This window comes from Argiope bruennichi, chromosome 1 (genome assembly GCF_947563725.1).
Source record: "Argiope bruennichi chromosome 1, qqArgBrue1.1, whole genome shotgun sequence".
Classification (NCBI taxonomy): Eukaryota; Metazoa; Arthropoda; class Arachnida; order Araneae; family Araneidae; genus Argiope; species Argiope bruennichi.
The window spans coordinates 61,082,137-61,199,806 of record NC_079151.1 but is presented as its reverse complement, the minus strand read 5'-3'; the positions used below and the strand labels follow the sequence as shown (position 1 = coordinate 61,199,806).

Here is a 117,670-nt window from a genome sequence, read left to right as displayed (position 1 = left end):
CCAATGACCTCTGCGCTTTGGGAAGCACGTGTGCACTTCTCACCTGCTGTCATTTTACAAGGTGAGAATAAAGTCATGACCTGATTATAAAAATTTAATTGTACAAAAAGTATCATACTTGTACAGTAATAAGAAATAAATATAATAGGAATATAATAATTTGCAACATATCTAATACAAACCACAGGATTGCAAATACTCCAATTCTCTCTTCTGGGAAGAGTGGGGTTGAGTTATTAGATTGCATATACAAAATGGAAAACAAGAATTTTGATTTTCATATTTCAAGCTGTCAAATTAAAATTGTAAAGAAGTTAAATCTTTTTTTAATGTACGCCCTAAGAGAGTGAAGGAAAAACTCTAATACGTGTACCAGATACAACCACATTATTGGCTCTATCTCTCTCTGGCAGATTTTAAAATAGCAATATAAAAATTCCATAGTTTTAAAAACTATGCTATAAAAAAATGCAGCCTTTAGAAATGCTATCACAATATGACTTATTGCATAATATTAAATAAATTTTAGTCTATATTTAATTTTATATCACATTCTCCTAGTGATTTTTTTTTGGAAGAGAGGGAGAAACAGGTCTGAAAAAGTTTATGAATCCCATGCTTCAGTTATAATTACCAGAATAATAATTCCCAGAAAGGCTGTAATAATTCTAATGAAATTTAATAAGTATGCTACTTATTGTTCAATTAAAAATGTTGAAAGGGCAAATGAGTCACAATCAATAGCTCTTATTAGGGGATGTTCGAAATATAGATGTTTAGCAAAGAGACAAATCATCATTCTTAAATATTTAAATATAAACTGTTTACTGCTAAGAATAAAAAGGAAAGATCTGTATAATTAAACCCAAATTCAGGACACTTTTTTCAATTTTCTACAGAGTCTAATAAATTGAGAATTTCTTGGCTCATCAGGGGTATTTGTCTCCCACAAAATTAGATGAATGCATTCAACTAAAAGCTTAAACTGCGAAAGAGAAATTACTTTTATTTTACTTTTTGTCAATTAAATCTTAAAATTTAGATCTCTTTTTGAAAAATTTCTTTTTTAATGAAATTCGAGTAAAATCAATAATCCTTCCTCAATCTATATTCAACTGTCATAATTCAGCATTGTCCACTTATGGATAATTTAGCATTGGCAGATCAGGTCACTTACACAGTGGAGATATGTTTTAATCTGAGAAAGTTGGCTGGAGACAAAAAAATATTATCTTCCGCCTCGTCCGTATTAAGGCACATCCATACGTGATATTTTCATAAATGTCATTTACTATGCCTTATCAGTTATATGATTCTCATAGATATGAGAGTTCTACCATAAAAATATTATTACAAAAAATTTAAAAAAATTTGTAATTAAAATAATTATCAGAATTGTTATTTTTGGCAGGGACATTTGACGACTGGATCAACAAAAAAAAATTGAAATATGCTTATTTGGGCATATAGATCACTGGCCACTTTACTGGCGGCTCCACCAGCATTTATTCTATACATATTATCTAAGAAAAAAAACATATATATTTCTGAATCTCACAGTTTTCATATTCAACATGTAAAAGATGTTAATTTCAACCTTGGTTAAGGGTTACTTTAAAATAATCCCATTAAAATACTTTTAGTGTTAGCTTTTGGCGTATATATATATATATATATATATATAAAGATTTATTTTTCCCATTGTAGAATTTGATTACATATAATTGGCCATCGAAAAAACATGGAATTTCTAGGTTCATAGAAGTGTTTTAAAGAATTATTATTACTGGAGTTACATTAATTCTCATTAAATTCGGGAAATTAAACATATTATTATGTCCTATCTTTCCTTTTTAAACCATGGAGCAGAGGATAAAATGGAAGGGTAGAGTTTCTTGGTGCTTGCTAATTTTGGTACATACTTCGGAGCTAATTGTTTTGGAAATATTTGATAATATTCTCAAAGGCATTCCATTCAAAATATGGGTACGATTCCGTAACTTTTCTGTGAGAGAATCCGCATTCTTATTCCTAACAATATTTATATGTCCTGGAGTCCAAATCCATTCAATTATTTTTTTGTTTAATTTTTCTCCAAATAGGATTTTATTAACTATTTATTCTTGGTGATATTGAAAGATACATTTTTAATGTTTTGAAAGACAGAAACTTTCTATAAGCAGCGGTAAATTTTTTTTTCTGAAATTGTGAAGTCTTCAATGGCTTAACAGATAGCTAAAATTTGGAACTTAAAGATGGAACTAATTGTATGAATTCGATAAACGATTTATTGTCATAATAAGATATTTAATTGTAATAGTAAGGCGCTTTAATATCAGCATCTACCATAGCAGAATTATAATTACATAATTTAGATAATGCATAATAAATCATTTTCACGGAGGAATTGCAATGTCAGCTTTGAGAATGCTATAACGCATGTAAAAAAATACATATTTTGAATAAAAGAAATAATAATAATAAATCTGAAAAACGCACTCAGAGGAAGTGGGGAATATAAGGATACATTTTTCAAATTTTGCTTAAAGTCATGGAAAGTTCATAAATTTGATCGTAAACACATCCGCCAATTTTAAAGAATGAAACTTTTTCCTATGGTTTTATTATGGTATAGCATGCATTTTTTTAACTGGACTATTTGTTCTATCTCCTTTATTTTTTTAGTTATATTTTGTAACTTCTTTATTTCACCGCTATGAGCGCTGCAATCTATGTCGATAAATTCAGCATAGTGACTTTACTGTGAGCACAAGCTCCTTCCCTGATATTTTACAAATACAAATGTTTTATTGGCTATAATATAGGGGAAGACAGAAGGGGGACCAGAGGCGCAATTGCTTCTTTACAGGAAACCACTTGCACACACCCATCGGCAAGAAATTAAGAGTTTCATCGGGAAACATCTTCAACTATTATAAAGGAATTTTGATTAACTGAATACCAAAAATACTAATAATTTAAATTCCAGTCCAAAATAATTGCATGGTAGAAATAAGTGCATTTTTTCCGAATTTAATGACAGGTGAGCATCAGTTAATGCAATTAATAAATGCCGGATTCATAATTCAGGCTGTAGTTTACAATACATTTGACCGAATACCAGCACAGCGACAATGTGGATCAAATGTCACGTTTTGTCGATTGTTTTTAGTCAATCGACTAGAAATCAATACAACGGATGAAAGTTTGAATGAATTGCTATATTTATCGATTTTTTTAATCACTTGTCGGCGAAATTGTTAAGAAAAATCAGAGTGCTATTTTATAAAAGATCGAAATGTTCCGATATTGCAACAAATACATGAGCGGTTTTCGATTAGTTTTTTGAAATTCAAATTTTGCTGATCACTTTAAAAAAAAATAGTTTATTTGTCCAATCGTTCCCTTTTGTAACGATAAATTTTCAAAAATTTATATTCTATAATATTTTATTTCTTTATAATATTTCCTTGTCTGGTGAACGATTAAAGTCAGTCTATTGAAAATAAAAGAAGTTGCTAAGAATTACTTTGTTGTTGTCAGTTGATATGAATTCAACATAACCAAATGGTTAAGTGATGTGTAAATGGAAATTAGATTCAAATATCTGGGTGTTTTTTTTACAATTTAATTCATTATACTATTAAAATATTGCCGATTAATTTATTATACTGTGAAATATTGTTTCACTAATGAAATATTACCGATTGCAATTCGAGGATAAAAGATATGTATATATGATATCATAGACTATTATTACAGACTTAATGCACTAGCGTATTAAATTTTTTAAATGAGTTCATTCCAAAATTATTCAGATATCATATTCATTATAATATAAGTAAGAAATTATAAGTTATATTATAAGTAAGAAATAAGATTTGAATTTATATTATAAGTAAGAAATCGGAAGTGAGTTTTTTCCCCATCTGCCAATTGCTTTACAACAAACACTATATTATTTTGAATGCTTCTTTTAACGAATATAGATAACCGTATATACTTAAAATGATAATTAATAAAAAATTTGATATAACATCCATAACCACTATAAGAAAAAGTTTTTAAAATTGAGGGGAAAACACTTATCTTTTAGAGCATTAGTACTCTAAGAAAAGGTTCTTAAAAATACTCCCCCTCTCCTCCCCCGAGACATTTCTAAGATTTAAATAGGCGAGTATGCCTTCCGAATTTCTTGTTTTCGAATAAATTCATTCCAGAATAACATTTTCATGCATTCACATTTTCCAAATAAAAATTTTTATTTAAAAATCCATCTTTACAACTTTTATAAACAACACCAATACAAAATCTAAGTCATAAAATTTTAATTATTTTTCAAAAACGAATTAGATAGAATTTATTTTCTGCCGATAAAAATTTTCATCGAAAATCCACTTTAAAAATAATTAGTGTATCAAGTGAACGAGAACTCAGTAATTCCTGTTGTTGCTTAAAAATTTTAACAAATTTATTTTTAATTTTTTAAATAAAAAGTATTAATAAATAAAATTTAAATACATGAAGTAATAAAATTCAGTAATACTTCATTTAATTGACCACTTTATTATATAAAATACAATTATTTAACGTTCTCTAAAACTAATGGAACTAACATCAAGCTTCAATTTTACAGTACAAGCGTAAATTCGATACGATGACTTGTCTTGATGATTAACACTTGTAGAGCAGCCTAATCCTCTGAGCATCAGAGGCAGACATGGCTTTCTTATCATAGACCTCGGGCAACTTCTTACCACCCTTCGTGGTCATGCTGAATTTGCCCCACTGTTTCACAAAAGAGTTGCTGCCGTACAGCATGATGGAATTGTAATCGAAGCTAGTCAATAGTCTGTTCTGATTGGGTGCGAGTTTTTTGAAGGCATAAAACCATTCTGAAAAGAAAAAGTACGTCATAAATAGGTTGGCTAATGAGGGTGAGCTATTTTGCTCAAACTGTGCCAAAATAAAGATCAGTCAGCAAGAAATAGCATGAAAAATAAGTAATTTAGTGATAGAAACGGAATAAACAACATGAACGAAAAGGCTTACAGTTGAAACCAGCGGAAGTGGTCACCCCAACACTTTTTCGCATACTGTCTAAAAACTTGCCATGCCAGAGAACGCCCTACATTGACGCACAATAGTTACGAATTTTTTTTTTTTTTTTTTTTTTTTTTTTGGCACGGATTTAGCATTTTTATTGAATATAACATGTCATCCTTGGCAAGTTATTTAGTTATTTAATTCCTGACATGCGTTAATAATATCCAAAAAGAAAATTTGTATTTCAGACACATTTTCCTCAATCGATTGAATCAAAAATTTGACTCAAAACTGGACTTGTTGTCACAAAACCTTATACCAAATTTGATGCATTTAAGTCATCACGTTTTTTTTTTTTTTTTTTTTTTTTGAATTATCGCGTTTATATGTTTCTGAAAGTACAGATCGACAGATAGTCAACCCGTAGTTGAATTTGATCCAAAATTTGAGAGGTTCCTACACCATAGATGTTAGATCTGTATACCGAATTTTAGCTATTCTGGTTCTCTCCGTTTTGTAATTATCGTGTTAACTTATATTTGAAAAGCAAGACAGACGGACTTCCTCTGAACAGATTTTCCTCAAAATTTGATAGAAAAACTCCAAATTTAGTGTAAAGACCGTATACCGAATTTCAACCATCTAGCTCCCAGCGGTTTCAGTTATATTTATCATAGGCAGAACAAACGGAAGGACACTTTCTAAAAATGTGTTTTTCGAACTCAGAGAGGTCTGAAACGTGAGTTTCATCAAAATCTTGAGTTCGAATTTTTTGACGATTACTATACTTTCTCTATTCTATGTATGCGAGAAAGTATACATGTTAAACAAATCAAATACATGGTACAATGTAAGGGAAACAGAGATGAAAATGAAAGGAATGTATATCACTCTAAATAAATTTTAAAAAAAAGAAAAGAAAGATTATTAAGATGTGACACCCATATCAATATAGATAAGTTTAGTTTAGTTGTATTAACGGCCCGTTTTAAAGCACTCTGGGGCTATTTTTGGATGGGCCTCGTCATTTTGACCCACGGTCAGATGACGAGGACGACACCTGACCTGTTACCCCCTTTCCAAACTTCCACACCACCCCAGCGCTAGGATGTTTAGCCCCGACGGATTTAACGTGCACCAGATGCGGTTCTTCGTTGGAATTGGATCTCGAACCTGATAGCCTCCGATGCCGAGATCAGGCCACCGTGGCATATCAATATAGACAAAAAGATAAATATAGTTCTTTGTATCTATGCATTATTCCTTATTTATTACAAAAGGTATAGTAATTAAGAAAGTAAAATTTCGCACTAAGCATCTCCAAAAGTTATTTCATCTGCTTTACGAAATTCATTGAGATAAATACGTTGTCATAAATAGAATTTGGGGGAATTTTTCTGATTAAAAGGTCAACTCGAAATAGCCAATTTCAACGGCAATCTTATAAATATTATTTATGACGAATGTTAAGAAAAAGAGAAATTTATTGTTATTATTATGTAAAAAATGGTTTTCTGGCCTTTTTTTCCAGTTAATTATTCAGTGTATAAATGGATTCAATGAACTTTGGATTCCCCATGCCTTATCTATTTTAGTGTTTATTGAAATGTATATTTTTCATGTGAAATTTTATATTCATTATTCAAGATTGTATTGTAGCATTCAAAACTCGTTTAATTGAATATAGTAAAAAATTATTATTTATGCGTCAGCAAGGCTTATATAGCTTATATCAATGCCTTGATATAAGCTATATAAGTTAATCAAAAAATGTCAAGTCATTATGAAGAAACAAATGAAAATAAGCTTAAAGTAAATGAAAATATCTAATAAAATGAAAAGTAAGTAATAAACGAAATCTTAGAAAAAGTAAAGAATGCGCAGTTTTCATTTCGATAATTTTTTTGTAAAATAATTGAAATTTCAAGTGTCTTACGATAATAGTTCGTTAAAGGAAGGAAGGAATGAGGTTTGTTTTCCGGCGTATGCTCCTGAACGGATTCTTAGCTTGTGCCGGGTTCACAAAAATCAAAACTCGAATATCACAAAAAGTTCGTTAAAATAAATGCTATGGTTGTCACAACAAAACAAACAAGATGGTGCCATTTTGCCAAAGAAAAATGTTTAATAGATTTCCATTTAACTGTTTTAAAGAAATATTTTTTTGTTTGATTTTAAGTTTTACAACTATTAATTTAAGTATACTATTCAAAACAATAGCTTAATGTTGTATCAAGCTAAGAAAATTTTATAAATTTTAAAAAATGTTACACGGTCAAAATCTGGAATCTTGTACATAAACTTCATCGTGGATGCCAAACAGCCTTATTGTTCACGTGATGATTTAAGGAATTATTTTTTAAAAAAATGTTTATTTGATGGGATTTTCTTTTAGGAAGAGGGATGCGGAGAGACGACTTGACTTGGTATGAAGGAATTAGAATGCAAGATTCTGGATTTCAGCCCTCTTGGAATAAATAAAAATTCTGAAGCAAATGTTAGTAATGATTTAAATCAATCCACGTCTACCTCCTTTATAAGTTTATGAATGAATATATTTTAGTAATATTTGTTTTCAAAATAAAAAATAGGAGTAAACTTAAATAATTTAAGAAATTTAAGTTTAATTACCACTAAACTCAAGAATATGTCAAGGTACTTTTCGATTAGCCAGGCGCAAGCGAAAAGTCGTCAAATAATTTAGACCTGCACCATAAAAAACGTCGCCAAGAAAAAGTTGTAGCGTTAGATTTGTTCACAAATTGGCGCAGGTCTAGGTGATTTCCTTTGTTCAAAAGCCAAAATATTTGGTGGCTTGTCGCGTGGGTTCTGTTAACCGAAAAGTACCGGTGTATATTTATTAGTAGAAAAGTAGTTCACTGATAGAAAATTCAAAATTTTTCTTCTTTTTTTAACTTTTCCATTAGCCAGAATACTAAAATATACTAAAATTCTCATTATCGATAGTTTCCAAAATGTGTTAAAATGTGCAGTATTATGTTACAAAATATGCCTTGTTTCCTGAAGATTCGAAAGACGTTGTAAATAAAAAAAATCTCATGAATGAAAAAAATTAATCGATTAATTATTTCGCAGCATAAGGTTTTCGCTCTTAAAGTATTTCTGTATATTTAAGTAACTTGCGGTCCAACAGAAAACACACACATACGCACACATTTTGTGGTAATTTTATGCTTAACAAAAACTGCCAAACATAAATTTACCCCGAAAAGTCTTAATTCAAAACCATTTAAAAAGTTCTTGGAACAGTTCTAGGAACGAGTACCATTTGGCGATTTTCCGCCAAATTTTCCTCGCCAAGCCCCGCGGACGCTGTAATCTTCAGAATTTTATTTCTCAATATTATGACTATATCTTTAAAGTTTGGCGCCAAATTTGGCGGTACCCGTCCCTAGGATTTAGCCAAGTTTTTGATTTCTTCATATTTTTATGCATCATTTTGGTTAGTTGTAAGAAATAAGAACACTATATTGCTGCCGAATTTGAATATTCTCAAGAGATAACCAGTAATTGGCAATCTATAAACAATTGATTGATTGCCGAAACTATGGAGAACAAGTCGACGGGATCATAATTTTTTCTCAAGTCTAACCTTACAATTAGAATTGTGCCTGATAACTAGTTTTTTCCAATTCAGAGCATTTTTACTACTAAATCGGGTAAAAGTTTACAATTGGGTGCCCCCTGATTTTTTGGCGATTATTTTGACGCCAAGATCGGTCATTTTCGGTCGGTAACCCAATAGTAACGTCAATGAAAACAAAACATTACGGAAACCAGAAATAGTGCTTCATCGCTGTCGCCAATCGAAGGGGTACCCAAAGCTACACTAGAACCGTAAATCGAATCTGTACTTATCTGCTTGCTGCTTTTTTTAGTAAATTTCTCAAGAAAACAGAAGTTAAAAATATAATTAAATAGGAAAGTACGAAAAAAAAAGTCAGAATATATACATCTGCTATGCACATTAATATTTCTGTTTTATCTCTAAATATGTTTTAACATCCAATTTCTGAAAGCTGTCACTTCTGCAAGAGGGCAATGTTTATTATATATATGATACCCACAATTTTCATAGGCTTGTTGGTTTTTCAAAACATCAAACTTTGGACAGCCGTAGTCTTCAAGATTTAAATATGGTATGTGTAACTGTTCTAAAAGATCCTTCTCAATGTTTCCACCTTTATAAGCAACGACATTTTTGTCATCATTTCTATACAAATCATGTGCAGCAATCACCTTACATTTCAAAAGTCTCAGTGGAACCGTTTCTTCTTTTTCCATGGGATAGAAAGGTAAACCAGTAATATTCTTAGTTACATAGTCTATGCTTTTCCATTCTAAAGGTGTGATGTCTTTTTCATATGGTCTCAAATCAAATCTGATGCTATTTCCAGTCGAATTGTTGACACCGATATATCCAAATTCGCGAACTAAAAATTGTTCTGAAATTTGAAACCCATCAAAATCTATGATGCAGCAAACTTTGTTCATTTCACAAATGTGTTAGGGAAACTACTGTTTTCTTGAAAATGCATCGAATTACTAATGCAAGCTAAACTGCTAAAAAAAATTTATTCCTAATACTGATATAAAATATAATAAACTTAAATTCTTTTAAAATCCATAGCAAAAAAAGTAGTCATAAACACGTGTTTTGTGATGATTGAAATGCATGTTTGCTTTTTAGCCACGTTGATTCAAATTGCGTATTCTGCAGTTAAATTCAAGTTCACGTTACAGAGGCGAAAAAGATAATCATAATATCACTGTCACGCGTTTCACCTATAATTATGTCTTTATTATACAAGAAGAATGGTACTTATTATTGGATGAAATCTTTAATGTGCCCTTTCACCATGCCAAGAATGCCAAAAATGCCAAGCCGCCAAGGATCAAGATGGCTGACAAAGTAAACAATAGTATGCATAAGATTGAATTATTTCGCTTGCTTGCTTAGTTTACCATATAAGCAACAAACTCATGTGAAACGTTCAAGTAGATTTCAAATCTATTATTTGTTAATTTTGTGTTAAAATTGAAATTTAGATCTCAGTTTGAAATAATAAAAATATGGTCAAGATTTTTAACATGGTGTTTGACTGGATTATATTAAATATTTTATCAATATAAAGCAAACTGAAGTAGAAAAAGAATGAGAATGTTTTTCTTTAATTACTCGGAACAGTTTTTACACGTGCTGTAATAGATCATGTACACCCTACAAGAACTCAATTGATTTCTTTTGATATGGCAATACAGTGTTTAGTATTAGCTATTACGCAAGCGAGTTCGCAAATTGTACAGACTAAGTCTATGGCAAAGGATACCGACGTGCTCTGATTGGTTTAAGCCTTGGCATCTTTTTGGCAATGTTTTGCACTCATAATAATGTAGTTTTCGCTTATTTGGCTCAAACCTTGTACCTTGCATTAGTTTTATGGAACATACGAGTGAATATCCACACGATCTAATTTTTATTAATATAAGTGTTTCTCTAAATATTACTAATAATACTACTAATACTAATTAATAATAATAAGTATTACTAATAATACTAGTAATACAAGTAACTAATGTTGTTTATGCACAGAAGTATAAAAACTAAATGAAAGCAATTACTCAACATATGATGCAGCAATGAAATAATTCTTATTTCTCTATTATTTTCGTGCCTTTATTAGATAATTTATGCAGTCATTGAAACTTGTTACTGAACGTTTGTTACTTTCCCATCAACTACATATGGGGAGATGAATACTTAATGCCCAAAACGTATAAATATGTAAGCTTTAACGGAATATGTGATTTCGTAGCTAATTATTTTAGTTATATCAAAATAATATTAAGAAGAAACACACACACACAAAATATTTTTAATAAATTGTAATTTTTATATTTCCTGAATTTAGGTTTCAGGATTTGATCTTTTCTGCTGTATATGTGTTCCAGATTAATAATACATGTAAACCGTAAAAAATAGGGGGAGGGGATAAATTCACAAATTTTATTTATTTTTATAAAAATATATTTCGGTATGGCATTTTTTTGGCAAAACATTGCCAAGGCTTTAACCAATCGGAGCACGTCGGTATCCTTTGCCATATACTTAGTCTGTACAATTTGCAAACTCGCATTACGCAAATCTATATAATATCTCCTTTTAATGACTTTATTTTTGAAGCCATTTATTCAAAGGAACAAAAATTTTCATATAGTAGGATAGAAAATAACTGATAGGACTGATAATTTCCTACTGAATTCAGAACTTCTCACATAGAATTATAATTACTGTCTTCTTCCAAGATCGCGTAAACAATATTAGCCGAAGTGTGACTTATGGCATATGACAGTAACATATATTTTTATATAACATTCTTAATGGCGAATTATTCTCTCTAAAATATTAACAAAAAAAGCAACAAAATATTAATCCATTAATCTAATAAGTATAAATCAAATGCAACTAATTTTGATAATGATTTTAATTCAATAAACATAGGCCAAAAAAATCGAATTTTTATTCAGTTTCAAACTTTTTGTAGCAGAATTTCCGATCTGTTATACACTTGTTAGCTTGAAATCGATGAACATCATAAATGAAGAATAGTATCTTAATCATACAAGTACACTAATATATTATTTAGGTGTCGTTTCTCGAGACCGAATTCGAAAGAATGCTGCTTGTTACCTAAAACTAATTTAATGATTCGAATACATTTTAAATGCGATTCTTTTTTTTATTATTATTAGCCCTTCAGATAAATATGGGAAATTACCACTCATCGTAGGATGATGTTTGCACATTGCTTACTCTATTAAAGAAGGGCTCATTGGCTCCTAAATTTAGTTTGATTTTAATTATACTTACATCCCCTTTTTGACTAGGCTCGCTTATACGGAAGTATTTCGGTGGTATCGGATTTTGAAACAGGAACCTTTTATTTCTAAAATCGAGATTTACCATCAGGTCACTGTGGTCCTTTAAATTGCCTATAAACATCAGAATGCCAACACAAACGAGCGACTAGAGATGGAATTTTGGTTGCACATCGCCACCTTGTTTGCTTTTCTTGCCGGTAATGGATACTGACAATCGAATGGTACAAAATGAATGGAACAAAGAACTAGCACTGAAATTGTGATGAAACTTGAGAAATAAGTGAATTTTGTTCGTGGAGATAACATTTAGAAGAACGACTTTTTTTTTAAGTGGATCAAACATTTCTGTGAAAATAAAGAAAACTACAAAAAAGTATAAATAGAAAATAGTCATCTATCTCATATGATAATTAAAAGTCGGACATATAGTTTCTTTTGTGCTCTTCGATTTCCGATTCACATTCCGTTTAATTACAAATGAACTGAATTCTAGAAAATCGTTTGTACACATGATTCTGACAAAAAAAAAAAAAAAAAAAAAAAAATTGGGAGTTGACAATATTGTAAGCTAAATTTATTCCGAAGTCTTAAAAATTCTACATATATTGTTCATAAATTTCAAACCTTAATTCCATCATTACTCTAAATCACTCGTCCCACTCTTTAAATTAACCATCTGTGATATCATCTGGTTTTGAAACGAAAAATATGGTCTTATGAAAAGAACATTGGGGGCAGTGTGGAAAATACCAGAGAGAGAAACTATCGCTAAAGACTTAATATTGTAACAGCAAAATCAAATCCGATGTATATGTGGTAGAGAATCCAGTAGGCTTAGTAATAGAGAACGGTGCAATTTTCTACACTAACGCAGGTATCAGAAAGCAGATGAGGCATTTTGATATCTGTGTTTGATTTGTTACCGTGCTGTGTTTGATATAAGCAACAACACTTTCAAAAATCAATAATACACAAATAGCAAATTGTTACTAAACTTTCGCAATAGCATGAAACTGGCAGAAAGAACTCGCCTGAAATCGACACTTCATAGAGAGAATTAACTCGATTACTAACTTCTCTCGATTCAAATAACTATGCATTTTATAGTCAAATGACAAGGCATCGAATTTTCTAGAATAAGTTCTGAAATTCGAATACCAAGTGGCTATCGCCAAGTTTCTTGAATATTCTGGGCTTTTTATTGTTATCGTTTAGTCGCCACCGTTGGGATTCATTGACCTAACATCCATTTAACATTCATCTTCCTTTCCTAGAAAATAACAGACAAGGAAGTGTGGCGAGTTGAAATGCGCGAGGATAAAACCTGGGACCTTGTGGTTCGCAGTCCAGTAACATGACCATGATACAAAAGCAATTGCTCGTGCAGCGTATCTGTTAACTGGCTTATAAGCTTTCACCACAGACTCTCCCACCAGTGAGTCGGAGGTGAGACGAACGATATGGCTGTTGAGTATTAGCTGTTGATTCTAATGCGCCTGTACCCAGTTGAGTAGCGCCAAGCGTTATGGTGAGCGTGTGTGGTTTCTGCGTCAAGTGAGTCTGACGACTTTGGTTTGCTGTGGATAGATGGCGCCACAATACGAAGGTTGAAGGTTTATCGTCCGAGGTCACCAATGTAGCGGATTGGGATAAGTGAGGATAGAACCTGGGACCTTGTAATTTGCAGTCCAGTAACATGACCATGATACAAAAGCAATTGCCCGTGTAGCGTATCTGTTAACTGGCTTAAAAGCATTCACCACAGAAGCAATATTAAATATTCAAAGCAATTGATTTTGAACTACAAGCATTGAGATGGGACAAATATTCCCGTCTAATTTGAAGGAGGGAATACTTTGAAGAGTAAAGATTTCTGTTTCCTGAAGTCTGTAAAATATTTTAAGACAATTCGCATTTCTTAGGCATATTTAAAATGAGTTTAATATCTTCAAATTAGTATAAGATATATAAAAAGATTTTATGCTATCCATATTAATACCATAATATTTTACCTACAGAATATTGTCTAAAATTATATTTTTGGATCTTTCGAATGGCTTGTGTTAAAAGGAATTATGATTAATAAATTGAATTACAAATAAATTATAACTGGATTTAGAAAGTGATATAAGTTAACTATTAGGAGAATGATATTCTTAGTGGTATAGTATATTAATCAGAGAAAATAGATTGTATGAAAAAGAAATAAATATAAAATACTTTATTTACATATTCCAAATATGATTTTCAAAAAGAAATTTGTTTCTTAGATACATTTCAGACTAATTTCTACCGTTTTAATCTTTCTTTGAAAAGTTGATTTTCAATTGTAACTGAACAAAATAGTTATAAAATATTACTGCACTCAGCAGACTCAACCGCTATTTCCAAAGTGTTATTTCTGGGCAGCTTTAAGAATTGATTAAAAAAAACTCTGTCGCAATGAAGTTAGGAGCTAAATATGAAATTAAAGGAATCTTCTTTCTCTGTTTAATAGAAAACTGAATAAAATAAATCTGTTTTCACTTACTATCTACAATATTATCCCAATAGATGGTAAGATAATTGTCTCTGTCAGATCTGTTGTGTTCATGCTCAAATCCGATTGCATGCAGAAGCTCATGCACGATAGTCCCGAATGGCTCACATCCACTTCCGAGGGAAAGCAGATTCTGATTGCCAATTCTTCCCCAGTGAGAATAACATCTAGTGACAAGGAAAAAAAATGATATTTTCATTTAACATCTCTAGAAAAATTATAATTCAATGCAAATATAATTTTAATATTGTATTATAATACATACATAATATACATTATATAAAATGAAATCTCCTGAAAGCGTCTGTATGTTTGAAAGAGAAAAACTCGAGAAATACTTAACAGATATTGGAGATATTTGTACCATTTTGTAGGGCATTTATTGGGGAAGGTTTTAGTATATTGAAGTCATATCAAAATAAAAAAGGAGTTTTATAATTGATATTTTAATTATTTTCCTACTACGATTCGTGCATGCGTAAAACAGCAGTATCTGTGCTTTACATTTATCCATGTGCGAAAACCTCAAACTGCCATATCATATCGGGCGGAGGCTAGACTTAAGCTTAAAGTTAATTTTTCCTCTTAGATGTTATGCCACGGGCAACGCAGTGAGGGTGCTGCTAGTTTCAATAATAAATAGCTTTGTTCAATTTATCAACTATTGATTGGTATACCTGCTGTTGTGTAAAATCTAAGAAGGAAGCCTCGATGTCGACATGTGCTTAATTTAGTCTCGGTATATTCACTGAGAATATATTGCCCCTATTACTCAGATTGAAAAATATTTTGTAAAACTATAAAATATTTTGAAAAAATTTTGTACTCAGACTATAAAATATTTTGCTTTATATGCTTTTTAATGATGAAAATTTGATTGAAATCTCAGATGTTTCTTCACTTTACCAAATATGTCAACAGTATCAAATCGTCAAAATCCAAATTCAGCACCGAGGGCAGAAGTCTGACTTCTAGCTCGTATGAAGATAACACTCACACACACGCTTACAAGGGGGCTCATTCAGATCACAGATAGAGCACAGGGTGAGGAACAGCCATGCTCGAACCAGGACTCGAATCTGGGGCGCCCAGATCACAGCGAAGACGCGCTACCCTTAGGCCAGGAGCCGGTGCATTTAATAAATTTTAGCATTTACCAAATATAATGGTCGAAAATGCAAATCCGTACACAACCAAATGCTCGAAAAGAGTTTAATTTCAATTTTGTTTTTAGATCGTTCCATGCTTTATATATAATATGTGGAGTCATATATATATATATATATATATATATATATATATATATATATATATATATATATATATATATATATATATATATATATATATATATTGACACTAAAACGTTCTTAAATAATATCTGAAAAAAATTGCGATCGAAAATAATTGAAAATTTTATAACTCAGAAGGTTAAAAGCTAATCACTATAGATCTTCAAGGTTAGTTTGTTGTTTATAATGTTACTTGTCTTCAACAAGCTCGCTGACGAAGTCAGCGATTTTAAACCAAGTCTTTTGTTTCAGTAGCGCCTACTAGAACCAAGAGTATGTCTTAGCTACTCAAGCATCACATTCGCTTGCACAACCCCTTTTTACAGGTGGGGGGGGGGGGGCTTCACTCATCTCACAGATAGAACAGATGCAGAACAACCATGCCCGAACCGGGACTCGAACCCAGGGCGCCCAGATCACGGGGAAGACGCGCTACCCCTATGCCAGGACGCCGGCTCAAGGTTTGTTTGTCTTTAAAAAGCGATGCTCAGGCTTACAATTAGACCTCAAATTCTTTTAAAATCTTCTCTCTTTCTTAAAATTCCTTCCTTCCTCTTCCTTAAAATCTTCTCTCTTCAGATAAATTACTACTAAAATTAAACTTAAATTATAACTAACTAAATTTACTAAAACTTACAACTCATTTTTGAATTATAAAATCAATCGAATTACGAGTGCGAAAAATCTATTCACTATTTAATGTTTCCCACCGAAACTACTCTAAGAACTATCAGATAATTGCAATTAATAAAGAAAAAACATCACAAACCCATTGTGCTTGAATATCTTTATGTGATCATTCTCATTCGTTCTTTGCTTAAAGCGGATGCATGAATTGTCTTCGATATGCTTCATGGCCGACCTGATCCTCTCAGTCAAATGAGCTAAAATAAGAATAATATTAGGAATGTATTTATCAATTCTCTGCTTCTAAATAAAGGCAAATAATTCTCCTAGGAATATGAAACTTACATAATTCAGGTGAGATAAAGTAAGGCACTACGCCTCCTGGCCATCGCTGTGAGTCACGAGGAATGGCATTTCTGTCCTTTACGGGAAAAAAAATACAAATATATATTGATATGTGCATTGCAGTGACTCTCATTGCAGCGATTTCTCTTTTATTTCACTCTAATTTTCATTTTATTTGAAGTTAATTATATAAATGATTCACAATTCACAAATGGTTTACAGAGAAAATAGAGACGAAGTTGAATTTATTTATTTGCTCCAGTCACGAAATCAGAATTTATTTTTAACATTACAACTTCAACTGCTAGTTGGTTCTGAAGTATGATAGAACATGAGCTACAACAATATTGCCATGATAAGAGTGTAATTCGCCATCTAACATATATGGCCATGAGTGACATTAAAAGATTGCAAACTGCTACTTTTCTCAATCTTAGGTAATGCAGCACTCCAACAATTACACAACTGATTTGTGGTATAAATTGCATGAAATTAATGAATTCAAATTCCATGATAAAATAGATTGCAGTTTCATTTCCATCCTTTCCAGTGTTATTAGGCAAATAAATATATTTTTTGAACCATTACCATTTCTGACGGTACGGCAAAACATGAACAATAGACACGTATTTTATAGCTGTGATAAGAATGCAGTTTCTCATCTCACAGATATGGTCCTGAGTGAAAGATGAGACACTGAAAGATTGAAAGCTGCTATTTCAGTCTAACTTATTCGAAGATTTACTTCTCCGATAGTAAAACCATCTTTTGTTTAAAATAGTAAATTATGCTACTGATAAAGTAAATTGAAATTCACTATTAAGCAAATTGAAATCCACTGCTTTGAGACAAAGGCATGATTTAAAAGACGCTAGCTATTTTTGACGACCAACTGATTCGCCATAATTTGTAAAATAGGAGTCAAAACAGAAGCTGGACATTGCTTCGCATTTCTGTAGAGTTTATTTATAGCATCATCTCTAAGGGAGCGACACTGGCGTGTTTGTAGAGTTCCATGTTTATATAAATTTGCGCGCCTTTTTAATACTGACAGAAGGATTGTAAAAGATCCTTGCTCATGTTAGTTTCTCTTCATACTTCGGTAGCATGCAAATTAAGATAATTTTTACTCCTCAGCGAGTGTTGTAACTGCACGTGATTTCAAATTGTATAGTTTGTGTAAATATTTAAAATATAATCATTGATTCAAGAACCGTTTTTCAGCAATTAGATTTTACACACATAAAATTACTTTCATTAAATTTCGAGTAATAATGGATTTCTGATTAGAATGAGCAGATACCTTCAATCACCGCATCATCATTCATGCATTTAAAAATAAAATCTTTTAAAAAACGGGTTTTTTTCACAAAGCATGTGTGGCAAATATATGAGAAATTTTATTTATTTAACTTCATGAACAATTGCTTATATGAATAATTAAATTATTTTTAATTATTTCTAAGCATAAATTTTCTTTTGATAAAAATTTCAAATAAACCTTTTTTAAAACCTCGATGATAAGTATTTAGTTCATAAGAGTAAGCAACTGATTGGACACAAGATTCTTTTCTATCAATTCAATACCAATCAGTTATCATGCCAATCCTGATATATGTTTCAATAATTTATAGCTCAACATGATTTTAAGAAATTACCTTACACAAAATAATCTTTTAATGTGAAAAACAGTTTGTTCTATGTAATATAACATGAAAAATCGTGTTCTTTAAGCAAAGAATTTCCATCCATATGGTGTGCAATGTTAAAAACCTAACGAATGGTCCGAGAATGCTCAAGAATGCATAAGAAAAATAATAACAAGGAATAATTTACAAGCCATATTAATCCATTTTAGCTAAGATATAAATACACAACCTGGAGCCACCTCTCCAAGCTTCCACATTTCAACTGAAGAGGGAAGAAGGGAACATTTGTGCAACGGCATTAGATTTAACGTACACCAAATCCAAGGACATAACAGATTTTTGGTAGAATCAGGTTTCAAAAGTGAAGAATACTGGATTCAGTCTTACCACTTATTACTACGACGCCTTTTCTTTTAAATACTACTGGTATGCAGAAAAGGAATTTTTAAAATTTACTTCAATAAAAATTACTACATTTACCCTTTTTTTTTAAAAACATAAACGACAAATTTTTTATTTAATACACAGATTTCTTCATTTATTATTTACGATTTGCTTTGATAGAAACTAATATTCTCAAGAGAAAAATTGGAAAAAAATTGAAAATAGAAATAAAAAAAGTTAAAGAATATTGTCTGCTATAACTTACTGAGTTAGGATCCAGCAGGATATCTCCTTCGAAGAGGCCTTCGTTGATCATAGGATCATGGTGAGAAGCTGAGAAAAAACGAGAGACAAAAAAATATTCCACCATGTATTATAATTATATTTTGCTAATTGGCTTTGGAAAAAAACGAATTATCTGGAATTATTGAAGATGCAATATTTCTATTGAATCTTTGTGAGAAACTTATGTCCTCCTTAGCAAAATATTTTGAATTTCAAATTTTTATAGTCATGTAAGTTTTATTATTTTAGAAGCCTTATACAATTGCATTCATTGTGGCATATACACTTCTAATTTTCTTACTCTTCATCTGAAGTTTTAAGATTAATTTTAAGCGGGGGAAACGATTAAAAGTGCTGCATCGAAGCACTTAAATTAATAATTAAAATTTCAAAAAAAAAATCGCACCTAAGTGCATATTTTCACCTTCCAGACTATATCCATGCCAATTTTTTTTTAAGTTTTAGAAAGTTTAACAATTTTTTCCATGCACAAATTCTCTCCTCTCTCTCATACACACACTTCCTGGAGGTGTACTGTCATGTGTAAAATAACACATTTGTTGTTTTTTATGGCACTTGCCACAGACAAGCCCACTGTTCGAAAACAGCTGATTTAAGCCTGAGGGGGAGCGCCTCTTTTTTTCGTAGAGCCAACTAGGGCCAAGAGTACGACTTGACTACACACACGTCACAACCCTTTTTAAGGGGCAGACTTCATTCAAGCATTTCATTCATTCTTCCACAGATAGTAATTTAGACCTGAATCAGAGAACGATCACCCCTGATCCAGTACCTCCAGTGGTATTACTCTCGACATGGAGGACTTTGTGACCACGACAGATTTTTACGTACATCAACCACTAAGCACGCGGGGAATCTTCGAACTCTCAACCTAAAGGACGCGAATCGCTCTACCAACCAGGCTATCCCGGCTAAACATCAGGTTAGTAAGCAGGGAAACTGGCCAGTTCATCATTTGTGTATTCTATATCTTCTGTTTACAATATATGTGGAAAAGGGATTCAAAGTAGAGGGATCTAATCATTTATAGCTGAGAAATGCAGTTCAGAAATCTTTAAAATCATATTAAACAATATTTAGAACTGCTATTAGAATGTTAGGACAACGGATTAAAAAAAAAGGTGTTTTTTTTTTTTTTTTTTTTTTTTTTTTAAAGCTGAAAAAGGGTTTTGCGACAAAAGCATACGACGACTTCTACACTAAACTTATGTTTAAATAAATATTATTATTATCATTATTATTACTATGTAACTTGGCTATGAAAGCTTTTAATTAGGATGCATCGCAATTCACATTTTTTTCTGACCCCCTAAAATGTCTAATTAATATAATGCTAAAATATCGTTTACATGGGACAATTTTATTTTGTTTAATTTAAATTCAAGATTATAAATTGTAATTTTTAAAAATTTCTGAGCTGCATTTATTAATTATATACATCCGTAAGTACAGATATACAGCGATCATGAATAAATAACTTTTTAAGTTCATTAATTCCTTTCCATCCTTGAATGTTATTCAGCATTTTCCATGAAAAATATTGAATGCCTTAATGTAAGTAAGTTTATAATAATTATTATTATAAAATTATTAAAATTTGTATTAATATGACAATGTTTTAAAAATTTCATAGGTCATTTATTCATTAGACAAAAGTTATTAAAATTGTTAACTATTATGAATGAATCATTCTTTGCTAACTTTAGTCGCTTTCTCTTGCTGCATTTTTAAGGCGTTTTTTCCCCTTTTTTCATTTTTTGAATAAATTGAATTTTTGAGCCAGCTTTGAATTAGACAAATTCCTCTTTTTTTCATTATTTTGCTTTTCTATATCTTTTTTGCTACAAAAACATGATTTGTTTTAATATGTTTAAGATAGTTCTATAAGTATACACAGATATAAACCACCATTAAATGCTTATGATAAAATCAATGAACTAAAAAAAAAAAGGAAGTGACATTTTTCAAAATATTCAGATGAGAAATAAGATTTTTTTTTTTTTTTTTCCGTTTACTCGAATTTCAAAGACATTAGAATGATAAATGAAAATTCAATTTGAATTGAATCTTGAAACAGTTTTTTTAAACATCATATTAATTATTCTTTATCCTTTAAGCAGTTACGATAGCCTGTAATAATATGATTTAACTCTTTCATACAGAGTCATTTAAATAATATTGAATTTAAATCTGAAAATTAACTTTTAAATCATTTATTTTGATATAACATTACTTATTTCTCATTCTAATTTTTTTTTCTTTTTGTTACGGAATATCTTCCTTTCTAATAGAATTCTCGCTAATTTCTTCATGGGATAGTTTTGAAATCGTACACACGATACTATACAGAATATCTATGACTATACAAAATTTACTTTTAAATAGATATATCAATTAATTTGAATATTGATTCCTTGTAAGCAGAGATATAATAGTTTTTTTTTTTTTACTTAATTGTATAAGATACTTTTTTATGCCTCCACGATTTTGTTAGATATTCAGAATGCCATACAATATTGTGAAAATACTATAATAATAGAGAATTGAAAATATTGTTTCGAAGATCATATAAAAATACAGTAGGTGTAAAATTTTGAATATTAACAGCTGGATAATTAATATCTTTCATTAATATTAACTTATTTCTTCACTTATCTTAAACCTTTCTCTAAATTTACAAAATAATGTATCCCTAACAAGTAAAAAATTGAAATGCGTTTTTATCTTTTTAGAACACACTATATAATATGAAAAAAATCAGTGAAATAAAAAAAACACTTTTGAAAGAAAGAAAAATATTCTGCTTAATATATATTCAACAATAACTGAGGGAAAATTCTAGGAATTTTCTGTATTTTATTCTTTGTATTTTAAATAAAAATTGAAACGTATGGAAATTGATATAAAGGGAAGAAAAGATTAAAAACAGAAAGATCACGCTGTGACCAGATGATGGTGCTAAGTTATAAAAATCTGAACAGATACATACATACCAGAATTTTAAAAATCATTTTTCTACTATTGTTAATTTATTTATAATTTTATAATGAATAATAAATTGATTTAGACAGAAAAATTCCTTATAATCCCAATATTTTTACCTGAGCCTGCCGAAGCGGCTGCAATGATTCCTAACAACACAAATAGCACCATGCTTACGGAACGAAAAACAATGATTCAACTTCTTTCGGCCACAAAGCTAATGCCTTGGTTTAAAATACACTTTGTTCCTCAACATATCAACAAAATATTTCCAGCGTATAAATATCGTGGGAAAAAGGAAAGGTGCAATGATAAATGATATATTCTGGATAGATTATTTATGATTAGAAACTCAAACAAGATTTGATAAAGCAGATTTATATTATAAGAAAATGATGTTCATTTCACTAGAGAATCAGCATATTAATTTTTTCCTGAATTGAAACGAGGTGATTCTGCGCTCCTAGCAAAACTGCCAAAGTAATACAATCCCCCGTCCCTACATGCAATATGTTTACTAATTTTTCATTCTTCTATAATCCATCCCCTGTAGGAAAAATATCTTCGAGCAATTTTTACATTGTCGTATGGTAAGCATGAAATTAAGAAATACTGACCTCGGCTGAACCATTTGGAGAGCAGAAAGCATGCCACCTCAACATAATATCAATTCATAAATAATCAGGAAATGAAAAAAAAGAAAAGAAAAGAAAAGAAAGAAAGAAAGAAATGAAATACGATGCAAGTAAAGTAAAAACAAATTATAAATAATTAATAAATAAAGTAAACACACAAACAAAGCATTAAAATAATCAATAGCAATGCATATACAGCAGACGATAATAAATAATTTTGAAAAATAATAAAGCTAACAGAAGAAAATAATTTTGTTAAGTTATAAAATAAATTTAGATTGTAAATAATACAAATAATTTATCCAGAAGAGGTACACTTAGCTGAGTTTAGTTGTCATGGCTAGGTGAATAATTTCTTTAGCATATTTACGGACGAGTGGGATGAGCATAATATTTTTTTGATATCTAAATTTTTCTAGGTGTCTGACTATAAGTGTTTCTTATTTTCTCAGATGAGACTTTTCAAATTTTAATACAAAAAAAAAAAAAAGTAATGCTGAAAAAATATTATCAATAATTTTCAACTGAAGTGAGAATGTTATGAATCAGCAGAATTCAGCTCATCCACCTTTGCTTCAATCCAACTTTAAAATAATGTGAAGTTTGCAATCCCATAACTGCTTTTTTTTTCCCTTGGTTTTGTCTCGCTTTCCATCATGCAATTTTTCTTATTGCTAATCTTTGTTTTCTTGCAATAGGCTCCTCTCTATACATTTTAAACATTAAAATCGAACTGAAACAAATGATAATCTTTGAATAGGTGAGAAAAAAATTGCTAGATACAAATTTTTAAAAAATGTTGGATAGAAGAAATGACTTATAACCGTGTCAAGAAGTCAGAAAATAATGGAAACTGCAGACCACAGCTCATTATTCTTTGCTACAATTCAGCATAATATATATATATATATATATATATATATATATATATATATATATATATATATATATATATATAAGGCGTGAACCTTATGATCCCATAAATGATTACTATTCATGCTTAGATTTAGTCGCACACATAAAAATTCTCCAAAACGCTGGATACCAAAACAATGTTCAGATTTCGATGGCTAATTTTTAATACTGATTGGCATTGGCGTTACCATATACATGTTAACTGTTTCAATAACATGTTCCATATGCAAAAACAGGAAATAGATCTTCTTTTACTCTCATATTTTAGAAGCCAAAATTGGGTACATTACTTAAAACTCATCATTTAAGAATTAAGTCATCTATTTCTAAATAAAACTGCAGGATGAAAGCTATAACAATGGGGTTGAGTTGATTATAATAAATGCAGCCTTTGGTATAAAATTTGATACATGTTTTAACCAATCAAATAAAAAAAATAGGTAGAATTAAATTTTTTCGAACAAATGCATTAAGATGATAATACAAATACTCTAAAGTTTGAAAGAACGATTGTTCAGAAAGGCTACAGCAATTATGATAAAATTTATTTAACATGTTCGCTTTTTGTTAGAACCGGTTAGCCTTTGTGATCTCTTGTTCTACAATAAAAATTACTTACTTCTGTATGCCTGATATATCTTTAATACTTGCCCCATAATTTTAGAATCACTTCAGTACAGACTGAGAAGGAGAATTTGTCAGAAACTAATTCCTATAAAAATCAATTAACTTATCTTGCTTTAATAACAACTATTTTTATTTTTAGTAAAAAATGGAAGATTTGATACATTGAATCCAGTTGACACTATCCATAAGAAGTAAACGATGTCACGATGCAAATGGTCATCATGTTTAATGCTATTTAACTTATCAATCATCACTTCTACCCCCCCGCCCCCAATTTTTTTTTTTAAATACATTTGAATTATTTACCATATTAAATTAGTTTTAAGAAACTAATATCTTGATGTAGCCCTCAGTTTAATTTTGAAGATTTACATCAGGGTTAATTTTGAAGTTATTTGCCTTGGGATTAAATTATAAATTTCACAGGTCACATTTTTTTTTTTTTTTTTTTTTTTTTTGGAAATTGACTTTTATGGTAAATGATTATTGTAAACAGTAATTCATATTTATTTAGATTTAATACAGAATTAGATAGTCTTAAGCAAAACAGCCAGAAATACAAAGAAAAAAATTCAATTGAAGAATTAGAACAAGGGACCTTTCATTTATTGTCATCAGCTCAGAAGTAATTTCACACTGAATTAAGAAAGATTGACAAGTGATTAAATTCAAAAGTTTCCATTAAAATTCTGAATTGGTGTTTTACCAAGCAATCACAAAATTCAAAACTTTCTTTTCTTCTTTTGCTTAAAATGTTAGTATGTTAATAAAATAATATTTTACAAAATGAATCAGAAAGGAAGATTTAATAAACATTTATATTTCTCATTTTCTTTCTGCAATTCAGTTATGATTAAAACAAAATATTATTCTTCAATTTAAAATCATTTTTCAGTTGAATTTTTATGCCTACCTAGTGTTAGTGAAAACCCTTTCTACTAAAAAAAACCGATCCTTCCTATACTCTAAATTGAAATTATAAAAAAAATACTTTTGCATTTTAGAAACTTATACATTCCTCATTACAAGTAAGTTCCAACTTCCACTTTTTTCTTCATTTATGGTTGATGCTTCCAATTCTTCCATAACAAAATAATATTTATTTAAATACAATAGTTCTGTACAAACTCCATCTAATATATGAACCACAATGATAGAAAATGTATAATAATAATCCATAACTGTAACATATAGACCTCTGCATTAAGATAAGAATTGAAAAAATAAAATATATAACTTGCAATCAAAAATACATGTATATTCATCATTTATTTTTGAAAATTAAGATATAAGTTACACCATCTATGTTAGTCAATACCATTAATAGTAATAAATATGCTTATGCAAAACTATGTAATATAGTTTTTATGAAAAATTGTCTAATGTGTGAAAGTTACTATGTACAGAATTTCTTAAGCAATGGTAAGAAAATAAATTGTAAAAAATACTCATCAAATACCAGCAAAAATATTAATTTATTTCTACCTAAAAAAATATTCAACATTCAAAAAAACAAATTACAAAAAAATGGAGTAAAACATAGTTTTCATGATTTCCTATATGAAAATTACAATGAATAATAAATAATAATCATATGTTTATCTTCCTTTTCGTTCAGAGTGATATTTTCCATAATCTCTTTTATTATCTTTGTCCTTATCATAACGCTCATATCTTTCACTACTATCCCTTCTATAACTCTGGCGATCTGTTTTATAAGGTGACTCCCTGCCACGGTGATCTCGATAGCTACTATGAGAATCCTGTTTTCTTCTATCTCTTTCCAAAGAATCTCTTCTCCGATACTTTTCTCTTTCCTTACTCATAGTTCTGCTATTTTCTTTGAAGTGTAAGTCTTTTTCACTTCCAGATGAACTATCATGGCGATGACGTCTAGAATTGCTTCTTTCCACAATGTGTTCTTTATTTTTTGGATTTCTATGATCCATTCTATGTCTTTCAGAATTTTCATCAGATGAAGAATTACTGCCTTCGTATTTTTGGTGCCCCTTCTTTTTTTCCTTCAGTCCCCTACTTTCTAACGATAAACCATTGGTACGATCAAAGATATGAGGAGAAATCCGTTTTTTGCTCGACTCATTGTCTGATTCACTACTTAAGTCATTCTCTTTTCTTGATTTATGTTTAGAATTTTCAATCTTATGCTTATCATATTTATCTGCCCCAGATTTTTCACGTCTATCAAGCTTTTCAGAAGTGCTTGGATGGGTTTTATATGAATCAGATTTAATTTTTCTAGATATGTGAGTAGAATCAGACTCAGAAGAGTCACTGGAGCTTTTACTTTCTGATGATTCATCTTTCTTAGATGAATTTTTAAACTTTCCAGGAAATTCATACTTAGAATAACCCTCATCAATTTTTTCCTTTTTGACATTTGCAAGAGAAAACTCTTCATCAGGCTCCACCCTTTTCCTTTTCTTGTGTTTCTTCTTTTTCTCTAAAAAAAAACAAATAAAACATGTATAGTGCAAGATAGTAAAAATACATTTATCAGTGTATATAGCAGAGTGAGAGAGTAAAACTGAGGGCTTTTTCAAAATATCTGTCCCTGATTCAAGAAAAGTTATGCTACATTATAAGAAAAGAAAAAAATTCACACTATCACATCCTTATAAATGAGAAGAGAAAACTGCTTATTTACATATACACAAATGGAAAAAAAAAAGGAAAAAAAATTATTATAAACAAAATTGCTTTATCAGCTGTGGGAAATTCAAATCACAGAAATCCTATATAATCTAAAAACATTCTTTTAAACACATTTACAAACAAAAAGAAGATTAATAAAAATATTTTCTTCAACTGAAATTAAAAAAATCAAGATTTTTAGATATTAATTCAAAAATTGATTCAAATTAATTCAAAATTTTTTTAAATATAACAAAAAATGAAATAAGCATTTAATATAAAATTTTACAATAATAAGGCATACAAAGTATTATGAAACAAAAGAATTCTACTTAGAATCATTTCTAACACAAACAGATCAATGCAGATTATACCAAAATTCAGAATTTTGCATTTTCAGTTATAAATTCCAGAATAGCAAAAAAAAAATTATAAATATACAAAGCATGGGTATTATTTATATTTTTATGAAAGTAGGCACATTTAAGTTTATTACCACAATGATGTTGTCAAGGTGCAAAAAATTAATCATAGTTTTTTTTTATTTTTTTTATTCCCATTTTAGAATTAGAACAAAAGGTCCCTAGTGTTTCCTTCCTCCTGTATTTCTTGATAAATTTTTGTTTATTTGTTTTACTTACATATTTATTTTATTTATATATTTTTTCATTTCTGAGCATTCATTATCATCATTCTTATCAAAAACTTCTTTATATGAAATAAAAGAATATCCTTATTATAATAATTATCATGTATCCTTATCAAATTTCTTTATATGAATAATATTAAGGGCTTAAACTACAGAGTTAAACAAGTTGAAAAATTTTATCTTACATTTTGTTTTTTATAACAGTAGCTCTACATTCTCACAATAAAAAAACAATGTTGAAATAATGTTGCACCAGATTATGAGGAAAGTTAAGAACTATTCACTACCAAAATTAACAATTCAAATGGAAGACAGCTTCAATAAAAACCTTAGATTTCTCACATGGAGATGAGTGTTATGAAATTAGGTTCAATTGAAGACATATATTATTTCATTTTACATTTCACTGCATTGAGCTTACTGCAATATTTATCATTAAAATACGTCTAAAACAAATAATCCCTTTCCACAACACCTATACTCATGGAAGATGGTAAATATTTTATTACTTTGTGTTCTTGGTACTGTTAATTCATTCTATTCAGTAAGTTTTCAGATTGAGATGCTTATATTAAAGAAACAAAATTCAATAACTTCTATTGGCATTAATCCCTTTGTATGTGTATGCCTTTTGCTTTAATGAAATTACTTCCATGTACAATAGAACATAAACTTCTATTACAGGAGCTAATAATGTTTACATGCACATTGATACATAAAATTCACATCTGAAAATAACTAGAAATCTTTTTCAAATTGCTAATTAAAATTATAAATGGGAAATAAATTTTCTACGATCGATTAAATCACAATAAATACCTTCCAACTGTTTTGGAAAATAGGCAAAAAGGTTCAGATAATTTCTCTCACTATTCTTGGTTAATGTAAATATCTTTTTAAAATATATTTTGTTGATAAAAATTAAAAGCTCATGACTTGAAAATAGCTTTTTCTTCACTCCCCTGATGATTATTATTAGTAACAATAGAGTTATAATTTTTTTTAATTATATTTCTTTTTTACTTGAATATTCAATTTAGTCTATGCAATACGATATAACCTATTATTATTCTATCTTATCTATATTTTTAATACTTGCAACTTATATTCAAATTTCATCCATGACAAACTGAATGTATTCCAGCTAAGATGCACTTTTAATATAAAATAATTATATTAAGTAAACAGAGCCCCATAGCGTGAAAATGTTGAATTTCATTTTTAATACAAAAAACAATTTGAATAATAATCAAAACAGATAAATATTTATACAAAATTACCTTTCTTATGCTTTTTATGTTTCTTCTTTTGTACTTCTTTATCTGAAGGTATTGAGCTTTCTGCTTGCACAGGTTTTGGTGCACAACCTTCAGATTTCAACATCTTTGTTATTTCATCATCATGTTCATTATCTTTTGGAGGTTTATAGTTAGCAACATGATCAACTCTAATTGTGCGACCACAGAGCTATAATTTTTTTAAAGAGGCAATTACTTACATGCAAAATAAAGGGAAAAAATACTGTAACAGAGAAAGTTAATTTTATGCAATAAAAAACAAAATTCTCAATACTGATAAAACTGTCTAAGACTGAAATACATTTTAAAGCTTAGTAAAAATAGTATTCTGAAATGTCCATCTTGTTTGTTAAATTTGTAATAACACACACAAATAGGATATGTTATTATGTAAAATATAAATTTAGATTGTAGTTACAGAGACACTTATAAAAGAACTGCATGGAGCACAAAGAATGTCCAAAATCTCCTCTATACTGCAAAAAGAGGGGGGGGGGCAAATTGCATAAAAATTAACAAAATTTGTTTATCAACCCACAAATACACAAAAACTAAACAAAAAAAAAATGCAAAATGTGAAAAATTTCTGCATAATATTCACATATATAAATTACTCTCAGATTATTTGCATATATTGTCACTATAAGAAAGGAAAAGCTGTGTGTCATAACAAATCTATGTTGAGCAAATTGGTTGAGACTGAAGTTCATGAAATAACTGAAGATCATGAAACATTATAATCAAAAAAGTTTTTAAATTTGTAACAAGAAATGAAAACTCTTGTTAAAATCTGGTAACATTTAAAAAGATTTTTTTAAAAAATCTTGCCTCCCTGCAACTATGTTTTTGAGAATCAGCATTTTATATCAAGTTATAATTAATTATGCCACAATTTTTGAATTAAAGTCAAACAAAGTATTCTACAGTAGGAAAATTTTAATTAATTCTAGCATTTCTTTAAATACATGTTTAAAAATTATCTATTCTTATTTGGTTAGAAATATAGTAAAAACATTGAAAATACAATGAAAATTGTGCATTCAACAATTTTATGACAGTCAAAGATCCAAAAGTCAAAAAGCGCCATTTCAAAACACTTCAAATATTATGCCTGATTTCAGGGGGGGGGGGAGCTGTACAGCAACATCCAATAAAAAAAGGAATTTTTTTATTACTCACTTTGATGCCATTTAAATTATCCACTGCCAGTATAGTACTCTTCTGATTTGCATAACATAAGAAACAAAATCCTTTGGTTTTGCCAGTTTTTTTATCTCGGACATGGTTTATGTTAACAATTTCACCGTACCTAAAAATAACAAACAATTTAGTTAAATATAGAATTTTGTATAAATACTTATTTGAAAAAATAAATTACAGATTATTTACAACCATGAATTAGAATAATTTATCTTTAACAGAAAGAATAGCAATATTAATTTATGAATAGATTAGGAATAAAAATTCAATTATCATATCCAGCTCATATAATTAAATAAATGTTTTAAAACTGACAAAACATTGTAATAATATATAATTTATAAAAGGAATATCTCTGAAGTAGTATAAATAATAACTAATAAAGGATTAGCTTCCAACAGAATTTTCACACAAAAATAATATTTCTACAGTAGTTAGTCACAGAATAAACAAAAGCAAAAAAAAAAAAAAAAATGTCTTTTTTAAGTTTCTTTAAATGTCTAGATTGACACATATAAGATGTAATAAAAAAATTAGATATCAGTGGAGAACTAATGAAGTGATAAAATAATTTACTATCAAATAACTAAGTTCAACATCTTTTGATGGATATGGATAAGAAAGAGAGTTTTTACAAAAATGAATAGAAGACAAATAAAATACAGACTCAGAAAAACAAGCAATTAAATTTTATCAGTTGAGATAAAAAAATTTTTAATTAATTCCTTAACCCTTTCTAGGGCTGTGGGAAATATGGTTCCCACCAAATTTATCAATCTTTGTATGAATTTATGTAGATTGGCATAAGTTCTGACAAATTTTTTTAGAAAGACAGAAACTTAGATGCTTTAGTTCTTTATTTTACACAAAATGATGTGTCTTGATTTGATACTTAATTATTAATTAACCAAATTAATTAATTAATCAAATTAAATTTATCTAATAAGCTAAATGAATCCCTTTTCTTATTCTAATTTCAAGCCTAAAAATATTTTAACATAATATGATTAGAAAAAAATGGCCCTTTAAAGAGTTAAATTAGCAAATCATCTTCATTATATATAGATGATGTTGATAACTGAGAGCATTCAAAATGTTTTGGAAATTTTTAATTAAATTTCAATAAAAGTGACTAAAGAAAAAGCAATATAATTTTTTAAATAAATGTAAGTTTAAAAAAAGCTCCTATTTTACAATGAGATTATAAAAACATACTTACTGGGAAAAAACACAGAGAATATCACCTTCAGTCAATCCATAAGCCAATCCACCAATAAAGATCCATGCACTACCTTTATATAAATCATGCCATGACTTCTTGTTGACAGTACCTTTTGTAAGTTCTATTTCATTTAATTTGTTGATATTCTTTACATTCCTATAAAAACAATTCGCAATAAATAAAAAAGAATATAACTTTAAATTACATAACATACAATTTTATAAAATGAACTATTAAGATAATTTTCAATCTTATAAACTATGATATTTTTATAATTTAATTACTTACACTTTTAAATTATGTTTAAAATTTCTAATAATCTATCAAAATAAAATACATACATAAAAATTAAAACAAGTGCATGATTTGTTATATAAGTAATTGCTAATACATAATATTTTTATGCTTAGCTCCCTTTCATAGGAAAATAAAGATGAATTCCCAAATATTTTGACTGAAAAATGTGCTAATTGGGATCTTTAGCAATAAAGGGCTACCATAGCTTAATTTCAGTGTTGTACAGACAGGACACAAGCCTGAGAAAAAAAAAGGTTATCTTCTTAAAATAATGAATTGAGCCAAACATCAAGAAGCAAAATAAGAGTGATTAATTGAGCAATAAAATGAATAAATTTATACAAAAAGTGCTTGAGATATTAAAAGTATTGCACAATCCTTAGATTTAAAAAAACCAGCCAATCTCAAGAATAATAAAATTCGATTTTGAAAAATTTGAAATAAAAGTTTACGTGGAAATGTGTTATCTCTGGTTGGAATAAATAAAAGCTTTTTTTAAAAAAGAAAAAGAAAATCGTCAGTGACTAAAGAAAAATGTGCAGGTAAGATTTACTAAAAAGAATTTTCTGGAGCAAGTGTCTGAAAACCGAAATTTATTCATAATGAAGCTTTCCGCAGATAATAGATTAAATGTTTAAGTACTTTATGGGTTGAGTACTTTTAACAATACATAAGAATATGTTCAATATCATTTTCTTTATTAGTGATGTCTCAACATATTATAAAGAATAATAAATTTATTCAGAAGGGCCAGAATAACAAACATTCGGGTAATAAGGCATGCTGTTATTGTATCTTTTATTCTATTATGAAGTCAAAGAGCTTGGAATAAAATGAAATAAATATCTTTTCGAATTTCTTATGCTTGTTATTTTAATAACTTTTATTGATGTTTTAACGCATTAAATGATATCTTCAGCGGTAATTCTATCTTAAGTTTTTCACAAAAATTAGAATAATAATAATAAATATCTGCCGAAGTAAATATAAATTTCAAAAAACCGCATCAATAAACCAGCAATTAAAAGATGACAGATTAATTGCTCATAATGCAAATGATTGAAGTGATGCATATAAATAGAAAAAGAATAAAATTATTTACGTTAATGGATTCATTCCCAAAACAAGATGATCAACGAAAATCTTCACAAATTTAGTATTTGTTTACGTTATTAAAGTAAGCAACAGTAGTTACAGTTACAGTTTAGAGAAAACTGCAAATATTTATAATTTTATTTTCCTTGCGAAAATTATTTAAGCCTATGCAATTATTCATCTGTTACTAAACATTCTAATTTATTACAATATTTTCTTAATTCTTCTATGTTTAAACAATTAAAAGTCATTTTTTTGCAATATACATTTTACTGCTATAAGCTGATTTCTGCTATATCTAACTGTCCATTTTGAAAGTGTATAGTGTAATAAACAAACAGACGATTAAATAACAGATTTGCGTATTTGTTCTTCGTTACTGTTTGTTTATATTTCTACAATTTGAAATGTGTACTCATTTCTTGTGATCATAATATTAAAAGTTACAAAAATGCCAGTATATACTGAAGAAGACGAGATTACAAAGTATTCTAAACCATGTTCCGGTGTCAAAGAGGACTTAATTATGTGTCTTAAAAATACTGATTGTGTAAAAGTTGTAAGTTATATTAATCTTTTACAGTGCTTTTTTTTTCTTATAATATATATGTACATGCTTATACAGATATCAAAGATTGACTGATTTAAGTATAAAATGCATTGTGTAGATTAAATTTATTTAATTTGAAAATTTCTTTTTTTTATATACACTAGAATAATCGTTGCTTGGATAAAGTATTTAGGTTATTGGAAAAAAGAATCAGCTGTGAAAAGAACATGAAATATAACATGACTAAGCCTAATCCTGTATGAAAATAATAAGAATTTTTTAGCATTTGGTGACTTTTCTTTTTTGGAGTTTACAGTTATGGAAACATTCACAAAGTTGGTTTTAATTGATTGTTAAAATAAAAGAAACATTGAATGATTCGAAAATCAGAAAATGCAGCTATTCAAGACTTATAGACAGCTAAAGGATGCCATTTTCAACAGTAACTGAGAAAAAAATTGTGCAAAGAAACATTTTTTTTTTTTCATAAAAATATTTCACTCAGATTGTTATAGTTTCTACCAAAAGGTAATATTTTAATCGTGCCTGTAATTTATAGGACAAGAATTATTATTATAGCAAGAATTACAAATGTGATATTCCTTAGACATTGATTGGCAGTGTTGTACACCATTAAATAAGCTTAAATTGCAATTCCTCTCAGATGTGGCTGCTAATATCAGACAAGAATTGTGATTTAACTATCTACCCCCTCCCCCCCACACACACACATTTACCTCATACATATTAAAAGTTAAAGGTTGTATTCTCCTTTGCTCAAAGCAATATCAAGATTAGTATTTATTCTGGAAACCAGTCATCTAGTTACCAATCTAAATCTGCCTTGGAAATAAAAATGAGTTTTTTCTCCCTTGGTTAGACACACCTAAATCAAAGCATATGTCGGTAACTAGTAAGGGTCATCACTTGAAGCTAGTAACTACTAAAAGTAAAAAAATAGAAATTCCCTTCCTCTTTTCTTTTGTAAAGTAAAAAAAAAAAATATTTCTACAGACCAAGGATAGATTCTTTTAGTGATTAGAAAATAATTATTTTTAGAATATAGGAAATATTGAAATTATTACACACACATATGTATACGTATGACTTTTTCTATTTTACTCTGTAGAAATTGTGATTATCCTTTTAGCTGTAAATCTTCTGAGACATTCATCAAGTAATATTTTTTTAAAAATTGTTTGCTACATTTTGCTCTGCAATGTAAAAGGGAAACAAAAGATTTTAAACTTTAAAATATTTGCTTATGTAAAAATGAATGAAAATATTTAGTTATCAGAATAAATAAACTTTTTAAGTGCCATACATTTGCTTTAATTTACTATAATATATAGCACTTGCATACTTGTATGTTTTTCAATTGATCTTGTCTTCTAAAAATCATTGACAATGCATTTCATTATGCAAGTATATAAGGTATTTTAATCACTTTTATATGAATAGCATTTTGATTTTAATCAAATTTATAGTAATTTTTCTTTTCCTCATAATTGGACAAACTAGAATGAATCACATTTAAAATGTTTACTAAGATATTCTTCATAAAGAAAATTGCATTTTGAATATCAACTATATTTGATAAATTTTGATATGATTGAAAAAAAAAATTATTTTCTGAATTTACATAATTGTTTTTTGAAATACACATTTCCCCCTCATTTCTCTCTTTTTTTAGGAGAAGAAAACACCCAAAGAGTGTCTGTTGTCCAGACATCCTTCTGTTCCAGATGACTGCTATTCATTTAGAACATTGTTTTTCGAATGCAAACGATCTCTGGTGATTTTACATTTTTTAACTATGATGCATTGCTTATCTTTGGCTTTTTTTTTTCTTATTATAATTAGTATTGCATGGAAGATCACCTGGTTTCTATAAATTTAAAAACATTACACATTAAGTCATAATTTTTTTAAATAATACTAATAATGCAGTAAGGTAAAACAAAAATAATTCAAAGCAGAAGTACAAGAATTTTTTTAATGATTTTATAGGTAAAAGATAAATGAAATTTCTATTTTAAACATTTGGATTCATTTTCGCCTTTCTAAACATTTGAATATATTTAGAAAAAGTACCTGTAAATATTAGCCATGTTAAACAACTACTACAGTATATACAATTTATGTATTAGTAAACTAGAAGTAAATTTTAAAAGCAAGTCAGTTGTGTGATCTTCTAACTTTTTCTCACTATTATTTTAGACATTTCTTAAAATTATATCCATTATTTTTTCTTTAATTAAAAGTTTATGAATGGGGATGGATAGCAATAATTAAATACCCTTTAAAAATTATTTCAAATGGGAATAAAAATGTTTTAAACTTTCTTTTGTTATTATTGTTACAAATATAATAATCAAAAAAATTATATAACTTATATTTTTCAGTTTGACTTTTTGGCAATTATTTGATCCCAAAGTTTAGATTTCCATTTATTTCAAATATTAAATGTAATGTTGACAGCTGTATTATGGAATTGAATGCAGACTTCACATTTATTTATTTTCACTGATATCTTCTATATTAAGATTTTGGTTATTGATCTGTTATATATGTCATAATATTTTCCTATTTATTTCACATATATTGGTTTCTTTTGTTATGAAAATTAATATTCTTAAACATTTGTAGACTTCTCAATTCAATTGTAATCTCTAATGATTTAATTATTACTATTCAACTGAAGTTTTGTGAAATTTGCTTACTGGAGCCAGTTAAATTTGTAACTTTATAGACTATTTTTTTTTTTTTTTTTCATCCTTTTATGAATTACTCTCATAAAAAAAATCTAGAGTATTCTTTCATTGTGTTTTATTTTCACTTACCAATGTCACAAAAATGATTTTCTTTGTGAATTCTGATACTAAAACTAATTTGGAAAGTTTTATTTGAAGGAAATAATTTTTGTGCTATTTTTTTAAAAAAATTGCTCAACAATGCTAATTTTACAGCTGAATTATTTTTCTTATTTCTAGTAAATTTTTTTTAAAACATTACACTCATAACAATATGTTTATAATAATCTTACTCATTTAAGTTCCAACATATTTACTAAAAATAATATTTTTGTCCATGACAACACACTAAAGTAATCTGTCTAAATTTCTTATTTCTCCATTATAATTTTTTATAATATAATGGAGAAAATAAAGAAGTGCTTACTAACAATGAATTTCATCTCTCTTTGTACTAATGAATCGTACTCGCAAGCACAAAGATCAGTCAAAAAAATTCTGCCATATAATGTTTATCAAATTTTTTTTTTCAGTAAGAAGTAACTATAGATTATTAAATGTATTTCAGATTTATATAAATAAAAAAAACATTTATTAAATCTAGTTTATATAGGGGGGGGGGGGAAAGAGTAATGAGATTTCCTCACTATTTTCATTGAGATATTAAAGCACATAAATGTTAGAAAAATAAATTTATTTGTCTACTTCATTTTTTGTATAAAAATGTCTTTATGAATTAGGAATAATATAATAGAATTTGATCATTTCCACTTGCTTATTTTTATATGTATGTATAATGTAAAATATTTACATAATTTTTTAGTTATCCTCCTTCCCTAAAAACCCAGCCTATTAGTTATATTTGTTCAATATAGGCAAAAAATACTGATTTTATTTTTATTTTTCAGTTAGATAATAGACAAAGATTTCGAGGTCGAAAAGGTTACTGAGAAGCAAGTGAATGTTTGTATGTCAATTCATGTGAAATATTGTAGAATTAGATGCATCTTTAAAGGATCATTTATATGTATTTTCTATATAAATAAATAAACCCATTTACTGTATTCATTTGCCTAATTGAATAAAATTTTTCTTTTTAAATATATAACAAAAATTAAGCAGTGATATAAAAAATCAACAAATAAGCAATTAAATATTATGTTATTCTAACTCATAATAATGGTTTTGGAAAGTTTTAAAGACAATGTTCATCTTGCTGCAGTTTATATAATGGCATAATTAAAGTTTAAACCTATGAGCTCTGACCGCCTAATATCGCCCCATTTGACAAGGGCCCGACTCAGATGCTTTGGGGCAGGTAAATGAGTTTAAAGGGTGAAAGGTATTTCTCAATCAGCACTCTTTTAAACTTATTTAACCACCCCAAAGCACCTGGTCAGGCCCCTGTCGAATGGGGCGATCAGATCTTATAGGGTTAAATAGAATAACAAATGCTACATTTTGTTAAAATGAAACTAATTCATACCTGCTTTAATTATTATCTAAATTTCCTCCAAGTCAGTATTTTACTTTTAAAATTTCTAATGAAAATACTAAGAAATTGTTATTTACTATCTTACTCTTTTAAGTACTTAATCAGACATCTTAGATTACAAAATCTGTCTGAAAATAATGATTCAAATTTGATACAAGTAAAGAAATGTTCTGCATGATCTTCAAAAATCATCAAAGATTTTCAATTGTATACAAAATACATTAATACTATACCAAAAGCGTTAAAAAGTAGCAAAGGAAAGAAGCTGGAAGTTGGTATACACTGTATTTGAAAGTTAAATAATAATTTGATTATGGAGAAAGTTACTGAAAGTGATGTGTTCTCTAGTAGTATTTACATGAAATGCATACAAATCATTTAACAAATTTTATTAAAATATGTTTTAACAAATTTTTACAATAATATTTCCTTAACACTTTATATGGTCTCTGCAAAGATATTTAACAGGTTCAAGTCAGCATTTTTTGACAGTAGATAAATATAGAAATTTGAAATCAATAAGTTATTTGTAAGCAGACAGTGTTGCATGACATACCTAGAGAACACATAACAGTGTTTCTTACAATATTTTTTTCTAATCTTGTCACTCCTTTATGGTTTTCTTGCTAAGTAAACTGTTTCAACTGGTTGATAAGACCACATGCTTTGTAAACTTAACCCAGACCATGATCTTCAAAAAATCCTTGGGGTGTCTCCTCCTGCATAATTGTAAATTAACCATTGAAATTAGCATGTTTAAATGATAAAAAGATGTATTCTGATCATTAAATTATAAATAATTTCAAATTTTACATTTTTTACAAAAAAAATTACTCCAGAAATATATGAAAAAATTTTATTCATAAACACATTGACTAGTTCATACATAGAGAAAAACATCTTTAAAATATATTTCAAAGAGATAAATATAAGTAGTAGGACAGATTGTAGCAATAATATTTGATTGTTATAATTTATTGCAATTTCTCCAAATTCATGAAGTAAATCTACACAGAAATTGGAACAAATGAAGCACAGAAATGATACATCTGAACATTGCAAAAGGAATGAATGATACAGTAAATTTTAATTCAGGTTCAAGAAAGGTAACTGCTTTTAATTAAAATTATATTTTATACAACTATATATATATATATATATATATATATATATATATATATACCTGAAACCAGGTGAAAGTGACGTATACACCAACAAACAATTTTAGTACACATATTTTAAAAAGTACAATTGCTAATCCCTTAAATATGCAGTTTCATTTTTGTCTGAGTGCAAGAAATTTGATTACAAATGGAAGACAATTTAAAGAAGGATAAGTTACTTTTATATAATGTGAAACATAAACAGTTTCAAATGTCAAGCATTTTTAACTTAAAAGCTATAATTATTTATTAGTACGAATGAAAAAAAAGTTTTTTTTTAAACTTTTCAATATTTTTTGTTACATCTTGATTTTTATAAAATAGCTTGGATATGAAAACATAACAAATTTTTTAGTAATTGTAATGGTAACAAGATTCATAACTAAAGAAATCTTTTCGAAAAATATAATCAATTATTTTAAAATTTGATACTTGTTATTTCCAAGCCTTAAGCATATAATTGCATAGGAAATTTATTAATTTTAAATTTATATTGGTGACATATTGTAAAGTATTGTATTGATGTTCTTGCATATTAGTTTTTACTATGAAACTATTAGCACTTGAATCAAATTTTACAATTAATACTAAATAGAAAGTGTGTTTATACAAGAAATTGATTATACAATTACAACTTTTACTACAAATGCTTAAAATTCACTACAAAATTAAAGATTATTTTAATGATTTGTTTTGTTAAATCTAGCACCTATATTTTATAAATGGAAGAACAATTTGAAATCATGTTGAATATTAATTCCAACTGTTTAGAAATCATGATCCAAAAAATTGACAATTTTAGTTAAAAAATACGTTTGCTGTTTTTTCTACTAGAGAAAAATATATGTTTTTCAATTATTAAATATGTTTATTAAGAATTCCATCAAATTAAATTTCTAAATATGAAACAATATTGCATTAATACATATTCAGTTTTATAATTAAACTTAGACCTATAGTTTATATCTTAAAATATTCTAAAAGATAATTTTTTATTTATTTATAATCTATAATAAAAGATTACTTTCATTTTTTGTAATTTATTACATAAAAAAATATGTAAAACATATTTGTGATAGCCAATAGAATGTTAGAAGTTAAAAAATAATTGTGCTTTGAGCATTTACACTTGTGAAATGACTGTAGTTGAAATTTGTTAGAACAACATATCTTAAATACAAGAATACATTCCAAAAAACACTTTATAAATCACATCCATAGATTATAATACTATAATAAGGAGTTAAATGACAAAATACATAGTAAAACAGACATTTTTATTATAGCAAAGCACCACAAGACACATACTTTCTCAAGTCAATAAAGCTCATATAATCTTAAGCCTGCAGATTATTAATTACATCAGATCATAAAACACGCTATTTCTAACATATAATAAATGTACATTCTGACATAAACTTTGTCACATTACAGCATTTAAGTTTACAGTTTAAAAATATATTTATCAAAAGTTAGTAATTGATTAATTTATTTAATTTAATTTTTTTCAATACACTAAAGTAAAAACTTAAATAGTCAAAGGTTATTCAAATTTGAAACCAGAGTTATAGAGAATATATATAAAACAAGAGAAAACACTGGTTTTATATTGATAATGCAATTAGAAATAATCTAAAAACTTAACTGAAGACCCATATTTACTGCTGATTATAATTTCAAAGGGGGAAAACAAAAACTGATAAAAATAAAATAAAAAAAACTTATAAAAATATCAACATACAACATAAAAAAACAATATATATAATTAAAAAAATAACATATATAAAATAAATACCACAGATAGAGCATATATATACATTTTAATTTTAACACATTGCATGCAGAAAATGTACTTTTATATTTTTTGCAATCTACCACTAGAGCAAAGGTCATGTAAAAATGCATATAATTCAGTCATTCCATTACATATTTAAATCTGCAGCAAAATATACCTACATGTAATGTGTTAAAAAAACACTTATCCATGCCCTCATTGTAGAACAAAATAATTTTCTAACAATAATAATTCTTTGGAAATAGCAAAATGATTACCAAATAAACTAAATTTAATATTTCATAATATGCTGAAGGCAGTAATAATAATAAATTGTAAATTAAATAAAGTACAGAATAGCTTTTCTTACAAAATCACATATCTGAAGGTAGGGCATTCTAAATGAAATATTATCTAAAGAATAAACATTTCATTTGATCCTATAATAAAACTATAAACAAATATAACTGGACATACACTTATTAATTAGAATTCAATAGAATATTTTAAAATTGCATTGAAATAAAAAAGGCTTTCTTTTTCTTTCAGAGAAGAAGGAAAGGTTACTAAATGCCTAGTTTTACACATGAGAAAAAATAACTTAAAATCAGGATTATAGACTATTTACAAATTACAGTTTCCCTTTTCACAAAGTGCCAGAAATTATTATTCTTGATACATTTTGCTATAAAATGGAATGCAAATGTGTGCGTATGAATGAGAAATTGAGATTCGATGTTTAATAAATGTATTTAGAAGTAATTAAAATTTAAAATAAGCTATAAACGTGGCAAAATAATTAAATTAATATAAAAACTAAATTTTTATATAATAACACTTTGTCAAATAAAATTGTGAGTTTATATTATCATCGTATAAATATAAATTTCATTCTTAAAAAAATTCATATTTCTCAGTCAACTGATATATTTTTCAATTAAAATACACTACAATTAATTTGTTTTCTTGCATCAGTATCAAAATTTTATATTTTAATCTGATTTTTTTGAAGTATCAATCTCATAGTATTAAATCAAGCTCAAGGACATTATTAAAATTGGAAGAACAATTATAATTTTTATACCAATTTCAAATACAAGCTTGCCATTTGTGCTTTAGATGGACAGTATAAATGCATGCAGTATCTATGCTGCAAAAATCTTTTCGTAAAATTTTAATCTAACTATAATACTGGTTAATTTTTTTGTGCCTCTTTTAAATAAATAGCTTGAATATAAGATGTCTTAATCTTCATTTTTCAAAATTTAATTTCCTAAAAGAGACAGTGGCTAAGTAATTTTGGGAAAGGGGCATAGATGCTTCCAATTGTAGGCCTTAGAGATAAAATATTAAGTATATTTATTTATTTTTTTAAAGAGAAATAAGAGAAAGGACATGGAAATACTTCAACCCTTTCACCATATATCTTGGCTATGCCACTGATAAGAAGCCAATCATTTACAATAATTGTTTATATATATTATAACTCAATTTGTTTTTCAAATAAATATAACTAAAAATGTTATTCTAAATCTTTTTAATGTGGTTTAAAGGAATGCATGCTTTTGCAATTTTTTCATGCACATTATGGCATAAAAAAAAAGCATTTCAAAGATCAAAGATTGGTTTATATGGATTTTAAAAAAAAGAGCTATCACTGATGAATAAAACAAAAGAAAGAAAACAGTTTTGGAAAGCATAACAATCCTAAGTATTTTGTAAAATAATCCATTTTGTAAAAAAACTCAATATATGCACACATTATTTTATAAATATAAATTAAGCAGGAAAAAAACGAGTTATGATTCTATGCATCAAGAATCATAACAGAAGTGGGTCTTGAAAATTAGACTAATCCAAATTCCTTGAGAGCACCTTCCACAGCTTCATCCTTTATGAGTTTAGCAAGCAAGGGGAAAAAAAAAGTGCAAAAGTTCTTAGTTAAATTAATATGGAATTAAATTTAACAGCACTTTTATTAAATTTAAATATTATTACCTAAGTTCAGAAAATTTAGAATCAAGATTTGTTGTTCATAATTAAAAGCATAAAATACTACAGTTCAATCAGTTCTTAAAATTATAAATAAATCTCAATCTTTAAAATACTCATTTCAAATGTTTTGATTAAAGGTTCCTTCACTACTGAATGTTTTTAATATTAGTAAGCAGAAGTCCTGATTTCATTAAATTATTTACAAGATTTTTACAAATGTTATTTTAAAATATATAAATGCAAAATGAATGCATTGCATAAAATGTATGCATATAAATAAATCATTCTATACTAAATAGAACAAGTGAAATATTTTATGTAGTTTTATTGACATTGTCAAATCTAAAAAGAAATTTTGCAATTTTGTTTCCATTATTGTCATTTTTAAATGTATAATTAACACTAAATAAAATAACATTAGAACCTTAATTTTGTATTTATCTGTTTGGTAATTAATTGTATTTTAAATAATTTACATGACATTACCCATCAGTTAAGACAATAAATTTTTATAAATCAAGCTCCACAGTAACAACATCAATATACATACATATCCTTATTGCTACTTCACTGTCTGTTTTAAGAAAATTTAATTACGCTTTATGTGAAAGAATAGCGAAAGATGCACTATAGCATATTTATGAACAAGAATAATAAGTGACTAAACAGCCAAGCATAAAATATAATTCATATAATGAATGCTTTTTTCAATATAAACTTTTCATTTGTTTTAAATGGTTAATCATATTTTTAAAATTAAATTAACAATATTTCACTGGTATATAGATGATGAATTGTCAGAGTGAGAAATATTGAAAATAAATTGTTGAACAATTAGATTTGAAATAAAATTATTTTAATAAAAACTACTTTTAGATTCTTCCACCTTCAAGTAATATTTAATTATATGCTGTATCATGTATCTCACAATGAGGTAAAAATATATTGCTTGTTATAAAATAGCAATCATCTTAAAAACTCTGAAATCAATTTACACACAACCTTTATTTTTATATCAGCATTTTGATAATTGATACCAAAATATACATTCAGGTATTTTTATAAAGTACTAATACACATTTTAATTAAAAAGTAATCCAAATTTTCAATAAATATTTTAATTTGCTTCAAAATTTAAAAAAAAAAAAAAAAAAAAACTCAACTAGAAAAAAAATTGCTATTGTCTAATCTATTTGTAACATAAAGCACAATATTCATTGAAGTAAAACAATTCCTAATCTCAACTGTATCCATATTCTTTAAAAAAAGTAGTTTCTAGTAGCTGTATTTTTGATATAAGAACAATCAAAGTAGCACAAGTCGAAATATGAAGTTATTTCTTAAAAAATATGTAAAAAATATTTTAGAACGGATGGAATGATGAAAAAATGAAATGTCACCAAACAAATGTCTTCACTAACAAAGAATTAATTCAATGAATGACTGATATTTAACAGATTTTGAAAACAGAAAGATAAGTTCATTTGAGCAAATTCATTTTGAACATAATTTACGGGGAAAAATAATAATTACAAAAGAAGCTATTCTGATAAAAAAAATTAATAGTATTCTTTTTTTTGTCATGGAACATTCATATTAAGATTTAATTATCAAAACAATTCATAGTTATGATATTAGTCTATAGCAAATATGTCAAGAGACAATTATAAAACACACTTTTAGAGGAATAAAATGAAAATAATCATTTAGTAACTAAATGCAAAATAAAGTAAAAAAATAATAGAAAGAAATCAAGAAATTATACCTTTTTAATCATAAAATAACTTTTAAAGAATTATGAAATATTAATTAAAATATATTTTAGGGATGATCAATACTGTAAAACAGGAAATATTTTTATTTGCTTAAAACAATTTAATATATCATTCATATAGATGGATGACAGTTTCTTTTATATATATATATATATATATAATTAATCATTAATGATCAAAACTACAAACCTTATTTTGTCATAACAGAAATGAACATTAAAATATTTTTACTCACAATGTGAAATTTTCCGAGTAATAAAAATGTGATTCACACAATTTTGTAATATCATAATTATATTTAAAAGAAAAATTAACAAAAGAAAAATCGAGGGAAAACCCTCAGAATATGGAAAAAAAATTTAAACTTTAACCAAAACTGAAACTAAATATTTTAATTACAGCCCATTTGATAAAACAATTCTGTTTTTGAAGTTTCATGATAAAGAACCTGTTAACTATACTTCATTATCATATTAATATATGAAAAAAATAACAAGAATAATTAGTTAATAATATGAAGACCAACAATTAAATAAAAACATATTATTTTAACATTATCTTAATGTATTTCCTATGACATTATTTTAAGTAATGAGTTATCTGTAATCTTGTTTAACAGATTTTTAAAACATCATGATCTTTACATCAAGCAAATCGAAGCTATGCACAAGATATGAAAGTAAGCATGGGAGGAGGAGGGGAGGGGGTAAGAGGAGAAAAGGGAATTAAAACAATATAGGAATGAATATATCTAAGGTTAAAAGACAGATACTTCATACTGAAATATACAGTTCACTGTTATACCGTATATTTCACAGTAGAAAGTTCAAAATTTGAATTTCATAGCTTAAGTAAAATTTTGTATTTCTGCTGTTTTATTTTTCATTCCTTCTTTATTAATATTACAAATGATTATCAAACAAAATATTTTTATATATATTTCAAAAATATAGAACATGACATTTCCAACCAAATTAGCTTAAATGGTATAAACTTTGAAATCTTATTAAAATACCACAAGTAGAAGGGACAAGATATTAAATCACAACATCATTAAATTTCTGAGGCAACTGAAAGTATTAAATGTGTTAGATTTTCTCTCTGTAATAATAAAGGTTTGAACCATCGAATATACTTTTCTCATCTTAAATTATTTTTTCTTAAAATTATATTTATTACTTAAATTTTAACTTCATTTTAATCAATAAGCAAGAGTTCTAATATAATAAATGAAAAATGATATTGTAATTATTAGTTACTCAATCAAATTAGATTTTCTTTATCAGCTCATAAACTTTTGAAACAAAACAACAACAACAAAATTATACTTTTTGAAATCTTCAATTATCAAAGCATCTGGCTTAAGAAGAATATTTAAATATAAAAGAACAAATTGCTAAAAATAACATTTTTCAATCAGGAAATCCAAAAACAAAGGAGAAATGAAAAAGGGAAGGGAAAAAAAAGATAAACTACTGTTCATACTGGTTAATAAATGATAAATTGCAAAGAAAAATCTAGTCTACTTAATCATAGAAATCACATTTATAAGACATTTCTTAAATTATCAGATGAATGAGCAGAACATAATTCACAAATAAAACAATTGCAAGCCTACATTAATGACAGAAAGCAATTCATTATTAATATCAAACCATATTATATGCAATTACAACAATATTAAACACATGCAATTAAAAATGAATTATTTAGGACTGAGTACATAGTCACAACATAATTACAAAAAAGAAAAACAAGAAATAAGCACTATGCTATTACTGTATAGATAAAACAATAATTTTCTATATAACTTTATTATTATTATTTTATTTGTGATGAAATGGGCAAACTATTGAGCATTTAAAGAAACTAAATTATAGAAATTTAAAATTTTAATTGTGCTTCTTTTGAATGCAATTCTGTAAAATCTTTATTCTGAATAGCAATTTTTCTAAATAATAAACAGAAAATTTCATAAAAAGGAATGAAAAAATTGAGTGAAATCCAGTTATCCTTTTTAAATATGCAACCAAATCTAATTCAAAAGTGAGTAGCAAATTAAACTATTTTGAGAAAATGATAATATAAGATTATTTTTATTACACAAATTTAAGTTTTTTTTTGAGAAATATAATAATACTCACTAGAAATTCATAAAGCGTTAATAAAAAAATGTTAGAAATTCATTTATTTTTTTAAAAGCAATTCATCGGTAAGAATATTAATATGCAAGATTCACACATCTCCAGTTATAAGAGAACTTTTGAGCAAAACCAAAATATTTTCCATATGTTCAAAAAAATCATTCCAACTGAAAGAGTAATTTTTAAAGAAATATTTAATCTTGATAAAAGAAATTTTAAAATTGTTTTTGAAGGAAAGAAAAGAAATCAAAATCTGTGAAAGCAGAATTTTCAAAAAGGAATTTTAAGTTAATGAAGTTTGAATGCATGCAATAAAATTAAAGGTAAATTGATTTTAATGGTGATTTTTTCCCCTTCCTTTAAATAATTTCCAATTTTTAATATCAGTCTTTCTAGAATTTGAAATACATGCTTTGATTCAATAAATAAATAAATATACAAAACTTCAAACATTCTGTTGCCATACGATTAAAAATATACATTTTTCTACTTTATTCAACTCTTTCAAAATTTCTCAACCACAAAAATAGTCATTAGTTTTTGATAAAAATATAAGCACACTTTATAATATTTTATTTTAGATTAATTGCAAAGTGTTAACCTGATAATTAGTTTTCTTATTAAAAGTTGCAAGTCTTAGAAATCACGATTGCAGAACTCATAAGTTGACAAATGAAATGAAGCAAAAAAAAAAAAAAAGTTAACTAAGAAAAAAAAATAGCAAAGATTTGCAATAGGTACATTAACGTCTTGAAGAGAGAAAAAAAAATCATTTACCTCTTGGAGCAAATCCTGAGCTGCTATAGCTTTCAAAACATTCTTTTTACTTGTTTCCTGAACTTCACCACCAAGCAACAATTCATCAAGAATAAAATAAGCCTTTTCGAAATTGAATATAATATCTAGTTCACAAACCTATAAGTTAAAAATTAACTATTAAAAATAAAACTTCTTAGGAAATAAAATTTTTCAAGCATTAAAAAAAATAAATTCCTTTTTTAAAAAATGCTTTTACCATAAGAAAAAAATAATTTCATCAATATAACAGTTATTTTGATTTAAGATTTGATTATATCAATATGAAACTATGACTTCCTTATTAAGTGCAAAGAATGCAAAAATATTTTGTTTTTCACAAAAAGAGAGCTGTAGCTAACAAAAACTTTTATTTGATGCTACAAAATTTTAAACATAAAACTTTGAATCATGGCTACACGAAGGGTCTTTATAAATTATCAAAAGCAGAGAATGAGAGAGCAGATCAAAAATAAAATAAAACATCCCTCAACTGTAAGTTTCCAGAAAAGCCATCTCCTTATAAAGGGAGAAAAATCACTTGCTCATGGCAAAAATAGATTTTGGTTGATATCACAAAGTAACAAAATAATTCTATAATTTTTATAACTTTCTTTTTTTAAATACTAGCCGCCTTTGGCGACCAGCCAGTTCGCGAATCTTAATGTTCGTTAAAATTTTAATAATTAAATATTTTATGCAATTCTTTAGCAAAATATTCTAAAACTTCAAATTTTGATAGTCATTTAATTCATTCATAATATTATAAAGGCCTTCAGTCATAACGTGATATGTATCTCTCTAATTTTCTGTTACCCCTCGTAGAATTTATGCTTTAAATTAAAGTGTAAAGGATTAATCTGCAATTAATATAATATTTTTTTACTGAAACAAAGCATTTTTTTAAATAATATGATTACTGATAATAGAGTCACTGAGCGTTTAAACTTTATGGGCACTAAAGAATATCTTTCTTAATTTATGTAATATCTCAAGAATTTGTCAACAAAATTTTCTCAGATTCATCATGAACAGATCGATTCATTAACAATGTTTCATTTTAAATGCATCAAACACTAAGAAAATAAAATGAATCGTTTAAAATAATCGGTCGAAAACAGGTTTAAAAAAACTACTTAAAAAACGATGTACTTAAAACTATAAGCATATATAAAAAAATATATAACTAACATAAATACAATTTAATTACAAAAGCATGCAACTAACCTAAAAATAATTTAAATCATTGAAAACAGATTAAAAAAAACTACTTAAAAAACGATGTACTTAAAACTATAAGCATATACAAAAAATATGTAACTAACATAAATACAATTTACTTACAAAAGCATACAACTAACCTAAAAGTAATTTAAATCGTCCATTGATAATGGTTGCCATGCCAACAATCAGAACACAGTGCGCATGTGTGAATTTTCTTCGCCTTTTACGGAAACGCAAATGCGTGAATTTCTCTACGCCAGTTGGGGTAACGCTATGCAGATTATACATTTTTAATTTTCTTTATTCTGTGTTATTTTAATTCAAAAGTACTTCAGAATGAATCTGAAACATGGATTAATTAACAATGTTTAATTTTAAATGCATAAAACATTAAGAAAATAAACAGAATCGTTTGAAATAATCCGCCGTAAAATGTTAACCCTAGCCTTATTACTGTTGGGAGAAAAAAAAAACTAAAGCCTTACTCATTTGGCGGTGGGGAAATTGGAAGATTTTTTTGGCGGAAAAGTTGGCAGTGGGGAAAATGGAAGATTTTTTTGGTGGGAAAGTTAGTTTTTAATTAATAATTAAATTTCTAATTAAAATTTCAAAAAAAGGGACCCCAGGTGCACATTCCCGACCTCTAAGGTATACATGTACCAAATTTGGTAGCTTTATGTCAAATGACCTGGCCTGTAGAGCGCCAACACACACACACACACACATTGACCTTTATTATAAGTATAGATTATTTTAAATACATTAATATAAGCTTGAAATAATTTTAAGAATGTGGAATATAATCATAATCTTTTAAGTACTGCTTAGTATGGAATCTTTTCCGTTTCTCCTATTATTCCAAAATATCAACAGAATCAAAAAAAAGTTCTACAGTTAATGACATGAATTTTAGAAAATATCTGAATACAAAATACAAATAAATACTTCACTTCTTTCTTCACTAAAAATCAAAAGCAACAAAACTTGAAAAATATAAATATATGTAAATCCAGGCAATATTATGCTTCTATAACTTTCAAAACTAAGAAAAGAAAACTGATTTACTTTTTGCATTGTAAATTGATCCATTACTTACACTTCCAAAGTATTTATCCAGTAACTCCACATAGCGATGAATGATTTCCAAAGTTAATAACTCATTGTCGCACTGTTCTACAGCACAGCAAAAATATAAACTTGCATACCTGTTGTCACACAAAAATTAAAAAAATCAATAAGACAAGCCTACATCTATTCAGACTCAGTGATAATTAATTATAACATATAATATCACAAAAATTCAATGCTACTAATATTCATTCAATTAACAGCATTGCTGGCTTTCCTAAATAAGAAATTTTCATTGCTATCATGACTAACAATTTTTGAGAATATATAACATTTTAACAGCAGTATCAAAATATGAGCTGAAAACTGTTTGTGTGTGCATCATCCATACTTCAACAAAACAAAATGAAACGAATACATATATCAAGAAAATGTTTTAAATTTTTCTATTAAAAATAATTTAAATAATTTAATGCTGCTTTAAACATTCCATTAATACTAATATATAAAGAAAATTTAATAAGAAAGGGCATTTATATACATAAAAAATACTTATTCATGAAAAGACTTCAATTTTTTAAAAATATATTTATTTACAATAAAGTTGAATGTGTGTGCATACGTTTGTAGATGTTCTTCAGGTCAGAATGTACAGCCACAAAATTTGGTATATATATATATACTTTTGAGAATAGAAACTTGCACCTCATAACCTTTTTTTTTAGATATTTATTTTAAAATTTTAATTTGAAATTAAATAAATGTTGGCATTTTAATGTGATAGCTTCTGAAAATATTAGAAAATCCGAGAATTGCAAGAATCCCGATCAAATACAAAACATATCATAGCTAAAATAAAAATAAAAATTCTGCAAGCAATACAATTCTGAAAGAACAGCAAATTTATTGACAAATATCACTTTTTTAAAGCTAAGATTTTTTTTTTTTTTTTTTTTGCAAGTAAAGATATGGAAAGGTAAAAGGAAAGAGACACAAACAAGTGCAATAAATAACATGCCAATTAGTAAATCACTCTGCCCCAGCAAACACTGGAAAGAGTGACCAGCAACCATAATACAAGCTTCACATCACTGCTGCATAGAAAGATGTACATTAGCCTAAACAATAGCCATGTCCTGCACATCTCCAGCAGCAATAATCAATCTGGCAATGAAATTTATGTTGCCAGGTTGGTTGACAGGGATATCATAGAAAATGGTTTTCAAGTGGCCTGACACAAAGAAATTCTAGTAGGTCAGATTAATGATTATGGTGCTCAGAAAACAGGTCCAAGGTCCACCTAGACCAATTCACTATCATTAATAAGTAGTGTTCAAGTAATTTTTGATATTGCAGCTAAAGTGTAGTGGTGCTCCATTCTGCTGAACTGGAGACGTTTCAGAATACACTAAAGCACAATAATTCAAGCAAAATGCAAAAACATGAGATATTTCAGGCTGTCCAAGATATCAGATAAGAAGTACAATTTAATTATATATTTATGCACAATACCTGTTTACACAGAGCACCAAATCTCTGCCGATAAGCATAAGGTCTTGTCTCATGCAGACTGTCATATCCCGACACATGAGGTGATTGTGAAACTTAAGAGCACAGTGACCTCTTAAGGATTATATGTGAATCATATATATGAAGGAAAGTTTGGGTGTACAGAAGCCTGTAGCAAGAACCCTCATGAGAAATTTACATGGAGCAAAAAATCAGCCTGTATCAATGTCCATTGTAAACAGTATAGGTGCATCCATTTGGCATACAGAATCTCCCAGAAAAATGACCATCTAAAACCTAGTCTATGGACAAAAAAACCAATCTTGTGTTTCTGGAAAGACTGCACTTATGTAAAACTCCGTCGCCCACTCACAAAGTGCTCATTCAACAAGGTCTGCCCATGTCATGTCTGCTGGCATTAAAGAAACAGTTTTTGCAAAGCTGCCTGTGTACTTGCACAAACGTTTGACAATTTAGTATTTCTCTATAGGAAAAACATTCTTTGTACATCCTTTATGCAGCTCTCCTATTTCCCTTTTCAAAACTCAATATATGCTGTTCAGCAGTCATGAAGCAATGCATGTTATATGAAATCACAACTTCCAGCAAGCAACTTGTACCAACTGCCCTACACAGCACCCTCTACCTCACCTGGTCTTCCCTGGGATTGGCTTAGTCCTGGGAATAATTTTATATTTGTCCTCTCTAAACTGCTTTAAATATTGTCAAGTATTTTCCAATCATCCCATATATTATAAAATATTGTCATATATTCAGTTTAATTGCAAAATAAATAAAGATAACAACAGTTCAAAATAAGCATTACCAATTTTAAACAGAAATTCACATTTAATTTACAAAAGTACTAAGTGAAAAAGAAAAACAAGAATACATTATTTCCATAATACTTTAATTTCTTACTGCAGCTACCTCTAAAGAAATTCATAAATAATTTCTTTTATTGAGTTGCAGTAAAGTATTTCTACATTTGAAATGCAATCAATTCCTTTGAAGTTCGTGATACTTTATAATATGCATAAAATTAAACCATCTAAATTTCAATAGTTTAAAAAATAGTTGACAAATATTTAAAAAAAAAAAATCTGAACTAAATTTAGTTAATAATTACATTGCTGAAAAAAAATGAAGAATCAAATGAAAAAAAATCACTACCAGATACATTCGGATTAATGATTTACACTAAGTAAATATTATGATTTATTATTAATAATTAAATTCATTTATAATTTTTTAAAAATTCCAACAATGTTAAACAAAAAGAATTAATCCAGAATCCACGAGCAAAATAACATTTTTCAACCCATAATTTCATAAAACATTAAAAGTACAAGGAACATGTACAGAAATGGGAAATAAAACTCATTATATAACCATAGAGGTGTTTATGAACAAGAGCAAATTTGGAAGGTAATACTCATATCAAGGAAAATTCTAACAATTACTTTGGAATTATGCAAGGAGCCATTTACTCGTGGATTCAGGATTAATTCTTTTTGTTAATATTGTTATAATTTTTAAAAAATTATAAATGAGTTTAATTATTAATAATAAATCATAATATTTACTTGGTATAAATTTTTTGGTATAACTTTTACCAATCATTAATATCTACAAATGCATGACACCAATACGATAAAAATCTTTGTAGATAGCAATAAAATAAATCAAAATACCTCTTGTAAACTACTTTTAAGTCTTTCCATTCCAGAAACGAACACATTTTCGGTTTTCTTGATAAAATTGTTGTGACAAGTTCTCTCGTTATTTTCTTCTTGAGTTTATCTGGATGTGCAACATACCATTTCTGCAAACGCAACTTCCCTTGCCGACTAAACAACAGCATAAATTGCATCTAAAAGAACAGAATAAAATAATAAATTTTTTTACTACATTGTGCATATTGAGAAAGAGGATAATCCAAAGAATAAAAGATAAATATATTGATACCATTTTGGTGGAATGTTTTTTTTTACAAAATGTTTTCTATAATCAAATTAAAATGGCTTCAGTCAAATAGAAACCAGAGAAAATTTTAGTATATTGGTTACAAACAATCACTCAAATTACTTTTCATTTCGCTGTTACGCTTCTGTTAATTCATATCATTTCACTTCTCTTGAAGTCAAACACTCATCATTCAAAATATTACTGATATATTTATTTTATTCTCACTTATATTTAATAGAAAGTTCTTTAATTTCCAATACATTTATTTTCTACTTATATGTCAGGTAAATAGTAATAAATAGTAAAATCATCAAAATATATAAGATCTATGGTCAATTATTTTTTGTGTCTTACAATTTTTGAATGTCAGTTTGAAAGTTAGCTGTAACCGCAATGCAGAGCTAAAATTTGGAGGGAAAGCATAAGTTAAATCCAAACAAAACTGAAATCGGATATAGTGAGTTTGATATCAGAACGCATTTGATCCAGTTAACAAGTTTTACAATTTATTTAATTATCCACTATGGGTAGCCTTTGGGTAGATAAACACCGACCTAAGAGTTTTGCTCAGCTTGATTATCATAAAGAACAAGCTAATCATTTAAGAAAATTGGTAAGTTCCTTGGTAGCATATGTATAGTGGGTTGAAGTAAATGTCTAAAAAGTTGAAATTTGGCGCCGTACCTTAAACTTTACTTTGGCCAAATTTTTTTATATCTTAATTGTTAACCTATGTTTGCATTTATCCTTTTAGTGGATGACTTCATAATAATATTTTTAATAGAGGGTAAAAAATGCATACTAATAAGATTACATGTTTAGAAAATTCACTCTTTGAATGAAGTTTATAATTGCAATCCTGTTCAGTATGACTAGATTTTAGTTGTGTTTTGGCTAGTTTAATTTTTTTAGTGTTATCCTTTTGTGGGATAATGTAAAAATTTTATTGTAATTTAAAATTTTGCTTTTGGAAAAGGCTGCTGCAGTCAGTGATAACTTTAGTTAATATAAAATTATAAAGGATTGTTGAGTGATATATGTTTCTGTGGTAAAAACTAAATGATTCTATAGAAGTAGTTCTATGAAATGTAATAATTATCCCTTCAAGCATGTATCTTCTATATTTAAAATATTCATTTATGTGACACTTAAATCCTACTCAAGTACATACAGTGGGTAAAAGAAGAATTGGCAATTGTTTATATTTAAACATATTACTTAACTCAGAAAATGTCTGATAATTTAAGCATAATATAATGAAGTATAAAGACAATAAAAACTCAAAATAAAATATAACTTTCATTTTAATAAGGTTTTCAAAAATAAAATAGAGTAAAAACGGCAATAAGCTTGGCAAAATGAAACAGCAAAGTGTAGATAAATACAGGTCATATTCGATACTTTGTAAGCATATCTTTCACCTTTATGATTGCTTGTAATCTATTCTTCATTGACAAAACCAACATTTTCGTAATATCACTGTGTATATTTTGCCATTCTTGGAGGAGTATTCTCTTCAGCTTCTCTTAAGAGGATATTTTGTGTTTCCTGACAGCTAAATTCAATTGGTACCATAAATTTTTGATTGGGTTAAAGTCTGGAAACTGAGGTGGTGTTTTTAACTGGCGAGGTACATTGTAGAGTAACCATTCCCGTGTTTTATACGTTGTATGCTTAGGCTCGTTGTCTTGCTGAAACACAAATGACATTTCCAACCCAAGTTTTTGAGTACTCGCCTTTAAATTACAATGCAAGATTTCAATATGCGCAAGTGCTGTCATTTTACCTTCAATAAAATGCAAATTACCGACTCCATTTGCTGCCACACAACCCCACGCCAAGACGGCTTTATTCCAAAATTCGTCTGGCTGATCAATATTAGCTTTTGCGAAGTCCAGTCTAAGTTTCCTGTTTTTGTTTTTTTTGTTTGTTTGTCCCCCCCCCCTTGAAAAGAAAGACTTCTTTCTAATTGCTCTTCTATAATAGTCACTTTCATGTAAAATATTTCGAATTGTGTGGACACTAAATATTTTTTGCAAAGTATTTGCCACTTGTTGGGCCAACTGAGGCACACTTATTTTTGGGTTCTTTTTTACTTCTCAGATAATGTCACATTTCTTCTTGTGAAAAATATTCGAGGCCATGCAGTTCTGACCTTATTCTCTGTTGATCCCATTTCTTGAAACTTTTTGACGTCATTTCTGACCGTGAATAAACTAATTTGAGTTGATTTCCAACTTTGCGATATGTTAAGCCATCATTTCTAAGACGGATAATGTTGTTTTTTATACTAACATCCACCTTTTTCGATTTTGAAGACATTTTAACCAGAGTGGAATTAAAATGACCCAGAAGTTCAACAGATCAATGTGATTTTAGGAAAATACTATTCTTACCTAAAATCATGTACTTTCAATACGACTATTCTTAGCACTTTGCCAATACTTTTTTTACCTTCGTTTTGCATATTTTTATTCTTGGCAGGTAAAGTCATTGTAGAAATAAATAAATTTTAAAGTAATTCCTAACAAAATGCATTCTAATATTTATTTTATACTTTAATTTGCGATTAAGAATACATTATTTTAAATACGTCCATTAGGATGCAATTACCAATACTTTTTTTACCCACTGTAAATTATGTTGAAAAATAGGATTATGTTATGGAGTATAATTAGGGATTGCAAACCAGGATACCAAATACCGGTATTTTGAGCCATTTGTACAATTTTGTAATACCAGTATTCACAAGTTTAAATATCGGTTTTTCGGTATTTACTAGAATTTTTTAAAATTGTCTCCACTATATGTTCAGGGATCGCCAACATACCAAAATAGTATACGTTTTTGTTTTCATGTCTCCCTAACGGGCGAAATTAATTAACTAATTAATGGCTTAATTAATTGCTTAAATCTAAATTAGCGAAACATGGATTATCCCTGAAAGAAGAAATTGTATCCATAATGACTGATGGAGCAACAGTTATGAAAAAAAGTTGGAAAGTTGATTGGTGCAAATCAGCAATTGTGCTATGCTCATGGAATTCAGTTAAGAATAATAGATGTATTATACGAAAAAAATAAAGAACAGAAGAATCCAAATACTGTGGATATAGAAACTTCGAATTCCAACTTTGAAGAGAGTAAGAGTGAGAGTGATATTGACAATGAAGATAATAACAATGTAATTGTTGAAGAAGTTATTGCTAATGAGGATGAAATATTAACCCATCAAGATTTGCTTCCTATAATTTATAAAGTTCGGAAAATTGTTAAGATATTTAAACGTTCCTCTGTAAAAGATGACATATTATTAAAATACATACTAACTGAAAATAAAACAGAATATATGTTAATACAGTAGACTCCCGATTATCCGCGGGCGGGTTTTCCGCGCCTGCCACACTAAGTCTTTTTTTCTTTTTGCTTCCAAGCAAAGAGAAAATGCTTCGAAAGCAAGAAGCAAACACAAATGACTGATTTCTTCAAAAAGGTGTGTAGTTTTACAGTTATGCTTTTGTAATTACATAATACATTACAGTATTAAAGCAGTACATATGTATTAATTTTTCTGTGTATCCTGGACACTTCTCATAAGTACAAAGTACTTTTTTGTTGCACATTTTAGGTTAGTTTTGAGTGATATACTAAAATATTAAGCATTAGTTAAACATTTCCTGCTGTTTATTTTACATTTTACTGTACATGAAATGATTTTTCAAAGTTGGAATGATTGTTTTCTCTTTTGCTATACCCATTTTTAGCTTTTTTCGGATTAACCGCGATTTTTGTTGTCTGCGGCGGCCGCGCCCCCCAATTCTGCGGATAATCGGGAGTGTACTGTATTAGATTTTAAAGCACGTTGGCACCGTTTACTCCTAACAGCACACATCACTATTTGAAGATTATATATTACATTCAAAAATCGCACAGAAGAAAGGCATATCGAAATAGAAAATGTCTTATGATAGTTACATAATTTTAATGATTTTAAAAATGAAAAAGAAGAAAAGAAAATAACCAATTTAAATCTGATTAAGTTTATAGTAAATTTTCTACCCACAAACCTATCCACATTCAAAAGAATTCGGTTCAATTATCAAAGATTATGATGTCACTACTGTCGATAGTGAAAAGGAATTGTCCCTTGAACAAAAATTAAAATTAGCGATAAATAAAAAAATTTCAACGAACCAAAATACAATACAGAAATCAGGTATATCCAAAACCATCCAACGAGAAATCGATTTATTTGAAGATGAGGGATTTAGAGGTAAATACTTGGAAAAAGTATATTTGCACAAAATTACGTTCCAGGCTTAATGACAGTACAATTGATGCATTATGTTTTTTAAGATCACATTTCATAAATTTGTATTAGTACCACAGACTGAATAGTGATATTTACAATTTTTTGTGATTTAAATAGATAAGTTGTTCCTTTACTTTTTTATTATTCTTTATATACTGTTATAATTTATAAGTTACAAATTATTTTTGGGATATTTACCCTTTCTAATAAAACTGGCAAATAAAACAAAGAAACACCTGTGTTTTCTTTCTTTTTCTAAAATTTCTAATAACGGTATTAAAACCGGTATCCCGGTATTAAGATCTAAAAAATACCGAATACCGGTATTGTAATTTGGTCCATTATTGCAATCCCTAAGTATAATGATAAAATATTTAACTTTTGAGTAGTATCAAAGTTAGTTCTATTATTTTAAGATTTAATATTACCTTTAATATTTTTTTACCATGACAGAACAAATAATTTCTCATCTTTTGAGTAGTATTCAAAGTGAATTCTATTATTTTATGATTTATCTACTGTGACAGAATCGCTTATTAATTTATAATCTTTTATTCTGTTGCCTTTACTTTAAATTACTTTGTTTCACCATATGGTTTGTGAAATGCTATCTCTAAAAGTTAAATATGGATTCTTCTCTTAAATTTTATCAAACTAAAAAGAAAAGAACATTTGTTAAATTACATTTTAATAGTTTTGCTGCTTTTACAACAGAACATTTAAAAATGTGTGTAATTTTCCCATTAATAAAACTAATTTAGTTGTCACTGGAATTTGGTGACAAAAGTTATTTTTAATTCTTTGTGCAGGATTCTGCTGTACAAAACTGTACTGTACAAAAGTTATCTTTAATATAGATTTTCCATTCGTACTTTAAGTTAAACTTAATTTACACCTTAAACTTAATTTACTCCAAAAAATATTTTTATGCCATCTCTTAAAATTGAAAATTTTGCATTTTCAATAATACAAATTTCAATTGTGTGCATTATTGATTCAATTGTTATAAAATTTTAAAATAAAAAAGTGATTTTTTTGTTAAACAGCAGTAAGATTTTAAATTATTTTACCTCTATTTTTTTTTTTTAATTTCTTTTTTATTTTAGACACAATTTTAAAAATGCATTTTTGCAGCTTTTCTTATTGGTTTTAAAGTAATGATTTAATGATGCTTAAAAGTGTGCATGGCTCAATCATTTAGACAAAGGGCAGGAAAGTGCAGCTTTTGCGAGCAAATAAAGCGTGTATGACAGCAACAGCTTCAGACTATAAGAAATTAACCCAAAACTTTTTTTTTTCATTGAAATTTGGAAGAAAATTATTCCATCAAAGACTTTTTAACCATCAAGATTTTATATTTACAATGATATAAATTTCATTTCTATGCAATTTTCACTTCAATTTTTATTTATTTATATTTTTTTAATAAGTATGATACAGATAATTTAGAAATAAAGAATTTTATAGACACTATTGTTCTAGGTATTGTTAAGTATTTGAATTGCTCTACCAACTTTTTTTTTAGTTCTCTTTTATTTTAATTAAAATATTTAGGTAATGAGCAAGAATGCATTCAAAGTGCTCATTCTGGAAAACATTAGCAAAGTTCTAAAAAAATGAAGGAATAAAACTTAAAATGACAATGAAAGATTTGTATCGGATACCAATATTGATTTGCTTTAATTTGCAAGTTTTTTTAATAAAAAATTAACTATCTAATTGTTATTAAATATTCTTTAAAACTTTTCTTATGCTACAGCATCTGTGAACAAAATTTGCTGCATTAAGATGAAAAAAATATTAATAAATTATAGAGAAAATTAGTGTTTTAAAATCATTTAATTGCTATTTTGTATTTAATTTTTTAAAAAATGTTTCAGGCAGTAAAAGGATTTTGTATATATAATATTCTGAATTAAAGTATTTTGTATTTTAAAAACTTTTTAAATGAAAAGTTGTTATTCTCAAATAACACTGATTATATTTATTTGTATTATATAACAACAAAGAGAAATTTTCTGAATCTTATTTCACATTTTGAATTAATTTAGATAAAATATGTGTAATAGTTTCATATCTTGAAGATTGATCATATTTTGATTAAAATTATCTTATACATGCTTTCAATTTGTAGGTAAATAGTGGTGATTTTCCTCATATTTTACTCTATGGTCCTCCAGGAGCTGGCAAAAAAACTCGAGTTATGTGCCTCTTGCGCGAGCTTTATGGAGCAGGTGTTGAAAAATTACGAATTGAGCATCAGATATTCGAAACGCCCTCTAAACGAAAAGTTGAAGTCATTACAATTGCTAGTAATTATCATATAGAAGTCAATCCAAGGTATTTGGCTTTTTACAGAAATTGATTTTCTAATTTTTAGTATAAAATTTAAAAAAAATAAAATATTATTAAGTATCCAAAATATTATGCATAACATTTTGGTGGTTTTTAATAACTGTTTTCTTTATGTATAATATGTATGAAGCCATACTTAGCTTTTTTTATGTTTGACTTTTATTAATATGTTGTTTAGCAAATATAAATATATTGCTGCATTATTTTCTATTAATTTTAAATAATATGTAAATATTTTTATTAATGCTTGTTGTATTTTAAAATTAGTATCATTTTAAAAGTCTTCGCTTTAAAATATATTAATAAAAGAGGTTTACTTATCTATTCACTCTTATTGCTTATAATGTTGTATTATCTTTCATTCTTTGTAATTTCTTTAAATCAATGAATCAGTGATTTATTAAAATTAAAATCAATTAAATATGTTTAAAATGATTAATTGTTAAGATTGAAGATTTCTTGAAATTTACTCCTTGACTGTGAAGCTATAAAACACAATGCTTAATTCAGCTTTCAGAACATTTAAAACTTTCAGAATATTATACCAGACTATTTGTATTCCGAAATGTGCTAAAAGCTAAATCCTACCATATTGTCAGAAATCTTAAAAACATAGCTGATAATGAAATTTTTTTCAACGCATGTTATTAGTTACTTTTGTGTGTTTTATTTTTATGGAGTTTCAATTAGAGCTTTTAATATTGTTCCAGAAGAAATGATATAAATTGATCTTCTATCACTGATAAGAGGAAGAGTACAGATTTTCAGCACCACTTTCTCCCTCCCCCCAACAACTAACATAACAAATATGCAGCAGAATTGCTGTGCTGTATTCATGTACTTGCTGTAATTAGAATAATAATATTCTTTAAAAAGTTTTTTTTTTCCCTGCCATTTAATTTCTTGCCAGCAATCCATGGCAGAAAAAAATTGCAAAAAAAGTCATTTTAGACTATTGGCTTGTTCACCAATGCTGTGCAGTTAAGTCAAACAATTGTCAGTGGCATCCCATTAATACACAAGTGCCAAATTAGTTTATTGTAAATCAGTGGATTTGATGGTTAAAGATTATTTATTACCAGCCATGTTATTTCAAATATTGGATTGAGAATATTGTGTTTGTTAAATAATATATTGGATTAAAACTAATTATTACTAATTTTTTCCCCAAAAAATTTAATGGGTTATTTTATTTACTTTTTTTTTTTTAGCGATGTAGGTATATATGATCGAGTTGTGATTCAAGAACTTCTTAAAACTGTTGCACAGACTCATCAACTAGATAGTCATACACAAAAGGAATTCAAAGGTAATTGTTAGTTATAATTTAAGCACATAATTATTTTTAAATTATATTTAGCTTTGACTTCTACTTTAATGTTTATTGCTTTAATAATTCTAAATTAAAAATAGTATTTATATTTTTATTAAACCTTTAAATTTTCTTACTCTTTCATGTTTTGTTATTTTCCCATTATAGAATTTTATTGGTAGTTACGATATGAATTTTTTATAAGAATAGCCAGGCTCTGATAAAGTTACAAAATTTTTTAAAAATTATTATTGTATATCATTAAAAAAAATCAAGTTCATATGCTATAAAAAAGGAGTATAATATTGCTGGAATGTGTTTTCTTTTCAAACATTGCAAAGTAGTCAAAGACTTATACTTGTCAATAAATATCTTCTGATATCTTGGAAGTCAGATATGTAAGAAAAATACTGTGTTTCGTGCTTGGGAAATACTATAAGCCCACTTGATTTCCTATATTTTAAAAGTATCTGTTTTCTGTGCACTACTAAGCAACTTTTTTAAATTTTAACAAAATTTGTTTAAAAAACAAGAAAATTGGATGTATCAGCTTTTCATTTTTTTTTTTTTTTTCCCATATGAATAACTTATAAAAGGTTTGTAAGTAAAATGTATATAACCTCTGTTTTTAAATAAAATGAAATTTTATTTCCCTTTAACAATTTTTCATATAGATTTATGTTAAAATTCCACTTGCTTATTTGCTATTGAAATGAACTAAGAGAATTACAGATTCTTGCATCAAAATTATTGTTATTATGTTTTTCTATTTTTGAAGTATCTTAATAAATGTAAATTATTTTTGCATCAAAAAGTTTGTTTTGTAAATTATAGCTGTCTTTTAAAGGCTGGCCTAGTATAGATTTAAAATGTTAGCATAGAAATTTTAGAGCAAATGGAAATTGCTATATTTATAGCAGTGCTAACGTATCTTTAAAATAATATTTGTTGTCCTTTTCAGTTTTATCCCTATCCTCTTTTTTTCTCTCTCTCTCTCTCTTTCTCTGCTTTTTCTTTTGATCACTTCTAAAATATTAGCACATCTGTATATCCATATGAATTTTTAAAATAAAAATTCCACAGTTTTGAACAGTGAATCAGTTTTAATTCTTTAATATTTGCTTTTTTTAAAATCAAAACTTGTTTTGATAATGTGTGATCCTATTTCATGCATTTTATATCAGAATTTTTTTAAGTGTGTGAAAAGTATGTTTTTATCTGAAAAATAATTTTAAAAACTTTTTTAATGTTCTTAATTTTGCAGTATTGTTCTTAATAGAGATTCTTTTATGCTCTATATATGTTATTATTAGGGATTGCAATACCGGACCAAAATTTCAATACCGGTATTCGGTATTTTTTAAATCTTAATACCGGTATTAAAAATTTTGGAAAAAGAAAGAAAACACAGGTGTTTTTATTTTTATTTGCCAGTTTTGTTAGAGAGTGTAAATATCACAAAAAATAATTTGTAATTTATAAACTATAATAGTATATAAAGAATCACAAAAAAGTAAAGGAACATCTTATTTATTTAAATCACAAAATAAGTGTAAGTATCACTATTCAGTCTGTGGTACTATTACAAATTTTTGAAATGTGATCTTAAAAAACATAATGCATCCATTGTACTGTCCTTAAGTCCGAAAAGTAATTTTGCGTAAAAATGACCAGCTGTCGAAAACGCTCTTTCGGCATCTACGCTAATTGGTGGTACTATTAGCAATGCGTGTTATACTTTTTCCAAGTATTTACCTCTAAATTCCTCATCTTCAAATAAATCGATTTCTCGTCGGATGGTTTTGGATATAGCTGATTTCTGTATTATATTTTGGTTCGTTGAAATTTTTCTATTTATTGCTAATACTAATTTTTGCTCAAGAGACAATTCCTTTTCTCTATTGACATTAGTGTCATCATAATCATCGATAATTGAACGGAATTCTGAATGTGGATAGGTTTGTGGGAAAAGAATTTTAAGAAATTTTACTCTAACTTAATCAGATTTGAATTGGTTATTTTCTTTTCATTTTCATTTTTAAAATCATTAGAATTATGTAAATACCATAAGACATTTTCTATTTCGGTATGCCTTTCTTCTGTGCGATATTTCAATGTAATATATAATTCTTCAGATATTAATGTGTGCTGTTCTTTCAGTGACTGCAACATGAAATTTATTGTTGCATTAGCTGTTAATAAATTAGAATCTCTCCGACATAATACCTCAATAGTCAGTTTTATTGGAAGTAAAGCTGATATAGTTCTGGATATTAAATCGAATTCACTATCTGAAAAATTAATTTACAGATTTAAGTCAATTATTGCTTTTTGGATTGGATTTCTCAGTTTCGAAAATCGTTCCATCATTAGGAGTAAACTGTTACAATGTGTTTTAGAATCTAATATTACCATATATTCTGTTTTATTTTCAGTTAGTATATATTTTAATATTATATCCTTTTTATAGGGGAACATTTAAATATTTTAACAATTTTTCGAACTTTATAAATTATAGGAAGCTTGATAGGTTAATATTTCATCTTCATTAGTAATATCTTCTTCAACAATTACATTGTCATTATCTTCATTGTCAATATCACTCTCACTCTTTTCAAAGTTGGAATCCGAAATTTCTATATCCACAGTATTTGGATTCTTTATTTTTTTCGTATAATACATCTATTACTCCTAATTGAATCCACAGTATTTGGATTCTTCCGTTCTTTATTTTTTTTGGTATAATACATCTATTACTCCTAATTGAATTCCATGTGCATAGCACAACTGCTGATTTGCACCAATCAACTTTCCAACTTTTTTCATAATTGTTGCTCCATCAGACGTTATGGATACAATATTTTCTTTCAGGGATAATCCACCTTTCGCTAATTTAGATTTAAGCAATTAATTAAGCCATTAATTAGTTAATTAATTTCGCCCGTTAGGGAGACATAAAAACAAAAACCTATACTATATTGATATGTTCGCGATATTTGAACATATAGTGGAGACAATTTTAAAAATTTCTAGAAAAACCGGTATTTAAACTTGTGAATACCGGTATTACAAAATTGTACAAATGGCTCGAAATACTGGTATTCGGTATACCGGTATTGCAATCCCTAGTTATTATTAAATATGTGTATAGATTTAAGTAATTTGTTATTTTTTTAGTGGTGGTTTTGATGGAAGTGGATAAACTCACAAAAGATGCCCAGCATGCATTAAGACGTACAATGGAAAAATACATGGCAACCTGTCGAATAATTCTTTGTTGCAATTCAAGTAGCAAAGTAATTCCAGCCATTAGGAGTCGTTGTTTAGGGGTGCGTGTTGCTGCACCTAGTTTAAATGAGGTACATATTCTTCTATATTTTCAATTTCTTTTAAATATATATTCTGATTTTCAAGATATCATACATATTCATTCTGTCTATTATTAGATCAATCTAATAATAGAATCTAATAATCTAATTATTAGATCAATCTAATGTTCATTCTGTCTATTATTAGATCAATCTAATTCTGACTAGTTGATTTGCTAAAAATATTGGTTTAACTTTCAATTGAATCTCTTACAGATAGCTTAATGTTCATGTGTAATGTTAAACTTAATGTTCATGCTTAATGTTTTGTGGTATAATGTGGTATAATATTTTTGGAAATTATAGCACAAGTTTTTTAACATTTTTTAATTATTTAAAATTTCAGTAAACAGCTGTTAGGTGCACATTTCCACCCTGCAGAGTATATATGCGAAATTTTGTAGCACATCTTAGTCAACATTCTGTCTGCACATACACGTGTTATCCTTTATTATTTATAAAGTATGTTTATAATAAAAATTTAGAATAATTTTCAGAGTAAAATATTTTTTTTATCACAATAATTTTTGGCATTTATTATCACAAAGTTGTTATTATGTTTTTTCTTAAATGGGTAATCTATTTCATTTATATTAAATTTCTGCAAAAAAAAAAAAAAATGTTTCACACTCCTTAAATATTGAAGGAGTGAGAAACAGGGTGATTACAAACTAGGAAATCAGGAAATTTTGTTGATCTGGACAAGTCAGGAAAGAAATATTTAAAAATCAGGATAAAATGCTGATGAGAGCATTTCGGGAAAAACATATGTGCAATCATCGATTTTGCACAATTTATTCTCCTCATTCTTAGCCTAATTTCGGCAAAACGATGTTAGTAATAGCCGCCTGGAATGGCTTCTTTTCGAGGGTACAGCAACTTTTTTTGAATTTCGTTAAGGTAAGAAAAGTAATAAATTAATGATTGTAGCTAACCTTAATGCAATTTAAACTCTTGGGAAAATCAGTTTTCACTCTTTTTATTTATTGCATTTTAATCACTTATCTTTTAATGTTTATTATTTTTTGTTAGTCATGACATCTGTCTTTGGATTCAAAATGCAAACATCATTTGAGGTTTCTTGGAATCATCAATTTGTTCTCTTCTGCCTGGGTCATTTTTTCTTATACATTCATAGCATTCATTTTTGCATTCCATTTTTATTTTGTATGATATTCATCTAGATGAATTATCCTATAATAAAAAATGCCAAATAAGTGTTTCTTCAACAGTATGTGGATAAAGGATTTCAGTTGACTGCAAAAAGTATCAAAGCAAAAAGATAAATATTCAAATTATTGCTATTTAATTTAAGCAATATATAGTGAGCTATAACCTGCTATCAAGGTACCATTGGGCTTAGAGGGAAAGACTTCCAAATCTTCTAAACTTTTTTTTTCTTTCCCAAATCAACATACTGCTAATTCAAATACAAATATTGTCTGGAAAAGCACAAGAAAACCATTTCCATTATCCAGTTCTGCAATTGTTCCTGATGTCCCATATAGTTCTGCAGTTGTTCCTTCTTTAGGAATTAAAAATTATCTTTTAAAAGAAGATATTTGTAAGTCAGAAATTTTATGGTGTCTCCAGGTAATTGCTACACATCAATCATTAAGGTCAGTTGAGAAAGACACGAAATTATTTCCTCAACTTTTAAGGATAGTGAAATTACAAACGGTATACAGTTAGAAAGAGATTTCCTGGTATTTAGAATAGCATCTTTCTTTAAAGAAAATTTTATTAAAGAGTTACTACTGTTTTAGCAACCTGTGATTGGATTTGACGAATCCCTGAATAAAATTTCTCAAAAACAAAAAATGTACTTGAATGTCAGTTGTTGTTTGGCTTTAACAAAGTCAAAACAAGGTATCTGAATTCAGCTTTTCTTGATCTTAACTGCTCTGAAGATTTATTTGCAACATTTCAAGAAGCAGTTGAATCTTTGAATTTGGGGGGGGGGATCTTTTCAAACATCAACGGATGGCCCAAATTCTAATTTAAAATTTTTTAAAGAATTGGCATTATGCATGAAAGAATGTCCTAAAGATCCAGAAATCATAGGGTCTTGCAGATTGTATTCTGTGAATCTGGCTTTCAATACAGGTGCAAAATGTGTTAGTTGGAAAATCTTTAATTCCATGACAACTCTATATAGCCAATTTAAAGATTCTCCAGTTAGAAGAGTTCTCTATATATTATACACTAAATCAAAAGAGTTTCAAAAAAAATTCTGCCATTAGATGGTTGGGAAATTCGCAGGTAGCTGAAAGGTGTTTGAACTGCTCTTGCATATACAAGTTTTTACTCGAATAGTTAGAAAAAAAAGGGGGGGGGGAAAGAAAAAAAACATTCCTTCTAGTCACAGCTATGTCACTTTTAAAGAAAATATCAATGGCCCCCTTTCACCAGCAAAATTAGTATTTTTTCATTCTTTGCAAATGAATTTGAAAGTTTCTTCACTGAATACCATACTTTGAATATCTGATAAATCTAGTGTCACGACTCTTGAAAAAAAGTTCAGTAAAAGATTCATTAAAAGAGGGGAATATTTTGAATACGGATTTTGAGAACATAGCTAGTTTTCTTTCATACAAAAAAATGATGTAGAAATTTCTATGACATATTAAGAAAGCCACAACTAAGCACATTTTTTAAAGATGCACAAAAATTTCTAATTATAAGTATAAAAAATTATTAGTGATCCCTCCTGACTTACATTCTGACAGGATCAATTTTTTGTTTCAACTCAATAATAATTTTAAAAGAAATGTATTATAGACTGACTGATTATAGACTGACAAAACTGCTATTCATCTTATAATTGAGAGTATAATTGGATGACTCTAATTTATGCAGAGAAAGTTTTAAAAAAATAAAGATGTACAAAAGAATAGAGTGAGAAAGTTGATAAATTTTAGTTCAATTTGCTCTCACTTAACCCAAGACTTTGCAATGATTATATATCAATGATAAAGATGATAATAATACTTTCTTGTGGCAGCAGTAATATTGAGAGAGAATTTTTGCTGAATGTACCAAAATAATTTATTTTAATTGTGAAAAATTCACAACCTAAATATGCAGAATTTAGAGATATAAAATGAAAAGAAGAAATGGATTTAACAAAAATATGAAAAGTAAATGGGAAGCAGAGTACAAGGCTAAAGAATTAAAAGCCAAAAAATTGAAAATTCTTGAGATAGCTCAAAAAAGGAGTTTAAAAATTAAAAAAGCCTTAAAAAAAGAAACTTTAAAAAAATTTAAAAAATAAATAAACTTTGTGAAAGAAACCTTACAAATTTTTAAATTCACTTTAACCAAAATTAGTTGTTTAAAATCAAGTGTTTTTTATTAGTATTTTAAGAATGGATTTTTTAATTTTGAAAATAATAATTTATTATTATTTTAATTGTAATTGGCAAGTTACAATTATTTTTTATTTGATTTATTATCGATAAATTATTTTTTTTACACCTAATGTTTGTAATAATAAATGGAATTTTAAGAAAATATATTCATATCATTATATATACATTTTTAGAAGGCAGAAGCTTAATTTAGAGCAGTTAAGTTCTCCTAATTTCTTCAAGAAAAAAATTCTAATTAATATTTTGGCAGTTTCTGTTGTTTAAATCTTTGCTAAAACTTGTATTATTAAATGTGTACAGTTTATGCTGCAACATGTTATTCTGATGTTCATGGAAAGAAGATTAATTAATTATTGAACAGTTTTAAAGTTTTGGACAAATAACATTTACGGTTAATATAATTTAATTTGTGTTACAATGTTTTATTCTTTCCTAAAATTATTTTTAAATTTAGAAGCAAAGTATCTTTTATGTTAAATAACAGCTTAAAGTGTTTTTAATTATTTGTATTATATAGCACAATAATTCTGAATAAGAAGGAAGCCAGAAAATTTATATAATTAATAACTATAAGTCAGGAAAAAAATTTTGAGATGATTGAGAGATATTGGATAAGATATTAAAATATTTGTTTAAATTAACAACGGTAAACTTTTTCTTTGTAAAAAACAAAAAATCTACAACAGAATAGAAAATGTTGTTAGATATGAGAAATTTAGTTGTTTGTAACTAGTGATTCAAGTATCATAGAATATTTCTTGAAAATTATTATCATTTTATAAATCTTAAATATAATTTACAGATAGCTGCAATTCTTCAGAACATCTGTCGTAAAGAATGTCTTTCCTTGCCTGCTGAATTAGCTCAAAGAATTGCTGAGAAAAGCAATCGCAATTTAAGGAGAGCTATATTGATGTGTGAAGCATGCAGAGTTCAACAGTAAGTTTAAATTTCTAGATTAATTTGCTTAAGTAATGGTAAATGATATTTTCAATATATAACAAATCTAAAATTAGTTTTTCTAGTTAGCATGCTTTCATAAATTTATTTATTAGATATCCATTTTCTGCTGATCAAGAAATAGTTGAACCAGATTGGGAGGTATTTCTCAGAGATACTGCAAATTTCATAGCTCAAGAACAGAGTCCAAAAAGGTATTAATTTATATTCTTAATTATTAATATATAATTTAAAACAAAATGACTTTTTGTTATATGTATGTAAGTGTATTTTTTAAATAAAAATGCAGAATATTGTAACCTTTTAATGCAAATGTTTTAATTATCTGAAGTGAACTAATCTAATTTTGAAATACAGTACAAATTAAGAGGTTGTACAAAGTCACACCATCAGCAGAAGAGTACTAATTTTCATAAGAAGTTTATTTAGTATTAATTTATATAAATTTTTAGATCAACTGCTAAAAGATATTTACTGACAATTATTTATATATTAGATTGTAATGATTCCCTTCATGGTAGTACGTAATGAATTAACATTTTTAAGATTAGTGTTCTTGCAGCTAATTTTAAAAGTAAAAAGTATAGTTTTATTGCCTTTTTCACATTGGGATAGATATTAATTGAATATATTTAGCCCAATGAATATGTTCTGCAATTTGAAATTTAGCATTCATATCAACAGTATATATCATTTTAAAATAGTGGGTTTTTTTTTTTTTTTTTTTTTTTTTTTTTTGTGAGGCTATAGTATTTATTTATAATTTCATAATGATTCAATCTTTCCTTGATTATCCAAATTGTAAAATACATTTATTCTGCTAATGACTATTTTACTTCCTTAAAAAGTTTTTATCATTAGCCAGAAAAGCTACCTTAAGAATGTACCTTTTTAATTATTTATAATGCCAGATTTGTAATTCTATTCTGGTATCTGTATGCATATTCAAGTTCATAGATCATAATTAAAAAAGGAGGTAGAAGGAAAATTAAAAGTTATTATTTCTTTATTTTAATAATTTCATGATCACTAGTATTGTAAACACATTTTAATATCCATAGTACATACTCGAACATTTGTACATTCAGTCCCCAAGCAAAGTTGAACTTCGTAAAATTTAAAAACTAAAAGATTGGAAAATTGAAATCACAGATTCACACTTCTCTCCTTGGTAAATGTGGCTTTCATCCAATGATATATTTTCATGTGTAGTACAAATTTAATTTTAAAAAGTGAATATAAATTCATTATTTTATTATTAAAATTACTATTAAATATTTTTGTAGGCTTGCAGAAGTACGAAATAGGATTTATGAGCTTATTTCCCACTTAATACCAACAGATATTATTTTCAAGGTAACTAAAGGTTCCTGTTAATAATTTATGTTTATAAGATAGTTATTAATTTTACTTTTATTTATTTTAAATTCACTTTGTTATGTTTATATTTAACTAATATGTTTTTCTAGGGGCTGCTGAAGGAATTAGTGAATAATTGTGATGGTCAATTAAAAGGTGAAGTGACACAGCTTGCAGCATTTTTTGAACACCGCTTACAGCTTGGAAGTAAAGCTATTTACCACATTGAAGCATTTGTAGCAAAATTTATGGCTTTGTACAAAAAGTTTTTAGAAGATAATATGGCTGATGTATACTAAAAGAATATTTTGAATTTTTCTTCGCTATTTTTTTAATAAAAATCCATGTATTCTATTATTTATTTTTTAAAGATTAAATTCATTATAGATGAATTTTTAATGTCCAAATTACGTTTTGGTTTTAAATTTTTAACACAGAATGCACTTTGATGATAATATTACTTAAATAGTTTGATAAGGCAGATAGTAAAATATGTTTTGCTTATGTGCTATCCTTGTAAATTATCAAATCATCAGTTTGTTAAGATTAATAAATATATAATAAAATCTAAGATATATTGTTTCTCCTATCATCTTATGAATGAAAACTGTTGTTTTCTTTTGATCTCTGTTGAAATTCATATCTCAATTTGGATAGCTCCATAATTTTTTTTTTTTTTTTTTTTATCTATTCATTGCATACTTATAAAATATATTGGATATATTCTGCAATAAACATATCAGCCAATATATTCCAAAACATTTTCAAATATTTATGAATAATAACTTAATAATTTATTGATTAAAGACATTTTATCAATTAGTCATTTACTATAGTAAAATAGCTATCACTAGAGGACATTAGTATTCTAATACAACTGATTACAAGAATCAAGAAAATTGTATATTTTCATTACTTTTTGTAACAGTAGTTATCCGTGTCTATGAAAAAGCATTCGTTCTTTTCATTAATGTTTTATCATCAAATGAAAAAATGCTAAATGCGATTATTTTAAGTGAAATGTTGACTGCATAAGAGAAGAGGACCAATACATGTTTTAATGAAGAATTTATTTCATTACTGACATAAGAAATATAAACATTCTGATAATCTTTGTCGTATACTTTTGTAAAGTATATACGAGCTTAAAATGTAAAAATTCATAGGTGTGAAATAAACACAAATATTAATCATACGTGTTGCAGACGTCGATGATCAAATTTATCCAGTTGCACCAATCTTCAACTATGTTAAAGAAAGCATCTTTTTTAATCAATAAAAAAAAAGGCATAAAAGAAGCACTATATTGGAATTTTTGTTGTATATAAAATAAATATTTTGAAACCTAAAATTGCAATAATCCATAATAACATCCATAATACCTTTCTCAATTATTATTCCACTTTCTTTATGCAGATTACAGCATATTTATATCATTCTTGTGATTATTTTTAATATGCTAAGCACCGTTTGTATAAATTGTATTTTATTGTTAATAACTTATTTTTCTTCTTGGTGTTAATGTTTGATGCAATTAATTGTTTTATGAAATTCAGTTTTTCCCCCCTCCCCATGCTGTGTCTGTATGTACATACCTATAATAAATGGGGATAACCTTGTATTAAAATAATTTTTATGGGGAGGCTAAAAAATTGTCAAGTAAACTAAAAAATTTTACACTGAACCACTGCAAAAAAAAAAAAAAAACAGGTTTCCAATTGTCCTTTGACTTTTATTGAAGGGGGGAAAAAAGCAAGACTTACATCCCCAAAAAATTCCTATTCTAAAAATATTTCTCTATTTTTCGTATGGTAATTAAAAAAAAAAAAAAAAAAAGGTTATGAAATTACAATTTTTTTTCCCAATTTTGAAAACTGGACAGATTTTTTGATGACCATTCAAGAATATTAACCACTATTTTCAAAAATTAATCACTACTAAATTTGATTCTTTTTATCTTTCAGGTTTTGTTTCTGTCATTTTTTTCTGAACAATTAACAATTTTTATAACATTTAAATAACTCATATGCCAATATTAAATTAAATCAGAAATATATTGTGCCAATATCAGAAAAGCTAACAATGGATTCTTTGGGGACAAAATACCTACTAATAAAAAGAAAAAAATCAGAAAAACAACCAACAGATTTGAAACATGAATGTCAGGAATTAGTAAGTGCTTTCATTTGAAAAGTTTTGGATGAATTCTTTGTCAACTATATATTTGCCTGAAATATGATTATTTAGATCTGTAAAGAAAAGTCAAACTAGTCCTGCTATAACAAGATGAGAGCCATTCTTTCTGTTCCTCTGAATTGCAAATACTTATAAGATGAAAAATGTAATTCTATTTTAATAAAATTGAACAACTTTTTGAATAACATGTTGCAATTCAGTAAAATTTGAGTTGACATATCCAAAAATCGAATTAGTAAGTTTTCATCAAAATATTGAAGAGGTTAATAATCTTATCAGAAATCGTAGGAAGTAATTAATCCTCTAATGATACCCATGAACAAACCATAGTTGAAAGAAAAATTTTCTTAGAATAAAATTATTGACATTGGAAAACTTAAAGAAAAAACATATATTGTGAAACATTTGTTTCATTTAAATTGAAAAATATGTAGTGAAATAAAGAATTTTCAGATCACGAAAAAATTATATGTACAGGAAAATACCCTAATATGTTTTAAAATGGATAAAGCATAATAAAACATCTAAAAAATTAGTGGTTTAAAAATATATAGTTGAAAAGCAAAAGAGAATAAAAGAGCTTTTTAATGCTTGGCAGAATCAAATAGTTTTATGAATCATGGTTTTAATAGAGTAATTTAAAATAAAAAAATAGAAAGAAAGAACTTTCACTCTCTCCACAAAAGAATAGTCCTGTGCAGAGAAAGTAATCATATAATAAAATAACAGATTTTTTATTTGCTTGTTTAAAAAGCAAAAAAGATGAGAAATCCATGGAAGAATCATGTTCCTGAAGATGTCTCATAATGGAGTTTTCAATTATGTAAATTCATTGGTATTATGGGAGAGAAATTGTCTTCTTTCCTGATTTCATAAATATCTCAAGCAATAAAGGCATGCAGCATAGATTTCATAATAAATCAGGAAAAAAAGGAAAGCATTCAAAAATTTAATTTGATTCAGTTCATATTTCAGTTTAAATATTTATAAAAAGGATACGGTTTCAGTTGTTCAGAAAATGCTTTCATTTCATCAGCAAGAGCTTCCTATAAAATATATATGTTATATATTGTAAATTTTACATAATTCATTTTATTTTGTTATTTATCACATTTCATGCTATTTTACAAGTACAGTCTACTACCTGCCTTTAGCAACCAGTTTGGCAGGATTAATGGTTGTAAAAAGTTTCAGTTTCCACAGTAAGATATATTTTAATAAATTTTGATAGATATATAAGTCACATATTTTCAAAAGTCTTGCATCGTTCTACTTAGTTCAAGCTAAGCATTTCTCTAATTTACAAATATCTTTATACAACCAATCATATCACAGGAAAAAACAGTAATGTTTAAAAATAGGCACATTTGAAAAACAATTTCCACTACTGCTTGATTCTGAATTTAATTTTAAGCACAACTCACCATTAAATATAAGTTGAATCTTCATTCCTGCATCACATAATGGACAAAAAATGAAATTGAAGTATCCAAAATATTATGAGTTTCACTTCATCAATGAAATGTGATATTGTTGTAAAATATGATTAAAACATTAAAAAATAATTCTAACCAGAAAGAAAAATTATAAAGCAAAAAAATTTGGTATAACTGAAAAGATTTTTTTTTTTTTTTAATTTTAAGATGTAAAATAATCACTTTTTGACTGCAATATTTTCAAAAGATATAGCAAAAAAATTCAAAATACCACTACAAGATGCTTGTTCCCACTCGCTTTATTTTTAATTAATTAAATTTCTAATAAAAAATTCAAAATACCACTCCAAAATGCTTATTCCCACTCTCCAAAGTATATATGTGCCAAATTTGGAAGCTATAGGTCAAACAGTCTAGCCTGTACAATGCCAACATTTCATCTTTATTATTACTAGGAACTGGTTTTTATCTATATTTAAATTCAATGTAATTTTATACTTAATCCAGCAACAGGCATTTTTTAATAATTGACTATATAAATAAATTCAAGAATTAATTTAGTTAAATTAATGCCCCACTATGATACTACCCAACGGCTATTTTGGGATAGAATATTTTGATTAGCGGTTTGTCAGAGGATGAGGAAAATATCAGATTTTTTCATCTTCCCCCTTTCAAATTTTTCCATCACACTGTAGGACAATTGATTTTGATGAATCATGCACTAGATTTGTGCAGATAAGGGTTGTTTGGTATGATTGACACTCAAAATATAAAATTCTTCTGCTAATAGCCTCAAAGAGTATAGAAAAAAAAATTCAAAATAACATTATTTGATAATTTTCAAAAAAAATTATATTATGTGTCATAAATTAACAAAAGTTACTGAATCATTTTAAAATTTAATTTTATAGAGGTAAAAAATTATTTTTGCATATCATAAATTTCAGGTAAACATGAAAAGTTAATACCATTCATAGTAAAAGCAGATTGAATTTTATGGCAAAAATAAACTAATACCAAATATTATTCTTAATTTTTTTTTTTATTAAATCGGAAAACTTTGAGAATATATTTGCATTTTTTGTTTAATACTATGGAAGTTTTCATTCATTATTAAGTTTAAATCCATATTCTTTTCATACTGATTGATAATTCTTCATTAAAATAAATAAAAAAAGCTTCAGTTTTAAACATTGAAAAACTTACTTGGCCTGTAGGAGCTACCACACTCAATTCAACTAAGTATGATTGGGAAACTGGTTCAATGCTATCTGGATTATTTTGTTGCAGAAGCTAAAATTAAAAGAAAGAGATATTAAAATGTGATTTCTATAGCTTCACCATTTCAATACGATAATAAACAAAAATAGTAAAGAAGAAAAAAGGCATGTACTTACACGACAAACTTTAGCCACTGTTACCTTCATTCTTCCTTTCCTAAACATGAAACCTTTTAAGACAAACTCATAATCTAACCTAAAATATGAAAACAAAAAAGTTATAATAATACAACATAATAAATAAAATGATGAAATTAATATACTAAATAAGAATATTACAGAATTTTGATAAGCCTGTCTATAGATTTCCAGAGGGAATTAAAACTAGTTAGTTCAAAATTTAGAATAAACATAAAAAAAATATATACTGATTCATCAGCCTTAAATTTTTATCATTTAAATTAGATATAGACTTTACACCTCTTTGATTCATGATAACTATTTTTAGTAGCTATTATATTCTGAATACATTTTTAATTAATAAACTCTCTTTTAAAGTTGACTGTATATTTCTGAACCTGTGTGTGTAAGTGTATATATTTCTGTTAATTCTTATCTAAATGGATTTATCTAATAGGGAAACCATTTTCATTTTATAGATTTAGAGTTTACTATCTCAAATTGTTGCTAAATATATGCATTTTTGTGGGCAAAAATCAATTCCTTGAACAGAAAGTCAATTATAAATGCCATAATTAATTTTAGAAAAAAAAAGGGGGGGTGGATCAAAATTATTCTGTAATTTTCAACATTTATGTCTCAGAAAATATATTATTGATGTTCTCAGGGCTGCATTTTATTTCAAAATTAAAAAAGTTAAAATTATATTAGATTTATAGATATATTTTTTTCTATATAAGTAGTTTTTAATTCACATTTTATTTCAAAATAATTTTTACTAGTTATAATATTTTTAGCTATAATTTTACTAGTTATAGTTATAATTTTTCTTTAAATTTAAAATCCAATACTTTAATATGAAAATGTTTTTAAAGTATTTTGACTAATAAAATTTCTTTTCATATAAAAATTGCTGAAATTCATAATGGAATTGATGCTATAAACAATTTTCATGATTTACATGAAGAATTATGCAAGAATTGTGTGAATCATATTTAAAATAACAGGCTGATCAGATTAGCATTTTGGTTTTCTTGTTCATTTTTTAACCAGGAAAATCTACACAATATATATTCAATGCCATTTTAAAATAGATTCCAATAAGAAATTTTTCACTAAATAGTAAAAGATTTTTCTATAATAATTATAAATTTAAAGAAAATTAAAGGGATGAATAAAACAATTTACTATAAAATTCTTCTTTTCACTATCAAAATTACATCAATGAAATTGGTTGTGAGAGATGAATTACTAAATTTTAGCACATTAAGAATGCCTCAAATGAAATTAAAGTAAATTTATAAATAATTTTATACTAGAGAAATAAAAATCTTGGACGAGTTAAAGATATTTAAACACATTTGCACAGATATTGCAATTCTTTTTATGTATAAAACAAATACCTGAATCCTAGTTCATTGAGAAATTGTACAACATTATTAGAGGTGTCCACATCGATGCAACTACGGATCATTGTTGCTCGATTTTTGTCTCCAATTTCAGGTTGCCCAATGTATCTTAAATGCCTATGAATAAACATATTCAACAGATGCAAAAAATAAATGAATATGAATGGATATATTAATTTCTCAAAAATTAAGGAAAAAGTAAAAATTGTTAAAAAATTAGACCATTTATTTCAATATTTTAAGAAAATTATAGCAATGAAATGTTATAGAATTTTTCATAATATTTAATAAATATAAACCCTGTTATCAGAAATGTTCTTTTCTTTGTCTTACATTTTCACACAATTTCTTAAAATGCTAAAAATTATGAGCATTTATTTCCAACAAATCATCATATCATAATAACCCCATGCATATAAAAAAAAAAAACTGAATTTTTTTTTATTAAATTATAAAATACAAACGACTAAAATCATGTTATCAGAATGGACACATTGCATTCAGTTTTCGAGCACTCACATTCAGATCTGATAAATTAATGAAGATCAATCAATGAATTAATAAGGATAAATCAATTGATTAATAAAGATCAATCACATATACTTTAATTTTTTTAATTTGCTTAAATGGTTAAACAATAAAATAAAAATTTCATACTCAGTCTTACCATGGCATTTCTGGATGGTCTAAGGCTTGTCTGGCTCGTAAAACCAATGGTGTTCCAGTAGGTCCACCTAGAAAAAAATATTATATATATTACTTTTACTTTGAACAAAACTTTTACTTTGAAATAAGAAACCTCAAAAAAAATGTAAGTAAAAGAAGTCAAATTATAGTAAAACCACAATAAATCATTGTTTAAAAAATTAAATTCTAATTATAGATAAGCACAATAAAAATTTGAAAATGTCAGTATAGTTAAAATAATTAACAAAATTTTATGACTTCTTAAATTCTACAAGTTAACCACATAAATCATTTAGGAGTTTCATCGAAACTATAACTTTTGAAGTTCTCTCATTCCATAGCCAATAAATACAACATTTATAAGAGGAATTTTGGTTGAGAAATCTATGTTAACCTTCCTTTTTGTAATTACTTTTAAGTTGGGATAACAGAAATCATTTTGACATAATATTATGCAATCAAAATGAAAAAGTAAGTAAATTGAAGTAATTTATTTAAGCGTATTTATTGATAGATTGGAAGGAACAGTAAGGCATCGAAACAATTGAATTAGTAATCAATATTAAGAGATTAATAACGGCTGAATTCAACAGTGCAATGAGGTAATTATTCAAAAGAGTATCTAGCATTATTTACATAACTGAAGCTAATGCTTCCATAAAGATAAAAAAAATTATTTTATGGAGTTTCACCTCTTCCTTGTTTTAATTCACCAGGGTTTTTTTTTAACCCATCTGAGTAACAAAATATTCAGTTCAAAAAATTGATAATTCCCACTTAAAAATATACTAACAGAATATCCATGACAAAATATTCTTAAAATTTCATAGATATGAATAAGTGCAAAATTTGGTTAATTTTCTTTAAACCAATATTTCTAACAATAAAAATAAATGAAAATAATTGACTGTTGGAACAGTTAATATTGAGGATGAATCAAAATATTATTCTTAATCTTTATTAAAATTTCATTGAAAGAATTTTTGTCTTTTTGAATCTCAAATGAGAGCTTGGGTCCTTCAGGTTGTTTCATAATATTTCAATATTCTGCACTGGAAACTTTAATTTGAAAGTTTTTCTCTTGGGTATCTTTTTTACAAATTGATGCAAAATTTTTATCTTTTTAGACTATATTGCTGAGTTTTGAAAATTTTAGATATCCACAATACAAAGATATGTAGAGAACCATCTTAACTGGTACAATTTCATATTGCATATTTATTTATTTTTCATTTTTCTTAGAACACATAATAGATGCATGGAGTTTTACATAAATTCACACTTAACTGATTGATAACTAGAGCTATGGAATACATTGTAAAATGTATAATTTGGCTCTAAAGTAAAACGCACAAATTTTTATCCCATTATTTCCCTTTAAAAAAAAATTTTTTTTTTTTCATTTTTTTAACTTAATTTTTTTATTTGTGTTACGAGATTTATAGTTAGTGTTCTCTATAAGAAAAAATTAGTAGATTTTAGTTTGAGCATTTAAAAACAAGGACATTGATATTAAAGCTAATGCAGGCAAAAGTATGCCAAAAGTGTAGGAACATAAAAAAAGAATTGGAAATATCATTAATAACACTCATGTTAATAAATAAAAAAAACTTTTCAATAATTTTAAATGTTATTAAATCAGGGTTAATTTTATCACTAGACAGTTGCTACAGGCAACAGTGGAACACTTGTCAATTAAATGAAACTGTCATTTGTTTATCATACTTCAGCCCATGTAAATAATTACTGCATGCCAACATGTATTTAATTACACCTGTAAATGCATTATTATGTTAAAAAAAATGTCATGTTTAAAAAAATGTTAAAAATGTTTAAATCATGTTAAATCAATGAATCTTATTGAAATTTCACTTATTTTTGTTACAGTTGCAGCATTTATTAAAAAAAAATAAAACTATTTTTATACCAAATTTATCTTGGTTAGGTCATGTATATAAATTATGCAAGCACATATTAAAGTACACATAAAATCTTCTTTGTCTATGAGTACATGAATTTTTCTTTGTCAAGAGAAGCCAGCGTTTCATTATATCGATCCTGGACGAATCTGAGGATTAACTGAAAATAAAGTATTTTCATTTTCATTTATCTGAGAGTATTGGCAGGAAAATACACATAAAAGAGCCCATTGATTTCCATTAGTTGAAAATTAGATATTTCAAAAGTTCTTCTAAAAGAACAAAAAGTTTGAGAACATCACAAAAATAATTTTATACAAAATTTATCTGTTTTTCACTATTATCTTTAGGATCGGCATTTTAAAAATTCTGAAATAACATATTGCAGAATTTCTATTGAAACAAAAACTTGAGAACATATTTTTCACCATATGTTGTATTCTTTGTATTAAATATTTTATATGCAAAACTTCCAATATGACACATAATTCATCATCTTTAAAAGATTTTCATATGTTACACAACGAACAGGAGATGTGTAATGAATATAAGATACTCTAGGTCCAAATTTTACGAGACAGAAACAGGCCAACATAGAAAACATTAGTTAATCTATTTACACTATTTCCAAAATCTCGAATTAAAAAAGAAATTGATAGACGCATAAAAAATTTAATTATCTAATAAAATGAAAACGCTAAAGTAGATGCATCATTATTTTAAGAAATAATAAAATATAACTTATGTAATGTAAAAATAAACTTACGTATTTGAAATACCATCTCATAATCATGAAATGTTTCTGGATTTTCATCAGCATTGTCACAAAGTCCTCGCAATCTATGCAACAAAACTTCACAAGATGTGTCCATTATACTACCTTGCATTAGAAATTCTTGCTGAGGAGCAAAGTTGAAATTTCTGCGATTTGTTGCTACTGGTTCCATTTTCAATTCAATAATAATGCTATATGCAGGAACTAATGCTATGAGTTTTTCAACAGAAAAAACAACATTTAGTAATCAATCTATTACCTGATATAGTCTTTATACTACGCTAATCACAACGAACAATATAAATGATGATTAAATTTCAAATCATGAAATCCGATTGAATGTTTAGTACTTCAAAATAATAATAAGTTGTTGAAAATATAATAGCAAAACTTCACCTCTTTTAGGTAGATATAGTAGGAAATGATAAATAAAATATCAAATGAGAAGTAGGGAAATACAGCATAAAATTTAATTCACCGCTCAATCACATTACGTCAAATCAAATTGTTCATTAATATGTATAGTAAACAAAGCTTGCTTCTCAGTTCAGTTGATTTTTTAAAGACTTTTTTCCTTGAATTTTCTTTCCCTCTTATCAAATTTCTGTAATTTAAAATTTTGATGTAAAATTACAAATACTCATTCTTTTTTCAAAAATTTTTTGCGTGAAAGTTAAATTTGAATTTTAGAAAATGAATTTTATTTATATGACTGCAACCATATTATCTCCCCCCTCCCGCTTTTCTTCCTCATTTTCTCCTGCTGCTACAACTAAAAAACATTTGTATGTTTTTGTTTTTCTAGTGTCACGGAAGTAATATGAAATTGATCAATCTCGTACTTGTTTAATAATTTTAATAACAATGGATGCTTTCTTGAGGGCCGATAGAGTGAGTTTGGTAGCTGCTCTAGGTGCTGGAGTTGTTTTAGGAATCAGCGGAATATATTATTATTATAAAGTAAATAAATTGGTCACTAGAAAAATAAATCACTTATCTGGTACTGTGGATAGTTTAAGAAGGGAATTAGAAGAATTAAAATTAGCGACTAATAGCTCTAGATTAGAAAGGGAAAAATCGCACAGATCATCTGCTGCAAGAGGAAATACTGCAAGTTCATCAACTGCTGGAAACAAATTTTACAGCTACACAAATAGTATTGAGGATCCTGATGAAGAATATTTCGACTTTACAGATACGTAAGTGACGTGCACATATTTTTTTATTGAATTAATTGTGTTGGTTTGTTTCAAATTAGAACCCTGGAACATTTAATCGCGTTTTTATTCTGATTGCATTGAGGTTTATTTATGTGTTTTAGCGAACTTGATAACCATTTAGAATTTCAAGAGCTAAAGAAATCACAAACATCGAGATTGTGTTATCATTCTATTACTTAATTCCCTATTGGAAGAATTCGTAAATTTTTACTGAAAAAGGCGAAAGGCAAGATAGAATGAAATTTATCAGTGTGTTTAACATATCATAGAAAGTGTTTCTTAATATATTACAACAAATGTTCATTAATATTTAATTTCAACATATGTAATTAGTTTGTTGCTCTATAAATAAATATCTTGGTTAAAGAGTTTCAAAACCTTTCTTTTTTTTGTTATTGTTGTTGCATATTGGGTGTTTTATAAATTATCATTTATAATTATATAATTATTTTTTTAAGGTTTGCAGGAACTTCATGCCTTATTTGGAATTTCTATTCATGCTTTAAATATTGGGATAAAAATTTTCTTCTGAAATCTAACTGAACATATTGTTAATCGTTTTTCATTATGCAAAATGATAGCCTTAAATTGTACTCCTATTTTTAGATTAAAACTGAGAAACCAGTTTGCATATACTTGATTCAATCAATCTAAAATAAATAATGAGCCTTAGAAAAGTTAATCATTATACCTATGATGGTTTAAAATGTGTAAAGATAGTTTTCTGTATCAGAAATTTATTAGTTAATAATATCCCATTGTTAGATTATGTCAAGTGCTTCTAAAAAGCCTAGAATAAGGCAGAGAAATTGTTGTTAAGTGAATACTTAACAAAAAGGAATATTTTGATAAGATAATATAAGTGATAAAAAAATATTTTGTTTATCTTAATTAAAAGAATAAAAATTAAGTTCAAAATTTTTGAGAATTAAAATTTTTGAATAAAATATAAGGCATAAATTTGTATGAATGTAATAAAAGTATCACCTAAAAATGATATCATTAGAAAGCATATGATCAAAATACTCAAGATTTGACTTTTCTTCAAAGAATAAAATTGATCACTTGATCTGAAATTTAATTCTAGAATTAAAAAATAAAATAATTGCAACTAAGAAATGAACTTGAAATTATTTTAGGAAAGCTATGAAAATTACTTGGATTATAGAAAGAAAAACATTTATTCCTTACAGTCTTATCTTCCTTTAAAAAAAAAGGTTAGTGTCTAAAATAATAAAAAGGATACCAATTTTTAAGTTTATATAACTTTATTTTTTAATATTGTTGATTTTCCTTCTATGTTTCCCCCCCCCCCTTCTAAATCCCATATATGGATTTTTTTTTTTCTGTTATTCTTCTTCCAAATGTGATAGATTCTCTCTCTCTCTCTCTCTTTTTTTTTTTTTTTTTTTTTTGTAAATAAATGTAATAATAATAATATTTTGCATTCTGATTTTCTTATTACTAAAATAGCCTTTTTACTTTTAATATTCACAGAAATATTCTGTTAATTTAATTTTTTCTTATAAACAAGGTAAATATAATTTTTTGAAAAATAGATGGCCCATTCCACGGTAATGTATGTGACAATCGGACTAAAAGATATGCATAAATATCTGATAAATTTATGTACAAATGTAGTGAAAGTCAAAAATTTAATTTTGTTAGACAATTAAAAAAGAGTTTTAATAAATGGTAATGAAAAATATATTTGTATTTAAATTTTGAGAGACCTTTTAAAATTTTTTTTAGATAGTCACGTATGTGACAAAAATTGGAACTGTGATTTGATAACACCAACTTTCTTTAAAAAAATCAGTGAATTATATGCATGAAACGTGCTTAAAAAAAGTTTCCCATAAGAAAAAGGTTTAATGAAGACAAACTAATAAATGCATTAAATATTTCTTTAATTTTTCAATTAAAAAAAAAATGTAACTTTACAGGTCATGTATGTGACAAGTAGTCATGTATGTGACATCGTTCAATTTCACATAACTGCATTTTGAAATATTACAGTATTGCGACCGTTAATTATAGGTGTTGGCAATACTCTAATTATGTCATCCCGCTGAATAACTCCTATATCATTCTCTTGATAAATGAAGTTGCATACGGATACCTGCTTTAGGAAAATAACATTGATTTCGGTGTTATCTAATGCAGACACCTGTGCTACATAAGGCTTCCAGGACTTTTTTCCAAACACTTTTACAAGTAAAAACTTGCCAAGTGAAATATATGCAGAAGTGTGATTTTGTGCAAGTAATGGAGTTCTTTTCAAACACTGTTCTGTATTTTTACAAAAGCATAGCTCTTGCACAGTTGTATCCAAATTTTGCTGACTTGTAAATAAACAAATGTGTTCATCCAAACATTTAATTATGTGGGCTTTTTTAATTCCTGGAACATCCTTAGCTAAATTCCAATCAATTTGAGTTTTATCTATATCCTTTTGCAGCATAGGAATGACAGTGATATTTTGTACTACTTTTGCAGCAACTGTAGCAAAATCAACTGCATTCTGTACTATAGCTCTTCTTGCCTTTACTTCCGCATAGACTCGGGACTTTGCAGTACCTCCTATCCCATCAACAACTCCCTTTCCATGGGAAGTTGCTGAATATTTCCATTCGAAACTAGAAAAATGCTTTTGTGTTTTGAATAAAATAAAGAGGAAGTAACAAATAAATTTGTTTTTAAACTCGCTGGATGGTCCATCGCTCCAAATTATTAATTTTGGTTTATTTGCCTGAAATTTAATAATTTCCAAAAGCTTCAAAATGAAAGCAGACACAGATAGCTTAGATTTATCTTTAGTATCACTTACAATAAGATAACTCTGTGTTTTATGATTCTTTTCAAATAATGCAGCTGTAAACAAAGTTACGTTTTCCCGGCTCCATAGTGCAGACTGTATTTCACTTTGCCACTCACATGAATAACTCATAGCAAAATCTACTTGCAATACAACAGTATTGCTTTGCTTTATATCAGATTGAAAGGCAGCAGCTTGGATTCGTTTAATTTTTACATGCTGCTTAAAACTTTGAAAATTTTCTAAAACATTATCAGTTAATTCAGCTATGCAACCTTCATTGGTTTCTTTATAGAAGCGCTTATTTTCTGACTTAACCCATTGGTGCCATTGTACATTAGAAGCATTATTTAATCCTTTTTTGCCAATAAAATCTAAAAGCAATTTTCCAGCATTACATTTATCACATTTTGTTTCCCAACACTTTGATTCCAAGTCTGAATTGCACAGCACTTCTTTCCAAAAATCATTGTTATAATCAATATTTAATCCTTTTAACAAAAGAATGAAATTCTCATGACTCTTGCATTTACACTGATCACTAGGTGTGTCTTTAAGAAGAAGAACATTTTTAGGTCTTAAACTGCAAAATTTTGAATATCCAATATTAATGCTTGGATTTTCTTCCTTAAACAAAGCATGTGCTTCTTTCATATACATTGTAAGAAAATGTTTACGAACACGTTTTTTAATGCCATTTTCCCAAATTATCATTTCATCATGCATTCCTGGAGCAGTGTAGACTATGTCTGCTCGGCACAAGAAGTCTGCCACAAGTTCTTTGTTTTGATTATTATCACTGATATTGGACTCTCTTTCCTTTTGCAGTTTTAAACCTACCTTTTCCACTAAATTGCTGACTACAGCCATTCGTTTTCGAGGTGAGGTTGGTAAGGCTTTCAAAGTTTTTTTAACTGCTTTGCCAAGTGTCTGGGGAACTGTATAAGGAGAACATTCTGGGGTAGTCGCAATAGAAGAATTCAAACTTGAAATTTTTGTAGAATTACTTATCTTTTTGGCTGCTCTGCATTTCCTCTGCCTTTCTCTAGCTGCTTGCTTTTGTTTCTTTTTCTCCTTTTTTGTCATAGTTGCTGCTTTTAAATCTCTTATTTTTTTCTGCCTTAGCTTTTCTTTCTCTTTAAAATCAGGATCATTTCTTTTTTTCTCATAATATCTCTTTTGTTTAGTAGCATTTTTTATTCTTTGTTCATCATCCATATTTTAAGCTTAAAATAGCAAAATAAGACTAAGATGCTTAAAGATAGCAAAATCTGACTTGCAGCATACTTCAAACACAGTGTGCTGTGAACCTTTGCTTAAAAACAAACATTAGGTTATAGCTGGAGAAGTAAAGGAATGTACTGCCATCTGGTGAGATGAATTTAAAATAACTGCTTTGGATTTTATAATTCAATGTCACATACATAACTGCTTGAAGTCACATACCTGACCATTGAAAATTATAAATTAATTATAATATTTTTTAAATTTTTAAATGCAGTTTCATCAAATAGTATGATTATATTTAGAAAATAAAAATTTAGAACTTTCTATTAATTTAATGATGCAAAAAATAAAAAAAAAGTTTTAATGGTCATGTATGTGACACTCCACAATCTTCATTAGCTTTGATTGTTAAAACAAAGCCAAAATAGACATTAATTTGTAATTTTTTGATATAGTATTACTAAAAACATATTAACAATTGAAAATTAAAATTCTATAGGCACCTTATGAAAGGTGAAATAATTATAGAAACCTTTAAAAAATATAATAATGAAACAGGCCATTTACAAATTCTCAGCCAAGGTTTTAAAAAATGCAATTTTTGATGAGATCTAATATTTTTACACAAAAATCAAGTCAACAACAAGCAAAATCAGATATTTTTCATTAAAATTATGTGTTATAACCATGATAATAGATTAAAAAAAAATTTGCCCCTTGGTTTCAAAATCCATGGAATGGGCCAGATGTAAATTAATTATATCACATCTTCTTGTTTTAAATAATACTAAAAAAAAGCCTTTTGCTATATATTTGTATGGATGTATACTATATATTTGGCTTCCCCCCCCCCCCCCGACACCACTTTGCATAGAATGCAACCAAATAAAAAGAAGATATCTGAATGTCCATTTTAAACTTCATTTTTCTGTGAACCCTGAAAAGATATGGCTTTATTTTGCATCTGTCATTATAGTTATCTTGTATTTGTGAACTTAAAGCTAAAATATTTAATTATTTTATAACTTCTGAATTTTAAAAGATTGCTTTCTGTTATTTATATTAAATAGATAAATAATCGAGACTTTGTTTGGCTGAACATAATACATTCATTTTCCATTTTTAAAACTGCAATATATGTATTAACTCATTCACTAAGTTTGGGATCCAGAATAGATCTCTCCTTTTAAGTGCTGGTTGTTACACCATTGGATTGAAATAATCTTTAATCTGTATTTATTATCATTTTTCAGAAATGTTGTATATTTTAAAATTCAAATTGTAGTTAATAACATTCATTTTTCTCTTTAGTATATAAACAAATGCAATGATAGAATTTTAAATAGAATAGATAAAGCAAAATAGTCATATTTTTCCGAAAACAGAAATTTTAATGAATGTCACTTTCTCTGCAAATAAATGAACTTAACTTTGTCATGTATGAGGAGTTTATGGATAAAGCTTGTGATAAATAATAAAAAGAAATAAATTGTATTTTTAAATAAATAGTATATTTTCATCGATGGAAATCTAATTAATGCCAAACTAAAGTTTGACTGATATTCTTTTATTGAAAAAGTAATAAATAAATTTTCTGATCTCCTGAGTATAATCTTTAGAAATTCTATTTTTTATGTTAAAAGATTCTATATTTTAAGCCAATTTGAGTGCTAAAACTAAATTAGATATAAATAAGAGTGTAAGAAAAATAGAGTAAAGCCATGTTAATCAATGATTTGTATTTACTTCCAAATCCATGGAATGTAAAATAGAATTCTTTTTATTTATCGCATATAATTTATTTTTCTCCCTGAACTACATAATTATTCAACTTTTATATAAAATGATTTGTAATGCGACAGTTTTATACTGAAAGAATTTTGCATTTACTTTCTTAAAGCTAAGAATTGACTGATTAGTAAATTCATTTATAGAGAGGATTTTCCTGGAGTATGGGCAAGTTTAAATGGTTCTCAGGAAGATTTACGTGTGGACAAAAATGTTGAGGCTTTACTTGAAGAATTAGATGCGCTTTTAGATTCTGATACTTCTGATAGAGAATATGTGTATAACCGTCTTTGCTCGATGAAAAATGAGGTAAAAATCGATTAAAATTTATTTTAATAATAATTATGAAGTTAATTTTATAATTGGTTCCTTGTAAATTTTCAAAATCATTAATATTTTTCTAACATCTAACTAATCTATTTTCTGTATATAATTAATGTGTGCTGTATTTGTTAAAAACTTTATACTTTTAAATAAATATTGTATCATTTATATTTTTTAAAAAAAATTTTATTATGAGCTGATTTTTAAGTAATAAAATTAGTTATTTGAATAGCATCTTATATATTTATATTTATATAGCATCTTATATATTATATATATATTTATATATATATATATATATATATATATATATATATATATATATATATATATATATATATATATATATATATATATATATATATATATATATATATATATATATATACTGACTTAAATTTCTTTTTATAAGTTTATGGATAATCCAGATTTTCTCTGGAGATTTTCAAAAGCAACTCATCTCTATGGCCTTGTCCTTCAAAATCGAAATGAGATGGAAAGAAGAAAAGAACTAGCCTTTGAAGGTACTGAATTTTTTATGCAAGAACTATTTTCATTTAATACTGTCTTCATCTTGTTTTGTTTTCAATCGAAAACCCTGTATTGAAATAATCTACTGGATTAAAATAGTTCTTTCTGCATTAAAATAGACATTTAATCACCATGTTTTTGTTATTATTATTTTTACAACAGCATCTAGTTTAAATATAGTACTTTAAGTGTTACAAATATTTAGTTATTAAAGTTGCGTTTTAAATCTAATTAATATTTTGGGTAGTGTTTTAACTAAACTGCTATTTCAAGAATAGTCTCTCTTTGTTTTCTTTTTATGAACACATTGCACACTTCGCTCAACACACTTCCAGTGCCCTCACATTTTTTCAAACTAGAAGCATACTTGGCAAGCAAAAGGATACATATATGCACATTTTTAATTTGCATTTGGTATTATATTTACATACAGTATTCTTAAATATTACTATATATTTTATGTATCTATTTATTACATTAGAATTTTTACAAATTAAAACACAAACTTTGAAATGAAAAAATGTATAATAATAAACACTTGTAAATGTATAATAATAAAACACTTTATAAGATATGGTTAACGATTGGCTATAGCAATAAATTTATTTATTATGTGAATTGAAGGTAATTATTTGTTAATGCTTATAATTCTTTCAATAGGAATCAATGTTCAAGGAGTTCTTTATATCCTTATCTTATACCATATAACTTAATTATTCATATTTTGTCATGAGAATGCGTAAGGTTTCGTTACCCTGGTAACGTAACAAAAATATTTGCCTCTCATTGATTATGCATCAATTCAACCGAAAAACATGAAAATGAGATATCTTGTGACCCAACCACAATGTTCAGTCTGCTAAAAACGAGAAATCTCTTGACCCGTATACAATGTGTTAATATGTATTGAATTAAAATGTCTTACTGGCCTTTTTTAAATGTTGTAAAGATGTAACTTTAATTTTTTTTAAAAATTAGTAAACTATGGAATCAATTTGAAAAATAGTGTATTGTTATATTCTTATAACTTGTAATTTATAAATATTGTTAACAAACTCTATGTAAATATTGATGCCATTTGTTTTTGAGGGACTTGTGCTGAAAATAAATCGTAGTTTAAAAGAAAACATATGAAAATTTTCAAAAGAAATTATATTAATCTTGTTATTATTTATTAATCTTAATAATTAATTAATACATACTTATAGAAAAATATCATTAAGATTGCATTTCTTATTTCTTTTAGCTTGTGAATATGCAAAAAAGGCTTATGAAATAGAAAAAAATGATCCAGAAATTCTTAAATGGTTAGCCATAACAATGGGCTGCATTGGTGATTTTGTGGGAACTCACGAAAGAATTGTGAATGGACATACTTTTAAAGTAAGAATATTTTATTAATCAAATTATATGCATGATCTGAAATGAAAAAAAATAGTGTAAACCACAATGCCTGAGCTTATTATTTTATATAAACTGCTTGTATTCTTAAACATTTAGAATATTATTATTATTATTATTTTCCAATTTTCATAGTTATTTTAGTTTTGTGAAAGCATTTTAAAAATAATTTTAATTTTATTTTAGCTTTAATGAAGATATTCTGCCTTTGTACTAATAAATGAACATAAGTATTTCCAGCTATTATATGTAGATTGTGTGAAACTCTGACATTACATTGTTACATAATAAAAAAATTAATGAAAATTAAAATTTAATAGATATTTTGAAAAAGAAAGAAAAATGAGGGGATTATTTTTTTAACACATTCTGTTTCAAAAACCATTAATTTGATTCTGAAGAATATTTCTCAAATTAAGATATTGAACCACAAATTTAGGAAGAAAAAAATTATTTATTTAATAATGTTATGTGTAAATTCTCAGCTTCAGAGCATAAATTTAAAAAATTAATTTATTAATTACATTTATAAAAATTGTGAAACTAAAAAAATTATGAAATTTTGATGATGTTAAGTTCATTTTTATATTTCTTGTTCTTTTAACATACTTTTAGGAATATGTTGATAAAGCACTTATTCTGAAACCTGAAGATCCATCTTTACATTACATGCTTGGTCGTTGGTGCTATGAGGTAAGATATTGCATATAAATTTATCTAAATGTATATAATTTACAAATTAATTCTGAATTGAAATAGCATTTGATACTGAGATATCATAAAATTTATATTCATTAAAAAAATTGGCAAACTTCCTCTGATTTAAAAATATTTTATAAGTTTAAATTCTCCTGAATATAAAATATTCAAGAAGAGTAAAATTTGTTTTTACTATGACTTATTTTCCCAATTAAGTGTTAAAAGGGAAAAGAAATAATTACTGATGCACACTGATTCATCCATGTAAGATCATTTATTATATTAATTTTCAAGTTGTTCTAAGTCATAATAAATTCATGTTCTTCAACAGTATATATTCATGAACGTTTTGAACTTATTTTTAAAAATTATTTTTTGATGCCACTTGATTAGTAGGATTTAACTCTAATGGTAAATCTCCCTATGTGTTCTATGTATTTCTATATATGTTGTGTCTCATATTCTGAGGTATACTGTGAAGCCATTTTTGAATTACAAATGTATGTTAATTAAAAAAATTATAAGTCTACCATTCTTTGATATAAATCATATTTTGGTAATTATCTCATGAATAAGAATATTTAATTTAAGGTTGCTTGCAGCATAATTACCTATCAAGCCCAAATTTTTGAAATTTATAAAATTGTACAATCAGTAATATATTTTAATTTAAATAATATTTGCTTTGTAATAATTCAAATGTTTTGCTTTGTAAGTCAAATACATTACATGTGGTACATGGAACTATGATTTTTATATTTCATACTATACATTTGATGCTTTTCACTTGGTACATGGAACTATAATCTAAAATTTGCTCAACTTTTATGACTTTTATTTAATTGTTTAAAAAGGCTATTTATTTATCAGGTAATCAACTGAAAAAAAAAGTAAAAATAGTAGCATTTAATCAGAATGATGTCAAAATAGATTATAGATGCAGTATTGTATGCAAAATGGGGAGTATCTGCTTAAGGGTATTGGTAGTGGATAGTAAATGACATGTGATATTTTTTCTATGTGCATATATTTATTCAGTGTTGAAATAAATAAATTTAATTATAGCAGAATAATTTCTTTTTGATCCATCATATTTATTATGAGTTCAGGTTGTTTTTATCCACAATGAATATGTCCCAAAATAAAATATGAATAATTAAGTTATGTGGTGTAAGATAAGGATATAAAGAACTCCTTGAACATTATAAAATCATTAAACAAAGAATTATAAGCATTAACAAATAATTGCCTTCAATTCACATAATAAATAAATTTATTGCTGTAGCCTTTGTAATTTATAAGATACTTTTCTATAAAATTGCAATGTCTTTTTCACTGAAATAACTAACATACTTCTTCAGTATTACCTGTATGAAATCGAAATGTTTCCTTAAATTTTATGTTCATCAAATTTTTTTTTCATGCACAAAGAATCTAATGAGCACATATGTTTATAAATTTAAAATTTGTTTTTCTTTTTATTAAGAAGCAAAGAGAACATTATCTAAAAATTTGGTACCATAATTTGATTTTCTAATATTCTCAGTTGAATGCATTTTTATTTTTAGGTTGCTAGCTTATCTTGGATTGAAAGAAGAGTAGCTGCAACTTTATTCTCCACCCCTCCAGAAGCTACTTTAGTTGATGCCAGAAAACACTTACTTGAGGTAACTTTTAATGAAGTTTTATTGTTATTCCTCCTCTCAAATTTGAATTTTATTTCTCCCTACTTCACTATTGTATCTCTAACATTTGCTCACTTTATAGCATCAGTGATTTGTAAAAGTTGGCAATTTCTATTATGTGTCAATTACCAAAATGTTGATGTATTTTCTTTGATAACTGTCCAAATAAACAGTGTTTTCATAATAATCCTCTCTCTCTCTTTTTTTTTTTTTTTTTTTTTGGTAGAAAACAATAAATAGTTGGTGGTGTTGCTTAGTTGTGTAGTTCATTTTAGTACTCTTCTCAATTATACAATTTTTCAGTGTATAAAAATAAGCTTTATTTTAATGGTTACACTATTTGTTTTGTATTATTTTTATATCTTAAATAACTAACTATGATTAAAAAAATTTTTTAATCTGTTTGATGGTTTTTTTTTTGTTTTTTTTTTAATGTAAGAATGGCATCTTCTCAGTGAAAAAAAAATTGTGTTTTGCTCTTTCAAAATGATTGTTTATCAATTCTCAATTTTTCATGAGACTTTATTGATGTAATGAATCTTTTAAGGAAAATATTCTAAAAACATTTGAATATATTTTTGTACACTTTGTGTTGAGCCAGAAGGATATGATATATTCCATTCTTTAAATTTTGATATTTCATCCATTTCTTGAAAATAATATGTATATTGTTAGTTCACCCACATGCACATATCTATTATCTATTATGATAAAATCAACCCAGACCAACTGATATCATTCATAATAAAATATTATACATTTTTATTTGTTAATACTTTCTTTAAAGTATTATTAAGTTTAGCAGCCTTTTAAAAGTTTGCATCACTTTTCTCTCTTTAAAATTAAATCTTTTTATGACAGGAGAGTTGGAAATACCCAACCTTATAATCAAAGTCTCAAATTTGATGTACTATTGTGCTGCAATTATATAACTGCAATCAATAATTTACAATAAAGCTTTAGTAAAGTGAAATTTTCAGTAAGTATCTGTTGATGTAGAACTGTACTTTTTACTAATATTAATTTGTTACTTATTTTAGATTTTTATCATAATTTATCACATATGTTTTAAAATGAATATCTGATTTCAGTTTGATGGGTTACTCAGCATTGTTTTGGTTATTAATACTTCAGCATTTTATTCTTGTATCAAAAATGTCCTACTTATACATATTAGCTGTTACAGTTTTAATAATAGTCCCTTTTTTTATTTTGTTGCATGGTATTTATTTATTTTCTGTTTAATTGTAGGCGGAAAGACTGAAGCCTGATTGGAAAGAAAATTTATTATATTTAGCTAAGGCAAGTAGAATATTATTATGTAAGCAGTATTTCAGTATGGTTTACATTGATATTAAATAACTGGTAACCCTAATTTTGTTTAGCATATTTATTAAATAACAAATATTGTAGCTGTTCATGATTATTGTGCTATAAAATAAAATAATATATATATTTTTTTCTTTAAGACTTACATAAGTGAAGGAGATTATCATACAGCTATGGATTTAATTGACAGAGCTTTGAGCTTACCTGTGATTAATGAAAATGTAAGTCTTCTTTGTTTTGTTGTTCTTCTTTGTTAACTATATCATAACCATGTTAAACATGTCATAAAAATAAATGAAAAGCATTAAGATAAATGGGGGGGGGATATTAGCTTATTACATGTTTCACTAATGAAAATAAAGATAAATAAGTGAACTACAGTTCTGAATTATAGCCTTACTAATCATCATACTTACTTCCAATTTCAACAGCCAATTTTTTTTCAGACTATCACAAAAATTATGTAATGATGTAAAATTTTGTAAAATTAGCTTTTCATGTCCAAAAATTATTTATCATTTTTTTGAAAGACACATCCTTTTTCAGAATATAAGAATTGCTTTTCTAAAGAACAATATTGAATTAGAGACTATATTAAGAACTATAAAGCATTATTAATATATGAAAATTATGGTTCCCATTTATTATTTCTTATTATTCCAGTGCTAAATTATGTTTTTTGGAGATATCATATTTATATATAAATACATCATTTCATTTCCTTATTTTTTCTTTCTTGCTAAAGTTAAATAAAATGTAAAATATATATTATTTAAAAGATTTCTTTTTATTATTAAAACTAGATTGCTGATTATTAAGAAATAAATTTTGTCAGGACATCAAAGAATGTTTGAATATTAATTCATAGTATGGTTTAACATAGTCCCTGATGATGTGCAAAGCAAACATATTGTATAATATGCTGGATTTTTTTTTTTTTTAATTTTAGAGGAAAATTGTGCACAATCTAAAGGCAGCTTCTGAGCTAACAATTTACCATGCTTCATCTACAAATTATAATTTTTTTTACAATAAATAAATTGAATAGCATAATTAATGTATAAAACTATTAATTTTGATATGACTATGAAATGATGAATCAGTTATATTTTATAATACCATGTATTTAAATATTTCTTTAGAATAGAGTTGTTTTATCTTTTATCCTCAAATTGTCATACAATCCATTATACATTACAGTCCAAAGATTTAATCAGATCTTGATAAGATTTCACATTGCAAACAGCATTAATTAATATAAAAAATTATATGATATTTCTTTAAAAAACAATTTGTTGCTCTGGCTTGTAAAAAAAGTTTTTTTTAAAAAAAACTATAATTTTTCCAATATTTTATATTTATATTTCTTTAAGCTTTTTAATGCATTTCTGTATAGTGCTAAAATGTGATTTGCAAAATAGCAAATATTGTGGAATTTTGCTGAATCTAAGCAAATGTGACCACAATAAGAATATGATATATTCAAAAATTTAAATTGAGAAAATGGTGTCAAAAATAAATTTAATGGGAGGAAAATGACTATTTCTAAACTAAAAATAATAGTAAAAAGTTTTTTTAAGAAGTATATACTAGTTTTATTAATACATAGTAAAACTAGTAATAACGATTAATTAATGAAGAATAATTTTAATGAATATGCAAATTTAATTTTAATAAGCAGCAAGCATTAATCCTCTGAATGCATTTTTTTTTTGGTTTAATTAAAATTCAAAATAAATGGTACAATTTATATTAAATATATTTAAAGCTTCTTAAACAAAGAAACAAGAAGAAAAAAAAAATTTTGATAGTACATGTATAATAGCATATAATAGAAAATTAAATGAAAAGCTTTAAAAAACTTAATTATGATTACAAAATACAGATTTTATTTAATCACTAATTTTTTATAGCAATTTTTGCTATGAATTTTTAATTTTATTCCTGTTGCACAAAATTAATTTTAAATGTAGATGACATGTTAGCATAATATTTATATGAAATTTAATTAAAGAAAAAAAGGGTGAGAATGTTTGAATTAACCGAGTTTCACTATATTATTATAACTTGACAAAATACCTATATTAATGTAATACTTATGTCAATGTCTGCTAATACCTCCAATATTGGGAGCATAAGTACTTTTGTACATTTTGCTTTTTTTACTCTTATTTGAAAATAATTATTTTACTTTTCTTATACTTCAATTGTCTTTAAACAAGATAAAAAGCAAAAAGAGTTAGCAAGGAAAAATTAAGTTAAAATCAACTATCTTTACAATATTAAGATTGTTACTGAAAGAAAAACAATTTTTAAGCTAAGTCATCAGTTTTTTTATTGTTAGGTTAGACTTAATTGTATATATGCTATTAATACATACTTTGACATAATATCATATTTTGGGTGCATGCTATATAAGAATGCAAAGGTGTACCAAATTTAGTGATGAATCAAAGTTTCACTGTTCTTTTCATTGATGTCGTTGTTGTTTTCAAGTGTTAAGATATTACAGTTACTTTCCTTTGTTTTCTCTAGGATAATTTAATTCAAAATGAACTTGAAATTCTGGAGCGTAAATATCAGACATATCGAGATGAAGAAGAAGAAGAAGATGATGAAGAAGAAGAAAATTAGAAGTACTTGAAATGGTTGTGCATCTCAGAGGCAAAGCATCTAAGATGGAGCAATTATGGGTTTTCTTCTTTTTCTTACAAATGAAAATTTATGTTCACTTTATACTTAGAGACTTTCCATGAAAAATGTTTTTTATTAAAATACGAATGAAATTTGTCTCCTTTTAACTGTATATATGTCTATAAACATATATATATATATATTTATATGTATAATTTATTGATTATTATCAAATTCCTGAAATATTGTTGAATTTTAATTTTAAAAAATTCAATCTTCCTTCTATTAATTACGTTTTTGTCATGCAAGTGAAAATGCATGCCAGTAAATTGAAACTGGTTGATTTGTTTTTAAAAAAAAGGTACACAAACAATACTTTTGCACAGAACTCTTCAAAGTGTTCATACGTCATCTCACACTATGCTTAAGGATTTATTTATTTTTTCATTTTATTTTTTTTATATGAAAGTTAATTATTTAATAATTATAAATATATTTATTAGTGCTTTATCAGTACAATTATGTGTATTTTTTTCCTCTCTCTTTAAAAGACGAAAAATTTGATTTTTTGGGAACAAAAAAAAACTGCTAAAATGTTTCATATCGCAACTAAAATAATTTTATTTTTTGATATGAAACTTTAATATTATCATTATTTGTGAATTATATCTGTTTTATTATAATCATTCATTTAAAAACTTTTTAAATTCATTTATTCTGCTGAGATTTAGATTTCATTTCTAATATAATTGAGTTTTAAGTAATTATTTTAATTCATAATCAACTGAAAATTCAGATACCAGAATCACTGCCAAAAGCATAGTTTTTGTATCAATTTATATTCATTGAATTTGTTTACTTAAATTTTCCGAGCATTCAATTTACTTAAAAACTGGTTTAAACTTTATTTTAAACGATAAATATTCGTTTTTGAAATTCATCTCTATTTTTACTGAATTTGCACCTGTTGTTAAATGTAATGCACACAATGATTTTTAGCTACAAACCATATTTCCTTGTATGAAAAGTAATAATTGAGTAACAATATTAATTGAAAGCTGTTTTTTTTTTATTGTTATTCTTACTTTTATTGCTGATTATGATTTTATTTTATTTTTTATCCTTCATTTTAAGTACAAATTGTTGTGCTTTGCTTTTTTTAATTTTTATTACCTAGTCTTAACTTATTTTTGACCTAATACAGATATTCTTGTTTCCTATTAATTCTGTTTCTATTAATAAATTGATTCTGCGAAAGGTTGAATTTTTAATTAATCAGGGTTTGAATATTTAAAGTAGGTAAAACAGAATGTTTCCAGCTTTGTTCAAACAGATATTTTAATTGTTTATCATTTTATTTCACTAACTAAATTATTTAGGTTTCGTAAATTCCTTAAGAAAACATATTTATTGATGATATAATAATAATAATGCACACTACACTTTTGTCTTAAATCTTAGACAACAGTGGCATATCATTTAAATAGAATTTTGTTTGATCATATTAATTGAATAACCTTTATGATATCGTTTTTTAAAGCAAATAAATCTTTATCACATGGTGACCATAGTTTTTAAGATCTGTATTTTAAAATTTGGAATAAATAAATAAATCTCTTGGCAGGCTTGCTAAATTTTCCAAATTTTGTTTATATAAAATGATTTTTTTTTATAGCATAGTTGAATGAAGCATTTTTCTGGAAAAGTTTCCTGTGTGTGAAAGAAATGTTAGATTGTGACTGAATTGTGTCTGTTAGAAAAAAAAATTGCTGAATTATTTATGTTAAAAAGATATAAAATTTATGGTATTGTTATTAACAGGTTTGTATAATTGTATGCTCTTAACTGTTGTGAATGATTCTGTGAAAATATAAATGTTTGAAATGTTATTGTGATTATATTTATGAATTTGTTTAATAATATTGATTGTTATCATCTATTACAAAAGAAGCATTCCTAGCCAAACAAGTTTTAGTTACAATTTAGATCAAATTGTTGATTGTATTTGTATAGCAGAGTCAGCTAAGTCAAAACTGTGATATACTTCTGTATACTTATTTGAGCAAGTCATGAAAATCTACCTCTTATCTCCTCCTCCCCTTTGCACTCCTAATAATGCTACTTTAAAAAAAAAATGTGATTTTTTTTTCAAAAAAATGTCGTGTTTTACATTTTGATGAAATATATTTATTTACATCTCAATTTCATCTGTGTTTTGATTCATAACTTTCCTTTTAAAAACATAAAATCCTCTGATCAAAAGAATTTTGTAGTTCCTTCCCCCCTCCCCTTCCCATACCGAATTATAAAATTTTCATTTTTATCTGTGATTTTTGCAATGTCTTTATGTTTGGTCAATTGAAATGGCATATGAATTTTTAAATATGCTTTGATAGATCTGATATATGTAATTTACTCATGAATTTAAAATATCTTTAGACATAATTTATTTGATAAAAAAAGTATCCTATTTCTGTTATATAAAAGTATTTGAATATTAGACTGAAAACTACATTCTTTAATACTTTCATGTAAATTTTAAATATATTTAATAATGATTTCATTACTCATTAATTATTATACTTATTCACCATTCATAATCTTTCTAGATGAGAATGATACATACATAATTATGATACAGTATTTGCTTTCAGCTTGTTATAAAATCAATTATTTTATTTTCTGTAATGATATAAAATAATTGTTTTTATTGTATTAGATATTCATTACATAGAAAATTATTTTCATAAATTATAGTCTATGTATTTTCTGTAGGTGGTTCAAGGTCACATTTTCTACTGTGTTACTGGTACCAGACAACCAATAACGAGGTAGAAAATATGATCTTGAACTGCCTACAGAAAATGCACAGACTATAGTATATTTTTGCATACATTTTAAAGTCATTTTTAAAATTAAATTTATTTAAATAAAAACAAAATATTTTTCTGCATTATTTTGCATGAAATTTATGTTTTAATATTTATTTGTAATTTACTAATCAAATAAAAGTTTTAATTTACTAATTAAATAAAGTTTCTAATATCTTAGAAATTTGAGTTACCATTTATCTTCAAATTGTTTAGATTTTGACTCAAAGAAAAGCTCATAATTTTAAAATTTAGTATTAGAAATTTGTGATAAGAAATTATGAAAAAAAAAATATTCCAAAAAAGAAAATTGAAAAAAAGAAGTACATAATTTATATATGTGTGTGTAATAGTTGTGGTAAATTAAGAGGGGAATTTATCAGTTGGATCATATCTATCATTTTTCGTCTTTGCAGTTATGGGAAATTTTATGTAACAATGATTTCGCGAGTATATTATCAAACCAAAATCACAAAACTAAATGCCATGTTCTCAGAGAAAAGGCAGTTATCAATGTGGTCTAGCTTTGATATATTTAAAATGAGAATTTTTGCCCCATTCAGGAAATAAAAGTATAGGATTTTGTTGACATTACAATTATGTGGGGTTTATAATGTTATTTACTCTGCCAAATAGATGCCTGACAGTTAAAGTTACAATGATTGCAAGGCAAAGAGAGAAAAAAACCCAAAACTTGTAAGAACTTATAAAAATTAAAGGAACAGTTTTTATCTTTTTCAATTTGAATAGTGGAAAAGGAAATTATCATGGACTTCTTTAAAATGATTTCTTTCATGATTACAGAAAGAGTTCCATTTTTATCCATTGTTAAGATTCTTTGTTAGAAAATTGATCAGTCAGAGACACAAGAAAATTTGATAGAAAGCAAGAAAATCAGAATTTATATAGCTTCAGAATTGAATTTAGCTCAGGCAGCACTTGGGTTTTCAGTTTGCTGAAATTCAACAAAGGGGAAAAAAAGACCTTACAACAACTCAGAAATGAAAGTAAAGTCTGAGTTTGAGCAGCTTGAAAAAAATTATTTCTACGATGCAGATAAATTGAAATTATTTCTCACACATATTGATGGAACAGTGAAATTATTATTAAATAAATTAGCATTAATATTTATAATATCATAAACTTTCTTTTCAAAAAAATTTTTATTTTAAATCCCCTACATAGTCCTCCTCCCATACTCATCATGCTTTTTCCCACAGTAAAGGTTTTTTTTTGCTCATTCTGTTTTTTTTTTTTTTTTTTTTTTTTTACTGGAGTTGTATTAAATAGAAAGATTAATTTGCCAAATACAGAATAAAATGTTGTTAGACTTGCTAAATGTGATGGTGGATGCAGCTGACATCTCACAAACTATTTGTTCTCAGTATTCTTGATGAAGGGCATTCTGCATTCAATGCTTGTTCTCTATTTTATATATGTTGATGTTAATACTACGTTAAAAAAATCTTAATGTATTCCATGCACAAAAATAGAATACATTAATAAATGCATACATTATGTCCGGATTATTGATGTTGAATCTGCTGTTCTAGTTCTATTTTACATTGTTTTTGCACTGAAATGCTTTTTTTATTATGTTGAGATTTTTCTATTCTGTGGAAAAAAAATAGGTGAAATGATTATGTGTTTTTGTATTATTAATTTATGTTTTTACATTGTGGAAATTGTGAATTTTATATATATTATTGTATGTGCATGTGTGTTTTATAAGTGTGTTATATATATTTTCTGAATAAACATAATCATTCCACATCTTTATTGATACCAGATGTATTTTTATTTTTATTTATAAAAGCAGAAATAATGTATAGTTCATGAAAAATCATTTTCATAACTGGTCTTGGACCTGTTGATTAGAGTAGACTATTCAGATTCTTTCATTTAACCCAAAACTATTCCTGAATTCTATCAACTATTTTTTAGAAAATATCTATATTATCATTTGTATTGAAGACAGTGGTATGAGAAGTATTAAATTTGGTAATTACTGTGTAATAAAGTGTTAAAAACTGGACCATGATTGAAAATGTATTACATAGAAAATGTTTAAGGTTGTGAAAATTAAAGGAAACATTAATTTTAATTCTTTTGTATTGTTCCATAATTTGCAAACAGAAGTTTTATTTTTATGAAAAGAATCATTAATATTCTATAATTAACTATTAAAATTTAATTTAAGCTATCCTTAATCAATACTTTTTTGCACATTGAAAAAAAAGAGTCTCACTTCGGAAATATTCTAGAAATACTGCCGTGGAATGTACAGTTCAAAATTAAGAGAATTTGTGATGAAAACAACTTTATGGTCATCTTGCCAAGCATATAGATTTTTCTTATTCCATCTTGAAGAATTTGTAATCTTTAAAATTAAGAAAAAAGAAAACAAATCCTTCTTAGGCAAATATTTCCATTTCCACGTTTGATCCTGTATAAATGTTCTAAATGAAAAAAGACGATAAAAACTTTCACATACTTAACTTCTTAATAAATAAACTTAAGTTCTTATAAAATCAACCGGAGCGGTTTCGACGAAACTCTTTCTCGTGAATATTAAAGTATTTTAATAATCCCCCTCTTCCTCTCCCACCCACATAAAAATTAGGAATCTTGCGAGCGATCAGACTCAGATCTATCAATTTTAGTAACAAGATCACACACCAGATTTCATTCGTTTAAGTCTGTCGTTTTGAACTATCGCATTTATTTGAATGCGAATTAGAGGCCAACAGTTGACCAATTCATAGACGAATTTCGTTCAAAATTTGATGCTGGTCGAACTTTAGATGTCAAAGTTCTGCACCAAATTTAGTTGATCCAGGTTTTTGCATTTTATAGTTATTGTTTTCGCTTGTATTCAAATAGGCAATCAAACTTCCTGTGAATAGAGTTTGCTCAAATAATAAGAACCCCCATTTCAAAATGATCTATTTATTTGAAAATGAATGAGTTTATTTTAAGTCATCGTACTGTACTTAATAATCACAGATTGTCAGTATATCTCAAAACGATTAAGGAAATTTTAATTAAAAGCATATCTGCATTCACTGAATCACATGAAATGATTAAACTAGGGATATGTAAAGTAAATATATTTTTGTCACTTTTGTATTAAGTATTTGATTTTAACATTTATTTGTTATTTCCAATACTAATATCTTTGTACACTAATTTAAAACTTTCAGTTATTATTATTTTTTTTTTAGTGAAGCTAGGCAATTAGTATTAAATTTGTAAGAATAAAAGCTGTTTATTAAAATTGGATTGTATACGCCATTTTGATTTACATCAGCTACTTCACATATGTGTAAATAGTGCTTTTCTGTGTGTGTATATATATATATATATATATATACAGAAAAGTTATACGTTTAAATGTAGAAGTTTCAAATATTAGATAGATTACAAATAGTTGTGGAAGAAAGGTGCATATTTAACATTTCATAATTTTAATTTGGAAATATATATAGATTTTTCTGTACAGTCTTAATCTTCAGTTCCTGGACCAAAGTTATTAATATTCGTTTAATTATTACTATTGTATAAAAAGGATATTTTGGAAATAATAGTTTTAAATAAATAATTTTTTTCTAAAAGAATCAATTTTTCATTTTCAATTTAAGGGCAATAGAGCTGCAGAAAGAAACAACCCTGTATTGGATCGTGGATAAATGATCCTTTTATTATTTTCTCATGTTAGGAATATACGCATTAAAAATAATTGTCAAAAAATTGGAATTCGAGATTTTTATGAATCTCCTTGTTTTAGATATCCCTGGGTCTGAAAAGTATATTATATTTTTGGACATCTATTTATAAACATGATCATTCAAAAATACTCTGAACTATACGGATGAAATTTGGTATATAGCCTCTGCTCCACATTTGCGAATTTCGATCTAATTCTAAACGAAATAAATTCAATTTGTGTCCGAATATGAGTTATCACGATGAATACAAAACGAAGAGAGCTAAATGGATACAATTTAATATACAGAATTAACATCTATAATGTAGATGCGTATCGTCAAGAGGTTAACCGTCTGTACTTTCACAAACATATAAGCGCAATACTTCGAAAAAGCAGTGACAAATATAAGAACGTTTTGTATGTCATCTTGTGACTACATTTTAGTTCTATGTCAAATGTTGGTTTTAATCAGTCGGAAAAAAGAAATTCAAAATACGCATTTCTTTTCTGGTACATTTGTATAAATCGCATTCGCTAAAAATAGCGCTTCAATAGCTCTATCATATTCTTTGTTCATCAATGTCATGAGGTTAGTATTAGTAATGCGCATTAGCATTTATTGCAGAGTATGCTGAAAAGTTTCAGGAAAACCATTTCTGTTGAGATTGTCTCAAATTTCTCTTTGATTCCCATTTGCTGTTTTTGAATCTCAGTGTCAGTTCTTATTGCCTCGACAAAACACACCTAGTTTATTCAATAGCTTTCGTTAAGAGATCAGACTTCGAAAACAATTACATGAGTAAGATTCTAAAAGGTTATTCAGATGAAAATTTTAATAAGGGATCAGTTATTATAAATTATTAACTGCAAAAAAGATAAGAATTACAGATAATTTATCACTCATTATTTGATATTCATTTTTGAATTAGTATTACTGAGCAAAGATGGAAGTACGTACAGGGAAGAAGACACTGAAAAATTTTATCTACTAAATCATTACTTCAATATTTATTAAATTTTTTCTATTGGCAAAACTGCTAAAAATTTATATCTTGTAAATTATCTTGTGTCTGGTTATTTAATATGTTTAAAATGTCTCAAACTTCATATCTAGCTTTGAAATTAAGAAAAAAAAATTAGGATATTCATGAGTAAAAATATTTTTTTATTTTCTAGAATCGGAACCGGAATGTTTCAGGTTCGAGACCCAATTCCACCGAAGAACGTCGTGTAAGCGGATTTGATGCACGGGCCAAACGTTCTCCCGCTAGTGCGGTGTGGAAGTTTGGAGAGGCAGATGTCAGCTCAGGTGTCGTCCTCCTCATCTGACAGCGACTCAAAATAACGAGGTCCGTCTTAAAAATAGCATTAGTTTTGCTTTAAAACGGAACTTTAATATAACTAAACTAAACTACTTTCTGGTATACGAAGTATAAAGAAAGTGTTGTGATCGCCAAAATATACGAATTCGAGATTTCGATTAAACTTCAAACCTCCTTAGTCCAAAAATCACATTTTTGGAATTATGTCTGTCTGTCTTTCAATCTGTGATAAAAATAACTCAAAAACGCTTTGAACTAAACTGATTAAATTTGATCTTTGCATCAAATTTGTAGAGTTCTGTCAGATTTCGAGCGACATCCATTCAGATGCCGCTTGTCTCTCCGGTTGTTCGAATATAATATAAGAATGCTAGATAGAAAAGATTTGGTTCACAGATTTAACTTCAAAAGTGTAAATACTAATTGAATTTGAAATCTAAACCCCGGACCGCGGTGGCCTGATGGTATGGTCTCGGCTTCGGGACCGGAGGGTTTCAGGTTCGAGACCCTATTCCACCGAAGAACCGTCGTGTTAATGGGTCTGGTGCACGTTAAACGTCGGGGTCAAACGTCCTCCCGCTGGTGTGGAGAGGGGAGTGCCAGCTCAGGTGTCGTTCTCGTCATCTGACAGCGGTTCAAAATTACGAGGGCCGTCCCGAAATAATCCTAGTATTGCTTTAAAACGGGACGTTAAACTAAACCACCAAGTGGTTGGCTTTCTATCTGTCTATACTTTCAAAAGCATGTAAACTCAATGACTTAAATACATCAAATTTTGGGATATCAGGTACAGTTTTGCGTCAGATTTTAATTTCGGTTGGGAAAAAATGCATCTAAAACATGAATTCGATTTTCGGATACTATAAACCGCAAGCCAGGGAGCAATCGCTAAAAAGTCGCCAAAATTCATACGACAGATTCATTGCAAAGGCTAAATTCATACCAAAGATCAATATTTCGTAACTATTGCTCGCCAATTTCACGTAAGGAATTCATGGTCTTACTCAAGGTCCACATTTTATGCAGGGGCGAATGGATAACACCTTTATTAGAATGCATGCGAGAAAGTTTTGGAGAAACTTTTATTACTGATTTTAATAGCAATCTTTAATTGCATTTTTTACTTTTTTTGTAACATTGCTAATTTTTGAGCTGACGGATACGCCACTGACCCAGATATTTCTTGAATTGGCAGTTTATTTTATTCCTTTACTACAAAAATCGATTAAGTTTTTTAAAAAATTATTTGATAATTTACAATGGAAAAATGAAAAAGACTGCTTACCTGCTTAACTTTTTAATCAATTGTAATCTCCTACGTCATTCTTGTAGAAATATTACGTATTTAACTTTAATGGCATCAGGAGAAAAAAATAACGATACCATGCTGAAAGGAAGAAGCAAATGCTGAATTAACCGGAATTGTTATAATCATCAAAGTTGCTAAACGTTAATTTAGATATTCATAAGTTCCATCCCTTATAATTTCTCCCCCCCCCCAACCCTTCATTTCCCGTGTAGATTTCGAAATATTAGCCACTTAGTATTTTATCAGCTGTTAATCTATTAACGGATGTCCACTTACAATAAACATATAATGAAAAATAGGAATGAATTATATACCATTGATGATTTATTAAATAACGGTATTCAGCTGCTCCAAATGATTTATAAAACTGTTCCTTTGAACCTTCCTCGTAAATTTTATTGTTTTAATGAGCTAGCTTAAAATCTCTTAAGTGCAGGTGTTTAAATGAAAGTGATAAATGCAATACATAATTTTTATTATTAATGTTTTGTTTTGAGACATAAAATAGACGTGGAATTCTCTTCGTAATTTTAGACTTGCATAGCTTTTTTAGTGTAAGCTTGAATAAAGTAAAAGCTTCGTTTCCATTTGAAGCTAAAAATGAATTTAACTAAATTTGTAAATAGTAGGTATTAATTTATATTCAAGACTATGGAAGGTTTTATTTAAGAAAACAGGCACTAGAACAATTGCTTTTGCTTCAGTCAAAGGTAAGCTTGACTTGTTTTCTGTTTGAAATGATGAAATTTTGTGATCGATGTTTTACTCATTTTAGTATTTTCATTTAACAATAGTTCTTGCTATTCTTAACGTCTAATTATCAGTTAACTGATGAATTTACTTCAGTTTTCGTTATTTACAAGTAGAGCCACTTGGTAGTAAATTTGAGGGGGGATGAGATAGATCCCAGGAGTCCATCTTATTTATAATAATGAATCGTTTATTGAAAACTAAAAGGGTTAAAATAATTAAAATTTTAAAAAAGTATTCTACTCTTCAGTACAGAATAGAACGCCGTCTTATACACCCGTATCCGTAACCATTCTAGTCAATGAACGGTTTGATGGGCTTGTTACGGGAATTATATTAAATATCAGAATAACTCTTCAGTACACTAATAAAACTGTGTTTTAAAAAATAATTTGCTAAATTTATTATTTTTTGGGACTAATTTAATTTGTGATAAAATTCTCTTAATGTTACTATTTTTTTAATTAAAAGTATCATCTTTATTGTTTCCATTTCAGAAAACTCTTCTAAAATTTTAATGCATCGAAATACAGCAGATGGTTTTATATGGTTCGCATCGCACAAATATTCTTTGTTGAATTTGATTTCTTTTCTATTTAGATTAAAAACTTATTTACTGAGAAAAACTGGGCTTTCGTCCAATCTTCTTCCTTTATAATTTCAAAAATTCTTGCATAATATAGATGTCTTCTCTAATCATGCTTAATAGCTAATATGTAAACAGTTCCTTTTAGTACAAAATATTCTACAATATCTATATAATATTGCTCTATACTCTGGACGCCAGAAAATGTCTTGAAGATATCGATTTTGCTGATTTGAGCGGAATGGCACGGAGTACTTGAACTCAAAGTTCTTACTTTCGGACATAACGGGAGAATAGTTGGAGATATCGTAACAAAATTGCTAGGCATTTTCTTATAATAGGTTACAGATAGGCATATACTTCGAATGGGAAAAATTTTCTAAATGATTTGAAGAATCATCTTTACGTTTTTGAGTCCTGAATGTACTGCTGAAAAAATTACAAAGTCTCCTAGTATTATTAGCCCTATTTCGTAAAATTTTCGTGAAATGACTACCATTTTAAATAAAAAGAAAGCAATTCCACTATTCTGCGATGGACCAAGTAAAACTGACCGAATTATGAAATTTTAAATATCACTAATTTAAAAGATTTTAGACAAATTCATATACCTCCCGAAAAAAATCCGCCAATCATCTGACAGCGATTTCTCGAGCTAGACGTTCATTAATTTAAAATAAAGAAATTAAAAACTATAATTCGGTGAATTTTAGTCACAGAAAAATATAACTATTTTTGTTTCAAATGCTAGAGTGCCAAAAATATTTTACTAAATATGACAAAAAGAATCAGAAGAATGTATAAAAATTTATACATTATAAATTTTTATATATTATTTATGTACTATAATTTTTAGCAGTGCTTGCATAACATAAAATATATATAATGATTTACATCATGGAAAGCATTCTTCCGATTAGAAGCATATGATTATCACTAAGGTGCATTTTTAGTATATGTTGTATATGTATATGTATTTAGCATGTGATTATCTCTAATGGTTTAGAAGTCATTAAAATGGAAGTGAGGACATCTTGTATATTATGGTAGTTCCCCCTCCCTCCCCCCATAATTTATACTACACCGTTTCATCTAAAAGATTGTTGCTCAAATCAGTCCTTAATTATTTATTTTGTCCACAAGTAATATAAATTGATTTCAAGCAAAGTAACTTTTCATATAGCAGTTGACAAAGAGGCATTAAACATAAAGATATGTTATTTAAGAGTGGTTAAATATTCAAAAGTTAATTTCTACACTTTCATTTTAAAAAAATTATTCCAAAAATTAAATAATGATTTTATGCATTTCAATTCAACAACATATATTTATTTTCACAAAATTTTAAACAATGCTTTATAAAAATGTTGCTTTTTTTATTGATTCTTATAAAGAGAAAGGAAAATCTAGAAAATATGATGAATTTTCATGTCTCAAACCTCACTGAATCCGAAAAACATAGTTTAGAATTATGTTTGTCTGTCTGTTTGTGAGATCGATAGCTGAAAAATACTTAGAGCTAGAGAAGTAGCTAAAAATTAGTATGTTAACTTCAAACCAAGTTTGAATATTTTTATTAAATTTTGAATGAAATCAGTCCTTAAAACATTTGTCTATATGTCCTAGTATATGTGAACACGATAACATCAAAATACAAAATCTAAATAAATAATGAATTAGTATTAAGTTTTTATCATCTAAAATATAAATACTTATCAGATTTTGTATCAAATCCGTCAAGAATTTGGTCGTCTTTCTGCCTGTACATTCACATGCATGTAAACGAGACAACTCTAAAACGCAACGATTACGATAAATAAAATTTGGTGCGTGATCATGTGATTATTGTTGTCCATCAAATCTTGCATTCACTTTATCGGGGAGAGGGGCAGGCATCCAAATTGCGTACTAAATTTTCTCCACTATATTACGAAGTACAAAATGCTCATGTGTGAGTCTCTAATAATGAAAATCTAAGAACTTAAGATATTTACAATCTTGCTTAAGATTCACAATTTTTTTAGAAGAAGGGGAATAACCTTTTTATTAATGGACATGCGAGAAAATTTCATGGAGACCACTCCTATTCGGTAACCATTATGAAAAAAATAGTTAAGACTTCTACAGGTACTTAAACATTCTTATGGTTCATTCAATTTTGTATATAGCAAAAATAATATCATTTATAATATGTATTAAAAAGTAAATAAATAAAAAAAATACATCACCGATACTTCTTTTTAATATATCGTGAAAGAGAATGTAAAGCTCATTAGGATATTTATCAATTTCTTTTCGCAATTGCTTAAGAAAACTATTCTTTTCAAGGGGCATCCACTTGCATCATTTGACGTTACTTCGGCATTGTGTACTCATAATAGATTCTTTATGTTGCAATCTAGAGGATGTTTTCACTAAAATATGAGGATCCTAGTTCCTAATAAAAATAATACAGTGGATACAATTTCTGATATTGGAAGTTCCTCTACCTTATCATACATAATTCGCAACACAGTACTTGTAAAAGCATTTTGGATGATGATAGCATTGTTGGACCAAACCATACAATGTTTGCGCTGTTCGAAGTTCCCAAAAGGAGATAATCAGAAAAGCAATCAAGAAAGTAAGCGTTGTTTCCATTTACAGATTGCATAAAACAAGTTTGTATCTGTTTAGTTCAATTTTATTATGTGCTGCAAACAATATTGATAAGACCTGATGGATCTGGGCAAATTCACAATAAACTCTTTAGTGACTATAAACATAATTATTGTATACAATGCAATGCAATTATTATATATTGCTAGGAATTAAAGTTATGTATTATTTAATGATAAAATATGCGTTGGGATGTACCTTAACAATGCAGAAATTTAAAAGAAATTCGAAATGATAGAAACAAATTTTATTAGTCGTTTTGCATGCTTTCTAGTAAACTACCCGTTTTCTTAAGCTTCAAACTATAGCTTGCAGAGCATCTTCAATTCTTAAAGCTAAAATAATACTCCAAGCATTTTAGAATTCCATCGGCTTGTTTGTTCTTTCAACATAACAACGTATCTTACAAACATTGCCAGATTCCAGAAGGTTATAATTAATCATCAGCTATTATACAAAAAATAAACGAAATAATATTAACAAAATATATTTATCAAAGAAAAAATCGTTTGCTTTCACTTTTTAATAATATTTTTACAAAATAAAAATAGTAGCAGTTATAAAATGTCTGAAAAGGAATCGTCTGCTAAATGTCTATTGACAGATTTAGATTATGATATTTACCGAACAAATCGCCTTTGACGATCAACTTGTTTCCTTGGAATTTTGGTTTTCCCAGCAGTTTAACTATAAATTTGAAATCCATTTATTTAAAACTACCTTCTTATATGATAAGATGAAAGATATGAATTTAATGGAATTAGTCATCGACAAACTTTCAGGCTTGCAAAATTAAAAAGTGTATATACTAAAAAATAAAAACCGAAATGGGAATTCAAATATTTTGTTAACATCCAAAGAAATAAATTTTTATTTCTTAATTTTAACACTGACAAAAGTCAGCGATTAAATAGTTTGATAAAACAAAAAAATTTGTTTGAATTTTTTGGCAATAATAAAATTCTTGTTACATATTTTACATCAAATTAATTTTTCTAATTATAAAAATTAGGGAAGAAATTGTACGAAAATGAAATTCATATCATTAAAATGATAAGCCCTTTGTTTTAATATAATGCAATAAATCCTTTTGGGGATGTATTATTTTCGGAAGATTTAGCTGAATAAATTCCAAAATCTACTTAATTTTTAATTAATTTTTGGAATTTTGGAAAGTTAACTATGACCTAGTCTTGTGAAAACACGTGTATCAAATTTCTTTAAGCTTGAATAAAAACTGTAGGTTTGTATAAAAGAATACACAAACAAACAAATATCTTTATTTATATAAAGGAAACGATTTGCTATCACCGAAAGCTGTCAATTTAAATCTATGCCACAGTCCTCGATGACTTGATGATTAAATTCCGGCTTTTACATCAAAGAAAGTAAGTTCGAATTCAGATATTCTTAGCCTTGGCCTGGTTGTGGTGAATATAAGTTATATCACTGACTCTCCGACCTGCCCGAAGGCACACAGATAAAGAAAACTGAATGACCGGACCGCCGCAATAGCAACACTGGCGGGAACTGTGATTGAGTCCCAAGGGCCATCACCAGCCACGGTGCAACCTTTTCAGAAGGAAGTACGTCCCTGTCATCGATGGAAGGAGCCAGATCCCCCACCTTTTTTGTGTACATTCCAAGGTGGCGAGATCCAAACATCATGCAGGAAACATCTCATCCTCTTTTCGATGTCCCCCCCCCTCCTCGGCGGTCTTGTAGTGAGTATAAAAAAAGAGCTCAAATATGCTATGATAAAAATTTGAAGAAATAAGAAAATAATTTAGAATCTCAAATTAAATGAAGAAATCAGAATTGATAAAAACTTAAGAGTTGCATTAACACAAAATTCTTCATTTATATATATACTAGCCGCCTTTGGCGACCAGCCGGTTCGCCAATCTTAATGCTCGTTAAATTTTAATAATTAAATATTTTATGTAATTCCTACTTTAATAGCTTCTTCATCAAATATTTTAAAGCTTCAAATTTTGATAGTCATGTAATTCACTCATAATAATATAAAGTCCTTCAGCCATAACATAATATGTATCTCTCTAATTTTCTGTTAGTTCCGGTAGAATTTATGCTTGAAATTAAAATGGAAATGACTAAACTGCAATTAATATAATAATATTTTTTACTGAAACAAAGCATTTTTTTTAATAATATGATTACTGAGTCACTGAGCGTTTAAACTTTATGGGCACTAAAGAATATCTTTCTTAAGTTATGTAATATCAAGAATTTGTCAACAAAATTTTCTCAGATTGATCATGAACAGATCGATTCATTAACAATGTTTAAATTTAAATGCATCAAACACTAAGAAAATAAACAGAATCGTTAAAAATAATCGGTCGAAAACAGGTTAAAAAAACTACTTAAAAAACGATGTACTTAAAACTATAAGCATATACAAAAAATATATAACTAACATAAATACAATTTAATTACAAAAGCATGCAACTAACCTAAAAATAATTTAAATCATTGAAAACAGGTTAAAAAAAACTACTTAAAAAACGATGTACTTAAAACTATAAAACTTGCTTTTGTAATAAATACAATTTACTTACAAAAGCATGCAACTAACCTAAAAATAATTTAAATCATCCGTTGATAACGGTTGTCATGGCAACAATCAGAACATAATGCACATGCGTGAATTTTCTTCGTCAGTTACGGCAGCGCAAATGCGTGAATTTTTCTACGCCAGTTGGGGTAATGCTATGCAGATTATACATTTTTAATTTCCTTTATTCTGTGTTATTTTAATTCAAAAGTACTTCAGAATGAATCTGAAACGTGTATTAATTAACAATGTTTAATTTTAAATGCATAAAACATTAAGAAAATAAACAGAATCGTTTGAAATAATCCGCCGAAAAATGTTAACCCTGGCCTCATTACTGTTGGGAGAAAAAAAAAAAAAAAGAACTGAAGCTTTACTCATTTGCAGTGGGGAAAATGGAAGATTTTTTTTGGCGGAAAAGTTGGCGGTGGGGAAAATGTGAGATTCTTTGGCGGGAAAGTTAGTTTTTAATTAATAATTAAAATTCTAAGTAAAATTTCAAAAACAGGGACCCCAGGTGCACATTCCCGACCTCTAAGGTATACATGTACCAAATTTGATAGCTGTATGTCAAATGACCTGGCCTGTAGAGCGCCAACACACACACACACACACATTGAGCTTTATTATAAGTACTAGCCGCCTTTGGCGACCAGCCGGTTCGCCAATCTTAATGTTCATTAAAATTTTAATAATTAAATATTTTTTGCAATTCCAACTTTAATAGATTCTTCAGCAAAATATTTTAAAACTTCAAATTTTGATAGTCATATAATTCACTCATAATATTATAAAGGCCTTCAGTCATAACGTGATATGTATCTCTCTAATTTTCTGTTACCCCTCGTAGAATTTATGCTTTAAATTAAAGTGTAAATGATTAATCTGCAATTAATATAATAATATTTTTTACTGAAACAAAGCATTTTTTTTAATAATATGATTACTGATAATAGAGTCACTGAGCTTTTAAACTTTATGGGCACTAAAGAATATCTTTCTTAATTTATGTAATATCTCAAGAATTTGTCAACAAAATTTTCTCAGATTCATCATGAACAGATCGATTAATGAACAATGTTTCATTTTAAATGCATTAAACACTAAGAAAATAAAATAATCGGTCTAAAACAGGTTTAAAAAAACTACTTAAAAAACGATGTACTTAAAACTATAAGCATATACAAAAAAATATATAACTAATTTAATTACAAAAGCATGCAACTAACCTAAAAATAATTTAAATCATTGAAAACAGGTTAAAAAAAACTACTTAAAAAACGATGTACTTAAAACTATAAGCATATACAAAAAAATATATAACTAACATAAATACAATTTACTTACAAAAGCATGCAACTAACCTAAAAATAATTTAAATCATCCGTTGAAAGTGGTTGTGATGACAACAATCAGAACAATGCGCATGCGTGAATTTTCTTCGCCAGTTAGGTAACGCAAATGCGTGAATTTTTCTACGCCAGTTGTGGTAACGCTATGCAGATTATACATTTTTAATTTCCTATATTCTGTGTTGTTTTAATTCAAAAGTACTTCAGAATGAATCTGAAACATGGATTAATTAACAATGTTTAATTTTAAATGCATAAAACATTAAGAAAATAAACAGAATCGTTTAAAATAATCCGCCGAAAAATATTAACCCTAGTCTTATTACTATTGGAAGAAAAAAGAAACTGAAGCCTTACTCATTTGGCGGTGGGGAAAATGAAAGATTTTTTTGGCGGAAAAGTTGGCGGTGGGGAAAATGGAAGATTGTTTTGGCGGGAAAGTTACTTTTTAATTAATAATTAAAATTCTAATTAAAATTTCAAAAAAAGGGACCCCAGGTGCACATTCCCAACCTCTAAGGTATACATGCACCAAATTTGATAGCTGTATGTCAAATGACCTGGCCTGTAGAGCGCCAACACGCACACACACACACACACACACACACACATTGAGCCTTATTATAAGTATAGATAGATATACACAAAAGGATAATAAAAAGTTTTTTTAGCAGAAATAAATTAATTTTTTTGAAATTTATACTTTTTCAGCATAAAGAAAATTCTATTTTTCCTTTATAAAAACGAGCGGAAATGTCCTCTCCGAAACTTTCTGACATATTTAGTAATAAAGATCAACTCTCCACACATCCATCTTTGCTGGCATAAAAATTTGGAAATGGGGCAGAGTTATGAATGCTACCAGTGCTCAGACTTTTATTTTCAGAATTCCACACAAAAGCGTTCTCTACTTCGTAATATAGTGAAGAAAATGGAGTATGCATTTCGAAGCCCTGTTTTTAATCAACTACAAAACTGAACATAGAACAACAATTTTACTTAAAAAAATTTCATATAAAATTTCCTTTATCAAAAATATAGTTTTATTTTATATAGTTTTGCATTTTAAATTTACGCGCATAAAAATGTACGAACCGACAAGGCGGTTAAACTTTGGACAAATTTAGTTTAACATTTATAAAAATTTATAATTTAGATATTAAAACTGAATGCCAAATTTCATTTAATTAAATTGTTACATTTTTGAGTTATCGCGTTTGCTTACCGAAATACAGACTGATAGATGGTCAATCCCTTGCCGAATTTAATTCGAAATTTGATTATAATATGCTCTTTTGATAAGCCCGGTGGCGTAGTGGTAGCACTTCGCGCTCACAACGCACAGGTCCGAGGGTTGGGCAAGGTCGCCTCAGCCTTTCATCCCTTCAATGGGTCGATAAACTGAGGACCAAGCACGCTTGGGAGCTAAGAATTGGAGGTTAGGCTGACCACCTAACCGGTACGTATGCCTTGCACCCCATGGCCCTTGGTCAAGATATGGTCACTGTAGACCTTGGTCCGTGTCACTGAGTTCTTTGGATGCTAATATATATATGAAATTTTATTTATCTAGTTGTTTTTATGATTTGTGTTGTTGTTGCTTATGGCACTTGCCATGGACAAGCCCGCTGTTCGAAGACAGCCGATTTAAGCCTGAGGGGGAACGCCTGTTGTTTCTATAGTAGCGCCAAGAGAACTACTTAGCTACACATACGTCACAACCCTTTTTACGGGGAGGACTTCATCCACACATAGATCGTAATTTAGACCTGAATCAGAGAATGATCACCCCTGATCCAGTACCCCCAGTGGTATTACTCTCGACATGGCGGACTTTGTGACCACGACAGATTTATACGCGCATCAGCCACCAAACACGCGGGGAATCTTCGGCCGGCGGGGTTCGAACTCGCAACCTGAGGGACGCGAATCCGACGCTCTACCAACCAGGCTATCCCGGCCTTTTATGATTTGTTGTTATATCATTCAACTCTACTCTAACAGTCAGAAAGACATGCTTCCTCTGAATTGATTTCATTCAAAATTTGATAGAAATCTGCATATTTGGTATAAAGATCTTGTGCAAAGTTTCATGCTTCTGCATTCAAGCGTTTGTAAGTTAGCAGGTTCACAGACACACAGGCGTAATTCCAAAAACGTCATTTTCAGAATCAGAGAAATCTGAAGATTCGTCAAAATCTCGAGCTCAAATTTCTTGACAATCACAAAACTTTCTCTTTGTATATTTCATATACAAGAAAGTTTTTAAAAAAAAAAGGTCAGTTGGAAAAATGCTATTGTTTCGAGATTATTTTGTCTTTGGCAACTCGTTTGACTGCCTGGTTCTCCAAGTTGTGTTTAATTTCAACTGAATCGCTTACAAATTAGTTGATGTCCATAATTGGTCCAATAAATGTCATATTATAGTATGTATTAAAGCTTTATTATCTTAACAGCTGTACACCGACTTATTGCCTACAAGAATCTTCCTGTAGATTCGAGTCCCATATCATAGTGCCCTTAAAAGCTTAAATGTTTGTGTAATCTATTTTAAACTGCATATTACTTTTTTTCGATAATGTAATTTCACTTTCTAATTCTTCATGTAAACTGTTTAAATAATGAATAGATTTTTTCTTCCTTAATTTTCACCAATGCAAGAAAATGACACGTTTAAATATTTTGATGACAAATATGCAAAAGTTTTGCATTGCAAAAATGGTAAGTATTTTCAAAATTGTATTAAAGACAGTTTTCAAAACTTAGGAAAAGCTGCATCGAAATTAAATTGCTATCTATCATTAAAAAGTCAATTTTTAGAAATTTTCAAATGATGTGAAAATTAATTTTGTGCTATAATATTTGCTAGAATAATCTAAAAAACACCAAAATCGAGCTTTTTTTTTAATTAGTTAATTTTTTAAAAAATCGCTCCAGGTTCACATTTCGGCCCTTTAAATATTCCTGTACCAAATTTGGAAACTATAGGACACAATTTGTAGAGCAATAATACACCCCACACAAAAGCGTGTGCATTCTTTTTTATCATTAATCGAGTTAAGAGTACCTATTTGAAAAAAGGCTATTTAATTTTCTATTATGAGAAGCAGTTGCACATTAAAAAAAAAATGTCTTAGAACATGGACAGGTTCAGGAGTTACAAAATCAAGCTCAGTGCCCATCTCCCTGTACATATAAAAAAATCAGTATAAAATAAATTATTACATCTCTTTTATGCTTTTTAAAAGACCATAGAAATAGAATGTAAACTGGAGGAGTGCGAGGGACACAGCATGAGATCACTTATCATGATTACCAGGTAAATTTAACACGATGGAATGTCCTTTAGAACAAAAATTATTCTAAAAGGCGGGTAAACTTCAAAGCTGAGAGTGTAAATGCAAAATAAAAATTAAATATGTAATTAAATGTAGTATTGTGAAGTTTTAGCAAAGGGCGTCCGAGATGGATTTTTTTAAACTGTAATTTTAGGTGAATATAAAAGAATCGAGCCCTGTTTATCATTGTTTGGAAATGGCAACATAATGTTTACACAGTTCATGATGAATTATGGAATTTTATTTCAAAAAATTGGTCTAGACATTAAGTGATGCTTATTTCGTCTTACATGCACAAAGGCTGGTGACTGGCTCGATTAATCTTCTAAGTCTAATTAACTAAATGAAGTATCTAAATTTCTTTGAGCATTACTTCATACCATTTTCATAATTTCAATCTCATCTATTTTTTTTTCAGAAAAAAGCTAATGGACATCGTGATTAAGAAACAAAAATCGATTCTGGTAAGTAGAATTCTTTTTAAATTTAATATTTTGAAAACCAAGAGGAAATGGTCTCCCCGAAACTTTCTCGTTTACTTCCTAAACGAGATTACGATTCCTAATAAAAATGATAATTTTTTATTGACTTCATATGCAAGTTTAAAATCCTGTTGTGGATGTTAATCTTAACTCTGTTTAGTTTTGCAAATATTGCTTATTTAAAAAAAAAAAAAATCAAAATTTACTGAGATACGAAAATAAAAACTTTGGTTAGCTAAAAAAAAATCTTTTGCAGCTTGCATTTGATATTGCTATCGTTAAATATATCATCATAGTTTCATCATACAATTTAAAAGTAAAGAAATGAATTTAAGAATGCATGTGTGCAGAAAAATATTCGCCGGCGTACTAGCCTAGGGGTAGCGCGTCTTCCCCAAGATCTGGGCGTCCTGGTTCGGGTATGGCTGTTCTTTACTCTTTGTTCTATCTGTGAGGTGTGTGAAAAAGCACCCCCCCCCCCTGTAAAAAGGAGTTGTGCAAGCGAGTGTGTGAGAGTCATCTTCATATGAGCTAGAAGTCTGACATCTGTCATCGGGTGCTCAGAGGCCTTTACCCACAGAAACTAATGCACAAATTCGGCTTAAATCGCTGACTTCGTCAATGGGCTTGTCTGTGATAAGTGCCATAAGTAAGAACAACAGAAAAATATTCGATTGGCATTTCGTAATTATGTTTACATCATCCATATTGCCACCTCCCGCGGTGGCCTGGTGATAAGGTTTCGGAACCGGAGGGTTTCAGATTAGAAACCCGATTCAACCGAAGAACCGTTGAGTATCCGAGTCTGGTGCAAGCTAAATCCGTCGAGACTTCCTCCCGCTGGTGTGGTGTTGAAGTTTGGAGAAGGGGTTGCCAGCTCAAGTGTCATTCTCTTCATCTGCCCAGGTTAAAAATTGCGAGGTCCGTCCCAAAGTAGCCCTAGTATTACTTTCAAATAAGAGGTTAATCGAACTAAACTAAACTAAAATCATGCCACCGCCATAGTACAGCTTTTTGTTGCTTATAATTTCTACGATAGGATATTTTATATTTTATAAAAACCGTTGCCGATTTTTCACATTCAAAAGCAGAAATCCAAATTCCAAAAGATCAGCCGTCCAGAATACTGTTGATCTTCTTTTCTGATTAACAATATTTTTTGTGAATAAAAATAAAGATGATCTTTTGGTCTTATTTGTATCTTTTCTGACTCCGTGGCTTTCTCCTGTACTTTATTGCATTTCTCCTGTATTTCATTGATACTTCTAATAAGAAAAGCTACGAATTTTAGTCTTATTATAAGTTCTTTTCATTCATTATCT

At 27.4% G+C, this 117,670-nt stretch overlaps 7 protein-coding genes across 8 annotated transcripts; 3 read left to right on the top strand and 4 right to left on the bottom strand.

Annotated features, from left to right (window-relative positions):
* Positions 1 to 4,339: 4,339 nt before the first annotated feature.
* On the bottom strand, positions 4,340 to 22,350 carry LOC129988165 (astacin-like metalloprotease toxin 5). The gene is made up of 6 exons (XM_056096354.1): positions 22,193 to 22,350; positions 19,051 to 19,118; positions 16,753 to 16,828; positions 16,550 to 16,664; positions 14,480 to 14,655; positions 4,340 to 4,895 (listed from the first exon to the last, which is right to left on the bottom strand). The coding sequence occupies exons 1-6, from the start codon at positions 22,242 to 22,244 to the stop codon at positions 4,675 to 4,677; spliced, it is 708 nt and encodes a 235-aa protein (XP_055952329.1). The 5' UTR covers positions 22,245 to 22,350; the 3' UTR covers positions 4,340 to 4,674.
* A 3,387-nt stretch (positions 22,351 to 25,737) lies between these two features.
* Positions 25,738 to 32,764, bottom strand: LOC129966781 (RNA-binding motif protein, X-linked 2-like). The gene is made up of 5 exons (XM_056081346.1): positions 32,671 to 32,764; positions 31,269 to 31,427; positions 30,029 to 30,158; positions 28,832 to 29,018; positions 25,738 to 26,711 (listed from the first exon to the last, which is right to left on the bottom strand). The coding sequence occupies exons 1-5, from the start codon at positions 32,682 to 32,684 to the stop codon at positions 25,849 to 25,851; spliced, it is 1,353 nt and encodes a 450-aa protein (XP_055937321.1). The 5' UTR covers positions 32,685 to 32,764; the 3' UTR covers positions 25,738 to 25,848.
* A 198-nt stretch (positions 32,765 to 32,962) lies between these two features.
* LOC129968973 (cytochrome c oxidase assembly factor 5-like) lies at positions 32,963 to 37,030 on the top strand. Its single transcript, XM_056083360.1, has 3 exons — positions 32,963 to 33,222; positions 34,907 to 35,008; positions 36,875 to 37,030. Exons 1-3 carry the CDS (start codon positions 33,115 to 33,117, stop codon positions 36,914 to 36,916), a joined length of 252 nt encoding a protein of 83 aa, XP_055939335.1. The 5' UTR covers positions 32,963 to 33,114; the 3' UTR covers positions 36,917 to 37,030.
* Positions 37,031 to 37,835: 805 nt separating this feature from the next.
* Positions 37,836 to 53,024, bottom strand: LOC129979210 (AP-1 complex subunit sigma-2-like). 2 transcript variants are annotated; one of them, XM_056090696.1, is made up of 5 exons: positions 52,877 to 53,024; positions 52,603 to 52,781; positions 49,428 to 49,536; positions 47,090 to 47,227; positions 37,836 to 38,180 (listed from the first exon to the last, which is right to left on the bottom strand). In XM_056090696.1, the coding sequence occupies exons 1-5, from the start codon at positions 52,877 to 52,879 to the stop codon at positions 38,136 to 38,138; spliced, it is 474 nt and encodes a 157-aa protein (XP_055946671.1). In that variant the 5' UTR covers positions 52,880 to 53,024; the 3' UTR covers positions 37,836 to 38,135. The 2 variants fall into 2 exon arrangements, with proteins under 2 accessions (XP_055946671.1, XP_055946672.1); XM_056090697.1 differs by lacking the exon at positions 37,836 to 38,180 and adding an exon at positions 42,135 to 42,289.
* A 259-nt stretch (positions 53,025 to 53,283) lies between these two features.
* LOC129966061 (replication factor C subunit 3-like) lies at positions 53,284 to 70,270 on the top strand. Its single transcript, XM_056080427.1, has 8 exons — positions 53,284 to 53,489; positions 59,323 to 59,528; positions 60,755 to 60,852; positions 64,033 to 64,214; positions 68,397 to 68,533; positions 68,650 to 68,748; positions 69,841 to 69,910; positions 70,024 to 70,270. Exons 1-8 carry the CDS (start codon positions 53,400 to 53,402, stop codon positions 70,210 to 70,212), a joined length of 1,071 nt encoding a protein of 356 aa, XP_055936402.1. The 5' UTR covers positions 53,284 to 53,399; the 3' UTR covers positions 70,213 to 70,270.
* A 696-nt stretch (positions 70,271 to 70,966) lies between these two features.
* LOC129974792 (mediator of RNA polymerase II transcription subunit 18-like) lies at positions 70,967 to 80,494 on the bottom strand. Its single transcript, XM_056087595.1, has 7 exons — positions 79,730 to 80,494; positions 77,025 to 77,091; positions 76,352 to 76,474; positions 74,946 to 75,024; positions 74,755 to 74,841; positions 73,109 to 73,155; positions 70,967 to 71,152 (listed from the first exon to the last, which is right to left on the bottom strand). The coding sequence occupies exons 1-7, from the start codon at positions 79,908 to 79,910 to the stop codon at positions 71,104 to 71,106; spliced, it is 633 nt and encodes a 210-aa protein (XP_055943570.1). The 5' UTR covers positions 79,911 to 80,494; the 3' UTR covers positions 70,967 to 71,103.
* LOC129974634 (regulator of microtubule dynamics protein 1-like) lies at positions 80,487 to 100,340 on the top strand. Its single transcript, XM_056087567.1, has 9 exons — positions 80,487 to 80,937; positions 86,938 to 87,100; positions 87,528 to 87,639; positions 88,893 to 89,029; positions 89,663 to 89,740; positions 91,315 to 91,413; positions 92,683 to 92,733; positions 92,901 to 92,981; positions 95,296 to 100,340. The coding sequence occupies exons 1-9, from the start codon at positions 80,603 to 80,605 to the stop codon at positions 95,392 to 95,394; spliced, it is 1,155 nt and encodes a 384-aa protein (XP_055943542.1). The 5' UTR covers positions 80,487 to 80,602; the 3' UTR covers positions 95,395 to 100,340.
* The last annotated feature ends 17,330 nt before the right edge of the window (positions 100,341 to 117,670 follow it).

Excerpts from the sequence above, each read along its gene's own strand:
- LOC129988165 (XM_056096354.1), bottom strand. The coding sequence starts at position 22,244 with ATGGTGCTATTTGTGTTGTTAGGAATCATTGCAGCCGCTTCGGCAGGC. Across the intron at positions 16,665-16,752 it reads CTTTATCTCACCTGAATTAT|CTCATTTGACTGAGAGGATC; the intron begins GTAAGTTTCATA and ends TTCTTATTTTAG. Across the intron at positions 4,896-14,479 it reads TTGGGATAATATTGTAGATA|AATGGTTTTATGCCTTCAAA; the intron begins GTAAGTGAAAAC and ends TTTTCTTTTCAG.
- LOC129966781 (XM_056081346.1), bottom strand. Across the intron at positions 30,159-31,268 it reads ATTCTCTGTGTTTTTTCCCA|GTACGGTGAAATTGTTAACA; the intron begins GTAAGTATGTTT and ends TGTTATTTTTAG. Across the intron at positions 26,712-28,831 it reads ACATAAAAAGCATAAGAAAG|AGAAAAAGAAGAAACACAAG; the intron begins GTAATTTTGTAT and ends GTTTTTTTTTAG.
- LOC129968973 (XM_056083360.1), top strand. The coding sequence starts at position 33,115 with ATGCCAGTATATACTGAAGAAGACGAGATTACAAAGTATTCTAAACCA. Across the intron at positions 33,223-34,906 it reads ATACTGATTGTGTAAAAGTT|GAGAAGAAAACACCCAAAGA; the intron begins GTAAGTTATATT and ends CTCTTTTTTTAG. Across the intron at positions 35,009-36,874 it reads TCGAATGCAAACGATCTCTG|TTAGATAATAGACAAAGATT; the intron begins GTGATTTTACAT and ends TTTATTTTTCAG.
- LOC129979210 (XM_056090696.1), bottom strand. Across the intron at positions 49,537-52,602 it reads TTAAAAGTAGTTTACAAGAG|GTATGCAAGTTTATATTTTT; the intron begins GTATTTTGATTT and ends GTGTGACAACAG. Across the intron at positions 47,228-49,427 it reads TGGATAAATACTTTGGAAGT|GTTTGTGAACTAGATATTAT; the intron begins GTAAGTAATGGA and ends TTTAACTTATAG.
- LOC129966061 (XM_056080427.1), top strand. The coding sequence starts at position 53,400 with ATGGGTAGCCTTTGGGTAGATAAACACCGACCTAAGAGTTTTGCTCAG. Across the intron at positions 59,529-60,754 it reads CATATAGAAGTCAATCCAAG|CGATGTAGGTATATATGATC; the intron begins GTATTTGGCTTT and ends TTTTTTTTTTAG. Across the intron at positions 60,853-64,032 it reads TACACAAAAGGAATTCAAAG|TGGTGGTTTTGATGGAAGTG; the intron begins GTAATTGTTAGT and ends TTATTTTTTTAG.
- LOC129974792 (XM_056087595.1), bottom strand. The coding sequence starts at position 79,910 with ATGGAACCAGTAGCAACAAATCGCAGAAATTTCAACTTTGCTCCTCAG. Across the intron at positions 74,842-74,945 it reads CAGTGGCTAAAGTTTGTCGT|CTTCTGCAACAAAATAATCC; the intron begins GTAAGTACATGC and ends TTTTAATTTTAG. Across the intron at positions 71,153-73,108 it reads TTTTCTGAACAACTGAAACC|ATTGGTGCAACTGGATAAAT; the intron begins GTATCCTTTTTA and ends ACATAGTTGAAG.
- LOC129974634 (XM_056087567.1), top strand. The coding sequence starts at position 80,603 with ATGGATGCTTTCTTGAGGGCCGATAGAGTGAGTTTGGTAGCTGCTCTA. Across the intron at positions 89,741-91,314 it reads TTGGTCGTTGGTGCTATGAG|GTTGCTAGCTTATCTTGGAT; the intron begins GTAAGATATTGC and ends TTTTATTTTTAG. Across the intron at positions 92,734-92,900 it reads ATTTATTATATTTAGCTAAG|ACTTACATAAGTGAAGGAGA; the intron begins GCAAGTAGAATA and ends TTTTTCTTTAAG.